Raw genomic sequence first — 144,179 nt, forward strand, 5'->3', positions numbered from 1 at the left:
ACTGGGTTCCACACAGTCACAAAAACAAAACAAAAGAGCTGCAAAAACAAAAATGCAAAATAAATAGCAAAACCAGACAGATCTCAGCATAACACTCAAAACAGAAGCGTGGCACTCAAACTGGAAGCGTAACACTCAAAACAGAGCATGTTCAGCTTCCAAAAAAAGTTCACAAACTGGAACACTTACTTCCAGGTTTGCAGTGGTTGGGTTCCAAGTTGTTTGAGTACCAAGGCATTTTAGAACCAAGGTACCACTGTATCTGGAAGACATCCTCTCCAATCATTTCATCTGTTAAGATCCACAGAGGGCACTCTCTTGGTAGGTTCACCAGCTGCAGAAGTACATATTAACAGTTGTATTTTGTATTGTTGTAACCCACTCTGGCACCTTATGGTGAAAGGTTGGTAAGAAAATTTGTAAATAAATAAATAAAAATGGCTAATAAGGTTCCTGTGTTGCCTTTACATCCTAGCACATGGAAAACATTGATTCAATATGAATAATCATTTATCCTTCTCAAATACAGTCCTCCTCAGAATCTCCCCGAGAGAGAGAGAAATATTGCTTTCACCCTCAACTTTCAAAATGTAACTAGAAATCCAGCAGCAGTAAACTCGACATAGAACATTATTTGCAAGGAAACGTTATTGGCAATCAGAATGAAGGTCTAATGAGAGTGGTGGCTTACATTTTAATCAAATTTTTAAATTCAATTTCTATAGTATGGCAGATGTTAGACATAATGAATGGATCTCCCCTGAAAGAATACCGGAAAGCAAGTCTTTTGCAAGGAATTTGTTTGTTTGTTTACTCCATGAGAATTCTTATTTCTTTTCATTGGATTTATTGACTTGAACAGAGGGACCTTTCTTGCATAAATTGTAGGTGTCATCATTTCTGTTTTATTCATATTCTGAACTGTGCCTTCATCTGCACTTCTTAGAACCCCTACACATTGTGGATCATTTATTTTATATGTCGGACAAGTGCACCTCAAGTAATGTGCAATGCTGATATATTGAAATTGATGGGACAATCTAAAGGGTACTGTAATGAGGAAGTGCTTAAATATCAGTAGGCAATTGCCTTGTCATGAGTAAGTCCATTTCTAAAGATGTGAAACTGTATAAACACCATGCATCATTTTATATGCTCACTTGGAAGTCAGATATGGGAGATCATTATTCATATAAAAAAGTGACCAGCTCCTTATTCTCCTTTTCTATATAGCAGTTAATATTTGAATCACAAATAAAGGGAAACAATCATTTTGACATATAATTACAATTCATCCCAACCTTGGTCTCAAGGGAAGCAATTGACAATGTATCTGTGAAACGAAAGTTGATCAGGAGAGAGAAAGAATGCTGAACTTGGAAACTGGTAAGTTCCTGGAAATTCTGTTCAAATGTTGATTGGATTATTCTACTTGGATGAAGTCTGAAGCTTTAGAAGTGGAGATATATTTTTAGATAGCTGTCTGATAACATGCAAACCACCAGGGAGCAGAAGTTTATGGAATGCAGACACATTCACTGCCCCCCCATTATTTTCTTAAGCGTTTGTGTGTTTCACTCCATAAATATAATTTTGCTTAAGACAAAGAAGTGTGTGTGAGTCTGGGAGGGTGGGCCATGCTTTCTGTACTCTCTCTTTGTGATGTAAGCTCATTTTAAAATATTATTTACTTCAATTCTATACCAATTTTCCTCCAAAGAGCTCAAAGTATGGTATGGCTCTCCCCCTCCCCTGTGAGCAAGGTTAGGTTGAGAGACAGTGATGGTCACCTAGTGAGCTCCATGGCCAGATGGGGATTCAAACCTTGATATCTCATGTCCAAGTTCAGTTCTCTAACCACTACACCACACTGGCTCTCTCATTGGCTATATCTGGCCAGTGTCAGGAACATAGGGTGTCAACAGTGGCATGTCGTCTGTGATCCCTTATACTAGGAAACTGAGAGGAGAGAGATAAGTCTTTACTAGATTAACATCAGACTATGTGTGTGTATCTTACAAATGTTCACATGATTAGTTTGTGGCAGACATTATCAATAATAACAACTGAATTATTCATCCCTTGAGTTTTAATTATCCACAGTACTGGTCGACAAATGGGTTTACATATATTATGACTGCTCAGGTACTCAAGGGGCAGCCTATGAGGAAATACTTTAATCACAGAATATGAAGCGGTGTTAAATTGCTTACACAATGTCACATATAATCTGATCAGATTTATGTAGATCTATGGTCAGTTTGCACATGGTCCAGGAACTACAGGTTACTGAATTCCTGTTGTGAATACTTGGGGATGTTGAAAAGAGGTTTTAACAACTGTAGCCCACCATATGCTTCCTTGCCCCTCTTGGATCATTACACCAAGTGGGAAGGAACTTATCAGTTGTGTCAAGGAAGTTGTTAAGGTTTCCATTCAAGAGGGACCAGTCCCAGCTGCCTTAAAGGAGGTGGTTGTATGACTGCTCCTGGAGAAACTTGCATTGGACCCAGAAAACCAAAATGATTACCAGCTTGTTGTTTAGTCGTTTAGTCATGTCCGACTCGTTGTGACCCCATGGACCAGAGCATGCCAGGCACTCCTGTCTTCCACTGCCTCCCGCAGTTTGGTCAAACTCATGTTGGTAGCTTCGAGAACACTGTCCAACCATCTCGTCCTCTGTCGTCCCCTTCTCCTTGTGCCCTTGTAGTACCAGCTACCAGGAGGCTATTTTTGGAGCTCTGCTGTCCCCAGGTGAAATACTTCTGTCAATACGAAGGAGGTGTTGCTAATTGAAGGCTGTGACTGAATGTTGCAGGTGCTGTAACACAACACATGGAGAGTCTTCAGCATGCCCAGTGATGCCGGTGACATTATTGGCCTCTGCACTTTGGAGAGCTTCCTTCATTCCACATTGTGGCATCTGGACTATGCAGCCCATGCATTTCCTCCTCTGTTTCTGAGTAAACATACCCCATGGTTGCTGCCCAGGGGAAAGGCCAGAAATGGTCAAAGGACATATTGTATGCAGATGTGCTTAGCCTATTTCACAGGATTCAGAATCATTGCTCTGGATAGCAAAGATGGGTGTAATACTGCAAGTCCACAACTTAAGGTTTCTAAGAAAAGGGGGGGGGGAGCAAGTAGCTTTCAGTTAGCATGGTATGAAATTGTCTTATTGAAACATACTGTCTTAAGCCATTGCATAGGATCAGCAGTAAGAAGAACCTTTGCTTCTGGGTTCTCCAACTCCCATTTCACACCCTTAACACACCACCAGATACGTCTTGTCACAATTAGTGCAATTACCTAGCAAGTGCATATTTCAGTATGAATACTCCCGAAGGTTCTTTTCGTATTTCATTTTTATTTGTTTGTCCTAAAGAGCAATGCATATCCAAGCAGGGGATTAAATCTCTTTCTTGAAGTGCAGCAATAAAATTGTAGTTGTAATGAAATTCAGCTGATATATAGGGTGGTATTTTATTTAGCCTTTTGAATAAAAAAGCAGTTTCCATTCCTGATCAGAATAATTCATGGCTGTGCAGCTGAATCCAAGTTTTAATTGTCCTTGTTTTTCATATATAAGTTAAATATGGTTTGGATTAATTGTCACCATATACAATCAGGTTTGTATATGCCTCTGTGAATCTCTATGGAAGATGCATTCCGGTTGTGAATCTCTATGGAAGATGCATTCAGGTTCAAGAGCAATTCATTTCTTTAGTAGTATTAACAAAACAAGAATCCTATTTCCAAATTTTTGCAATTATACACTGAGACTTATCTTCAGTAAAGAAAGAAGTAATTTGGGTTTTACAAAAAGGAACAGTTCAGTCCTGACTTTCTTTAAACCATTTTTCCAATATTCGTACAAACAGGCAGATACCTGTTTACTCTAAAGAAATATGCCAGTCATGGGGTACACAACTTGGTTATCTGTCCCATTGTATTCTGAACGTAAATGCACTTCTTCACTAAAAGGCACAACTTACTCATTTCATGGACCATTACCTTCCCAGGCCAGATTTTCAGGTGGAGGCTCTGTGTGCTACCAGCGGGCCATGATTTCCAGTTCATAATTGTAGTTCCCCACAATCACTGTAATTATGTGGATAAACTCATCAGCCTTAAGAAAATGTTCCACTGGCACAAGTACTCTCTGCCTTACAGCTGGCTTGTTGAGCACACACAACAGCATAAGTGGGCTCTGGAAAGTGTTTAAGGCTCAGAAAGACTGGAAGGGCATCTTGCCCAAGTAATGGCAGGAAGTAGAGGATGAGAGAGAAATTGAGTTCAGTAAAGTTTTAATGTGAACCTATCTAATTGGCAGTTCCCCAAGCAATACACAAACTGAAACACAGTTATCCTTCAGAATTCACACTTATCCAAATTGTGCAATGTTCACCAGCCTAAAATTGTGTACAAAATCTATCTGTTGGGGCATGTGTGGATAAGAATGCAAATATCAGTGAAAATAGCATACAAAATGCATTTAATTCACTTTTCAAAAACTGCACACCCGCCAACATTTTCCAATGAAAATAGGGTACGACCCATTCCATAATGATAATTTTACTATTTATACCACACACATCTTCCTGGGTTGCGCCAGCCACTCTGGGCAGCTTCTAACATATATAAAAACATAATAAAACATTAAACATTTTTTTAAAAAACCCCTTCCCTATACAGGATTGCCTTCAGACACCTCAGGAGCTGGATACCTCCATTCCCTCCAACATTTCTCCAATGAAATTACAGGTCTCCTAAGGAAAAGTGGGACTTTCCAGAATCAAATCAGAAACCAAGATGGTGTCTCTAAATCAGGGACACCCCTGGAGTATAGGGACACTTGGGGAATCTGAAACTGCTTATTTGAGAAAATTGCGTATGGAAATGTGTCTATTGAGAGAAATGCACACAAAAATACTGATGAATTTTCCTGAAGACTTTTAAAGAAGAAACTCACACATCTAAAGCAGAAATATAATAAAGGAAGTTAGTAAAGGAGCAGCTGATAGATACGAAAACTAACTGATTTGTCCTTTCCAAGCAACAAGGCGGGACCCTTGAAACCTGACAAGACAATCAGATCAATAGCTGGTAATCCAGGATTCCAACTAAGTTGCTGTTGCTTTGCTTTTATATGCCTATGATCTGGGATGCAGGGTACACTTATTGAACATGATAACATATGGAATCTAGAATATACTGCAGATTGCTATGAATTATATAGTTCTTAAATTTGGTGTCCTACTACCATTTCTCCAAGAGTGATGTTTCATTGTGTGAAGACATCTAAGTTGAGAGATGGTGAGTCACCCAGTGAGCTTTATAAGCATAGGGAAAAATTGAAACTTGGGATGAAATCGTAAGAAAAGCCTGCTGGATCAGGCCAATGGCCTATCTAGTCCAGCATCCTGTTCTCACTGTGGACAGCCATATTCCTGTGGGAAGCCTGCAAGCAGGACCTGAGCACATGCACACTCTCGCCTCCTCCAGTTTCTATTAACTAGCATTCAGAATGATACTGCCTTCAACCATGGAAGCAGAGCAGAGCCACTATGCCTTGTAGCTACTGATAGTCATATCGTCCACGAATTGGTCAAATCTTCTTTCAAAGCCATCCAAGTTGATGTCCATCCCTGCCTGTGGGATCAAGTCCCATAGTTTAACTATGCACTGTCCAAACCATGGAGAGACCTGGTCTGAACAAAGACATTGGATTCTTATCTCATTATACATGACTAAGCCATTTTTCACCTTCTCACCCCTTGCCTTTTCCTGTAAGACCTATTGCAGTCGTTAAGAGTCGTCAACAGGCTCATCTCAGCTATCTGCCAATCTCCCATTCCCACCACCCTTCTGAGTAATACCCCTCCCCACCTTCTCACTATATAGAAGGATCTGGCAACTTCTGTTTCAGTGTATCTGAAGAAGTGTGCATGCACACGAAAGCTCATACCAATAACTAACTTAGTTGGTCTTTAAGGTGCTACTGGAAGGAATTTTTTTATTTTGACTATGCACTGTCCTGAACTTCCTTTTATCTGTCACAAGTTATTGCATCCAAGTCTAGTTTTCTTTTCTTTTCTTTTTCTTATTTTCTTTTACTTTACTTTACTTTACTAATTTTACTTTATTTTCAAAAATCCCAACATAAAATATAAACAAAATAATACATTAATAAAAAAAATCAAAGAAAGAAAAAGAAAAAAAGGAAAGCAACCACAAAAACTTAAACAAACAAACCTACACTTTGACTCACTTCCATCCTTTTGAGACTTCAACTTTTCATTTTATCTTAATTGTTGTGTTATATATACATATATATATATGTTAAAGGTAAAGGTACCCCTGACCATTAGGTCCGGTCGCAGACGACTCTGGGGTTGTGGCGCTCATCTTGCTCTATAGGCCGAGGGACCCAGCGATTGTCCACAGACAGCTTCCGGGTCATGTGGCCAGCATGAACAAGCCGCTTCTGGCGAACCAGAGCAGCGCATGGAAATGCCGTTTACCTTCCTGCCGGAGTGGTACCTATTTATCTACTTGCACTTGATATGCTTTAGAACTGCTAGGTGAGCAGGAGCTGGGACCGAGCAACGGGAGCTCACCTGTTGCAGGGATTCGAACCACTGACCTAGCTTTATACCTTTTATAACCATTTCTTCATTACCTTGACCTTGCAAACTTCATTCATTACATACCGATATGTTTATTCCAGAGCAATGTTTTTTCATATACTCTTTAACACAGTCCCATTCTTTTATTAATCGTTGATCTGATTGTTTAGTTTTCTAGGCCGGAGTCATACTGGCTCATTCTAGATTTGCTATAAAAAGCAGGAAGCTTCCATTTTTCAAGCAATAATCCCTCTGAATGCCAGTTATCGGAGATCATAAGAGAAGGGGAGCTATTGGGCTCAGATCCTGCTTGTGGTCTTCTCATAGGCTTAAGGTTGGGCCAGTGTCTATGGCCAATAAAAAAGGACTTCATTCCTGATTACTTCTTATTTCACTCCATAGAAACCACATCCTGCTCTGCTGCCCCATTACTGTACCTTACATCCTCTGCTCTGCTTCTCAGAATCCTCTTTGGTAGGTGACAGATGCTAATGGAGAGGGTTGCTCTTCATTATCACAAAGATAAATGTTCAATTCCCCCACTGCAAATCTCAAGTCCATTAACATGTGCTCAGTAAACATCTGTTGCCCCCCCCTCCCATCCAAGGAAGTGTTGATTTCATTATAGAGCTGACAAAGATGTGGGCAATACAAACTGCAGAAGTAGAAAAAGTAAATCTGAGCACCGCAGAAAATTGCTGATGGCACGAATTTATCTGTATATCCGCTTGTCCTTTTAGACAGCTCATCTGCAGCTGGGATCTTAGCATAGGATGCAACTCATCATAAAAAAAACCCTAAGAAGAGCACAGCTTTCATGTTGTGATTAGAGTATATATACTTTTCATTACACCATGCCATTCAAATTGCTTCCTGCTGTTGGCTGATCATCTGATGGGCTATTGTTCGCAAAGCAATTGCTGTATCTGAGCAAGTCTATAGGAAAATAAAGCTTAGGAAGAGCTCACAATAGGATGAGGCATTTGTCCCTTCTCAGGAATCAAATCAGATGACACAACAGGGAAGCTAAAACAAATATCTGCATGACTGAGCTCAGGCTCTGATCATCTGGGAAAGAGAGGGGCAAAAAGGCATCTGTTTTTTTATGAATATGAAATGGGACTCGTCGTGCCTGAGCAAAGAACTGGTGCATCCCTGCAAAATGAAAAGGAAGGATGCAGATTAGAGTAGCGAAAGCAGGGTAGTAGCAGTTGCTAGAAAAAGGGAGAAATTGATCCTCCAATGTCTGAGGATAAGATTTTTTAAATGCAGAAGATTTTAATATACAGCGTTTGAGGCGGCTGTAATCTAGAGCAGTGTTTCCCAACCTTTTTTGGGCAAAGGCACACTTGTTTCATGAAAAAAATCTCGAGGCACACCACCATTACAGCCCCGTGACGTCAGCGCGCAGTGTCACGCCGGGAGGGACATGAATTGCTAGCAAATTACATAATCACCTCCTTGAGGGCTGGCTCATCTTCTCCGAAGGCAGAACCCCATTAATTAACAGCACAGACTCACACCATAGCCAAGACGAGGGGGGAAAACCTCAGTCATGCACAGTCATGCACATGTGGGGGCTAAATGAGGACGAAGACCGGGCAGAGAGCAGGGTTCAAATCACCCCACCTGGCCAGGATAATCCCTGGGTGCTCCCTTGGGCCACTCGCCTGACCCACCTCGCAGGGCTGTTGTTGCGAGGATAACACGGGGAGAACCACGCGCGCCCCCGGGAGCTCCTTGGAGGAGAAAGTGGGCGATGAATGCAATGCACGAAATATATGAGAGGCGACCAGGTTTTGCAGGTGAGGGGCCCCCGCCAGCCTCCGCTTCCAACACCTGGCGCAACGACGCCGAAGTTTCCCCCCGGGCTCGGCTCGGGGAGCAGCGCTGCTCCCCCCCGGATCCCCTTCGCCCTCCCGGCTCTCTCTGCCGCCTACTGGGGACCCCCCTCACCTGCCAAGTCCGGAGCGCCGGTGGAAGTTGCATGCATGCATGCAGGGCGCCGCGTTGCCATTGCATTGCACTGCACTCCATGCAACGCCTGCACGCATGCATTGCCTTGCACGCCCGCCAAGGGGTCTCCCCGCGGTCCGATGCGTCCCCTCCGGCGCAGATGCAGCATTGCAAAAATAGAAAACCCCCGACGCAGCCCTACCTGGGGGGCAGCCTCCGCCTCCGCCGCTCCGCCTCCGCCGCTCCGCCTCCGCCGCTCCGCCTCCGCGGGGATCCCCGGGCTCCATCCTGCCGCCCGATCTCCGCGGGGGCGCAGGCAGGCTGCGCGGGGTCTGCGCGGAAGAGCCCCTGCCCGCCCGGCCGCCGCCGCTGCGCTCATTCCATGGCCGGGAGAAGAGCGCTTCAAACAAAACGCCCGGCCCACCAGGCCACGCTGGGAAACGTAGTTCGTGCACCCCGCGCGGGCGCGGAGCCCAAGGGCAAGGGGACTACGGATCCCGGCAGCCCCCGCGCCGGGGACGGAGGGGGAGAGGCCGGGTGCAGGGATGGAGGGACGGGTGGGCGAGCGAGTGAGTGAGTGGCAGCCACCAAGCCTTGGCCGAGAGCCAGGAAGGGCCTCCCCGGAGGAGGAGGAGGAGGGAGGCGCAGAGCGGGAGGGAGGGAAGGAACCCCAGGGGTCATCTAGTGACGGCGCCCCAATCGAAAATTTGACTTAAAAAAAAAAATCTTTCAAATTTTTTAATTTTTCCCGCGGCACACCAGGCAACATCTCGCGGCACACTAGTGTGCCGCGGAACAGTGGTTGGGAAACACTGATCTAGAGATATATTTAAAGTTTCCAGCTCTCAGGAGAGGGTCAGTGCTTTTAACAACACCCCTCTAGGCATACATTCAGTAGGATGCGTTTTATTACATTTTGATCCCACTCGTACTGCTGTTCTATACTGTGGTTAATATTTTGATAAATGATGTATCTCTTTCCCAGGCTTTTGGCTTACCATGATGATGGTTATTGCTGTTTCTCCATGTTTTGGGAGGTGTTATATTATTTGAAGCTTGATGATTGATTTTAGTTGTGTTTGTAAGTCGTCTAGAGATATTTTGTATTAGGTGACAAATAATTACAGTGCCCATGTTGCTTTTATGCAGTTCGTATAATCCAGAATGCCCTTATTTTTCTCTCTCGTACACTGCATCATTACAGCATCATCAGTGCAGCAGACCCAGATCCTACCACTAGGAGTAGCGATGGGACCTTCAAACCTAAGATCTGAACATTGGTTACCCGATGTTGTGCCTTACCAACAAAATGCTTTGCAAATAGGTACATTATGGGTTTTATTTTTTGCAATAAACCGCAAACTCTGGAAGCATTTGCATTTATTATTTAGATGCAACTTTATTTTTTATTCTGATGCCCAGGTAACCACATTTGTTATAACAGCTAACACAATGTTATGTTATGGTTTATTTATATGCACCACTTCTGGGCCCAGAGTCCCCCAAAGCAGTGAACAGTTTATTAATAGAAAATAAACATACAATAAAAGTACAATAAATGCCATCCATCAATCAACACACTATGAGTTCTGTCAAACCCATTTCCTCCCTACTTTAAACTGTGTCTGTCAGAGGTGATTACCTAGAAACCCTCTAAGCAAAACAAATGGAACGGAGGAATGAGAAATTGAGGAAGGGTTTCCCTAAAACTTTGGTTTTTTGCTTGTTCAACTTAAATCCAGCTACCTGGCCAAACTGTTGTATTATTTCTAAAACCTTTTTCGTACTAGTGTTTGGCTCTTGCAAAGTCAATACTAAGTCATCTGCAAACGCTCTTAACTTATAATGTTTAGCTCCGACCTGCACACCTTTGACCTGCTGGTCATTTCTTATCATATTCAGCAACACCTCCAGAACTGAAATAAAAAGTAATGGGGAAATCGGGCACCCCTGTCGTGTTCCTTTTTCTATCTTAAGTTCCTCAGTCACAACATTATTTACAATCAGTTTAGCTTTTTGTTCAGAATATATTGCAGCCATACCATTCTCAAAACCCTGGCCTACCCCCATCCCATGGAGATTCTTCCTCATAAAACTCCAAGAAATATTGTCAAAGGCTTTCTCCGCGTCCACAAAAATCAATACTGCTTTAGTGTTTATATTCACCTCTAGCTTTTCCAAAATGTCTATTACATTCCTTACATTGTCTGCCAGGTGTCTTTTAGGGAGAAAGCCTGCTTGGTCCTTATGAATCTTCTCCATCAAAACTCTTTTAAATCTTTTTGCCAAAATGTCTGCAAAAATTTTGTAATCCACATTAAGGAGTGATATTGGGCGGTAGTTCTTGAGTTGGGTCTTTTCAGTCTCTGACTTTGGTATGAGTGAAATATATGCCTCTTTCCACGATTCAGGTGCCCTTTTTCCCTCAAGGATCTCATTACAAACTTCTCTTAGTGGTTGAGTCAGCCATTCCTTCAGCGATTTGTAGTATCTGGAAGTCAGTCCATCTGGTCCCGGAGATTTGCCCAGTTGCATATTCTGAATGGCAGCCTCTATCTCTTGTTCTGAGATTCTCTGGTTCAAGTCCATCTTACTTTGATGAGAGATGTTTTGTAATCCATATTTTCCAAGGAATTTGTCTATATCTTCTTCATTTTGCGGGCCTTGAGTGTAGAGTTTTTTAAAATAACTTAAAAAGCAATTTCTAATTTCATTAGGTTTGGATATGTTCTTTCCATCCACCTCTAAGCTTGTAACTGTATTTAGTTTCTGCCTTTTCTTCAGTTGCCATGCCAAAAGTTTACCACATTTATTTGCTGATTCAAAAGTCTTTTGCTTCATTTGCTTTATCTTCCATTCAATCTCTTGGTTCATCAATTCCATATATTGTGTTTGATATAACTTAATCTCTCTTAAAATGTCCTGAGATTTTGGTTTTGTTCTTAATTTTCTCTCTCCTTCCTTTATCCTTTCCAAAATCCTCTCTTTTTTCTCATTTTGTTTTTTCCTCTTTATTGAATTTTGTTGAATCAAGAATCCTCTCATAACCGCTTTACTTGCGTCCCAGATCACTCTTTTCTCCACGTCGGTCCTCAAATTTATTTCAAAATAGTCTTTAAGGGTCTTTTGGGCCTTCGTGAGAATCTCCTTATCTCGAAAGAGGGTGTCATTCATTTTCCATCTAAATTGGCCAGTTATTGTGAGTTTCATCTCCATCTTCACGGCGTTATGGTCGGAGCAAGTTTTTGGGCAGATTTCCACTTTCTTGATCTTTGGGGCCATTCCACTAGTAACCCAGATTTGATCGATTCTGGTCCAGGTCATCATTGCTTGGGAGAAGAAAGTTCCCTCTCTCTCCAGAGGGTTCCTTGTTCTCCATATGTCTATCAAGTCCATATTTTCTGTCATTTCAAAAAAAGTCTTAGGGAGTCTCCCTTCCTTGCTAACTGTTAATCTTTGTGCCTTGTCCATGTTAGTGGAGACCACGCCATTCATGTCTCCCATGATTATCATATTGTAGTCCAGATAGTCAGTGAGGGTTTCATGGAGTCTCTTAAAGAAGTCAGATTTGCCTTCATTTGGTGCATAAATCCCAACCACTAGAAGTTTTTCTCCTTGTATTTGTATCTCCACTGCCAGATATCTCCCTTGTTCGTCCTTAAATATCATTTTTGGAGCCCATTTCTCCTTCACATATATTACAACTCCTCTCTTCTTAACTTTGTCTGATGAAATAAATTCTTGTCCTAGCCTTAACAGATATGGAAAAGGAGAAATTTCAAGAGGAAACAGGTTTGACTGTGGTAAAGAAGGTGAAATATCTAGGGGTTTACTTAACATCTAAGAATGTGAATTTGTATAAGGACAACTATGAAAAATGTTGGTCAGAAATTAAAAAAGATCTAGAAATATGGTCAAATTTGAAATTGTCAATGTTAGGCCGAATTGCAGTAATCAAAATGAATGTATTGCCTAGAATGCTATTTTTGTTTCAGACCTTGCAGATTCTTGACAAGATAGAATGTTTTAAGAGGTGGCACAAAGACATTTCGAAATTTGTCTGGCAGGGCAAAAAGCCCCGAATTAAATTTAAGATATTGACAGATGCTAAAGAAAGAGGGGGTTTTGCCCTGCCGGACCTAAAATTGTACTACGAGGCAGCAGCTTTTTGCTGGCTGAAAGAATGGATGCTCCTCGAGAACACGGACATCTTGGATCTGGAAGGTTTTAATAATGCTTTTGGTTGGCATGCATATCTTTGGTATGATAAAGTTAACAGTGCCTTTAAAAATCACATTGTTAGAAAAGCATTGTTTAATGTCTGGATAAGATATAAAGATCTATTGGAAAACAAAACCCCTAGATGGGTCTCACCAGTGGAGGCTAAAGCAGTGAAGAAACTCAATATGGAGGTCGGATGGCCGAAGTATTGGGAAATTTTAGAACAGGATGGAGATAAGTTCAAACTACAAAGTCAGGAGAAATTGAAGCATAAAGTAGAAAATTGGTTCCAATATCGTCAAATAATGGAATTTTTTAAACAGGACAGGAAAATCGGTTTCCAGGTGGAAAAATCAAAATTAGAAACCGAACTGTTAGAACCCAATACTAAGAATTTATCTAGAATGTACAACTTGCTGTTGAAATGGAACACACAGGATGAAACAGTTAAATCGGCTATGATCAAGTGGGCTCAGGATGTTGGACATAACATTATGTCAGCTGACTGGGAATGGTTATGGAACACCGGTATTAAATTTACGGCATGTAATGCCTTAAAGGAAAACATTATGAAAATGGTATACAGGTGGTACATGACCCCAGTCAAGCTGGCAAAAATCTATCATTTGCCCGATAATAAATGTTGGAAGTGTAAAGAGACTGAAGGTACCTTTTATCACCTTTGGTGGACATGCCCGAAGATTAAGGCCTTCTGGGAAATGATCTACAATGAAATGAAAAAGGTACTTAAATGTACCTTTCCTAAAAAACCAGAGGCCTTTCTCTTGGGCATTGTCGGCCAATTGGTGACAAAGAAAGATAGAACTTTTTTTATGTATGCCACAACAGCAGCAAGAATACTCATCGCAAAGTATTGGAAGACACAAGATTTACCCACTGTGGAAGAATGGCAGATGAAAGTGATGGACTATATGACATTGGCCGAGATGACAGGCAGAATCCGTGACCAACGAAAAGAGACGGTGGAAGAGGAGTGGAAAAAATTTAAAAGCTACCTTAAGGACTACTATAAACTTAATGAATGCTAAAATGTTGTGGTTCCCAGAAGCAAAAGGGTACAGGGATATAAGGTTAGACTATAAAAGAGGACTAAGATGATAGAGATTGGAAAGTAACAATTGGGAGTTGCTAGTTCAATTATGGACATTGGGATGCAGAGAGGGGGGGTATGGGGAAGTCCAAGAAAAGAGGTTTATGAAAATATGTTTGAAATTATACGTGTATGTTTGTCTTTTTTAATGTTTGTTTGTTTTTCTTAAAAATGTTGTAAAACCAATAAAAATTTTATAAAAAAAAAAAAGAGAAATTGAGGAAGGGAGGGAAGGAGGACGAGAATGAAGAAATACAACCTCATTGCTCTGTGACTTCCATGATGGAGCAGGGCTCACAGAAAATGGACATCTATCTTGATAAACCCATTTTATATATCCTGATTTAAGTAGAAAACAGAGAGGTAATGAAATTGAAACAATAAAGTAGATATATTCCTGGTGGGGCAGTAGATATATTCCTGTTTACGTTAGGCAGCACTAAACAGTTGAAATGATTCTCAAGAAGTAATTTATCAAACTGCACAAAGTACTAATAAGATTGGACCAAGCAAGAAACCAAACACCTGTTGTATAGTATGATACAAGAATGGTTATTCCTGGAACACTGAGGAGTCTTGAGACTGTGCACAACCTCCACCTGCCTCGATTTCATCCCTCTGAACTTGGGTTTGCAGCAAGCCACAGTTTACTGTTGCAATGCAAACATGGCTTGCCATTACTACTTGTGTTCTGAGCACAGCAGAACCCAGATGACTGCATGTGGTAAACCAAGGATTTATGAATTACAAAACTCTCTGGAAGGAGTTAAATCAGAAGCATATACTGGCACAAGATGAATAACTTAAAATGTCTTTCAACTTATCCTTTGGGTCTAGCTCCAACTCTTGTGTCACTGACATGATGATGTAGCAGCTGATTACCAGCAAGGAGTAGGCATATAAATTGAATTCTGGTGCCACAAACCTGCATTCCAATCTGCTCCATCTTAACTGTGTCGGTATAAGCCATTTTGCCATAAAACATGACTGCCTAAGAAATGCCGTAAGGTGCAACAATAAATAAAACAATTGCATTGGAAAAGGGGACTGCTGTACTAAGAGACAATCTCCTAGTTGTTAAATTTGAGATATGAATTCTGCATGAGTGCTACCGTTAGCAGAGAGCTGTAGGACTGATTTGTTGTTTAGCGTTGTCCATTTGGATGTTTTTCTTGTTTTACAGAGTCCTTCATCTCCAAATAAAGTTAGTTGGAGACTTCAAGTATTATTTATTATGTGAATATTATGCCTGAGGAATTGGATCACATCAGTCAGCTTTACTGGTCTGTTGGTGCCAGCAAATTGAGTTTCCTTTCTGAGCACATATTCCTGTTCCCAAACTTCTGATCAGGTTAAGCATTTGTGGTGGTGCTGCCTCTGCAGTCCCAGTAACTGCTCTGTTCTGTGTAGTTCATCGTATTGGTCTGAATTAGTAGAAGATAGGGGAAGAGTTTGTTTACAGTTCTGTGAGAAGCTTATGGGTACGTTTCATCCTCTGGAAATTACAAACATAAGATCAGATAATATAAAAGAAAAACACCTGGTATTGTTTTGAGTCCAAAAAATGTTATTTTAGGAAATGAAACTGTGCATTTTTCTGGATTATACCACTTTTCCTTCTCAAATTTATTTAAGCCAAAAAAGATAGCTATCAGCTATAAATTTAAATCACTAGGGCTACTGTTCATATTATAAACTATATACCACCTACCGAGCTACTAGGGTAATCCATTTTCACCAAAGCATCATATAAGAGTGTCCTATAGGAATCCAGAAGTATAAGGAATTGAGCAAACTGTGAGTTAGTTGTGTATGTATGTGTTCTAGACAATGTGTGGGCATATCCATCCCTCCTTATTCCCATTGCAAGCTTTAGCTCATTATTGAGAGGATGAAGTCTAGCACCAGTGGAAAGATTGTGGAAGCATCAATGAAGAAACAACTTAAAGAGTATGAGATATAGAAGATCCATTAAAAGGATCTCCAAGGTTTTGGGCAGGTCAGTTTTTTATTTTTAAAACTGAGGTGGGTTAAGAATATAGATGCATTACTCTTTCAGTTTTTCTTGTTGTTTAGTCGTTTAGTCGTGTCCGACTCTTTGTGACCTCATGGACCAGAGCACGCCAGGCACTCCTGTCTTCCACTGCCTCCCGCAGTTTGGTCAAACTCATGCTGATAGCATGAGTTTCTCTTAGTTTCTCTTAGTTCTCCATATTAAATCCCCCACATTTCTGCAGCAATCTCATGAAACTCCACCAGCCTTTTACTGCAAAATTTCCCAGATGAACATTTTCGTATTCTGTTTTGGATACTATAACATTTTGCTTGCAAGAACTTTTTCCCTACCATAATGCATTTTGATCTCATTTTCACTAATAGGTGCATTTTTTGTAAATACTGCTTGGTTGAAGAACTGTGAATTTTGAATGATAATTGCTTTGATTCATCTATTGGTTTGAGAAATGTGAATTACTGTGTTTCCCCGTGTATAAGACTAGGGTTTTCCCCCTTTAAAATAATGTCAAATATTAAGGGGCGTCATACACGGATACATCTCCCCCCATTTGCTTAAATCTGAGTTCCCAAAAATTGGGGTGTCTTATACATGGGGGCATCTTATAAGCGAAAAAATATGGTAGCTTGTTTCTCATTAAAATGCAAACAAAATTGAATTTCTCCCCTATCCCTCATTGGGTATTAGATTAAAGCAGCTGCCCTGGTGGTTCCCTAATTGAAATTGCCTCCAAAACCTGGCGTTTCTTATTGTGACAGATCACATACAGGCACCATATGGTATGGGTCTGAATACCTGTATATCCTCCCACAGAACAAAACAACAACTGGGCAGGGGAGTGGATATAAACCCACGAAATGGCACAGACAAAGAAGTTAACCCTCCTCCTGCAGGAAGGAGATTCTCATCACAGATCTACCATACATCTTAGCCACATTCGGGCACTACTTCCACTTCTATAGTAAACATGTGGAAGGGAATGCCCCAGACTATTCCTGCCCTGTTCCAGGCCTCTGTGCTATAGCTGGAAGTGATGAAAGCAGTGTTAGCAATTTCATTCTCTCATTGCTGGATCACGTGATCCTTATTTACATTCCATATTGATAGGAGTGTTGGAACAGAAACTCAGACACTGAACTTCTGTTCTATGTGCTTTTGTTTTCTGTTTCTTTGTTCTGTCTCCTGGACAGACAGGATGTTTGTGTGAGCTGCTCTTCGCACTGTTGTTATTTTCTTTATTAGGATTTGCTTTGATTTGATGTGCAGCAATAAATAGCGATGCTACATACTTCCACAGCCCAGCTTTCGTTTACTCTGCTGTTTGCATGCTCATATGAGCAGATATGAGTCGCTGAGATACAAGACTGTTGTCAAATGCTTCATGAGTGTCCTGTTACCAGAGGGAGAGGCCTCCATTTGCAGCACCTATACAGATATTGTGTGCATGTTGCACCTGAGCTCTAAGCACATATGGGCTGGCCACACAATCTGGAAACCATGCCATACAGAGTGCAAATGTGCATAGACACGCCTTTCAGAAATTCTGGCTAATGCATGGAAATTGTATTTAGGGCCAGTGGGACACAACTGTGTTAAGGGTGATGTGATTTATTAGCAACATAGGAAACTGCTGTATACTGAGCCACAACAATGGTCCATACAGCTCAATATTACCTACACTGACTGGCAGTGGCTCTCCAGAGGTCTTTCCCAGCTGGGGATTGAACCTAGGAACTTCTGCATGCAAAGCAGATAGTCTACTGCTGAGTTGTGGCCCTCTGCTATGGCTTTTTTATATTCTGTGTGTGAAAGGAGTGGCTGAATGTGGTTCTTGTCAGATCCCCAGTCTTCTGCAGTCCAAAGTGTGCAAAGGAAGGCAGAGTGAAATTTGAGGCAAATTCAGAGAGCCCAGCCCAGCTAAAATCATTGGTAAGTGTTTCAAGGGAAGCCTAAAAGACCAAACCGTTTTCCTTCTTTACATTTCAAAATCCGCAAACTACGAAGGATATATTTAATACACCTAAGGCCCTATTAAATGTTTTCTACATCAAACGGGCCCTTGGCAACTACTGAGTGGGAAAACTACTGCCCCAGATATTTAATTGGAGAGACGAACACTTAAAGTACCAAGAGAGGGGGGAGGGAGCTACCAGGAGCATTATCATCAGCCACTGATACGAGAGCCTTTCTTTCTTTCTTTCTCTCTCTCTCTCTCTCTCTCTCTCTCTCTCTCTCTCTCTCTCTCTCTTTCTCTCTCCCTCTCTCTCTCTCTCTTTCTTTCTTTCACAATAGAACTGAATCTAATGCGTCAAGAAAGGCCATCTTGAAGAGCCGGGCAAACTCAGTCTCCTTGTTAAGATACGGGTGATTAGGAAAGATATTTCCCATGAGTGGTTCTTGAAGTGACGCTGTCAGCACTTTCCCATCCTTTTGGTCACAGCAAATACGCAAGAGTCAAAGGGATTTTTAGAAAAGTAATTCCAGATCTCCCTGTTAGGCTCTGCTTCTCAAGATTATGGATATAGGTTTCTTTTTTTCTGCAACAGCAGACACAATCTAGAGGATATTAGATAAAGAGACCTGGAGGACCCTAAAGGTAATGCTGATGTTTGCCACACTTGTTTTGCTCAGACTACTTACTTCTACAGATATTGTGGTTGTGGTGAAAACTAGCAAGAATCCAATGAATTCTGAGATCTTGAGGACAACTGGGGAGGATTCTTACCAGAATCTGCCACAAGTCGAGGAAGTGTTTAGTCACAAGACTGCGTACACACACAAACACACCTGTTGGTCCTCACATTCTGGCACATGGACCTGGGCTGCCTTGGCAAATCTCAAAGCTTGGCCTGCCTTATGTTAAAATAAAAAAATCAAAGAGAGCTAATATTATATTTCACTACAGAAGACTTTAAGAACACCTGCTTCATTAAATGCAGTAAGCTAAGTTGGCACAAATTAGGTATGACTACTGGTAAAGAAATTAAAAGGATGCAGCTGAAGTTGATTGGAAATGACAGCAGAAAGGATAGAGGAACAGCTTGGGAGAAGAGCAGGCTTCTAAAGCCAGCTCTTTAAGCTCCTTCCCAATTGGCCAGCAGGTCACACATGGTCCACCTTTCAACCACTGCCCTCTGGGAGCTGTTCTCCCAAGTCCTCTTTGAGGAAGGAGGATGCAGTTAAATACATCCCTGCTGAAGAGTAGCAACAACATTGACTCAAGTCATATTTTGGGCTAGATGGAATAAATGTTGCTGTTCCTTAGGACTGTGATGAAATTATGGACTCATGCTTTCTCCTTTCTCACACCCTTTCTGTCACATGACCAGAGATTTTCATAATGTTTCAATTGACACACTACAGTTGGCAGTTTCTAGCCAAAGCAGAATCAGAAATCTAGCTCAGATCATGGTTTTCTGTCTCTGGTTTGGATGGTAGGTGATAACAAGCAAGAAACAGAAATGGAAGATGTACACATGAGTTGGGAGGAAAGAAAGAAGGAAGAGCATGGGAGTGAGAAAAAGGATCCACAGCATGTTTTCTGTCCTTCAGACCATGAATTGGAGAATAATTTTTGGATCCCTGGAGTTGTAGTTCCTTTCCAGCTTGTTTTCCCCAGAACTTTGTCCTTAAAGGGTCCTGAAAAGAAGCAGAAGGAGGAAGAGAGGAAAGGTAGGAGAAGGGGAATGGAGACAAAACTTGTGATAAATCTATAGCCACTTCCACTTGCCCAAGCCTCAAAAACATGAGTCCAAGAAGTTTGACGATTGTCCCATGCTTTTTAAGGCATGGGTCCAAGCAGTTTTTTGTTTGTCCCACAGCTTTCCCAGGGAAAATGCACCGTTTACCACTGAACAGGAGCAAGCATCAATCAGCAGAAAAACAGTAAACTGGTAAACAGTGAGTTTTCCAGAGGGAAAGTGGTGGAACAAGTGGGAGGGTGGACAAGCTCTAAGCCAAGCCTTGAGTTGTAAACCATTGGGCAAGCCTCTGGTGAGAGCCAAACCAGAAGCATGGTTTCAGATGACAGGATAAGCCAAGCCATGGCTTAGCTCAGAGCAGCAGAACCAGACATGAGAACCAGGTCTATTGATTTTTTTAAAAAAACACTTCTATGTGCCCAAGCCTTGCCCTCTGTCTTTCTTAACATAAACAAAATACAAACATGTCTGAACTGAGCCATAATATCTAGAAAGTTGGTGAAGCCATTATTCTACAATAGATATTGTAAGGGAGCTGGGCATGTTTAGCCTGGAGAAGAGGAGGTTAAGGGGTGATATGATAGCCATGTTCAAATATATAAAAGGATATCATATAGAGGAGGGAGAAAGGTTGTTTTCTGCTGCTCCAGAGAAGCGGACACGGAGCAATGGATCCAAACTACAAGAAAGAAGATTCCACCTAAACATTAGGAAGAACTTCCTGACAGTAAGAGCTGTTCGACAGTGGAATTTGCTGCCAAGGAGTGTGGTGGAGTCTCCTACTTTGGAGGTCTTTAAGCAGAGGCTTGACAACCATATGTCAGGAGTGCTCTGATGGTGTTTCCTGCTTGGCAGGGGGTTGGACTCGATGGCCCTTGTGGTCTCTTCCAACTCTATGATTCTATGATTCTATGATTCTATGATATCATGCTGGGTGTTTGGAAGCTCAGATGGTCTCAAATTGATTTTGAGCCTGCTACAGCTGTTTACATTGGGAACTTTAAAAGAATGGTTAGTTGGCTTAAAATGGTGGATTTCATTAAATTTAGAAATCTGTTTTTCATATTTCAGAGGTTGCTACCACCAGCTTCCTTGGAAGGCCCAAGCTGAGTGCATAATAAACAATTTTTTTAAAAAAAATCAATGAACAGTCCTTACCCACCGCCTGCACACTCAATATTCAAAGAAGCTCAGAAGGAACTTTCCCTCCCTCTTAAATCCTATCTCTCTGCACAGTACACTGCCTAGCATTATATCATACAACACAACAAAAAATGAATGCTTCTCTAAAGTGCTTCTCACAATTGGGAATGAATCACATATGTAAAATAGATGCCTTGGTTTAAAGGCTAACTGATTATTTTCCCCTGGGCCTTCTCGGTTCTGTTTATTTCACACCTGCAAAACCACAAAGCTATTTCTTTTGCCCAGTGAAAGGACTGGGCTCTACTCCTTAGGGGAGATAGCAAAAAATTCCCAGACTTGTCTGCCATGCAATTTAGAAGAAACTCTCTCTTGCCAGCTGCTTCCTACTAAAGTCAGAATCTCTGGAAAGGGATTAGAAGGAGATTATTTCTTTTTTCTCACACTATTTTGTACATTATTTGCATCTCTGAGAGTGGGTGACACAGTCTGTCCACTTTCTTCATGCCAAGCAACTGCAATCTCTTTCCTTCCCTCTTCCTCTTTTTTTTTAAAAAAGTCAGACTAATTTCTTTTGCCACATCGTTTTCCCCTTTATGCCGATTTCTTTCAAGTGCCAATTTATTCCAGCTTTCATATTTATCTCACCTTTTTATTTGCTTTTGAAGCAATGTCTGCCTTTGATGGACAAGGTAGAGCAAATGATTTGCAGCGTTTATGGTTTCCCCATCCCAACATTTCAAGCTCTCCACTCACAGGACAGAATTAAATAAGCACAGATAGGATTTATATCATGTTCCAGCACATTAATGCACCCCTCCGCATATTATAGTCCTTCAAAGTTTGATCCTAAGTAAAGTTAAAACCAAATTTTGTCTAATGTAACATTTGAAGCGAATCTGGGAGTTAAGAAGAACACAAGAGCTCTGCTGGATCAGAAGAAGGCCCCATCTAGTCCAGGATCCTGTTCTTACAAGAGAGCCAGTGTGCTGCTGGGTGACCTTGGGCTAGTCACACTTCTTTGAAGTCTCTCAGCCCCACTCACCTCACAGAGTGTTTGTTGTGGGGGAGGAAGGGAAAGGAGAATGTTAGCTGCTTTGAGACTCCTTCGGGTAGTGATAAAGTGGGATATCAAATCCAAAACTCCAAAACTCCTCTCCTTGGAAGGTCATCAAAGAGGGCATGAACACAACAGCACTCCCCCAGTTGTGATCCATAGTAACTCATATTCAAAAGTATATTACTTCTGATATTGAAGGTACTATACGGCTTTATGGCTACTACTAATGTAAGAAGAGGCACCAGCAAGAAATAATTTTGTCCATTTTATGCAGTGAACTGACTCAACCCAAGGCTCCCAGACCTGCCTGCAGATTCAAATGCAAGTCTCAGTCAGATTGGCTTAGTCATGTCCACAGAATGGAAGACGGCAGGATCACCAAGGATGTGCTCTGTGGGGAGCTGGCTTCAGGCATCAGGCCCATTGGCAGACCAACTTTGTGCTACAAAGATGTCTGCAAACGTGACATTAAGGCTGGCAACATCTGCCCTGCCATGTGGAAATCCCTTGCAGATGACTGCAGTGCCTGGAGACAGGCAGTCAAGTCGTGTATCCGTAGCAAGGGCCAGAGGAGGAATGACTGCTGGGAGCAGCACAGAGAGAAGAAGCACCATGGTGCATCTGCAACAGCACAACCAGACACTTCATCTGCCCCAGCTGCAACAAAACATGTCTCTCCTGCCTTGGTCTCTGCAGCCACAGCAGGCACCGCAACTGTCCAACAGTTTGACCTGACCTCCAAGGGCGCACTCCTCCATTGTTTCCCAATACAAATGGATTCCAACCACAGTGAGATTATGCACTTCTCTAAATTTTGCAGAGCATTTTTGCTGCACTTTACCTTTCTCTCACTCCCATCTCCCCTGCACCTACTCCCCGCCCCAACATTCTTTCTATGTCATGGCCTTTTTAGTTTAATTCAGACTAACTCTGGCTTGTCAGCATGTGATCAAGGCATGACCTGCATATGCTGTTCATTTCTGTATTCCTGTTAGCTTTGAGCTCTAACAAATGCAATGCTTTAGATAAACATCTCATGTCTGACCAGCTTTACCAGGTCTTCAAAATCAGTGGTGGTTCTCATTCTACCTGTTCATGTTAACTCACCTGCCACAGAACATCTACTTCTGCCAATTAGCCCGACACACTTGCAGACAATCCTGGGGTGAACACTTTAAGCAGAACATTGTCCATGCCACTGGACCACACCATTATACCACGTGAATAAAAAACACCTCTCACAAATGAACTCCGCAGGGGAAATTTGGTCATGGTTGGTGTCAGGGGTTCAGAGACAGAGGCACAGGTGAGGGAGGAGACGGAGAGCGACGAGGAAGAATCCCAGGACAGTGAGGAAGAGGATGACAATGACTTGAGATCTTCCATGAGTCTCTCAAGTGAATCGGAGGATTCTCAGGAGGGGGCGCCGCTAGTCAGGACAAGGGGGGTCACAGGGGGGACCTGCCAGGAGCAGGGAAGCAGCAGAGAAACCCCGAGCGGGAGTGGGAGATCGGGGCCGGCTTCCCAGCAGGAACGAAGGGAAGAGAGGGGGGTTCCCAGTGTGACACACGGAGCGGAGCAGGAAAGAGACAGGGGAAGGAGTTCGGGGGAGAACGTCCTGCCGGAAGAGGCGGAGAGTAGTACAGGGAGTAGTGTAGGTGTCAAAAGGAAGGTCAGGGGTAGCGAGCGCGCGCCAAGTTCAAATGTGGAGGCGCGCGGAAATGGAGAGAGCCCGGAGGAGGAGCCTGGCCCCAAAGCACGAAGGAGGGGGGAACAGGCATCTGAGGAATCCGCTTCAGGAGAGAGCAGGAGGGCAGGAACCCAGGGGGGCAGAAAGACCCTGCGGAAAAGGAAAGACAGGAAGAGGTGGTCTAGCACAAGCCTCTTAAGTTGGTGTAGAGGCGGGAGCGAGTCAGAGGGGACTTCAAATGTCTGACGTTAGAGACTCGGGGCTGCGCGCCTCGGTTGTGGAACCAATAATGAACTGCAATAAACATCCTTGTATATAAGAAGAGCTTGGCGTTGGTCTTCTGCGAGCTGAGACCTGAGGCAGCCTCTGACAGTTGGTAAATGATCTTTTATGAAATATTGTCTGCCAGTATTGCTCTTCTCATTGAAGAGTCCCAGAATGCTCCACGGAATAGCATGAAAACTGTTCCAAATGAATCAGTGGTTTAACACAAGGCTTTTAAAAACACAAATTTAGCATATTCTACTGCAATAGATTTTAAGAATCTATGCAAAATCAACTCTTTCACCCTAATCACTGATGCAGTAAATTCCCAGCTATCCAAGAGCCTTAAGAAAGCCACTTCAATTAAATTCCATGTTAAGAACAAGAACCTAAGGTCATCCATAGTCAGCAGTTTTGTCCAGAAATGTGCTCTCATTTATACAGATCAGGAAATACTGAAACACACTGAGATGGCTAGAGAAAACATTACTAAATTTAACCTGATGACTTGGTCTCCAGCTGAAGGCAAACACGGGATGATTTTGTTGAACTAAATTTCACTGAAATACTTTAGTTGTGACAAATCTGTCCCATTCGCTCAATGCAGCCGAAGTGCCACAAAAGTATTCTGGATTGGAAATACAGGCTCCTTGAATGTTAAAAGGGAACTGTTAGGACAGACTGTTACAGCAGGATAGGGAACCTCTGCTTTGCCATCCATTGCTTGGCTACAACTTTCGTCATCATGCTGGCTGGGGCTGCTGGGAGCTAGAGTCCAGTGACATATGGAATGCCAAAGGTTGTCTACCTCTGAATTAAGGAAGACTGGCCCCACCAGAGGAAGATTTAGGGGAGCATGGCCACTAGATAAGGGCCTCGGGGGCACTCCAGGGACAGCCACAACTATGAGGTAGGATGGAAGGTGAGAGGTGGCAGGGGGCACCGAATTTTGGCATCACACAGGGCGCCACTGAAATTTGAGATCCTAAGGTCTGCTACTGGCCTTGCGCCCTTTGTCTTTGGTGTTGGCATTTGCCCATTTTACATGCCTACCTGCCTGCCTGCCAGAAAACACAAGGCTCAAGCTTGGCAGTGGGTGCAATCTAGGCTTCAGGGACTGACCAACACATACCTGGACATCCCTCTTACTCCTTTCTAGGGATGGGTGAATATGCCAGCTTTGATTTCTCCCACTCAGCTTCAGTTCTTTTATTTAAAAAACTCTTTGCATGAAACTTGCTCAGCATTTAGTGTGGGGTTTTCACCCTAATATGCACATTTTTGTATGAAATTTTGTCTACTAAACACATTTCCATAATGTAGTCCCCCCCCATATAATGAATTTTAAAGTTGATTTACTAATGTAATCTATATTACTAATTATACTAATGTATTCTATATTACTAATTATAATAGTTTTCCAATAGAGGAATTTTTAGGCACACTTTACCCTAGTATATGCAATTTTTTATGCATTAGTTGGGTGGAAAGCTGCATTGCAAAATTCAGAGAAGTATGCCCATTATTTTAGAAAGTGTGAATTGGGTAACTTCACCATAAAATGTGAACTGAATGCATTTGTCCACCATGGCTGCTCCTCTGCCAAATTGCTTTCTCAATAAAAAGTCGCAGCTTGCTTGCCTGAAACTGTTTTCCTGCAGAATGGCAGTTGATACTTTCAGAATTTCTTCTGAAGTGTAACCGCTAATAGTGTTGCAGTGTCGAAAGCTCACACAATGATGGCTGGGTGTTTTTGTTTTTGTTTACTAAATCCATTCTCTTTTCCTTGTGTAAAAAATATGTGATAGTCCCAATAACTATTTGAGGTGTGAAACATATGGCAGATCTACACCCAGGTTTACAAAGAAACAAGTGGGAACATGAGATTTCCATGTTACAGTCTGGATTTATATTCATCTAACTCTACCGGTAAACTGTGAATGAAAATAGCAGATACTGAGAATTGGACAACTATTCACCACTGTTTGGAGAATCTCACTGATAGTTCTTCAATATTCCATTCAATATTTTATGCCCATAATATAATGTGGGCCTTCTCATCTTACATTTTTTGTCAAGCATGTGAGTTCCTGTGCATTCTTGTCACAGGCTATTATGTAAAGTGAAAGTCTTCTCTGTAATGAGTTGCCCTTCTCCTCCATCAGAAATTAGTGTGGGACATTCACTTACCAATATAGATGTGTTGATGTTAGCACTCTATCACAGGAGTGGCTAACATTCTATCACCCCATGGCTGCATACTTCATACACACACAATCACACAGATGTATGTAGTGCACACAGAGTCAAACATATACATATGGACCACACATCGCACAGGCACACATGCAGGAACACATTCGGACAACCACATGCACAGACATTTCCTGCTCTTCTGCCAATCAGTGGGTGGGGGAGGGATCCCCTTCCCCAGAGCCAGCCCTACTATTAGGTGAGTGAGCAACTGCCTCAGGCGGTAGATACTGAAAAATCGTAACAGAGGTGAGATGTTGGGAGGACAGAGCTCTGTGTGCTTCATCAGCACGTGTTGCTCTCCATAATCTAGCCTGCTGCCCTCAGGTGAAGTGATTCTGTTTGGTCATCAGCAGTGAAGTAGGATTCAACTGCAGTTCCTGTACACAGAATGGATGTTTGTGTGTATGATCTTTGCTTCAGGCAGCAAATTCTTTTTTGTATGGGGAGAGGAAGCAGTACTGCAACAGGATTGAAAAACAGGATTTAGCAGCCCTTTTCTCTGTTTGGGACGCCACCATTAAAAGATCTTGGAACAGGCTAGCAGTATGCTTTTGGTCGATCAATATAAATTGTCTAATACATTTTATGGCACATTATGTTCCGCAATTATGTGCGAAATCCAAGCATATGACTAAAATTCTTTCATTTATTTATTTGTTCTTTTTGCATGTGGCATCTTCAACTTTATTTTGTACATAATAATAATGAGCGGATTTCTCCTTAGAATGTAGAATTTACAGTAATATCATTTCATAAGAAATAAATAATTTTTCTTAAAAGGTCATAACCCTTTATGAAGCTTCTGTGTACAGTAGTACCTCGGGTTACATACGCTTCAGGTTACAGACTCCTCTAACCCAGAAATAGTACCTCAGGTTAAGAACTTTGCTTCAGGATGAGAACAGAAATCTCATGGCAGTGGCGCGGCAGCAGCGGGAGGCCCCATGAGCTAAAGTGGTGCTTCAGGTTAAGAACAGTTTCAGGTTAAGAACGGACCTCCGGAACGAATTAAGTTCTTAACCTGAGGTACCACTGTACTAAGTTTCAATGTTTTAATGACTGATTCACTGATTTACAGGTATAACAAAACTAAGAAAACAACAATAACACTAAACTTCTTTTATTGTTCAGGAAATGTGCAGTTTTGCTGATGATCCACGAAGTTGCAAAGTCAAGTCACTTTGGTCCTCTCAAACTATCCCTTTATGAATCCAGATCCTGACAGAAAAGGCAACTCCTCCTTCCCCAACTTTTCTCAGCTTTGCTAGCTGCATAAACACTGTCAATCACATCCAGGGCTTTTTCCAGGGGGAACTCACTGGAACTCAGTTTCAGCACCTCTCAGGTGGGTGCCATTACCATTCTAAGAGAAAGAGGGAGGCATTCATGGTGAATTCTGGTACCCTCCCCACCCTAGAAAAATAGCATTGCTCACATCCAAGTAACGAGGTGCATTCTGCATCTAGAAATTTGTTCTTTCTCAGAGCAAGGACAGGAAATGGTATTTAATATATACAATTGATCAAATAAATGTTTGGTATTGAAAGTGGAACAAAACTGCTCCATTTCAGAGATGGGAGTGATACTGGATGACAGCGTAATAATCACATTTCTTTGTTGGATTTAAATATGGTGTTCTCATCAAATAATACTTGTCCCATTTGTGAGCTTTCATACAATGTGTGCCATTGGGATGAGAGGCGAGCTCAAGTTTTGTGTCATTTATCACAGAATCTGAATCCATCTACAGAATGTACTGCTATCCATCTCTCGTCCCAGATGCAGCAGTTCTACTCTGTTAATTACTTGCACCATTGATATGTCAGAAAGCCCATCCTTTAACCATAAGGTTATTCAAAAGCATTGAAGCAGATAAGCTGCAGACAAAAGGAAGAACTGACAAAAAATTCAGATATATTAAATGTAAAAAAATGCCCTTGAGATTTCAAGTACCCACCACCCCTTTGGTTATTGAGCTGATACATTTAGGTTGCCTGATACACCTAGTCACCTGAGTAAGTCTACTGAGCTTAATAGGGCCTACTTCTGAGTAGACATGTATAGGATTGCATGGATACATCTGGCTGGTGTAGTTTTATTTTTAACAGTGAATTTTAAAAACATACTGAACAACAGGAAAATGGCATTCCAGCCACACCTTCATAGAAAATTCTGCCTTTCAGACCTGCTTCTGTTATTAAAGCCAAGCTTATCCATGTCTCTCTAGATAGGCCAGGACTGCTTGACAATGCTGAGGGCAGGTGGCAACCCTCACCCAACACACTTCTCCCACTACTCAGCCGCCTCCTCATTCCCCCGGTTCAGAATGAATTGTCATTTGAATCGCCTAAGAAAGGGAAACTCACAAAGGTTGCATCCATACCATACACTTAAATCACTCTTGCACCACTTTAACAACCATGGCTTCCTTCAAAGAACCTGAGTGCCTGAACTCCCACTCCGAACACAACAACAGAGGCTCCTACCCGCACATAAAACAGAGGTCATAGAATTGTAGAGTTGGAAGAGATCCCAGGGATCATCTTGTCCAATCCCCTGCAATGCAGGAGATTTATTCAAGCAAGCAACGGTACAGATTCAGAAGCAGGCATAGCAGTAGAAGTCAAGAGTCAGAAGTTCAAGAACTCAGTAGAAGCAATAAAGATGTCCCAACAAGTTCCCATGCTGCTCCTGCCAAGCTTTTAAAGATGAGGTATGGGAAGTTTACATGACAGACTCTCTTGCCTTCCAAAATTGCTGAGTTTGTAAATCTGCACTCCTAGTGGGCATGTAAGTCTGTTTCTCCAATGGGTGGTCATTGCCCTCCTCAGTCTCCAATGAAGATTTCTGTAGCACTGGAAGGGTGGAAAGGGGAGATCCTAAAGGCTCCATCCCTGTCTCCCATGAGTCACCCACCTTCTGCTTCCACCTTATCAGTCTGAGCCTGCTAATTCATGTCTGGTCCTAATGGGGCAGTGTGGGTCTCTTTCTTTCTTTCTTTCTTTCTTTCTTTCTTTCTTTCTTTCTTTCCTTCCTTCCTTCCTTCCTTCCTTCCTTCCTTCCTTCCTTCCTTCTTTCTTTCTTTCTTTCTTTCTTTCTTTCTTTCTTTCTTTCTTTCTTTCTTTCTCTCTCTCTCTCTCTCTCTCTCTCTCTCTCTCTCTCTCTCTCTCTTTCTCTCTTTCTCTCTTTCTCTCTTTCTCTCTTTCTCTCTCCCCTCCTCTCTTTACAGAAGCCAACATTCCATTTGTTTGGAATGTCACTAAATGCTATGAAACACTTGAAAACATGGCATGTGCTATGTGATTAAAGCTATGGAATGCAAACTATATATATATATATATATATGATGTTTATAACCCAAATATATATAACCCAAGCAGCTTTGGGGCATGTTTGGCTGGTTGTTCATTCTGTTGTTAGTGATTTTATATCAGTTACAATGGAACAATTTTAGCTGTTTTGACTACATATTTCATTGCTTTATTCGTGTGTTACCCAGAGCAGGTAATAAATACGCCAAATAAATAAATTCTCAGAGTCAATTATCTGACAAGGGGAGGTGTGTGATTTGGTCTGATGAGAAATAGAGAGTGGTTCTTGATCATTTCCCCCAGCAACTGGAATTTAATAGCTTCTTGATCAGTTGGCATCACCCCAAGTTTTTTTTTTTTACTCCCCCATTTCTTTCCCTCTTTTCTAGAGTCCTACTCTCTGTCCTTCTCTCCCTTTCTGTCTCCTCCTTCTGTGCCTTCCCCATTACCACTATCGCCTTCTTACTGCCAAAGCACAAATCTTTTTCTGAGGTCTTGCCTTCCCAGTCATTTGTGATAGACAGACTCGTGTGCAGAATGGCTCTCTGGTGCTTTGGGGAGTGTAAAGGAATAGTGGTTCCTTAAAAAGGCATCAGCAAAGCTTAATCAGAGCGAATGAGCCTCAGAGGAGCTGTCTTAAGACTGAATTTTTATTTCTTTTGTTCTAGCTAGACTTTGACAGGATTAACTCATGTTACCCGTAATAGAACAAGAGAGAGTAATAATACAATAGAGCCTGCTTCAACTAAGTTCAAGAAAGAAATATATGCATAAGAGCACAGTTTTCTGTGTTGAATCAAGTGATGGATTATTAGTTTGAGAGAATCTTATCTCCTGGGGCCATACATGTTACACAACTACATTCCTTGATGTGCAGTCAATTTTATTGCTATCATAGTCCACAAGGCTATATTATGACCAGCAAAATGTGGTTATTAAATGTATATCCCAGATCTATCGTAAGCAGCAAGCAGATGCAAATTGCTAAACCACCAGAGCCTTCCCTTTTCAGCAAGTGAATTTCATCTGAGTCTGTAGTACCTGTATTACACGTGAAATCGTTATGTTATCTATAAATCATCTTCGGATGTTTTATGGAGCAGTTGATAAATGGTAGCAGACAACATGGTGCGGCAGTCATGTTGCAGTCATGTCAGTGCTGCTTACTGAGAGGTAGAGAGGGAGGAGCCAGGTGGCAGAGAGGTCAGGGCTGTGCAAACACATCAGCAGACTTCCTCCAGTGTGTTTGCTCCATGCCAGCTCACCCCTGGAGTGCTGCCCACGAGGGAGCGCAGCCCTCAGACTGAAAAAATAACTGCTAGCCCTCGTGGAAGAGGGTACGTAGAGTCACGGCGAAAGCTCATTCGAATGAGTTGACTGTCTAGAATTTATGGCAGCTTGCCTTCTGACATTTCTTTGTGAGTTGCATCTTCATCATCTGGGAGAAAGCATTCTTGATTATGCCATACCTGATTTCTATAAAAATAACTAACCAGCAGCTGTCTGTTCCATAGCTATGCAGAGAAAATGCAAGTTTGTCAAACAGATTGGCCTTCCTGTCTTTACGCTGACAAAAAATCACAGCCTTATGTTTTTAGCAGCTGTCTGACTAGGACAGCCAAAATGTTGCCAGGCCATGGCCAATTACTATTTCCCTCCCATAGCTTCACCTCTCTAATTATCTCAGAGAGCAATAGTTAAAGCAGACAGTAAAAATTAATTAATTTCCTTCATGCCAATTTAGCACTTGCTTCTATGGGACAGGAGGAAAGTGTTGGTTGTGTTGGTCTGTGTGTTCATTTTGCTTTTTTCCGATGTCCTCTCCTGTCTGTGAGACTGGTTATAGAATTTAGCCACATCAATGAAATGATTTAATGTGAAACTTGAGAGTAATAGTTGTGTTGAAATGATTTTAATCAGTGCGGCTGGATGCCCAAAGGAACACAATGGCACAACTCCCATTGAGGTTGATGGGACTAGCATCTGTGGACCATAATGAAGACTGGAACCAGAATTAGGTTTTATTGTACCGCTAATGGCTCTCTGAATAAGAAGATAATGAATCACACTCATAAAGTTTGCGCTGTGATCTAGAGCCATAGTTCCTCATCTTTTCTTCTCCCCATTGACCATGTGAAAATTGCTGAGCATCTTTGTGGAAGACTAAATGATTTTTTCTGTCGTAGAAATTTTCATGTGCTGTGCTAATTGCTGCGTGAGTTTTCAAATTGCATTTCATCACTTCTTTTATTTCTTAAATATTGTATTTTATTGCATTACAATTTGAATTCCGCATAATTAAATATTAAATTATATCCCTGTGCTTTTGGGATTAATGGCAGAACATAAAAAATGGATTTTGCAAAACCATTATGGTCACTAAGAGACTTAAATACCCACTGTCTATCATACAATGGTCTGAGGACCTCGCCCCCTGGCTATATTAGAACATATTTCATATAGACATCAATTTTGTGCAGATTCTGACTTGGACATCTGGGGAGCTTAAATTATTTTACATATTTAACTTAATATGAATGTAGTGGCGGTTATTGTATTCTTAATGATGGTGATGATTATACACACACACACACACACACACGAGTGTTTTTTTCTGGGGGGGGGGCACAGGGGTTCATTTTGTGAATCTTTGTACTTTTGTCCATGTATTTATTTCCCCTAATTTGAACTATAAAATGGTGATTTTCTTGAGTCAAAATGAGAGTACCCCTAAACATTTTAAAGAAAAAATGCACTGTTTATATATAATTCTTTTAAAAGTAAATTAATCTTTAATTTACTTTTTTTGGTTAAATTTGCAAATAAAAAATTAATAAAAAAGAATGGGAAGAGTTATAACTCATGGAGAGCAGGAAACCTCTCTCTTACACACACACACACACACAGAGAGAGAGAGAGAGAGACAGACAGACAGACACACACACACACACACACACACACACACAAACACACACACAAAGTGGTTTTCCTGAAATGTGTTGCTACATTTGGATAAGCCCTCAATATAAACACGTCAAACAAAGGGGGGAAACATGCTGCTGGGAAAATGCAAAAAACTCAGCTTCATTCAACTTTGAAAGGACCTGCCAAGAAACATAAAATATTGTTTGGAGCAAGGCAATGGCCCTATGGACATGTCTTAGGAAGAAGCACTTATTACCTGGGTTGTTTTTAAGTGAACAAAAAAACCCTGCTGATTTGGAACCTCATTGTTCCATTTTATAGCTTCTACAGAGGTCATAAGTAACACTTCCGCATAGACATAATCCCATACTTCCACTTCCTGGTGAGTTGGAGCCACAGCAATAGTTTCACAACAGCAGCACTTACTGCAAGGAGGGTGGGTGAGATGGCGGTGAGATTGGAGCTGCTCTTGTGGGTCTACCTGCTGGTGCCCTTGGCAGCCTCAGCTGTACGGGCGAGCTTCTCCTGACCGCTTTTGATGTAATGCAGTATGCTGTGGACTTTTAGAGGAAGCATTTCTCAAGAGGGTGATTTTTAGCACCACGTAGTACTGCCTCTTCTCGTACACTTCATTCAAATCTGTTTGATTTCATGGGTCATTGCTTGCTGCTTCTATCTCAGTTAGAATCCTAAGTGTTTCCTGGTGAGGCACTGTGAGGAGAGGGAAAGGATTTCTCATTGTTTCATGAAACAATTACCCACTGGAGTATGAATTAATGGTCGGGCTAAGCATGGGCTGTGGACACCCTAGGGACGAACAGTAGACCAATGATTCATATATCAGCTACTTAAAGCCGCAGAAAAGTGTGCCAAGGGCTCTGAATTATTTAGGCCAGCTAACACTATGCAACATTCTGGCCAAGGGGAGTATTTATCCAGCATTGTTGCACATTTCTGGGACCTGGAAGGATGGGAGAGATAGAGAGCGACTTGCCCAAGCCTGAGGTGGATTTGAACCCAGGTCTCTCTGCTCTTAATCATCACACTTTTCAAAACCAATGTAAATACCCAGGAATATTATCCTTCTTTCAGCTCAACACTATATTTATGTCCTGCTCTGACAACCATGTGGGGGTGTCTTCTATAAATAAAGAAAATACAATATTAATGGAAGCAAATTCTGAACAAAACTAAGCAGATGAAAGGAGCCTGCTACCCCTTTCATAAGGGTTTTTATGTTGTACAATTATGCCATAATATATACCCTTAATAACAACACCAAGGAAGAGCAGCAATGCCTCTTTTTTATATAGTATGCATATGCCACTGACATTTTAGGAGCTTCATGAGTAGACAACTAAGCAAGCACATTTGTAAAAGACCAATTTAATCTCGTAAGATTAAAACTGGAGAGACGATTAAAACTAATTCAGGACACAAATAAAATCAGTACTGTGCTACTAATAGGTTCTTGGAATTAAGATATAAAATCATCTTCAGACGCACCAAACAACACACAAAAAATGGGTGAATGGCACAAAGGGACCAGATCAACCTCTTTCTTATGCACTCACCATCCAATGGCTTGGAAATCCTTTTGTGTTGTTTGGAAGTTGTGACTTGTGACATTAAGATCTGAGGAGAACACAGTTTCAAAAGTGGAATGGTCTCCCTCGGGAAGTTGTGGACTCTCCTTCATTGGAGGTTTCTAAGCAGAGGTTGGATGGCTCTGTGCCATGGATGCTGTAGCTGAGATTCCAGCATTGCAGGGGGTTGGACTAGATGACCCTTGGGGTCCCTTCTAACTCTGTGATTCTATGGTTCCTGCTGAGTGCTGATGACCATGGCTCAGTGGAAGAGCACATGTTTTGCTTGCAAAAGGTTCATTTCAATTCCCAGCATCTCCAGCCAGTATAGACAATGAGTGAGGAATCTTCTTACACATATATATTGAGGACCACATTTCCTTCTGGGGTCTGCAGGCAGGGCCAGCCCACCCATGAGACAAGGTGAGGTGACCACCTCAGGCTGCAGGATCCATGGGGCAACAGATCCATCTTCCAAGGTAGCAGCAACAGCTACGATGTGCTCCTACGAGGTCAGACCTCCTATTTCCCCAGGAGCCCCACTACTGCCTCCACAGCACCCTCTTGATGAATAGGAGGCACTGCTGGTCTCCTCCCCCTAGGGAGGAAATGGGCTAGGCTGCCCTCTGGGGCCTCATGGGGTCTGTACCCACCTGGCGAGATTCAGAGCATGCCACTTTCCCCCTTGTGATGGCCTTTGATTCCTACTTCAACCATGGTGTCAGGAGTCCAGTCCCCGGCTTGATCACACAGTAAGCATAGTTAATTAAAAAGGATGATTTATTGTCAAAACAACAGATAGCTCCGGCAGCTCTAACACAGCCTCCCGGCATAATCAATCACAATGACCCTTATGAAGACCCCTACCAGTTACAGAAGATATTGAACTTTCTCACTTTGCACCTCTTGCTTTGTTTCTGGTCTAACAGCCCTCCCCTTAGCCTACTCTTAGGAGGGATTGGCTCAGCTCCAATCTCTTCCCGTTCTGACAAAGTACTCCCTTCTCTGTTTGTGCCAGTTTGCACTTCTCGATGGCGTTTTGGCTGGGTTCCGGCCCACTCTCAGCCATTCCCTTATCAACCAGCATTCCAAGGGGCGAGGGAGTTGGCACTAGCCGATGCTCATCCTGCCTGACAGTTAACCCACTCTGTTCCTGGCTGCTTTCTTCAGCTGGTTACAAACCTTCACTGGGAGCTGGCTCATTCATGACACATGGGCTATGGTTGATTTGATTCCCCTCTTATTTCCAATGTAGATATTCACTCACTGCTTCTTCCCTGGTGGTTTGCCTCAGGTGCTGAAATGCCTGGTGCCACTCCCGACTGCATGCCAGAAATGGGAAGGACCCAGAGGCAAAAGTGCCAAAGCAACCAATGTGGGTGTTATCTTTGCACCGTAGACTACATTACGGCAACACAAAGTCAGAGTTTCTTTTACCACCACCTTCCTGACACCTCACTATCAGGAAGCCAGGTGCCTCCACTTCACTGACCACTACTGGTAAGAAAACAGGAGGCCAAGGGACAGTTTTGTCTTGTCACATCTGAAGTTGGGGAAACACAGGCCCGACTGTGCTGTACACACACACACCTCAAAACCTAATGAGGGAATGAGTTCTGTTGGTGTGTTGGCACCGTGAACCCTTCCATCTTATGCTCAGCACAAAAATGTGTCTAAATAAAAGCACATATCAAAAAGACACCATGGCCTCCAGTTACTTTTATTCCAAGAAGACTGAAACCAAGGTAAATGCTGGCATAGCACTCTGAAGTCTCTCAGCCACTCAGAGATTGGGGTGCATGTAACAATCCTATTCATCAACATTAAAATAAAGTGCACTTTCCTAATGAGTTTAATGAGTTGTGGATTTGTGTGTGCGTGCACACACACCACTGAAAAAAGCAGTGATAGCTTTTGAAAAGAAAAGAATCGCCCAGAATTAAAAAGAAGGGGTTGGGGTTCTCATTGTCTCTTTGATTTTGAAAAAGATCTGACACTTTCTTGCTTATGGAAGAACAAAGGGAAAGAAATGATTTCTCTCTCACATTATCTTATTATAATCCTTCTCTTTATAATTATGTTTCCATGGATGAAATTAGTAGTTGTGCTGACTGCCTCTTAGATAATGGGGTCAGGAGGCTTAGATATATTTAAAAGTTGCTCCCAAAAGTTGCTGAAGGTGACAAAGAAACTTTAGTCTAAGTCTTCAAAGAAGAACCCTTACAAGATTTTTTTTAAAAATATATGCAGTTATTTAATTACTAAAAAGCCTGGTTTAACCATGCAATATTCTGTGGCAACTGGGACCCACAGCAATCTGGGAAAGCTATCATCCTTGTGGCTCTTAGAATCATAGAGTTGAAATAGACCACAAGGGCAATCGAGTCCAACCCCCTGCCAAGCAGGAAACACCATCAGAGCACTCCTGACATATGGCTGTCAAGCCTCTGCTTAAAGACCTCCAAAGTAGGAGACTCCACCACACTCCTTGGCAGCAAATTCCACTGTCAAACAGCTCTTACTGTCAGGATGTTCTTCCTAATGTTTAGGTGGAATCTTCTTTCTTGTAGTTTGGATCCATTGCTCCGTGTCCGCTTCTCTGGAGCAGCAGAAAACAACCTTTCTCCCTCCTCTATATGACATCCTTTTATATATTTGAACATGGCTATCATATCACCCCTTAACCTCCTCTTCTCCAGGCTAAACATGCCCAGCTCCCTTAGCCATTCCTCATAAGGCATCGTTTCCAGGCCTTTGACCATTTTGGTTGCCCTCCTCTGGACACGTTCCAGTTTGTCAGTGTCCTTCTTGAATTGTGGTGCCCAGAACTGGACACATTACTCCAGGTGAGGTCTGACCAGAGCAGAATACAGTGGCACTATTACTTCCCTTGATCTAGATGCTATACTCCTATTGATGCAGCCCAGAATTGCATTGGCTTTTTTAGCTGCCATGTCACACTGTTGGCTCATGTCAAGTTTGTGGTCAACCAAGACTCCTAGATCGTTTTCACATGTACTGCTCTCAAGCCAGGTGTCACCCATCTTGTATTTGTGCCTCTCATGTAAAGTGCAATACTTTACATTTCTCCCTGTTAAAGTTCATCTTGTTTGTTTTGGCCCAGTTCTCTAATCTGTCAAGGTCGTTTTGAAGTGTGATCCTGTCCTCTGGGGTGTTAGCCACCCCTCCCAGTTTGGTGTCATCTGCAAATTTGATCAGGATGCCCTTGAGTCCATCATCCAAGTCGTTGATAAAGATGTTGAATAAGACGAGGCCCAAGACAGAACCCTGTGGCACCCCTCTAGTCACTCTTCTTGAAGACCAAAAAACAACAACAACCATGCAATATATTGATTGCATAATTTGAAACCTAAGCTTTTAGTACCCTGATTTGACCCTTTTTCAGAGATACCATTTCCTGTTGCTCTACCTTCAAGTTCTGTTACCTTATTCCACCTTGAGCCACACACAAGTGGAAGCAGGATCCTATGCATATGATTGCTGTGTGTGTCTGTTCCCCTAGCTCCTTTGGCAAAAAGATATATAAATCAAAACAATAACAACAACGTTCTCCTTGTTGGATGAAGAACAGCAAGTGCATGTATGGATTCTCACCCAATTTGGAACATGCATAACTTCACTTATTAGCTGTTCAGCTGGTGGTGCAGAGGGCTCACACATACCCAACTGCTTCATGTTATTATCGTGAAATGTCCCTTGCTTTCTGAACAAATCTATGCCATTCCTAGACTGCAGAGAATTCTGCTTTCAGGTTTTGAACCTAGAGGGTGAATTTCATCCCCTGGGAAACCAAAGTGGGCTTGCAGTGGCATGGAAACATTTCTAGAATGCAACCAGTGACCACTGCTTTCTAACAAAATACTGATTGGAAATACCTTCACTGCTGGGAAGTATTTCTGCGGTCCCTCCTTGCCATGGAGGGTTGGAACATGGGAGGAATTTTTGTTGTTGTTAAAAACACAATAACAACACTTCTTCTAATGGCGTTACTTCTGAGAAGTAGAAAAAGGTTCCAGAAATTGACATTTAAGATACAGGATAGAGTGATTGTTCTGGAGTAAATTATGGGACATTCTAGATTACAAATCTACTTCAGAAGGTCTCCTGAGACAGACAGATGCCAACCTGGAACAAAATTTGGTGGAATGGGACATCCAATGATGTCCATCTAGGTATACAACAGAAATCCATTTCTTCAACAAGACTTCTGGTTACTCTACTCCTTACTATTGCTCCCGCAATATCTGCCCCACAGATTTTGGATGTGTTGGGGCTAGAGAAAAGAGAATCCCTGTTGTATGACTGTATGTCTGCTCGCCCTACATTAGATATTTCCAAGTGTCAGATTTATTTCCCCATTATCTAATTATTCTATCCTATCTGTCTATTTATCACACTTTCATCCCTCCAAGGAGCCCAGGATGTTAATCATGGGGTTGTCTCATTTTAACCCCCTTGAGAATGCTCTTTGAGCCCCATCTCTGCATTAGAAGTCCATTGTGAATATAAGGAGGTGGCTCTTTGAAGCCACCAAATATTTCCTTTCTTCTTTCCTTTCGTCATTTCATCCCCTGCTGCCTCCAGGCCCACAGCATATTCTTTGTCTTATCCAATTCAGTTAGCCTTAATAAGATGGGTACCACATATTTATTTGATGTCAATTGATTGTAGATGGAGCATTCAGTGGCGGTTTAATTAGCATGTAAGTGATAAGCCCAATTACCTTGTAATGATTCAGAAATTACATCAGCTACACACTAGTGATTGTGTTCTTATAGAAAACGCACACAACATGTAGGGGGAATGTTGCTATTTATTGAACAGCTTTTTCTTTTTCTTTTTTAAAAAATGCTTATGTGGGGGTTTAATCAGATTTCAGTTAGATGGTGAAATAAAAAACTTAGATTAGCATTTATTAACCATGCTAATTGGCACCAGCTTCTGCATCTTGCAGACTGCTGTCAGAAGCGCATTTTCACAGTGATGAGAAATATGATCGGAGGACATGAGCAAATCCAAGAGTCCTGGAAGTTCCTTCATCCTATATTTGATGTGCTTAATATAATCTTGACTATGCAGAGATGTCTTAAATGAGTTGTAACTGATACCTATCCAATTTTCACCACTTCTTACATGCATTTGAAGTCTAATGACTTTTGAAATCTACTCTTGTTGCTTAATTAACGGATAAGTTGCATTATTGATTCTGAGATGGATTCATTGTCTAGCAATTTAAAATAATATTTTAACCATTTGCCCAAGTTCTCAGGATATTAATGTCTGTAGGCTCTTACTGGTGAAATGACAAAGGTGGTGAGAAGTATTTTTTCCAGGAATGACAGTTGTCAGTTATACTGGGTTGGACCCAGCATTGTACATGAAAAAGGCTTGTGCTAGCCCTCCTTCCTATTTCAGCCCCCAAAAGCTGTTATTGAGGGCTGGGAGGCCATATGAAACCATGGTGGATGCCAGACCCCTGATTTTATCCACAGTTGCCATCTGAGACCCATTTCACACTGTTCTGGTGTGTGAGAAGTGATGAGGGTGGAGTCTCCTGACCCTTGGGAACTTGGGAACGGGAATCTCACTTTTCAAAATTAAGGAACAAAATGGAATTGTTTGAAAAAATACATGTGGATAAGCTCGATAGCAAGATTTGCAGAAAATTCCATCTCTATTAGTGGACAGTTTGCCTATGCTGGAACATGGCTATTGGTCTTCTTTGGGCTAGACTTGCAGTCTGGGGGTGTTGCTAGATCTGGCCCTGTCTTTGGAGGCTCAAGTGGCCATGAGCATCTCCTACAGTCTCTCTCCTGGACTGGCATGGGTTGTCCACAGTTACTTATATTCTGGTAAGATCTTGTTTGGATTACAATCATATGTTGCACATCAGGTTGCCCATGGCCTGTCAGTTATAAGTATACCATAAGATTAGAGAGTCATTTTTATTATTATTTAATAATAATATTAAATATTGGATTTGCCTCCCTGTCAGAACTGAATAAGGGACACGGGTGGCGCTGTGGGTTAAACCACAGAGCCTAGGGCTTGCCGATCAGAAGGTCGGCCGTTCGAATCCCTACGATGGGGTGAGCTCCCATTGCTCAGTCCCTGCTCCTGCCAACCTAGCAGTTCGAAAGCACGTCAAAGTGCAAGTAGATAAATAGGTACCACTCCAGCGGGAAGGTAAACGGTGTTTCCGTGCGCTGCTCTGGTTCACCAGAAGCAGCTTAGTCATGCTGGCTACATGACCCGGAAGCTGTATGCCAACTCCCTTGGCCAATAAAGCAAGATGAGCGCTGCAACCCCAGAGTCATCTGCGAGTGGACCTAATGGTCAGGGGTCCCTTTACTTTTACCTTTACAGAACTGAATGCCCAGTGGTTATGATGCATAATACTCTCTTAATATTCAGAGAATTGTTTAGGGAAAGACACCCCCCCTTTGTGGTGAAAAGTCTGCTTTGGAATAAGAATGCCTTGGAAAGCTCAGGAGTATATTATATTTCTCTTTATTTCTATCAGTGGAAACAAGAAGAAAATGTCAGGGGATTCTGGAGATTCTCTTTAATGAGCTGTAAACATAGCAGAAGGATTGAATATGGAACAGCAATTAACCAGAGTGTGGCAGGATGATGCTTTAACAGCAACAACAACAAAACACAAAGCGATCTTTTAGAATTACTGATCAATTTCTATTGATTGTGGCCTCTTTTCCTTGCTTTGGCCATCAAAATGCCAATTACACTTTCACAGCAACCATTAAAATAAAGGATTTGAAATGTACCCATCAAAAGGGCACTTCTCTTTTTCTTATCAGAAACAGTGTGAAATAATGGTTTTATATTTTGAACTACCTCTCTTTTTAAGAAGCCCCCTCTTTTTCTTTTTTAAAATCTATCCTCTGCATTGGTACTCACAAAGATGATGTGAATATAAAGAAACAGGACCATAATAAAATGCTCATATAAATGACTGTAAGTTAGTCCTACATATATTTACTAGATCACCAGATATCAGATGAAAGACATGACTAATGCTGGCTGTGATACATTGAATGCCTACGTGCACAATTATAATGTGAGGAACAATCAATAGAAAAAAGAAAGAAAACTGGATGTTCTCAAGATGATGCTATTGACATGGGATGAAAACTAAACAAACCCAGCTTCGCCCAAGGCATGATGGGTAACAGCAACAACCAGGAAAAGACAGACATAACATTTTACAAGGACAGGAAGAAACACCACGGACAGAATAATTGCCAAACACATAAAGAACAAGGATATAGTTTGAGTGCTTTGCTTGTAGTTTTATAAATAATTTAATGTGTCAACACAAATAGAAGTTGCAGTTGTTGTACAGTGGTACCTCGGGTTAAGTACTTAATTTGTTCCGGAGGTCCTTTCTTAACCTGAAACTGTTCTTAACCTGAGGTACCACTTTAGCCAATGGGACCTCTCGCTGCTGCTGCGCCACCACCATGCAGTTTCTGTTATCATCCTGAAGCAAAGTTCTTAACCTGAAGCACTATTTATGGGTTAGCGGAGTCTGTAACCTGAAGCGTATGTAACCCGAGGTACCACTGTATAAGGGGTTGTTATTATGACCAGAATGTAATTGAAATTAATAAGATTTTGGAAGGCAGAAATAAAGAAAATCATCATACAATCAATTGTAGCACGCGGGGGGGGGGGGGCACCTAAATCATATAATTCGGTATTTGAATGATTGGTATTAGCAACTGCATTATAAATTGGTATTGTTATAATGAAGTTATTATTGGATTGTAATTGAAAACTAATAAAAATTATTATAACCCCCCAAAAAACTAAACAAACCCATATCCTTTAGGAAGAAAATAAAAGTATTAAAAGCTGGTGGTTTGGGGGGGGGGCTTTCCCAGTTGTTAATTAATCTGGATGCTTTATTTACTGATTTGTGAACAATTTAACTGCTGAGGTGCATCATCACCAGTCTATGCAGAGGCATAAAGAAGACTAGACATTCACCTAGTCTCTGCTATGCCATGCCCTTTCTTCTGTGTACCAATATGAAGATCTAGCAGCAAAATATTGTGGCAGCCAGCAAGAAGACAGTCTGGTTTTTAACATGTCCAAACTCCATTTGAGTATTCCATGATAATCCACTCACTTGGGAGCTTGTTCACATTGTCGTATCTGATTTGAATAATTTCTTCTGAGTTTTCCAAATCTTTCTCAATATTTAGGTGAACGGTTTGTTCACATATTACTTGGGACATCTGTATCACTGTATTCCATCACCAGCTCCCTATATCTGAATAGAAATAGACACTGCATCTTCTGCTTAGTGGAAAAAGTTATATATATATTTTTCCAAAATTCATTGAACCTGGCTGACTAGACACATTTTCTGACGTAGACGGATCCTGAGCCACAGGGGACTCTCCCCTTCACCCTATTATTACGACAGAATATTACATTCAAGAGATACTCACAAATAAATCCAACTGCTCCATCCAAGAAAAATAAAATAAAAGTATGGTTTTAGTCAACTTTACACAAACTCACTAGGCTTATGTGGGTCTATGTCCCCACAATGACTGCCCAGATGCCATCTCAATGGGGAATCTCATCTACAGGGCTGGTTTTGTGAGATTGAAATATTATCTGATGCATTTCATTCACCAATCCATTTTTTTCAGACTGTTGGACTTAGGGGTTTTTTTTTGGGGGGGGGGGGTTACCTTATTCTGAAGAGAAGAGAATGACTTTAAAAAGACTTGGTTATCACTCACTTCCTTGAAAGTAAACACCCTCTCTAGAGCAGTGGTGGAAGAAGCCTTTCCGGCACCTGGTATGACATGCTGAGGGGCGGGGCAAACCGCCCATAGGAGCAGGGCCAACCTTCCTGGCGGTGCACAATACGGATACAAGGATGGTGCGTGTGGCACCCAATATGGACAGTACACATAGTGCCCAATACGGGCACATGCGGTGCCCATACGGACAGCGCATGCGGTGCCCAATACAGACGATGCATGCTGCTGGGTCTCAGCCACCCTGCAGCTGGGGGGGGGTTCGCAGTGTGCGGACAGTGTGGAGCCTGCAGGCACCTGAGGCGTGTGGTTCAGGTGCGCTGCAGGCCCTGCGGTGAGTGCAGCCAGCCATTTTGTCACCTTCCCTCAGGGTGATACCAAGGGCGGATGCAACCTCCGCACCCTCCCTCCTCCACCCCTGCTCTAGAGCAAATTAGAATATGCAATTCCTATTGTCAGCTGTGGCCATTTTGTCTGCCTCTTCCATGTGACTGTTTGGACCATCCAGTTCTCATCTACAATTCCCTGCTCAAAAAGTCAAATCTGTTAGACCCAGGTGTAGAAAATTATTTGCAGTTTGATGAAAGAGGCAAATAATGCATTGGCTTTATATTGCTTAGTATCTGATGACGGAGACCAGTTGGAATAGTTTCTCAAACACCCTTGCCAGCTTTCAAATGATACAAACCGTGAAAGGCAAATGCCTTGACTGATGAGTAATATCTTCTGTGACTTCCTAATCTGACCTTTTGTGCAATTATTTCAAATCACCATGTCTATATTTGACAAGCCGTAATTTCTGCTAACAGTCTAACAGTGTTCCAGGGAAATACCACCTCCGTTCTAAGAATCCTGCGCAGAAGTCATTTTCTTCCTGCACCCACTTCAAAGAAAAGATGCACCAACCTTGCCTACAAGGGCAGTTTGCTATTGGTTTGCTTCTGTTTCGAAGCTCAGAGACTATAGTGCATGAGCGTGGGCGCAGAGTGCCTAGAAGATTTTCAGGATTCACTTCCTGCCTGGTGTGCTCAATAATCAAACAGGATTTTGAACCTAGAGTTTCATATCTGAATTCCAAACTCTAGCTACTGTACCAGAACGATGACACTTATTTCCAATAAAAGTTTCTTTAGGCACCGGATATGAATGACCTTCACGCCCCTTCTCATCTGTTCAGTGAATCATCCTGAAATCTCTATTAAATTAGAGCTTGCTCAAACCTCTCACTCACTTCTTCATGTGTGCTAATGAATCATTTGTGATTATTTTCATTTTGGGTATGGAAGAGGATGTCTAATTGGAATGACTGCACATTAATTTTACAGTGCAGTCCTATGTGTATCTGCTCAGAAATAGGCCCTACAGTGGGGTTTACTTCCAGGTAGGACTGCAATCTTAGTTATTTACTGGTTTGACTTTCTGATATTTGCATTTAAGTACTTTATTTTCTTCTCTTCTGCATATTTATTTACTCTTAAATGAATTGCTTCATTCATTTTTTTTGTCTTCAAACTCCTTGAGTGTTGATTTTTTTTCTTTTTAATCTATGTATATCAATTTCATTTGCTGTTCTGATGGTATCATTAAAATTTGTATTCATCACACTTCAGGAAAAACTGAGTCTTAAGGAAAAAAATTGTTGAGTGACTTTGTTAAACTCATCCCCATAGTAGGTTACAATATAGAAAAGGGGGGTAGGGACCTCTTAATCCAAAACTCTTATTTAAGATAATAAATATAATTCTTTCTGCATTTTTATTTTTTTTACAAAAGCAGAACAGTATCAGAATGTATATCACAGTCAGTTCCAATTTTATATCGTGTGTTGGACATGGGACAATGTAGTTTACATACCATTGCACCTTAAGCACCAGTCTTATACGTATTCACTACTTTGTAATATGTTACTAGGAGAATGCTTTCAGAATGGGAGGGAGGAGTTATGGATTCTCGTCTGGTTGGTCACCATTGGCTTTCATGTTTGTTTTATTATTTATTTGTTGCATTCCTATCCTTTCCTCCAAAAAACGTAAGAAGGTATATATGGCTCCTCCTCTTTTTATCTTCACAACAACTCTGTGGACTAGACTAAGCCAGAATGACTTGCCCAATAGCGAGTGGGATCTTGAACCTGTGACTCCTCAGTCCTACTTCAATAATATAACCACTGCACTACACTATAATGATCATCTGTGTCTGCAGAAACATACTCTTGACACAGCATTCACAATCTTAATGACTACATCTGCACAGATCATTCTGTATTTATGGGGGTTGTTTTTTTTACTTAATTAGTCCTCACCATGTACTCCATATCCAAACTCCATAGAACAAACTTACATTTAAGTTTTTCCCCCATCTTGGAAAAAAGGCTATGACTGCTAAATCTACTTCAGTCTGTAAGGTGGATTTGCCCTATCTAAGGACACTGGGTTCAAACTGCAGGCCTAATTCTTGCTATCTCCATTTCTCAAAGCACATTTTCATCATTTACAATTCTGAAGGAGATACTGTTGAAAATGTCAACCAGTGCACACCAGCTAATATCAGAAGACCATTTGAAACCATTTGAGCAGCTGTCATCTGCCCTATCTGTTTCAGTTATGGACCTCTATGGATTATGGCCACTGAATCCAGCATTTTTGTTCAGAATGACACAAAAGGCTTTCTTGGTTTCTCAATTAGTACATTGCATCTATGGGAGAGGAGAGGTGTTAAGGAATGTGATTGCAAGCTGTCCACAGTTAGTCCCTAATAACAATAAACAAGTAAAGCCATAAGACTAGAGGAAACATGATTCAGTATGCACTGTCTGATCAATCCACTGTAAATTCAAAATACTATGCATCAGAAACATATATTTTTTTGTATTGACTACTATTAAATTTAATAGGTATGTGCAAGAAAAAAATGCTGGTTGTTTAATGAAAAGTTTCACTATTCATTTGTTTGCTTTCCATTCACCTTCACAACTGATTTGGAACAAATTTTCATTTTTATTATAGTCTCAACTATAATACTAAATTTTCATTTTTATTATAGTCTCAACAGGAGACCAAACCAATCTTTTGCTGCCTGTTACTTTGGGGTTTTCCATGCAGTTGGTATGATTCTGTCAGACAATCTACTAACCCTAAAAGGGACTGGACTTGCCAAATTTCAGATAGATTGGATAAAGTTTGTCCATTTTAAAGGCAATTTAAATAGAAACACTAACAGCCTCTCTTCCTCCCTTCCAGTAACCTTTATGTGACCTCTACAAGCTGTTCTAGTGGGACTCCAATTGAAGTGAATTAAACAAATGAGAAAGGAATGAGAGAGAATAGGTTTTCATTTGGAACTCATTTGTTTGAATGCCCATTCATTTATATGACTGAAATCAATAAAACAGATAGAGTGCATTTGTTTTATTTTAATTTTTAAAATTAATGCACATTTTTTAAAGTAATGACTTCTGAGTCGACGCTGCACTCTTACCCCATGTATACACACATGCAATGCGTGTGCATCCATTATGCCCACAATCTGATTTTAAAAAGACATGAATGCCTTACTTTGTCTCACCTGCTACATTCCAAAGGTTCTCAGCAAAATAACCTGTGGCTTAACGGATCAATCATGTCTGTTCATTTGGATGTATTGTTGCTCAGCTACACACTGTGCAGTATTTGCTATCAGTCTAGAATGCTGTAATAAATTAGCTCAAGGAACTTGTTTGCAATCCACATATAGATTTAAGGTATTGATTCCTGGGATCTAAGGAGTTGAAAGCTGCACTGCTTTGGGGGGGAAAGGTTGGGCTTAAGTTTACCCACGACATATCCCTTAATCCCAAAACCCCAATAATTAAAGACTTGGCTGTGGTGATGCTGAAACATTGTGGATTTCTCCCAAAACAGACAATAGAACTTGAGTACTTTCACTAGTTCAGTCAGTCAGTCAGTCTGACTGACTATTTATTTACTTATTTAAAACCTCTACTGAACATCCCTAGGGTTGCAATTGCATGGAGGAAGCAAATTCTGGTCCAGAATTTCCCTTGGTCTAGCCACTGCTGAGTAAAAATATATATGCTGCCACCACATTGATGCTAAAGGGCTACCAGGGAGTGGCTGCTAAAAGCAGGTGACTGCCACCATATGTCTGCATTCCTGAGTTGACTAGAGCCCAAAGCTCTGCGCATGGAGTGGCTCACCCAATGGGATAGGAATAACCTCATTGAGGCAGTATTGCTGCTGCTTACTGGGAGGGCGGAGGAGCAAGGCCAGGGCTCCATGGGTGCACCAGCAGAGCCAATCCGATGCCTCAACCCCTCATCACCTGGTCCCTCCTGTTCTCAGTAAGTGGCAGAGGAACCACTGTCAGAAGGCTATTGCTGTGGCTCCATCCCACTGGGCAAACCATTCCTGCTCTGTGCAGAGGAATAGGGAACCATCAAAATTAGCCCCATGGTTTCAAGGCATGACACAAGCTTCTCATAGACATTCCTAGTATGGTAGGACAGTGGTATGTACACCGGTTGAAATTTGGCACTGAGTAGGGTTACAAAGACTGTATAATAAGTGCCCATAAGAACTTTAAAAATGCATAAGGATTTTGTAAAGGATGCATTAATGCTGTTTGAGGAAATTAGTTGCTAGGGATATTTAACATCCATGTTAGGGGCTGGAGAATCTGCAAATATTCTCTGAACTCTTGCCACATCAAGATGTAAATCCATAAAGCAGATTCGTACGTCAGGTACTTTATGCTAATGCGGGTGATGTGCCGCTGCGAGAGCATTACGAGCAGGAGCTGCTGTGCGTCTTGACAAATCCAGCATCAAGTCTGCAATGCCATTTTTTCATACCGTCAGTTTCTCCTGGAAATTACTCTAGAGTTGATTGCACTTAATATGTCTGGCTGGCACTGCATGCATTCGCTGATCACTGTGTGTATATTAAAAGCAGCATTCTTAAGTGTTATTCACTGTGCTCCGGTGCAGTAAACACTTAGCTGTGTGAATACTCAAAAATCATGTATCATTGGAGATTTAGGGTTTCGCTTGAAAGATGGAAATAAATATTTTGGTTTAAGGATAATTTGTTTTTGCTTATCATATGGTGTAAATATTTTGGGTTATTTGAAGATTTTGTATGTATAACGTGGAGTAAATACCGTACTTTGGATGGTGGGAAGCAGAACAGAACTTAAGAAAACAAGAGCATATGAGAAGCAGAACCCAAATAAACCTTGTACTGTACACCTCTGAGATTTCATCTTCTCTGGGAAAGGGTGACAGTTGCCTCAGGCAACAGATGCTCTGAGGCAAGGATGGCAGCTCCTCAATCTTCTCTTCCTGGCCATTCCTCCAGAGCCACCCAAACAGACATAGGATCAGGCTGCACAACTAATTCCTCATAGGTAAATACAGTGTGCGAAAATGGGATGGAGGAGATTGAACAATCCCAAAGGCTATTCTGTGGCTTATAGCAGATTTATTCAGTTTTGAACTCACTTCATTTCTTTGGGTTTGTCCCCCTGCAAAAACAAACAAACAACAACAACAAATCTTTGGCCACAGAAGGAGAGTAGGCCAGCACAAAAATTGTGTAGATGATGTTTGGTATAGATACTGATCAGGGAAAAAAAAGCTCTTTTAATGCAAATTTGGTGAATATTTAGGTGTACTATGCACTTGTGGGTATCATTCGCTACTGTACCTCTGGCAACAAAATTACCACTCCCCCCCCCCAAAAAAAAGATGTTATATAAATGCAATGTATTTGTTATAGTCTCTTTTTAGCTTTGTTTTCATTTAGTGGTAGATTGGTTTGTAGGGGTCTTTTTAATGCAGACAACAAAATTCTTACATTATGCATATAACTCTTATTTCATTTCCCTTTCCTCCTCAGAAGCACAGTGTTATTTGTCTTCAGTAAAGACCACTCAAAGGCTGAAGCACACTTGGAGAAAAGAAAAGACAGATAAGAAATGCAAAAGTTGAGTTCTGAAAAGAAATGAGCGCCCTCCTTTTTCTGAGGGGGTGATAGGTCTGTTCTTTCCTACTCAAGTAATCTTTAAGCAAGTGCAGAAGAACGCCTTCCCACTCAGTCACCGCAGGCAGTTCTTTCCCTGCAGAAAAGTAACATGATTTAGGCCTCTCAGGGGATAAATGAAAGCAAAGCTGTATTTGTAAACTGCATGCCAGGACTGTGATCCAAAGAAGTCATTTATGCAGAAGCAATTCATACAAGCTGGAGCTTTCTTTGCATATTCCTTTGCAGCAGCTTCCATTTCTGAAGAGGCAAGCCACTTAAAAAATGATGAGCGACTTGCCTCTTTGGCACTGGAAGCTGATGTAGCAAAAGGAAAGCTCTAATTGTATAGGTCTTCCTCATGGCCAATAGGAGGCGAATATTGTTATCGTAACAGATCAAATCCCATTTTCAAGCAGTAGGCTAGTAGTACATGTAAGAAATATAGCGCTGAGGCCTTTATTCAGTCTTGGCTCCTCTCCTTTCTGTTGCCATATGACATGTAGCCATACCATTTTTTGTAATGTCAGATGATTGACAGATGGACAGCACCACTCACTTTTCAAATATGGCCCATGGAAGGTGCCCGTGGAGCTCTGATTTATTTATTTGTTTTTGTTAAAACACAGCAGTAGATGATTTTTAAAATAAAATAAAATAAAATAAAATAAATAAAAATAATTTATTTATACCCCACCCATTTGGCTGGGTTTCTCCAGCCACTCTGGGCGGCTTCCAACAAAAGATTAAAAATACATTAAAACATCAGCCATTAAAAACTTCCCTAAACAGGGCTGCCTTCAGATGTCTTCTAAATGTCAGACAGTTGTTGATTTCTTTGACATCTGATGGGAGGGCTTCAAGTTAGAAGCTTCAACTAAGTTTTAAAAATAATACTCCTGCTTTAAACAACACCACAAGCCATTTTGGACAACTTCACATTGTAAAACGTATCAAAGGCCTGTAAGGCCTATTGGAGGATGCAAGCTCCCAAATGAAGCTTGGGAGCTTGGTGAGTATGAAGCTACAGTTTTAAAAAAATGTACAGAGAAGAATACATGCCCTTCAGAAGAGATATGTGAATCCCTTTTATTTGTTGCACCAAAACAAAACAAAATCTTGCACCTACTTGTTTGCAATTTGAAAGAAAGTCCACTTGGGAGGGGCTCCTCAGCCTGTAAATGTCACCCAATTTGGCCAAAGGGGGAAATATTTTAGCTATTTTTATATCCCCCCCCCCATTACTGTGAATGGAGAACTTTGTCTTATACAGAGCAGCTTGCTACCCGAAAAAACAAAACAGGGAGACCAACTTGGAAACCAATCAGAAAAATATAATAACCTCACAGAAACACATTTAAGATAATATTTGGAGTCTATGCATTCCCCTGATAGATGTTATGAAAAGTGTACACAAAAATGACTGCAAAATTTAATGCAGATTTTTTAAAAATGCAATCTGGTGCAGAAATTGGGTGAACTGAATTTAAGCCCAGATACTGAGAGAACCTAAGACACTTGTCCATCCCTAAATTCCTACCACAAATACCTGTATCCCGAAATGGCTTATTATTTAATTATTTAATTATTTAATTAATTAATTTAGATTTACTATTTATATGACAAGAGTGTCTTTTCTTTATGTCTGCATTAAGTTTTCCTGGTTTTTAAACCTTAGTCCACATTTGCTCCTTGATTCAGTTTACATGCCTTCATATGTTTTATGTAGGCTTGGACGATTTTTGCTTAGCTTGTAAGATTAAAGCTGAATCTTACACTGGAAAGCAACAAATCTGGCTTGCATCCAGGCTGGGCAAATGCACAAGTGCGTCTTCTGCAAACCTACAGTAAGTAACTGTGTTCATTGCAGTTATTGATTAACGTAAACCTGGGTGTTGTTTGTCTAGCGTTGATGGCCACATGGTTCTCAGTTCATTTAAAAATTTACTCAGTCCCAAAAGAAGCTAAAAGCTAAAGCAGAGCTTTGAAAATTTTTTGCCACCTCAGCAAATCTGGACAGAGTTTAATGGCTTCTTGTTAAAGTTCCATTTTTTCCATTTACATGGCTTATTGACATTCTAGGTCACTTGGAAAGCAAGATTGCCTGGGTCAACAATTTGCATGGAAAAGAGCTGCCTTCTGTGTTGGTAACAGAAAGAACAAGAATAACTCAGATCCCCATTAAGGTGTTGGAATGAAGAATTAACTCTCTAGGCATTCTTTATTATTTGTAGCAATTTCCACAAAAATAAATTAGGAAGCAACACGTACAATATCTCATCATGAAGAGGAGGTTAAGGGGTGATATGATAGCCATGTTCAAATATATAAAAGGATGTCACATAGAGGAGGGAGAAAGGTTGTTTTCTGCTGCTCCAGAGAAGTGGACACGGAGCAATGGATCCAAACTACAAGAAAGAAGATTCCACCTAAACATTAGGAAGAACTTCCTGACAGTAAGAGCTGTTTGACAGTGGAATTTGCTGCCAAGGAGTGTGGTGGAGTCTCCTTCTTTGGAGGTCTTTAAGCAGAGGCTTGACAACCATATGTCAGGAGTGCTCTGATGGTGTTTCCTGCTTGGCAGGGGGTTGGACTCGATGGCCCTTGTGGTCTCTTCCAACTCTATGATTCTATGATTCTATGATTCTATGATTAAAACCCCTTTCTCATGACGGATAGTTAGTCATCCTCTGCTCAAAAACCTCCAAGGTAGGAGAGTCTGAGAGAGTCCATTTCACTGTCAAGAACTCTTACCACCAGAAAATTCTTCCTGATTTTTAGTTGGAATCTCCTTTCTTGCTACTTGAAGCCATTGGTTTGGGTCCTACCCACTGGAGAAAACAAGTACTGGTATGTCCCACTATAACACTTGGCAACTTCTCAGTCACACTGTGAATCTTTGCACCTGGAAAACAAGCACAACTCCCAGGACATGACAGCACAAAGCTCCCATGATTTTCTGGGTTAGTGGTGCTGCAAACAGATTTTCTCTAGAAGCAAATAATACAAAAATCAGCACTAATTCACCATCTTTCCAGCAGTTAATTTATCGTGTGAAAGATCACATAAAATGTGGAAATTATTGGGTAAGGAAACATCAAGAAAACAGAATAAAATGCTGTCTAAATGCAGTCAAAGTCTGACAATTCAACAGTAAATGTTCTGTGTGTAAGCTGTCTACATTGACAAAATTGCATTTGTTTCATTTTTTTACCGTGTACTTAATAAACATGTGAGTTGTCAACTTGGTGGAAGAGAGGTGATTATGTCTGTTCCATAAATGCCTGGAATATTATTACTATTTTTCATTATTTATACAGCACATTGTGCCGTTGACATTTTACAGGGTAACATAACCAGACAAGAAAGGGAGGTGCCCTGCCCTAGGAATCTTACAACACAAATGAAAATGTAAAGGAAGCCTTGAATATGTTTTAAGAATTGTAAAGTTATGGTATTTAGAGAGAAAGGTGAAGAAAGAGAAAGGCAGTGCCATTTACTAAGGGTCTCAGCTAGGGTAGGAACTGCTGTGCAGGACTGACAGGAGAAGGTAACCCAACCTAGCTTACACCTTAGAGTAAGGTTACCAGCTTTTTAAAAAAAGAATCTGGGGACACTTTTTTAAAAAAAAAGAGAGAGAAAAGGTTATTTTAAAAAAATCATTTTTTTTAAAAAAATTAAGAAGTAATATCTTCTCTTCTGGGTCTCCTCTGTCACACGGCCTTCCTCTGATCTCTTGGAGGGCTAGCTGCCGTGGAGTAGGCTCAGGTCGGGCCTGGGCTCAGCCACGTGTCCTTGCCCTGCCGGTGCTCTCCTACCTCTCTTCCTTAGTGGCGGCGGTGGCAGCAGCGTAGCAAGGTCGGGGCTCCACTCTTTTTTCTCCTTCCTCTTTCTTTCTCTTCCTTCTCCTTCTCCTTCCCTCCTTCTCCCTGTCGGCTCCGGGGATTTTACTAGCCCTGGAGCACCGCTGGACAGTCATCCAGGTGGCCCGACGCTGCGGTTCCCCCAGTTGACATGCCGGGCATCCCCGGTTCCCCCTCAGCAGTGGAAGTCTCAGCAGCCCGGAGCCAGCCTGGTAGTGCAGTTGGCTCTGGCTGGCTTCAGGAGCTGCTCGCTGTTGTGACACCCGCCATTTTGCCTTGCCGGAAGTCCCTATATGTTGTGTCTTGTGCTGTTGAACCAATCATGCAACATTCATTCCCTACTAATAAATCTACAACACTTAAATATAAATCCGGGGACATTAAATGAAATCCGGGGACATTCCATGGATGGACTTTGTCCGGGGACAGATTTGTAAATCCGGGGACTGTCCCCGGGAAACAAGGACGTCTGGTAACCATACCTTAGAGATGGAGACACCCTCATTGTAAGAGGAGATTGAGAAGTTACTTCCTTGCAGATCTAGCAAGTTAATTAATAATGCTATAGCTCTTATTCAATGTGTATTTCGTGTCATATGCATTTATTCCAGTGTCGGGGCAATGAAAGTAGTCATTTTGACAAGGAGGCATAAGGTTGGTGACTTTCAACTCTTGGCTAACTATTTAAGATGATTATCAGGAAGTATGGTCAAATGAGAGCCAACATAAAGTTTCAAGTAAAGTGAGGACAAGCAATGGATACTGCTCAGTACAGCTGTACTAGAAACTTCAATTGTGTGATATCATCAGTCAGCGATATCACATGGCAGATGATATCACATGATCTAAGCTTCTAGTACAGCTGCACTGAGCAATATCCATTGCTTGTCCTTACTTCACCTGAAACTTTACGTCGTCTCTCACCTGACCATACTTCCTGATGATCATATCAAAGTTCTAGATGCTGCACAAGAAAGGACTGTTTTGCACTAAAATGCACTAGCTCACACTCAAAATAGAACTACTGGCTGAAGGACCCAAATGAAGATAGCTTCTTTTAGAAGTTCATCCATCATTTTGCTTTTGGCAATCCACAAATTTGTCATTGAAATGTCTGACACAGAAGCCACAAAGCAAGATTACCTTGATAATGTCTTTCACGTTTGGCGATAATGTTATGAAAGAACAGGACATTGCAACTCCAGTTAGCTCCCTTTTTCTTTCAAGGACACTTACTTTTTGTAGCTTACACATTCCTTCATTTTACAGTAAAGGCAATGCCTACTGTTGTGGGTGGGGGAAAAAATTCTTTCCCCAGAGAAAATGGTCTAAATATTAATTTGTTCTGAGGTTAATACCCATCATCTTTCCAGGCACAGTTTCTTAAACTTCAAAATAGCTATTGTCTTTCAGGTGACATAAAAGTGTTGTCTCTCTGCAAAACAAATATTTTGAATTGGCAGTAAAAAGACGCTTTTGTGCCAGTATAATTTGTTTCCTGGCTAAAGAGTGCAGCTGATGACATTAAGACATACCTACGCACAAAATAGACAGCAAGAAAGGAAATTATGACAGTACAGCTATTTACATCAAATAATTTTCTTACGCATGGCCAATATCTGCTGATATTACCAAATACCAATGAGAATTATGCTTCCAGTATATCTGAAGGAGCGTCTCCACCCCCATCGTTCTACCCGGACACTGAGGTCCAGCACCGAGGGCCTTCTGGCGGTTCCCTCACTGCGAGAAGCCAAGTTACGGGGAACCAGGCAGAGGGCCTTCTCGGTAGTGGCGCCTTCCCGGTGGAACACTCTCCCACCAGATGTCAAAGAGAACAACAACTACCAGGCTTTCAGAAGACATCTGAAGGCAGCCCTGTTTCGGGAAGCTTTTAATGTTTGATGTATTATAGTATTTTAATATTCTTTTGGAAGCTGCCCAGAGTGGCTGGGGAAGCCCAGCCAGATGGGCGGGGTATAAATAATACATTATTATTATTATTATTATTATTATTATTATTATTATTATTATTCCTGGTGGATAAACTTCTTATGGATGTACAGAATCAAATCAACACTCCAGGAATCTGACCTCTTAACTTCTTTGGTCTCTTTTCAGTGAGAATGATGGCCATCAACTATGACTCATCATATCAAAAGTTACTGGAGGTCTAAGAAAACCAACCCTGGCTGCCAGCACATGCTTTTGAGACATTGTTCTCTTGTCCCCAGGTAAAATAATTCGATATTTTATAAAGTATGTCGTCCTGTGTCTCATAAGCATATGCTGATGACTAGAGTTCCTACGCATTTAGCCTGCAAGTGTGGGGCATGGGATTTCTAGGAGAGTGAGCAAGGGAACCTAAAACCTTGAAACTTTTTTCCCCTCAATGTTCAAAGCTGATAATTAACATTTTCTGATGAGGTGTATGATTCCAATTTGGCCCTTCCAGGTGTCAGAAAGTTCTAGACCAAGAGAATAGAATAATTGCTATACAACTCCATGAAGAGAAAGTTACCAGTGACACCTATTATTATTATTATTATTATTATTATTATTATTATTAATTGCCCTTTTTGCTTTAACCCATGTAAATATTTCATTTTCTCCGTTTTATGGAACATCTGTCCTTATTCTGAGAAAAAACTGAGTATTGACCCATGATTTGTAAGAAAAGCCATTTGAGTGGTGACATTATGGATTATTTGCTTTTTTGTGATAATATTATTCAATACTTTTGGTAAACATTCTGTAAATAACAGGAATGGAAAGGCATCTGTCTTCTTTGTCTCAACCTTTATGGTGGGGGGGGGATGGAGAAGGAGAAAAAAGCACATTAGTTTGTACACCCTCTTTCAAAACAGTTCTGCTTCCATCCTTGCTCATTTTAATGCCAGAAATAAATATTGATGTACTTACTGTATTCTCCAGTGTAAGACACAGAGAAAAACATGGGAGAATATTCCTCCAGGGCTCAAAACAAGGGCACAAGCAAAGTTCACACACTGGAAAAGAATTATTTGTAGGGGTAGCCACAGAAATTACATAACAAAGTGGCATTGTGTGTGTGTGTGTGTGTGTGTGTGTGTGTGTTTTAATGTAAATTGAGAAGTTAATGTGCATAATGACTGGCAATTATGCACATTCACCTGGCTGCATGGGGAATGTGCCCATAATCTGTCTATGAAGAGGATATTTTCCCGTCGATATACATAATCTCCAACAGGCCTTGTGGAACAAGCATATCTCAACATGCATAATGACTGGGAAGTGTGGTGAACAGCCAGTTGTTATGTTTATTAACCACTCAGCTAACATTACCCCATGCCTCTTCATTTTAAAGTTGATGCGCATCAACTTCCAAATGTGGATTTTTAGTACATACAGTGGTCATGCTGTCTTATTCCCGACTAATTATGTGCAGGAATTGTTCGGGAAATATTGATGGACACATTTGTCACATCTCGCTGATGCATAGAGTTCTCCCTGCTATCATTGGAAAATAGATTCCCAGTATGGCTCCACATTATACTGACAGTGGAGTGTCAAGATCATCTGCCAAAAAAATTGAATGCTAGAAGAGACAAAGAACTGAGAGCCTGCAAACTCTGCTCCTGACACCCTCCTGCTGAGTAATTTAAGGCCGTTTGGCATCGCCTTTGTATTGCTGTTTTTCTTTCCCTCTAGTACCGCAGTTAGTCTTTTTCCAGAAGTGCGGCGAGATTTTGAAAACATAGCAGGAAGGTTGTGCTGTCTCAGTTAGCTATATTCTGGATGAACAAATGTGGGAAGGGTAGGTTGGTTCATAGAAATGTAAGCTGATATGGAATTCCAAAGAGGAAGAAGTGGGCTGCATAAACAAGAGAGAGAACTGAAAACTGTAGGCTTCCCCTAGACCTCCTGCAGAAAGGGAAGAAGCAAAGACTCGCAGGAGACCAAGTGCAACTATTATGTGCGTTTCTATTGCCAAAGCAAATAGAGCCCTTAATAGCTATTAAAAAGTGCCTTTGATTCGGTCGACCGTAACAAACTATGGACTAAACTAGAACATCTTGGTATCGACCCATATCTACTTACACTGATTCAAAGTTTACATTCTAATAACCAAATATATGTTAAAGTATCAAAAGATGGCAGACTTGCAGGTCCTATTCTGAATAATCGAGGAGTTAGGCAAGGCGGTATCCTGGCCCCTACCCTATTTAATCTATTTTTATCTGACCTACCATTATTTCTTCAAAACGCAACCACTCATACTCCTTATTTAAACAACAGCCCGCTTTTTTATTACTTTACACAGATGATGCTGTAATTATCTCACTCTCTGTTTTGGGTTTAAAAAAATTATTTAAGAGTTTCTCAAACTACTGCTCTCTCAATAATCTCAAAATTAATTATGATAAGACAAAGATTATGCAATTTAGAAAGAGAGGGAACCCAAAAGGCTGTATAATTAATGGACATTTAATACAGGAAGTTAAACACTTCAGTTATCTGGGAATCACATTTGAAAATAATATGAATTGGAATACACATATATGTGCTGCAATAGCTAAGGCCAAAGTGACAGCCCACCATATTAAATCCTACTTTTTTTCTCCAGTAGGAAACAGATTTATTCCAGCTGTATTGCAAGTGATTGACATGAAACTTTGTGCCCAACTTCTATACGGCACACCAGTGTGGATTTCAGGTGACCTCAAGAGGTTGGATAAATTTCACGCATCCCTTCTGAGGTCATTATTAGGACTTGCAAACTCTGTAAAATATGAAACAATATGTTGTGAGCTGGGAATATTGCCTTTATCAGTAAGAGCATGGTTGAGGACCTTGAAATATTGGATCTTCCTCCATTATAGAGCCCTATCCCCTAATTCTCTACTTTACTATCTTTTAAGTGATCGTGCAATCTACAATCTATCATTGACTTGTAGGAGAAAACTGGATTCGATAGGGCTCACTCTAACTGACTTTGAAATCTCTGATCCCAAAGATACATGGGAAATTATCAGGAAGACTCTCACAGAAAAAAGTGTTCTCGCCATGCTTGAGGTTGCAAAGCACAGCACTTGCTGTCCTATCCACTTAAATCTCCCTTTGTGTAGAGATTTCCAAAAGAGATACATGACAAATCTGAAGAAACATGAATCGTGTAGGCTGTTTATGTTGGCCAGATTCAACATGTTTCCCTCGGTGGTAGTGAGAGGAAGATACTTAGCTATCCCAGAATTAGAGCATCTCTGCAAATGCAGAAAACAGGAACCCGATACTCTAGAGCATATATTCTTTTCCTGTGATTTTGGCAGTTATGCCAGAAAACAATTATTTGAGGCCCTAAAATTTAGACAGATTTTTACACAACCAACTGTTCAGGACCTGCTGGCGGACAGCGATTATCAAATTACTTTAATAGCGGCTGAATTTTTAAGTGCTGTCCATGAAGAAAGAATGGGCCATGATAAAGAGACTTAGTGGTTTTTAATGGTAGGTGATGTTGCTCTGTTGTATTATATTATCTATGTACATTGATTTATTTCTTGGAGTTAAGAATAGGACTAGGATAAATTGTGTTCGCTGAGTCCGTTTTTTTATACAGTCTGTATATGATGTTTGTCTGTTAATGTGTGGTGTGTTATGCCTAATAAAGGATTTTTGATTGATTGACAAACTGGAACGTGTCCAGAGGAGGGCAACCAAAATGGTCAAAGGCCTGGAAACGATGCCTTATGAGGAACGGCTAAGGGAACTGGGCATATTTAGCCTGGAGAAGAGGAGGTTAAGGGGTGATATGATAGCCATGTTCAAATATATAAAAGGATGTCATATAGAGGAGGGAGAAAGGTTGTTTTCTGCTGCTCCAGAGAAGCGGACACGGAGCAATGGATCCAAACTACAAGAAAGAAGATTCCACCTAAACATTAGGAAGAACTTCCTGACAGTAAGAGCTGTTCGACAGTGGAATTTGCTGCCAAGGAGTGTGGTGGAGTCTCCTACTTTGGAGGTCTTTAAGCAGAGGCTTGACAACCATATGTCAGGAGTGCTCTGATGGTGTTTCCTGCTTGGCAGGGGGTTGGACTCGGTGGCCCTTGTGGTCTATTCCAACTCTATGATTCTATGATTCTATTTAAATGATGTCCCTACATGCTATTTAAGGAAGATCCCAAGACTTTGGATATCACAAGAACACAGAATGTTCCATAAAAATGGAATTTACGACTGAATCAGAAGACGAAATGATTTCAATAGGACTTTCTAACTGCTATGCAAGCTGGATTGCCTTATGAAAACAGGCAGATTCCAGAGCTTCAGAGCTGCACAATGGAGAAAAGGGTCTTTCCAAAAAAAAAAAAAAAAAAAAAAATCAACACAAGTTGCCATAAGATAAGGGAAGGGACATAGATCACACACATAGTAAATCCTCAAGTTATGCTGCCAAACCAAGGTAAAATTAGAGTTTCAAGAAGAAAGCATGAATCAGGAGCAAAACATGTTTTGAAAAGTCATTCTGTTTTTGAACATTTCTGAGGAAGAAAAAGTACTTTAAAGTAGACATGGTTTATGTGTAATCACTCTGGGAAGGCTTCGTTTTTCATTGGTAAATGTCAGCAAATATCAGTTTCTTTGTATATATACAGCAACAGAAGAAAAACGAACTTCCAGTAATATACCGATATTATAGACCAGTAAAATATGCTGACAGGAAAGTAATGAAAGCTCCATTAACCATGTGTATATCAACTGGGAAATACAGAATTATTTTGAAAGCTATTACTTCTTGACTGATCCTGAGACCAGCCTCATGAACATTTAAATTAGCAGTTTTCAACTTTCAGCCTATAGGGAACACTTTCCATAGTGACTTATAGAATTGCAACCATTTGTATTATGGGCCATATTTTAGTATTAGGACAAACAATGCAGGGCACTGGCCAGACCTCCTCAAGCTCATCAACTAACTGAGAATCTGACCTATGCTGCAATCCTATATTCACTTATCTACAAGCAAAGACTTACATTTGAGTCAACCCTATACACGTCTATGTTGAAGTAAGCTCCACCTCCATGGGACTTGCTCACAGGTAAGCAGATACAGAATAACAGCTTTGGAAGAACAAATCTATTGCTGTCCTGATACTGGATAGAGCACTGGGGAGATCAGCAGAGTAATGGGGGCTATGATGCTTTTGAAGAAGATTTTTCTGCTAGTGCTGATTTTCTGAGGAACTGCTGATGAGCTATGAAGTGTCACTGTAAGTCAAAGAAGGATAGGCTAGGACCAATGAAAGTGTCACAAAATAGTGAGCAATCTATTGTATTCTCAAAAATACTTATTTGAGCTAGATGTAAAAAGGGGGGGTTAAGGAAAAAGACGGACATGATGTTGAACCCCCAAAGTCTGCAATTTGTTTTAGAGGTTTCGTCCCCCCCTCCCCTCACCCAGTTGGCTGAACTTCCAGCCTGAAGTTCAGGAGAACTCAAAACCTTATTTACCTTTCTGTTGCATTTTCATTGCTTCTGTAAATGAGCTGTAGTTTTCAGAAATTTCAAGGGATACCAAGGACCACAGTCTGGGGGGTGGGGAACCCTATCAATCTGCTCAGGAGGGAATGCAATAACTATAATGCTCACACAGTACCATGATTTTGGGGGGCCACACTCGTATACTGTATATCTACGTTACATCCACAAGGCCAGCATCATCAGAATTAACAAGAAAGGGTAGGGCTGAGCATAGTATATATGCATTACTGTTCCATTAAAAAATGCATCTGAGTTTCACAATAAAAACATCAAGCATGCCCATATTCAGAAATTCCTTCCAGACTAATCAATTTGCTTAAATAGAAAATATGTTCTGACCTGTTGTGATCTACTCTCTTCAGTCAAACTATTTGAGAGGGCTTCCTCTCTTCTCTCTCCACAGCAAGATAGTTGTTGAGCAGTCTGTGGTGAAAGGTAGATGGAGGAGGCACCAGTTATTCTGAAACCATCTTAATTGTGGACAACTCACTAGCCCAGGACTCACCAACATGGCACCTGTGGGCACCAGTGTGCCTGCCAGTTCTTCAAATAACCTCCATGTTAGGTCTCAGTAAATGTCCCCTCAAAAATCCACAATGCATGAGAGACTATGTGCTCTTCCTGCTTGGTTCCTGTTCTCACTAGTTCAGCCTCTGTTATGTTGAGCAAATTCCCTTAAATATGCACACATTTCGTTAGATGCTTCTAGGATTAGACATCCAACTTTGCTTCCTTTCTGAACAGCAAGCACAGTGGTAGCTTATGTAGGTGCATCCACCCCCCCCCCACTGATTTGGGAAAGGGGAGGGGAAGAATGCTAACACCATTTTCTGATCCTGTCCCTTGATGTAGCATCCATTTTCTGTTATGTCACAGACAGCCATTTTGTGTTATGCCACACATTCACAGCAGCCATCTTGTGACTGATCCCAATGACACTTCTTCAGAATTCCAGATGTTTGCCCTGGCCCCCAAAGTTGGCAACCCCTGCACAAGGCTGTTGTTTATCAACTATCGAACACGAAACACAAAATATCAGACATCAAATGTCAACAATGTAGAATATTCAGAGAAGATGGGTATTCAGAACGGCTTTGGAGAATACATCCAGTATCAACATTTGCAAAAGAGAACTTCTGGGAGCAAATTCCTTTCAGTTTTATATCAGGGAAAGCTACATATTCAGAGGATGTTAGGCTGCAAATAAAACAATTTACGTGAACAAATTATGCATTCTTCCCTCAAACATGATTGCTTGTTGCTACAAATCCTAATAACCTTTAGCTGCACAGTGGGTAAGAGAGGATAGAGAGTAAGTCTGGTCTTGCAAATTGTGGCTCTTGTTTTCCTCCGCTCTTTGCTTTGGTTATTTATATCTCTGTCATGATCAATGTGGTAAGCCTCTCATAAAAGGTCTTTTTTATTAAAAGGTCCCTAAGTATTTAATCAAAGCTGCATTGATCATAGCTCAGCTAGTGTTTATAGTGTTTATGTACCTTGAAGACACTTGACGGTGGGAGCAGAGTGACAGAATGCAAAATTAATTACAGCTGTAGCCTGCTCTGGCATGCAGTTTATCCTTCAACAAAAGAAGTGTCAAGCTATAGGAATATTTTAGATTGTTGTGCTGCCTCCTTGGACTTCTAATCCGTCTTTCCTCACTGCCTTTTTGCAAAGTAACAAAATCAATGGGATGCATTTACCAACCATAGCAGAAGAAAATTCACTCTTGGCCCGCTTGCAATTTTCAGCTCAGAATGAGTCTGGACTGAAAGTTTGCTCATGTTGAAAACACCACAGGGACAAGACATCAGTCTCAAACAGCAATACAACATGTGCATCACACTAGGGTTTGGCTTGGTTTTGCTGATGGTGGAGCACTGTATACAGTTTTGTGGTTGTGACAGGGCATTCATATTATTGCTTGGCCACCCTAACCTCTTTCTGCTACCCCTTTCTGAGTCCAATTGACTGGCTGTGATCCACAAACTTCACTCCGTAAGGCACTTTGGTTCTCTCTATCTGCTGAAGCTTCATGTGCATGCTCACAGCAGCATAGATTTGGGTCACTTTTGCATGCTCTTTTCTAAATTTATTTATTTCTGCTATTGTGGAAACCCTGCTGGTCTAATTTATTTTTTACTCAAGCATTCATAAAATGAGGAAAAACATAAGCTAGGATCCTGAGATGCCTGCCATTCACGAAAGTGCTTGTGATCCAATGGATGTTCCCAGGGCAGAGTGATTTTTGTTACTTTCTCCTCCAGCTGCAGCCCCTGCATGCGCCATCCCGAAGAGCACAATTTTTGGGACCAGAGGAATAAGTTGCCTCCTTGCTCCCATCCATGGTATAATCCCTTAGATGGAGTCTCTCCCACTGGCACAAGGGAAATCAAATCTGAGCTATAATTACCCAGATCACACTCTAATGTAGTAGAGTAAATACCACCACTAATCAAGCACATTATAATAATTTGATTTAGCCACTGTACAGGAATGCCTGGAACCTGGAGGTGGTAATTAGTGTGAGAGCCATTGGCCTCAAGAGCAGAACTTTCTTTCTGTGTGTGTTAAAGATAACTGAATTTTTCTGACCTTGAACTTCCTTGCTTGCCAGCTGCCTGCTTAAAGGATAAAATTGTTGTCATGGCAGCAATCTCAGAGACCTTTCCTCACCCCCACGGAACATTTGTACACTGTTTTTCGATGATTGGCCAGAAACAATTGGCAAGATCACTTTTTCATTCTGTGCCCCTGTTTGTAAGCAGACTTATACGCTGATAAACTGTGTTCGTAAAACTTTTGATTGGGTTAAAAATACTAGACGAAGGGATGCGGTTATAAATGACCCTCGTGGAACTTACAATCAGGCCCAGCCAAATAACATGAGGCAGCTTGAATATAGCTGGATTTCTTGCCAGACCCAGACTTAGAAACTGAAAGAACATGGGAAAGAGCTGGGCTTGGAAAGTCCAGGCCAGTCAATTATACGGTCAATGGAAGTAAAAAATAGTCACCAGCTTATTAATAAGGAGAACTGGAAAAGGAGCAGAATTTGGAGAATCAGAGCATAGACCTTCTAGGGACAATTACAAGAGAAACTGCATTGAAATTGACTCTGTATGAAAAATCTCAAACATTACAATCTCACATCGGAAATCTATGCACAGGTTGAAGCTATGGTAAATCCATTATTGTAACCCAATGCAGCAATTCACATGGTGTATCCTAGCTAATTAATTGTTGCACACGTGCCAGTAATAAAAATGGTACTGTATGATACCCAAAACCTTATTGAAAGTTTGTTCTGTTGGTGAGAATAAGATCCCTTTGAACTTTGCAGAGTCTTTCTCCCAACCAATAAGAGAAGTTGGGGTAAGCCTGAGCTAAATAGCAGGTGATTAAGCTGGAGAATGTAGAGCAAAGACAGATGAATAGGTTTGTTCATCACTGAATAGAATACGGAGGTGTGGGTGGGCAATTAGTACATAATTGCAGATACTAGACAAGGAGCTGTTGTACAGGCAAGGATATATTCTCACAATATAAGTAATTTAATGATTTCTTTAAACCCTATGCAAACATTGAAAATGCAATATGATTTAAGACAACAGCCAAAATGGCTATTTATCCAAGATTCTTTTTTTAAACTGCTGCATTCATTTTATAATGTCATCACTTATAAATTTCTTGTGATTTCTGGGGCGGGAGGGGGATGCTTCAAAAAAAGAGAGGCCCTTTTGGTGAAGTGAGAAGCATACTGGAAATTCCAAAATTATATTCCAACATGGTTAACGTATTAAATCAGGAAAAGCTCAAAACAAAGGCCTGAGTCTAATTCAGCCAAATGTAGGCACTTTAAAATCTGATTCATTTCAATGAGAGACTTAAGCAAGATGTCTTTTTCCATTAAGCTAAATCTACTTAAATCACTGGACCATGCTTTAATCTAAATATTTATGAAAATGTTAACATTGCAGCAACATCCTAAACAGTTTCCCACAAGTCTATGCTATCTATCACAGCAGAAATGTGGAAAATACTGTCTTTTCCTCAAATGTATGCATTAGCAGTTCAGTTATGAGCCCCTAATTTACAACAGCTGCACAGCTGACCATTTCAGGCAAAATTACATCCTATTTGAGATGTTGCTCCAGACTTTCCCAACAAAACCTTAGAATGTAAGAAGAGCCCTGCTTGATCAGACCTAAGGCCCATCAAGTCCACCATTCTGTTTTCACAGTGACCAACCAGGTGTCCATGGGAAGCCTGAGTGCAACAGTCCTCTCCTTACTTGTACTCTCAGCAAGATACTATTGACAGTGTCAAACTGTGATTCCGTTGTCAGTCTAGTAAGCATTCTCTACATATAATGGGATAGGATGTCGGCTTGTTCTTCGTTTTAGGCAGCAAATATCTTGGGCAAGTCCTCCTATAACCACCCTCTTCCTTCATTCTTTATCCAGAAGTGAAAAGGCAGTGCTATGCAGTTCTTAAATGTTGATAACCTCTCAAGAGAGCATTGTCTAAGCCTTTCAAAATGCAAATGACGCTATCCAATTATGGTGATTCTTTGGTACTCTAAGAAAATGTTAAAACAGTAAAAAATGAAAAAAATCTTAACATATATGAAAATGTCCTTTTAAAATAAAAACACACACAAATGAAAACAGCCATTTCCCCCATCTTCACTCCATTTGTCAGCACCAACTTTCTAATGAATGGCCAACTGACATGGGCCTTTCAGCCCCTCCTAATGTAAAAAGCTTTTGGGTTAGAATGGAGCCTTGATTGGCATGCTCCTGCAAAATGCTTCTTGCCAGCAACTCTAAGATTGTTCCAAGCAAATCGCTTCCCCTGGAACTGCCTGATTTATTCCCTCCACTTATATTGTAGCATTCCTGCCTCCCCTAAAAAGTAAAGAGAGATTTGCATGTCATGCATAATAAATCACGCTGCAATAAACTACCAAGCTCATACATAATATGGTTCCATCTTATGAAATAATAACAACCTGTCATTCTAAATCATTAGCAACAATGGCCAAACTAGCTGACTTTGATTCCTTTGTCCACTAGTCAATGCATTTTTCAGCAGTGTGAATGCACATGGGCACATAGTTGTTTGGAAGGAGAACATTTCCAGTCTTGCATCAGTTTGCCTTGGGGGAAGAAAAGCCATGCTACTTCCAAAATAACTGGGACGAAGTTCAGTTTATTTCCAAACCAGTCTGAACCTCCCTCTTTGCCCTGCCCTAACACCCACTCAGCCCTCTTTTATCCCACCTGTGACTGGTACCCAAACCTTTCCCCCCTAAACATCACTTCTCTGGTTGGTGCAACCAACAGCAGCCCCCTGACAAGCATAAAACACCTCTGGGGAAGTCTCTTCCAATCTCCCCTCTGGTTTGCTGCACAGATGTGCATCAGGGTTCAAGTAATCTTTGGGAATCTACATTTGCCAAGGGATAATGGGGCCTTGTATCCTGGTGTCTTGTTGTGCAGTATTCTCGGTGACAGAGAGCACAACAGTGAAATAGGCCCTTCTCTCTTCCCATGGCTGCTTACTGACTGGAAAGAGGGATTTGATGTGAAGGGGAAGGGAGTTTGGGATAATTGGTTGAGTCTGTCCAAAGAAAGAGGGTTGGTTGAAAAATTCTTCTCCGGTTCAGATTATAACCTGAACTAGCAAGAATTTGGGGCTTTTAATACTAGCACGCCAAAATTTGTATTTCCAGGGAAGTTGAATGACTGTCTCTACTGAAATTATTGCACATGTACACACACACATGCATGCAGCATCAACATATGATTTGCTTTCAAACAATGCTTTCAAACTCAGCCAGTCACAAAATATTCAGTGACATACTTCGTATTTATTTGAATCTGCCCTTTGAATTCACATTTATGAGACATGAAAGTCTTTTTTTCTGTCAATCTATCTAAGAAAAAACATGGATACATGTGGAGGCTGTTAGTTCATCCTCTGAATCATAGCCATTTATTTCTCATCATTCTTTCTGTGACCTGAGTGTGAACAAGCTGGCTGTCCCAAAGGAATTAAGAGGATACCAGGCAAATGAGTATCTAGTGATGGAGGGAAGGTGAAGGAACCATTTGGAAAACGAGAAAAATCATAGAATCATAGAATTGAAAAAACAGGTGTGTGTGTTAGATTTGCAAATATAAGAGAAAGAGAAGAGAAGAGAAAGAGAAAGAGAAAGAGAAGGGAGAGAGGGAGAGGGAGAGAGGGAATTCTGGCAACAACCTCGGGTAAAGAACTTAATTTGTTCTGGAGGTCCATTCTTAACCTGAAACTGTTCTTAACCTGAGGTACCACTTTAGCTAATGGGGCCTCTCACGGCTGCCGCGCGCCACCATTGTGTGATTTCTGTTCTCATCCTGAAGCAAAGTTCTTAACCAGAGGTACTATTTCTGGGTTAGTGGAGTCTGTAACCTGAAGCATCTGTAACCCAAGGTACCACTGTATACTGAAAGATTGTACATTGTGAGGTGGAGGGAAGAACCATTGAGAAACTGTTGTAAGAGGGCCACCTTCTAAACCACAGACCAATTTCAGATACTGAGTGGATGGTACAGCAGAGTAAAACAAACAATAGTTGATAGGGGAGTATATAACATCATGGAAACCAAGAAAGAAGAGAGCAAAATATTCAAAGGAATTAAAATGGAAATGCCATGAAAAGCAGGGAGGAGGCACTAACTGCTGTTGTTTATGCTCAGAATGCAGCAATTGTTCAAGGCTAGTAAATATACTGTCAAATTTAAGTACAACGAAGTGGAAGATATGAATGGGAAAACAAAAAGAAATAGGCAATTCTGTCAGTTTCTCCGCTCACAGAATTTCCATGTTGAAGAAATTCAGTGTAACAGACAATGTAGAATAACAAACAATTTAGAGAGTTATCAAAAAAAGCATAAAACTGTCCCCACATGCACACCAATACATCAGTGGCTCAGTGGTTTAGACCACAGCACCACCTGCATATAGTAACTGGTAATCATAGAGTTAAATTGGAATTGGAAGGAAATCTGGGCAGGCTAGAGGAGCAAAAGTGAAGGCAGGTTCCGCAGTAGCAACCAGCCCACAAGCAATTTCCTTTGTCTCAGTATTGTCCTTGTAGGGAGGAGAAAGGATGGTGGCTTTGTAATTGGGTGTGTATAGTATTTGCAATGGTGGGACACAGGTGGTGCTGTGGGTTAAACCACAAAGCCTAGGACTTGCCAATCAGAAGGTCACGGTTCGAATCCCCGCGACGGGGTGAGCTCCCATTGCTCAGTCCCAGCTCCTGCCAACCTAGCAGTTTGAAAGCACATCAAAGTGCAAGTAGATAAATAGATACCGCTGCGGCGGGAACGTAAACAGCGTTTCCGTGCGCTGCTCTGGTTTGCCAGAAGCGCCTTAGTCATGCTGGCCACATGACCCGGAAGCTGTATGCTGGCTCCCTCGGCCAATAAAGCGAGATGAGCGCTGCAACCCCAGAGTTGGTCACGACTGGACCTAATGGTCAGGGGTACTGTCAGAGCTGCTTGAAGATCCTAGCTCACAGAGGATCACGCTAGCCAGCGATCATTAAGTAAAAGTCTTTATTGAATTACAGTTTCCATTCTCACGCTGCTGCGCGCAACTCTACGTCTAGTAGCTAGGTCGGCGAAGCTCCGTCTGAGTCTCCGCCCCGTGTGCACCAACTTAATATCCTAGCCTTGCTCCACCTTTTCCGCCTGACTGTCCTCCTCTGGGTCCCTCTACCCCCCGGGGCTTCTTCCTTCCGGGATTCTTCTGACGCTGACCCGGACCCTCCTGCCTCCTTGCGCCGGGCTTTAGGACCTGGTTCCCTTTCGGGGCTGCTTACTGCGCCGCCTTCCTCTGCATTTGAACTTGGCGCGCGCGCCCAACCTTCCACTTTCCTCTTAACCGTTTCTTCGCTCCCCGATGGAGGTGTGGCCACTCCTGACTCATGCCCTCCCTCCTGTGGTGAGCTGCCAGCGCTTCCCCCCTGGCTCCCTTCCTCTTCCCTGCTTCCTGGCGGTGACGCTGGTCCCGATTTCCAGCTGCTCCCCCCTGAGTCCCCTCTGGCTCTATCTTCCTGGGGTGCCCCCCTAGACTCCCCCCTTGCCCTGGCCACTGGTGCTCCTTTCTGTGAATCCTCTGATTCACTGGAAAGACTAGGAGATCTCGGGTCGTCGTCATCACTCATCTTTTCTTCTGCCTCCTCCCCTTCGCTCTCTGTTTCCTCCCTTGCCCGTGCCTCTGCTCCTAAACCCCTGACATCCATCCCCCCCTCGAAGCCCCCCATTCCCCCCTCCCCTCCTTCCGGTGCTGGAGCTGGGGGCTGCTGTTGCAAAGGGACGAACGTCGGATATCGGTCGCTTCCCGTGGCGGGCCTCCATCTGAACTCTCCCGGGTCTTCCTCCCTGCTCTCGTCGACGACGGTCACCTCCGCTTCCATCTCTGTGCCGCCGTGCTCGAAACCAGGGTCGTCCCCGAAAATGTCCATGTCCGTCTCTCCCTCACTTCCTCCTGGCGGCGTTGCTCGTCCTGAGCATTCCAGCCACTTTCTGCGGAACTGCTCCTCTGGCCTATCGTCCCACCAATACGAGGGTTCTGAGGCAGATCCCGAGGGTGACCCCTCCGGGGAACGGACGTCTCGTGTCGGTTCCTCGTCCGAGTCGAACCCCCGGAACGTGCTGGCCGAAAGCGTGGGCGTGAAAAGCCAGTCGTCGAAAAAGTCTGCTGGCATAGGTCTATGTGGGAAGAGGGCATGAAACTCGTCTTTGAGCAGAGGTTCGTCTAAGGCGTAGCCCGGCACCCAGCTGTTCGCACTGGCCGGGGTGCCCTCCTTGGCGAGAAAGTATTCTACCCCCTCTTCCCCCCATCTGGAGTCCAAAATCTCCGTGACTTCGTTGATGCGCTCCTTCTGTGCCACTCCCGCGTGCCCTGTTCTGTCTCTGGCCGGACTCGGCGCCGTTCCGGGTTCCTGGAACCTGTGCGGTGCCTTGTAGGGAGTGAGCACCGATCTGTGGAATACCGGATGCATTCTGGAACCCTCCGGAAGTGCCAGTCTGAAAGCTACCGGGTTGACCTGCTCTTCGACTTGGTAGGGCCCCAGTTGTTTATGCCCTAGTTTCTTCTTGGCCAACGACCTGGCCGGCACTGCGTGGGCTGCTAACCAAACCCAGTCTCCCACGTGGAGCTCTTCTCCAACCCTTCTGTGCTTGTCTGCTTGTACCTTGTATGCGTGCTTGGCCAGCTCCAGGTGGCGCCTCAGCTGATCGTGGACTTCCTGCAGCTCCGACGCGAACGCATCTGCTGTCTGCGGCTCCCCCTCCCCCATTCTTTCCAGTCCCGGGAAGGTTCTGGGGTGCCTCCCGTTGTTGGCGAAGAACGGCGTGACCCCCGTGGACACGTGCTTCGTGTTGTTGTAGGCGAACTCGGCAAGCGGCAGGTAATCCACCCACGTCGCAGGCTGTTGATTTGCATAACATCTCAGGTACTGCTGCATGATGGCATTGACCCGTTCCGCTTGCCCGTTGGTCTGCGGGTGTCTCGCCGACGCCAGGTTGATCTTGACGTTCAGGAAGCCCATCAGCTTCTGCCAGAAATTCGAGATGAACTGCCGCCCCCGGTCGGACAGAATAGACCGTGGCAGACCGTGAACCTTGAACACGTGGTCTATGAACAGTTTGGCGGTTTGCTCCGCCGTGGCCACCTTAGCACACGGAATGAAATGCGCCATCTTGGAAAACAGGTCCACCACCACCAGCACTGCCGTCTTGCCCCTTGAGCTGGGCAGATCCGTGACAAAGTCCAGGGCCACCCTTTCCCAAGGTTCGACCGGAGTTTGCAGCGGTTCCAACAGTCCGGCCGGCGGTTTGTGCACTGGTTTGGCCCTCTGGCAGGTGTCACACCTCGCCACGTAGTCTGCGACCTCCCCTCTCATTCCAGGCCACCAGAAATCCCTGGCTACTAATTCCACCGTCTTCTCCTTGCCAAAGTGCCCGGCCGTGGGCGCGTCGTGCAGCTGCTGCAGCACCTTGGCTCGAAGTTCGTCTCCCGGCACGTAGATGGCCCCTTTACGGATGAGCAATCCATCTCTTAGCTGGAAACCGTCGGCCGCTGCCTTGCCCCTTTGCACCTCTGCCATCTTTGCTTGTGCGAAGGAGTCCCCCTGCAACGCTCGTCGCACCGCCTCTAGGTCCACGGTCGCCGCGGCGCACGCCCACACTGTTGGTGCGAAGATGTGCATGGCGGCCGCTGGTGTTGCGTCCTCCAGATACTGTGGCTTACGGGAGAGAGCGTCTGCCATGATGTTGGTGTCCCCCGGGACATACTCTATTCGGAAGTCGAAGTTCGCAAAGAACTCAGCCCAACGTATCTGCCTCTGGTTCAGGAACTGTGCCGTGCGCCAGTGCTCTAGATTCTTGTGGTCCGTGCAAACCTGCACCGTGTGCTTGGCGCCGATCAGAAAGTGCCTCCACGCCTTGAACGCTGCGTGAATGGCCAGCAACTCCCTGTCCCATATGGTGTAGTTCTGCTCGGACTTGCTGAGCTTCCTGGAGTAAAACGCTCCCGGTCGCCACACCCCCTGCGGGTCTTTCTGCAGCAGGACCGCCCCCACGGCTCTGTCCGAGGCGTCTGTCTCCACCCTCATCGGCTTGCTGGGGTTGACATGAAGCAGCTGCTCTTCCGACGCGAAGAGACGCTTGAGTGCCTGAAAGGACTGCTCCGCCTGCTCTGTCCAAATGAACTTCTTTTTTTTGGAGCTAAGCGTGTCAGTGATGGCCGCCGTCTGCATCGCGAAGCCCTTGATAAACTTGCGATAGAAGTTCGCAAAGCCGACAAACCGTTGGACCTCCTTCCGGTTGTGCGGGCTCTTCCAATCCAACACCGCTCGAACCTTGGCGCTGTCCATGGCGAGCCCCTTGTCAGACAGCTTGTAGCCCAGAAAATCCACCTCCGGCACGTCAAATTGGCACTTCTCCAGCTTGGCGTAGAGCCTATGTTGCTTTAGCCTGCTCAGCACTTCCTTGACGTGTTTGTCATGCTCCTGCTGCGACTCCGAAAAGATCAGGATGTCATCTAAGAAACAGACGCACGTCTTGTAGAGAAGTCCCGCCAACACGTGATGCATAAACGCTTGAAAAACGTGGGAGCCATTTTGCAATCCAAAAGGCATAACTCTATATTCGTAGGTCCCCAGTGGCGTGAACATGGCTGTCTTCCACTCATCACCCTCCCGCATGCGAATGAGGTTGTACGCCCCCCGCAGGTCCAACTTGGTGAACACTCTGCCCTTCCGTACCTTTGCGAGGAGGTCGTCAATTCGGGGCATGGGGAAGTCCGATGGCCTAGTCACACTGTTCAAAATCCTGTAATCCACTACGAGTCTCTTTTGGGGCGTGTCCCGCTTCTTAACAAAGAATACGGGACTGCCCCCCACTGCCCTGGACTCCCGGATGAAGCCGCGCTGCAAATTATGATCAATGAACTCCTTGAGTTCTTGCAGTTCGTCCTCTGACATGGAATACAGTTTCCCTTTAGGCAGCGCCGCCCCCGGCAGCAGGTCAATTTTGCAGTCATATGGTCTGTGAGGGGGTAGCCTGTCTGCCTCCTTCTCGCAGAAAACTTCCAAAAATTCAGCGTACTTGTGGGGAATCGCTTGCAGCGTGCCTAGCAGCAGCTGTGACTCCTCTTCCTCTCCTTCCTGCCTGGGCACGATGCAGTGTTCAGCACAAAAGGAAGAGCCGAAGGTCAGCTGCCTCTGGTACCAAGCCATCGTTGGGCTGTGCTTGTCCAGCCAACTCATGCCCAATACAATGGGCGTGTCAGATAGTTGAGTGACGTTGAAGCTGATGATTTCTCTGTGATTCCCAAGTCGCATCACCATTGGTGGCGTCTGCTTCACCACTTGCCCCCCGAGCAGCTCCCTGCCATCCACCGTGACAACCTGCAGGGGCAGTGTGGCCGGCAGCAACTGCACAGCGTGCCTGTCGACAAAGTCCTGCCCTATAAAGTCCGCATTGCTGCCTGAGTCAATGGTGATTGGCACGTCCATGGTGATTCCATTGGGCAGCTGGAGAGATGCTGTGAGCCTCACTACTGGTTTGGGCGGGAGGGGGTTCACGGGCTGTAAAATCTCTGGGGACTGCGTCACTAACACGTCTGGCTGGGCCCCAGTGCCTCTTCCTCCAGCCAGACAGCGTCGTTTCCCTGCTGTGGTCCTCCTTGCTGCGTTGCTGCAGTCACCATTGCTGAGGCTGCAGTGAGCTTGTGGGGCCTCTGGGGACACTCTTTTGCCATATGCCCTGGCTCCTCACAGACGTAACACTTCCTGTTCCCTCTAGGAGGCTTCGCTTTCACTGCTGCCGGTGCTAGGGCTCTGGTTGCTGACTGAGCCCTTGCACCTCCAACCTCCATAGGTTCGGCTCCTCCTCCTGGCGGAGGCGTGGATTGCGCCCGCGCTGCTTCTCTGGGAAGGAAGGAGGGGCCCCCGGCTGGTTCGCGCCCTCCACGCCCTTCGTCCCTGCTCCACGGACGTCCTTCCAGCCTCACCCCCACTGCCAGTGCCCTCTGAACGACCTCCTGGGTGGTTCGGGGTCTCTCCCCCCTCGCGATCTCATCTTTAATCGAGTTGTGCAGCCCCTCCCAAAAGAGGTCTCTTACAGGAGCCGAATCTCTGTCCCATTCCAGGGCACTGACCAAGGCGAAAAAGCGGGCATGATACTGCCTGACGCTGGCCCTCCCTTGTCTCAGCCCATGCACCTCCTTCCGTGCAAGATCCACGTCAATACTTGATAAAAAACACCCATCCATCGCTTTAATAAAGGCATCTGCATTCTGGAGCGCCGGATCCTTATCTCTCCATAAATTGCGTAGCCATGCTTTCGCATCCCCATGCAAATGGGACATGATGAACCCCACTCTCTCTTGTTCATCTCTAAAGTCTTTATGCAGCAGTTGCAGTGCGCACAGTACGTCGGCTCTAAAGTTGGGATACTGTTGCAGGTTCCCATCGAAGTGAGAGACCAGCCCGCCTGTCCGTCTCGCCAACCCAATTCCCTCCTGCCGGGGTGTCTGCTTTGTCAGCACGTCTAACCTGACCTGGAGATCCCTGCAGGCGGCAGCTGCCTCCTCCTCTCTCTTCCTGGATGCGAGAGCCTCGGCGTTCAGTTGTGCCACTGCGTTTCTGAGTTCCTCTATCTGCTGCTCAGCCGTCATGTCGTCTGCCGTTCGTGAGCTCGCTAGTAGGCACCTGTTTCTCTCCCCTCCTCGAGGCTGTAGATGCCCACAAGAGGGAGACGGAGCTTACTGTCAGAGCTGCTTGAAGATCCTAGCTCACAGAGGATCACGCTAGCCAGCGATCATTAAGTAAAAGTCTTTATTGAATTACAGTTTCCATTCTCACGCTGCTGCGCGCAACTCTACGTCTAGTAGCTAGGTCGGCGAAGCTCCGTCTGAGTCTCCGCCCCGTGTGCACCAACTTAATATCCTAGCCTTGCTCCACCTTTTCCGCCTGACTGTCCTCCTCTGGGTCCCTCTACCCCCCGGGGCTTCTTCCTTCCGGGATTCTTCTGACGCTGACCCGGACCCTCCTGCCTCCTTGCGCCGGGCTTTAGGACCTGGTTCCCTTTCGGGGCTGCTTACTGCGCCGCCTTCCTCTGCATTTGAACTTGGCGCGCGCGCCCAACCTTCCACTTTCCTCTTAACCGTTTCTTCGCTCCCCGATGGAGGTGTGGCCACTCCTGACTCATGCCCTCCCTCCTGTGGTGAGCTGCCAGCGCTTCCCCCCTGGCTCCCTTCCTCTTCCCTGCTTCCTGGCGGTGACGCTGGTCCCGATTTCCAGCTGCTCCCCCCTGAGTCCCCTCTGGCTCTATCTTCCTGGGGTGCCCCCCTAGACTCCCCCCTTGCCCTGGCCACTGGTGCTCCTTTCTGTGAATCCTCTGATTCACTGGAAAGACTAGGAGATCTCGGGTCGTCGTCATCACTCATCTTTTCTTCTGCCTCCTCCCCTTCGCTCTCTGTTTCCACCCTTGCCCGTGCCTCTGCTCCTAAACCCCTGACAGGTACCTTTACCATTACCTAATATTTGCAATGCATGGGAGGAAGAAAATGTAGGTTACCATGGGGGTGCTTTGTGTGCATGGGGTTGGGTGGGGGATATGTCAGTGAAGGTGTATAGCAGGTCTGCAGAAGAGACAAGAAATCAGAAATGGGGATGGGAAGGTGAGTAGGGAGTTTAGTCGTTGCATGGGGTGATAAGGGGAAGCTCTAGAGTCTAGAGGCTTAATGTTAGGAGATGCCAGAGTGGTTGGCAAGTTGAGTGAGCAGGGACACATCCCCTAGTATTTACATGAGAATAAAAATATTAAAAAGTTGTCAGAGAGATATATAAGCAGTTCAACAAACCCTAAAAACATGTTCTCATAATAAGAGGAAGGCAGAAACATATCACAAAGGGGTGGGGAATAACCCCTTTAACTTCACTTTATGAACTTCCCTTGCACTTCCTCACTGTTTTTCTTCTTTCAGGAAACAGCAATCTAACAGAATTGGACTACATAATATGATTCATATGTTAAAATACCCCAAAACCCTTTGGGTAGCTAGAAGATTTACCGGTGTTGACATAGGTCAGGTGATACATATCAATATTGTCTGTCAAGCATTGCAGATGTGAGATTAGTATATAACATGCCATCATAATGGAAAGGTCAATGTCCATTTTAGTAGAGAGCTTAAAATCTATACAACGCATCAGTACTGGTGAGCATCCTCTTTCATAATATTTCTTTTGTATTTGCTAGAGTCAATTTAAAAGTCCACCTGGACACGAGTATATATAAAAATATATTTACACAAGGAGCAGGGTATCATCACAAACCAATATCCTGAAGAACAGTTTGTGCCGGTGTAATCTTTGTTTAAAATCTGGAGGGAAATGTTCTGTTTCATTTATAGGAAAAGGGGAAGCTGGATTGTTGGGATAAAATAACAAGGGGGGGAAGTAGGTATACAAAATATATGCAGGATATTTTTTTGGGGGGGGATTCCCACTTGTACTTGAATTATTTTTATTCATACCCTGGAAGCAGTCAATAAGCAGTCAAAGGTGATCACACCAATATGAAATTGTCAAATGAAATCTTTCATTTATTTTTTACACTGAGACCCCAACTTTCTTTGAATTTTCCTCCAAATGTTGTGCATAGCTCTCTCTTTAAACACACATTTTATACTCACAAAAACCCTGTGAGGTAGGTTAAGTGAAAGATGTGAAAGCAGGCTTCATGGTTGACCAGAGATTTTAACCTTGGCCTCTCTTTAATGGGTGGACCCATTAAAGTTCATTCCATCCCTCTTCTGCGTGAGAACAAGACCATGTGCATACAGTACCGTATACAGTTTTTCCACACAGAATGCTATCAAGTCTTGTCACTCCCAGGGGGTTTTGCTGCCTTGCATTCAAAGCATGTAGTGGCAGAGCCGCTCCAGCCTGTGCGCGACTGGATTACTCACAGATTAATGGTTAATCATGGTTAATTAATATTGGACAAATCCAGTATTTACATTGGGGTAGCAATGTTTTTCCTCCAACCCCCTACAACTCCCCCTGAGCATGATGTAACGCCGTCAATTCCCATTGTGCCTAGAGGGATTTGTTCCATTGCCATCAAAACAAATGGCAGCAAGCAGTCCTGCAATGCTAGGAGCTCCCAACTGCGGGTTGCTGGGGTACCTATGGTATACATCTAAAGAACACAAATATTTTTCAAAAGAACAGAGGCCACACTGCAGCCCTTGAACTGCCTTGCAAACGAATCTGCAGGAGTGTGGTTTTCTGAAGTGGACCCGTGATATGTTCTGGGTCATGATTTGCCTGAATCAAATCAAGTGGGTCTGCTTTGGAAATCAATTTGGCCAAATCCCCATCACCACCACTGCCACTCCTAACGTCCACTGTACTGGCTCTTTAAAGGCTTTTTCACAATAGCCTCTCAAAGGTGCCAACTCCCTGGGACCCTGGGTGCCTGAGCACCCACAAAATTCTCCATAAAGGGGCAGGGCACCCACATATTTTGGTGCCAGGGCCATGCATGCTGCCTGGCACCCATGGTCTCGGGGCCAAGCTGGCACTCCTGTAGCCTCCATTGAACAACTGTATGTTTTTGAGCTCATTTTTATTAACATGACTGGAACATCTATATCTGAAAGACATGGACTACCAAGATCGTAAGTGATTTTTTATTTTTATTTTTTTGCAAATAAGACTTTTTAAAAGTGAATGCCTTGATGCATTAGCATTGTTTAGGCAGAAATGCAAATATCCAGACAAAAATTGTTTGTGCATAGATTGCTTGTAACTGAGAGGTAGGCATGGTGCATCATATTGTGTGAGAAAGGCTTCAAAATCCACATTTCATTCATCCTATAATATTTTTGGGCAAATATTGTTAGTGGAATTTACAGTGATGAACACCCTACTTTCCAACCTCAGTTTTCACTTATTCAAATTAGGCATATGAGGACCTGAAATGACTTGTGCCCCACAGCATATCTGGTGACCATATGTCTAGTCATGGCTAATCAGATATTTGAAACCCAGGTTTCTGAGTTCAGACCCAAAACCCTTCAACTACACTAAACATTTAAGAAACATCGGAAGCTTCCTTATAGTGGTCCCTCTATGTCAGAGGTTGGAAAACTAAGGCCTGGGAGCAGGATGCGGCCTACCGGGTTCATTAATCTGGCCCGCGAACCTTGTGGACCGTGCTGCCTGCTTGGTCAGTCCCCGCGCTAAACCAGGGTGGCACGGAGGCCTCATCACATGGGGACTGATTTCTGCAACGCTGGAGTGGCTTCGGATTGGCCGTAGGAAGCTCCTGCAGCCAATCTGAAGCTGCAGATGCCTCTGGGCGATGCTCCTTCCTTCCCACTGAGGTGGCCGCGTATGGCCAAGAGCTGAGTGGGAGGAAGCAGCAATGGCGGGGAGGCTGCCTCCAGCACCCAGGCCAGCAGCTTGGGCTCTGTGCCCCATGGACCCCTGGCCGAGGCAGAGGACGATGACACTGTCAAAGATGAGATGGCGGCGGGGGCTGCAGCGTGAGTGTCAGCAGTGGCGGGGGTGTCCTTTCGGGAGGGGAGATGATTTCAGGAAGGGGGTGCTTTCGGGAGAGGGTGGGTCCATCCCCCCACAAGTTCTGAGGGACAGTGGACTGGCCCCCTCCTGAAAAAGTTTGCTGACCCCTGCTCTATGTCAATATTTTCATAAGATCCTGCTTGATCAGGCCAGTGGTCCATCTAGTCCAACATCCTGTTCACACAGTGGCCAAATAGATGCCTGTGGAAACCACCAACACAGGCTCACTCTCCCCTCTTTCCAGAAACTGGGATTCACAAGCATTGCTGCCTTCAGCCCTGAAGGCAGAGCACAGCTATCATGGCCAGTGGCCTTTGAGAGCTGTCTCCTTCATGAATTTCTCTAATCCTATTTTAAAGACATCTAGGTTGGTGTCCATCACTGCCTCCTGTGGAATTGAGTTTCTTAGCTTAACTATGAGCTGTATGAAGAAGTATTTTCTTTTATCTGTCCTGAATCTTCCAGACTTGAGGTTTGTTGGATGTCCCCAAATTCTAGTGACTGTGATGACTTGCAGTATCTATACAGCATTTCAGACAGGGCTTTCTCCCAGCCCTGTCTCGAAATGCTAGATACCTAGGAACTGCTGCTCAGCCACTACGATCCTTCCCCTCCTTAAGTTGTTTTGAATGGTTAAGGCTGAAAAAATGTGCTCATTAGTTATCCAGGTACCATGAAGCTTTTTCAGCAGGTTTGTGGCTAGTGCTTGCTCTAGAAGGAAAGCTAAGGGGTTAGTTTTATTACCAGTCTGTCTGCGCCATGAAATTAAAATAAATGCACACTATTCCGTTGCTGCAAGAGGTCAGCACCGACCAGCAAATTATTGCAAAAGATGTATCAAATAAATGAATCGCACAGGAGAGAAATAAGTAGGACATCAGCAACATGAAAATTGCAGTTGCAAATAACAGAATGCAGTTTTAATGTAAAGGTTGGCAGTGTCTGTTCCAAGAGGTAATTCTTGGAATCTGTGTGAAATACAAGGAAAGCTTATCTCTTTGAGAGCAGGAGACTATAAAAATACAATTGTCAGAATGGAAGAAAATTGGAGTTGATTGCCATAGCAACAAAAGAATTACATTGATTAAATATGGCACATAAAATCCTTCTATGCTACATTAATGACAAAGCAATCAAAAGTAAACAAGAGGGGACTAGAATTCACTCTGCCACGTTTGGAAATGAGGAAAAGGCACATTTATCTATCCCGGTGAGTGAGGTTCAAACAATGCATTACACAGACTTGCTTTGTTTATCTCCCTACCCCCTTCTAAAAAACCTCAATCATTCTGAGCCAGCTTTTGATTCAAAGCAGAGCAAAAACAGAGGATGGAAAGTGACTGCTTAATCCTTTCCCTTTTTTTCATTTCCCCCTCCAGCTCAAAATCACCTTTCCTGAGCTCCAGGAGGAGAGATGTCAAAGATATCTGCACTGGCTACTTACATGCGAAGGTCAAGGCTGTTGTGATGATATACAATGCCCTGGACAATTTGGGTTCAGGATATCTTAAAGACCACCTGAACCCTTATATCTCTGCTCATTCACTGAGATAATCCAGAGAAACACTGCCAATTGTCCGCCATGTTACAGAGGCCTGACTGACCTCCACTAGTCAGTTGGGTATTAAGTATTGCTGGTCCCATTCTGTGAAACACTCTTCCAGCAAAGACATCTTTTGAGGACTTTTTAAAACACTGACAGGCCTATGCAGCAATTTGAAGCCCCCCCCCCCAGGCCAGCCATTTTAATTGTTTTGTTCTGTTTTAATGACATGTTTTATTGTTGTACACCACTCTGGCATTGCAGTATATGAATAGTGGTATATAAATACTTTTATAAATAAATAAATAAATAAATACATGGGAAACTCTGTGCCGTCCCCACCCCCCAATGGGTGAATGAGCAGCTAAAGCTCATTCAGATGTTGTTAGATTTCATCTGGACGGCTACATGTCTCCTACCCCAAAGTGAGGGAAGGTGATTTTGAGCTGGACAATGGACAAAGGGAAAGGGCTTTCAGCCTTTGACCTGCCATCACTCTTCCATCCAGACTCAGTGTAGCAAGGCTGATACTGCTTTTAAAAAGTAAACCCATGGAGGGAGGAAACACGGAATTCAGTGTAACATGTAGGATGAGCTTGAGAACAGTTGAAACCACACAGGGGGAAACTGACATTCTGTGATCCCACTGAGATTCTGAGTACAGATTTGTTGACAGCTCCACTTCACAGGTTTCCTTGTAACATGAAATTGTATCTGGCTGCAAGATATAATGTACAATATGGGTATATATTCATAATTTGGTATGGGTACATGTTCCAGAGAAACCCCAATTGGTCAAGGCAACCAAAATAACATATCCATATGAGGAAGCAGGGATTTTATCCTTGTCCTAATATGTGAAGTGTTCCCAGCATTCTAATAATAAATTTTAATTTGTTGTTATACTGAATTCCTCCCCCAGTATTTTTTTAAAATTGAGTGGGGGGGGGGGAGAGATAACATATTTTTACTCTTCTCTCTTAATCCAACCAAACAACTCCCTATGGGCTTCTCCAGTTACATTTATAACCACATGCTGTTGGTCTTACTTTTCCCATCAGTAAACCCATGATACACAGGTTTGCTAAATTTTGTCTGCTGGTGAAATGGTTATATGAAATCATGGCCTCGGGCCACACTGTTCTACACCCACATAAACCTTCACAGATGTATTGAGCAACCACATAATAATAAATTATTTTTATTTTTATTATTTAATTTATATCGCACCCATCTGGCTGGGTTTCCCCAGCCACTCTGGGTGGCTTACATATAAAACAACAACAAAATATCAAACATTAAAAAAAATATCCCATACAAGCAACAAACAAACCAATAAAACAATAGAAACCAATAATAAACAGCCTACAGTTATACCCAAATTAAAGTAACTGCCAACCCCAAGTAAACATTTAACGAACACCAATCAGACAAAAACAAAACAGGAACCAAAATTAGAATTATTGAACAAATGGGAACCATTCACACTCGTGAGTGACATATCCTAGGAAATCTAGAAAATTAAACCAATTCAGGCTTGCATACTTCATTAATGACTAAACTCACATAAAGTGTCATTTTAAAAAACCTGAGATTAAAATAAAGATGACAGGTCCTTTAATTACATTCACCTTTCTTTCAGAAGACAAGACCAAAAAAAGTAAAGAAATAAATTAAGTCTTAAATGCTCCAGGATGACTTGAGGCATATTTAAATTAGACTTGAAAACATCTTCCATTGGGGCAAAGAAAAGGACTATGAACCTGAAAATTCCAATACATGTCTATGGTGGTTGTCTGGGTAACCATGTGCTCTATTTTACATGTCCCAGTCCACTATTTGACAGAATGCTGGAAGACCATCCTCTCTTCGAAAGGCTTCCTGGTCCATCTCCGATTTAAAGATAAAAAGATCCGATGAGTAGAGAGCAGCAGGGGCCTTGAAACTGCTCATCAGCACTTAGCATCTTGTCAGCAGACTATGTAGGCACACAGGTCACAGTCTTCCCTGCTATGATTAGATGTATCTCTTTTCCAATTGTTGTAATCGGTGCTTTTTTCTGGGGGGACACGGGGGTACGCATACCCCTAAACATTTTGTGAATCAAAAGGAGAAGAAACTAATTATTTTTTACTTTCTTCTCTTTTTCCCCCCAAATACATTTTTATTAAATTTCTTTGTTATAACAAATTGCAATTACACATATCCAAATTTTTTATATTTTACAATCCCCCCTCCCTTTGACTTCCCTCATCTTCCCTTTCTGTTTTATTCATTACATGTTATCCTCTGCATGTTGAATAAATATGCATGTTGTTACACTGTCTTTCTCCATGTTCTGGAGAAACCTGCCAATGAGTCCACCTCTTTTTGTTGTTTCTGTAGATACGTTGTAAAAGGTTCCCATTCTATTTTAAAGTCAAAGTTTCTTCTCTAACATGGAGAATCATCAGTTCCGTTGCTACCCCCAATGGCGGCCTCATTTTCTGTCACGGTGTTTCCTGAGTCCCAGGCGGAAGCGAGCATTTAATGTGTGAAGTAGGAGTTGGAATCTAGCATGGTGATTGGTCATTTTCGTTGTTACCACCTCCGATGGCGACTTCATTTCCTTTCCTGGTGATTTTCTTGAGTCAAAATGAAAGTACCCCTAAACATTCTTTCTTTAAGAAAAAAAGCACTGGTTGTAATTATTACTAAGTTTTCATCCACACGAATAAACTATTATATGCACTGTAGTTAAGTAATATATAGAAAAGATATATTATGTGGCTGCCAGCTGATAGATTCTTGCAGAGGAGTGAGAGGTTGTTTTAATATTTAATATTTGAAAAGAGGGTGAAGAATTTCAAAAGGCCATTTGCACACAGCTCTAGCCGCCACAACCCCATTTCCTTCTTTCCATCTCTCTTCTCCCTATCAAAAACAACTAGCTCCTCTGTTTAAACATACTCCTCTGTTCCTCAGAGCTCCATATTAACCATTCAGCCTCAACAGTTAACATGTATATTTCAGGCTCCTTGCATCACTTAAAAAAATAATAATAATGCACCAGAAATGAAAAACCTAATGGAAAAGGGGAAAGACCATACAAGCAGGATGATATCAAGAGCCTTTTCACAGTGTTGCAGCTTGACCCAATTCATATTTTTTCCCTTAAGCATGCAAACAAATAAAGCACCAGTGCTATAGAGAGAACCAAAGCAAAACTAGGCAGCAGGCAAATTTGTAAACTCCTGTCTCTCTCTCTCCACCCCACTTCTCGGTGGGTGGTTAAACGGCTGTTTAAGGCCATTAGCAATATACAGTTTCCAAGGGGTGGGGTGGGGTGGGGGGATAGGATCGCAGGGGGAAGAAAGTTCTTATCTTCCCCTTCATTAAGAGCCCTTTTTGTATCTGTGTTTATTAGATTATATTTTAATGGGTGAATATGCTCACGAAGGGGAAAAGCAGTTCATCTGAGCTTGTCATTTTGTTAATATGCACTCATGAATATGCACAGGGATGTGCATTAAGCAGCAAAGCAGCAGGCTCACTGAATTTCCATCCTGGGTAGCCGGGTCCAGATGAGCGGCAAGCCATTCACAAAGATCCTATTTTCACAGGCAAATTCCTTCTGCCATTTTCAAGCATGCATATCAGAAAAGAGATTAGAAATTTAGTTTATGGAAATGAAGGCCTCTCCCCTTCTGCCCCCCCCCCCCGCTTCTGCCCACAACATGGGATAAAGGTGTCTCTTGGCTTTGTCCTCATATTGCTTTGAGTAGGAGGACTCAAGCTGCAATTCAATGCAGAAGCTCCACTGAGATCAGTGAGCGTAAGCATAGGAGTCATTCTGTTCTTGGGACAGGAATGGCTAATGGTTTTTTTGCCCAATCCTCCTGGGATTGTGAACTGTGCCTTCCCCTGATGCTCTGGGGGTCCCTATCTGACCCTCCTCTCTCTCTTGCCACAAACACACAGCTGATGGTATGACTTATTGCGTTGTCCACAGCCCACCACAATTTATTTGCTTCAAACAAGCATGAGTAGGAAGCCAGAAATAAACCAAAGAACAAACTTTCTTGAAACAAACATACCACAGGCTGGGTCTGGATGACTCAACAAGCCTTCCTATGGTTTTCTTTGAAAAAGCACAGGCAGGGCCCATCAGAGGCACAGGAGAGGGGCCAGTAAGGCCATGTGGCCTAGGACCTCAAACTCAAAGTGGGGGCTCAAATTGAGGCACTTGTTCTTTTTTTGGACATTGGATAAATTTCGCAACTTGCTTTTCAGCTTAGAGATGCAGATTTAGGAAAACAAGATGTGATTTGGAAAAATAATGTTTTTGTTAACTGATAGATTATGCCGTATTACACAGTTGAAAATGTTCATAAATATTAATTAAAAGATATTATGCTGGCACAAGATTAGGCCATGATGAACATGTGAAGTCAAATCAGATGATTAGCTAAACAGACTGCTCGCTCTTCTCCCCCCCCCCCGCGCCTTATTTTGCTTTTGTGTATTGCAATTTTTATTTTTTATTATGGCTAGTGGCATCAATAGCTGGAAGTGGCCTGGATCTCTCTGGACTTCTGAGAGGGCCTGCACACAGGTGCCATATTGCAACCTATTCCTGAAAAGCAAACTAATGTGGGCTGTAATATGCTCCTCTTTTTGTGAGATACCTAGAAAAACCACAGTAGCAAACGGTCTTGATGCGAGCATTTTAGTCTCCTTGATTTTTCTTCTGCCCGCTTCATGTGTTTCAACATCCAGTTTGCCTTGCCATTTATCAGCTATGTGAGCATTCTAAGAGGCAGGGCTACATTCAGATCTATTATGTAAATGAAAGTTAAACATGTCTCCTCTCCATTACTAGTTTAATTAAATGTTCTGTTACAGTGCAGCAGTGAGATAACCATTTCCAAGATGCCATAAGCTAGTATGATGTGTGTAATCTTTCAATTACAATTATTCCCAAATGACCCACTTTGTATTTCATTTTGATCCAAAGATATGAGCTTGTGAATGGATCTCTTACCACGAGTGATGGGCAAGTTCCCTTCGCTTGCCTTGTAATTTGCTCGGTTTTCTGGAGCCTTTTCAGAGAACATGTGATGAAAGCTTGGGGTCTCTTTGAGAAACACCAAATCTTGGGGAGATCACTTCTACCTTCTTGGAGGTTGAACTGCCAACAGAAAGGAAGAACCCACTTCCTTATATATAGCCTGTAGACTCCTGCCCTTCTCAACATCTCATGTCTCAGTGGAGACCATAGGAGGCCACAGCATTGCATCCTAAATTACTGGCAATTATGTGCCTCTAATAATTGTTGACTAGGACAAGTCATTCCGGAAAGGACAAACTAAACACTAAAAATAAAATTAAAAACCAATGTGATGCTTTTCTGCCAATGTTTACATGGTCTAATTTCACACTCAGATTATTCCATCGAATAAAGCCAACAAATAGCAAAATTAATCCTCATCAAAGTTTTGACTCTACAAAAAAAGAAAGAAAAAAATGTGTGCATGTAAAGCCTGATTCATGTGAATGTTTAAATGTGACTAAAGCAAACCATAAATTGCTCATAGAAATAAATCTGGCAATATGATCTGTGAACTGGAAAAATCCAATTCATTTTATCCTCATCCTGAATGTCTAAATAAATAGCATCATTTAGTTCCACAATAAATGCTGTAGCTTTTGCTTTCATGATCACTCTCAAACATCCCAATTCCATGAAGAAGAAAGCGGCGAGAGCACACGCAACGTTTCTCAATTGTGTCCTGGACAAAGAGAAACATGTTACATAGTATGTTTACCTGGTTCTTTTCTCTGCAGGTTTTAGGTGTGGAAAAAGAAAGAAAGCAGCTTTAGATAGATCTTTCAAGATGGACAGTAATGCCTTCAGAGGCAGTATGCTTTTAAATGCCAACTGCTGGGAATCACAAGGGGAGAGAGGAGTGCTGTTGCGCTCTGGTCCTGCTTTCAGGTTTCTCACAGGCATCTGTAAGGATGGACTACATCTGTAAGGATGTAAGAAGGATGGCCTAGATCAGCGGTTCTCAACCTGTGGGTCCCCAGATGTTGTTGGACTACAATTCCCATCATCCCTAGCTTGAAAGGCCAGAGCTCAGGGATGATGGGAGTTGTAGTCCAACAACATCTGGGGACCCACAGGTTGCGAACCGCTGGACTAGATGGACCATCAGCCTGATCCAGCAGGAGTCTTCCTATGTTCTTATGTGAATGCATTTGCTGGTGCTTGATTTACCTTGTGCAATTTAGAATATGACTATAGTTTGCCATTCCACTGCAACGAGACATCTATACAGCAGCCAATACTGCAAACAGGTAGTCCTTTAAAACAGAAGTGGGGTTGGGAACCCGAGGCTCTCCAGCTGTTTCTGGGATGCAGCTCATGACATCCCTGACCATTGGACTTCTGCCTAGGGCTGATGAGAGCTTCAGTCCAACAACAACTGCAGACCCAGAGGTTTCCAATCATGTTCTACAAGAATCTGCCATCTTCCAGATTTGCTGTTTGGTATGAAAGCTTTTGGACGTGCTCATTTTAATTGCTGTTATTTTAATGGATTCTCCCTCCCAGGTTTCACCTTGAAGTTTAAATTCTGAATTTAACAACTGTACACCATTGCCAGTGGTCAAAGGTGACAACTTTCAGAGAGGTAGCCATATTGGCATGTTGCAGCAAAACCAGCAGACAACATTGTACTATCTTAAAGTCTTAACAAATTTATTCTGGTTCAAGACTCTGTAGGAGTATCTGACAAAGTGGACTCTGATCCAAATAAACTTTTAGTACTGCAAAATATTGTTGGTCTTTAAGAGACCCCAAGCCTCATTGCAGTATTGTGTTATTTAAAGTGACACTTGAGAAAACCTACTTATGAATCAGTGTTATACGAAGTCGAGAGAGTTCTTGCCAGCTTTGATTATTCCTTTTCCAAATGTCTTAACACAATTTCAATAAACTCACGATCCTCCCCAAATTTGACATGTAAATAATAGGTGTTAAGCACCTTCTAATCTAAAAGCTGTTCAGTTGACCCCAAATCCTGTAATTACATCTGAATGGATTGTTACAATTTTGTTATTTGTCTCAAACTTGGCTTAAACAGAAATAGATGGCTCCAACTCATTTACCCTTTTTAGACATTATTCAGGTCCACCTTGTGTACCTAGAGAAGGCAGAGGAGGACTGTGTCATTGACCCTGTTCTGACACTGTGTACTCCACCGACCCCACCCACTCGATGTTCACCTATTCAGTGTGACATCTGCAAAGAGGAGCCTATGAGCATTTACCTGAACATGCCTAAGTTCTCCATATGATCAGGTGACCGACTCCTGATCACCTAGTGCCCTGATTGTACAGAGACTAGATAGATGGATAGATGGAGACACTCCTTTGTGGATGACTGCTCAAATACCAAAGAGGTGGGGACAATGGCAAGTGTAAAATCATGAGTGGAGTTAACAATGCAAGGGCACTTTGTATAAGTGGGTAACAGCTGAACAGGTCTCTTGTTCCCCCATTATCCAATTGAAAAATAGATAAGTTTGAGACTATTAAAATAATCATTTCTTACATTATACAGTTTTTGTCCACTTTCAGGTAAGATTGTAGTTGCTGCCAAATGCCATTTACATGTATTTGCAGCATAGCTCAATAGTCCATTCCTCTGGGACACATAATATTGAATTGTCCCACATAGGAAGCAAAAAATATGATTCTGAGGGTAATGTAGCAAATCAGCAAAGTGCTGAGTAAATTATTAAAGTTGACAGTTATCCACATTGTCATGGAATAAATTGCAATTTTACAGTCTGCTTCTGAAGATGCTTCTCCAACCCCCAACTGAGATCTGTGTGAAGAGTTGTGCAAAGGAAGAAGAAAAGAAAGAAGAAAAGAAATAAAACACAGCAAGAGAAAAGAGGCTAATTCTAAATGACTTTCCACAGATCACATCAAGAGCCGGAGAATTGGAAAGAGGTCTCAAATCTTACTGAATCCCATGGGAATGATTGCTCAAATGTAGGAAGAAGAAAGGATGATTGCGCTATTATATTTTATGTGTATTTTTTTATTAAAATTAGCAAAACCATGCAGGCAAGAAAATGGCTCATGAAATCCATTTATTGTCAAAATCAGTTGTGAATCTTGAATGCTATCTGCAAATTCCATTTTGAAGAACTGCACACGAACTAAAATCATTAACTGGGCTTCCAGAGGGCTGGCTACACCTAACAAGTGTATGGGGCTATGGGGCCTTCAACTCCTCCTCCTGTGCCCCCCCAACCCCAGAAAATTGGCTTGGTGGGGGGTTATGAGAAGCCACAGAACTTTATGGCAGGGAGAGGAGGAGGATTATTCTTTATGCCAAGGCTTGCACTGCCAGGATATTCACCACAGTGTGCTGTTGAATTCCACCCAGAATGTCAACTGCTCTCTTCTGAGTCATAAACCAGATCATGCAAAAAGTTTTCAAATGTTCCATGATAAGAATGGGAAATTGGCCCTGCTAGCTAGGGTTGGTAGGAGGGCTGATGGAAGTTGGAACCCAAGAACATCTGGTGTGCCGTTAGTTCCCCATCCCTCATTTGCTATTTCTAAATGAGCAAATTACCATACTACACAGCTTAATCTGCCTGATTCAAATATAGTGAAAAGAAACATCACAATCAGTAAAACCATTTTCCCTTAGGGAGAAAACTCTCATAAGAATTACTAAATGAAATAGCTATCAGTTTCATATCAACGATTTCATGTCAGCCTGACCTTAGGGTCCAGGAACAACCATGATGCTGAGTCATGCATGATTCAGTTTCTGATTCTTAGCCTGATGCTGGTGACTAGGAAGATCACCCAAAGCAGATCCTACAGCACCATGGTCCATAGGACCCAAGCCAAGAAGCTGGTGATGTCACTTAGGTCTGAGGAATTGGCCAACTCCCAGCCTACCTCACTGGTCCAAAAGTGGAGGTTGTATACCAGACAAAAACTAGATATTGTTCAATAAGTGCTTGTCTGAATGTGATTGTGTTGGCCCTTTAAGGACTATAGTTCTCTAGGGGTTGGAACTAAGGAGAGGTGGGATGGAGGCAGAGGTTCTAAGGGGTCAAGTCCACCTCAAGCCTTTATCAGAGCAATTTACTCGTTCTGTAGTGTTGCAACACACACTTGTCTGGCCCCCTTTGCAGGCAACCCATAAGGCTGCCTCATGATAGTCACTGATATGATATGAACTTCGTTGGTGGTGCCCCACAGTGGTCAACTAATAATGGTTGATTCAAAGGTCACTACATTTTTTCTGCTGGTTTTTTTAAAAATTTAATAAATGTGTAGGTTAAAAAAAAAATCATTTTAAAAAACAAATAGGCCACAGAGGTTGGACTTTCCTGGGCCTGATCTCACATGATTTCAGACACACACAAAAAAAGGTTCGCCCTGCATGACAAGTGAAGGCAGTACCAATTTCAATAGTTACAAAATGTTGGCCACCAGGAAAAAATCAACACCTTCAACTTGAATTCCTTTCCATTTGTGGCTTGAATTCCACAATCACAGTTTGCTGTAGTCAGTTGACCTCCAACAAGTGGAAGGTGATGGGGAAGGAGAGTGTGCTGGTGCCCAATTTTCCCTTCTACATGTTTACTCAAACCACTTATGGATGCCTGGATGCTGCCACTTTGTGCATGCCGCTTTAGAAACTGAACTTAAATTCGGAGAGTGGCAATAAAGGTAGATGCTCTTCCCTCTCTTAAGGTGTCCCTATTACCCTTCCCTACCCTGCGCCATTTTTAACTCCAAGGGATTTTTCTCCTTTCTAGCAAGCTACCAGGGAACCTGCAGAGAAATTTTGATAAACTCACTGATATTAGGAAGAACCTCCAAGGAAGCTGTAATTTAATGCATCTCTATAAGGACTTATCACAGTGATGCATCTAACTCAGCCGCTGCTAAGAGCATTGATGAAAACAAATGAGCAGCTGAAGCCAAAAACTACCTCCACTGGGAGATGGGATAATTTTTTCATAAAGCCATTATATTCTTTCTTTCTCTTTTTTTTACAGATGGTTCTGCCATTTAAGGCATTCAACCCTCATTATGAAGGAGAAAATGTTCGTATTAAATGCTTTGCAATTTCCTGACTAGGCTAGTCTTCAAAATACAGTGCAGGGATTTCAAGCAGTGGGGGTGGAGGGGGAGGCAAGACTTAAATGCTTATAATTTTTTTAATTAAGAATTTGCATTCCTTCCCCCACCCCCTTGCTGCTGAAGTTACTGTAATTCAGGAGAGAAGCAAGTGGCTGGGGAGGAAATAGGGAGACTATAATGGCTACAATCCTAAATATGCTTGCAAGGGGGGGGGGAAGCTTTCCATGGGACATAGTGAGGCTTACCTCTGAGTAAACATGCATAGGGCATCAGATAATATCTGGCATCAGATAATATCATAGGCAGATAATAGATGCACAATACATGATCACAAGTGGGTCCTATAACAGAACATTGTATAGAGTGTTACAATTACCAACAGTAGCCCTCTTTGTGCATTCAGAAATATGCATGTAAACAGCAAGTGTACAGGGAAACCATCACCATTCCCGTGTGCAGTAGTCACAGATACCCCTCCTGCCCCAGCCTCCCCATGTTTAGTACCAAGAAGCTTCCTTGGAATGGAGAACCCTGGTAATGCAGAATTTCAGGTTGCAGGGAATCATCCAAGTGTACTCAGTATCTGAAGAAGTGTGCACGCACACAAAAGCTTATACTCAGAACAAACTTTGTTGTTGTTGTTTGGTCATTTAGTTGTGTCCGACTCTTCGTGACCCCATGGACCAGAGCACGTCAGGCACTCCTGTCTTCCACTGCCTCCCGCAGTTTGGTCAAACTCATCCTGGTAGCTTCGAGACCACTGCAGAACAAACTTAGTTGGTCTCTAAGGTGCTACTGGACAATTTTTTTATCTATTTTGACTGTGTCAGACCAACACGGCTACCTACCTGTATCTAAGTGTACCTAGCTTATACAGTCTCGTTGCTGAGCTCAGTGGAGTGGGAGAGCAGCCAACTAGAAGAGTCTCTGAGGTGTACTTGCCTGGAGGCAGAGTCAGTATCCGAAGTCAGATCTAGTCCAAGAGTCAGGGAAACAGCAGTCCACATGGTCAGGGAATCCAATGATACTGGGATTAAGGGTCCAGATGAGCAGCAAACAGCAAGGTAGAGCAAGGAACTATGAGTTCTTACCAGCATCAGACGGCTGCTGGAAGCTCTTAGCTCTTAAGAAGGCTGAAATGAGCTGGTCCTCATCAGTGCTTTCTCCTCTGTGCCCTTGAAAGCTGATCAGCTGCAGGTGGAGTCACTCTGCCGTCTCCCCCTTCAGGCTGCTGTTCAGCAGGTGAAGCTGACTCCTGGCCCATGACAGGTGAACACACTTAGAAGTCCTCTTCAGAGCTTCCCATTCAATGCAGGAAAGTTGAGGATGAAGCAGGGAGGAATGCGATGGTGCAAGCATGCACAAAACTGCTGCCCCATCACACTTAATGCCCTTATGCATTCTTCTTTGAACATACAAATAGGACCACTGAGCAGGAGACAGAGGCGGAGAGGAGAGGCATCAACAAACATAATGTGGTGTGGTGCAAACACAGTGTGGAGCTGATCCAGGGCTCCTGCCAGTCATTTCACCATACCAACCTCCCTGCCATGCCATCACTCCCCTTCTATCTCCCAGTAATCATGGAGAAGTGACCAACTGGGGGTCAGGTGAACAGCAATGCCCCACCATGCTGTCCACTACTGCCACTGAGCATGCTTAGTCCTCACTGAGCTGTTTTTACATTCCTTCCACAAGAGGTTCATTCCCCCCCCTAAAGAGTTTGTTGTAATCTTGCAAACTTTGGGGGTTCCCCAAGCCTACTGATATCTTTCTTTTGTGTGTGGTGTATTTATTTGGGGTGTGGAATTTTGGGTGCATAAGCAACAACTCAACCTGAACATGAGAAATAGAAGGAATGATAGCTCTGGAATCCAAAGCCCTTGTTCTTGTGTCACCCATTTTGGCCAACCCTTTTAAAAACTTGTTAAGATTCAACTAAAGAGTGTCACATTCTCAGTTTAGACTAGAACGAAGTCCTCCAGCGCAGCAACACCTGCCCTGTGGAACATACTGCTCATTGAAGTTAGACATGTTCCAATATAGTACACATTTTATCAGATGCTAGAAGACTTTTTTTAAAAAATTACAGGTTGTCCCAGAACGATAAATTGACTCTTGGGCAGGCCACATACATACATACATACATACATACATACATACATACATATACTTGTTTTATTTTTATTGTTTTATTGTTGTGCATTACTATGGTATTTTGCTATGTTTTAATTGATTATAAGTATTCCAAATAAATAACTAAGATAGGGAAATGTTTCCAGTTAGATAATGTTAATGCTGCAGGTGGCCAAGCATTAGTTTCTAAATTTTACCACCCAACCCCAAAAACACAGTGCTACACACACAAATTTGACCTTTTCTTTTGGTGATGCAGAAAAAAAGAAATGGTACTCTGGGAAATAAATGGAAACTATTTTGGATATGGATTTCTGAAGATTAGCGCATTTTGAAAGCCTTGCGAAGGTCATCTGAGTCAACATTTGCAAAATTAATCCCCTTTGAGATTAATTCCAATAATTAATGACTTATTTCCCTACGCAGAGTTAATCTCCGTATAGCAAAAAAAGTATACAATCACTTTTGAAAAGTGAATGTTTATTTTGCAAAAAGTACACAGGTAAGGCGATTACTTCCCTGCAAGAAAAATGTCTCTTTGCCCACACACCCAAGAAGACTTGAGACAAGAAAGATGGATAACAGGTCATAGTTATTAAAATGTAACAACTACAGAATCTGCAATCAGAAAGGAGGATTTCAACTCGCCCATCTCCTGAAAAAGCAAGAAAAATGTCATATTTCCAAAGTACCTGAGATGTTACGTTGCAGCCTGTAGATGGGGTTGCTGCTGAGCTCCCCACACTTAGCTGAAGTGGCACTGCTGTTCCCTGGCACTGAGATGGGCAGGGAAGCATGGTAGTGAGGGCAGTACTGGGTCCTTCCACCAGCCATGTTGTCATGCTGTTCCACCTCAACCCAGTCCTAGTGAGATTCTGTGCTGCCATAGCCAAGATGGTGCTACAGCAATGGTGTCCCATTTCATGCACTGTGCTGAAGTTCTAGGCTCAATCGTTTTCCTACCTTGGGGATGTTTTTCTGGATGCCATCCTTTTATTTCACACACCCACACAGCCCCGCACACACCTTTTCCCTTGACAGGATATTAAAAAGGTAAAGGTAAAGGACCCCTGACATTTAAGTCCAGTTGCAGATGACTCTGGGGTTGCGGCGCTCATCTTGCTTTACAGGCCGAGGGAGCCAGAATTTTGTTCGCAGACAGTTTTTCTGGGTCATGTGGCCAGCATGACTAAGCTGCTTCTGGCGAAACCAGAGCACTGCACAGAAACGCCGTTTACCTTCCCGCCAGAGTGGTACCTATTTATCTACTTGCACTTTTTGGCGTGCTTTCGAACTGCTAGGTTGGCAGGAGCTGGGACTGAGCAACAGGAGCTCACCCTGTAGCGGGGATTCGAAACTCCGACTTTCTGATCGGCAAGCCCAAGAGGCTCAGTGCTTTAGACCACAGCGCCACCTGCGTCCCTGACAGGCTATTAAAAAGGTAAAGGGACCCCTGACCATTAGGTCCAGTCATGACTGACTCTGGGGTTGGGGCACTCATCTTGCTTTATTGGCTGAGGGAGCCGGCGTACAGCTTCCGGGTCATGTGGCTAGCATGACTAAGCCACTTCTGGCGAACCAGAGCAGCGTTTACCTTCCTGCCGGAGTGGTACCTATTTATCTACTTGCATTTTGACGTGTTTTCAAACTGCTATGTTGGCAGGAGCAGGGACCGAACAATGGGAGCTCACCCCGTATATTAGCCATGTCTAAATGCAATCATAGGGTGGGATTAACCTAATGTGCCCCATCAGTGGAAGCCCTACTGAAGGGCTTCTGCTTATGTAATCGGGGCTCCCCCCTTGCACACACACCCATGCAAAATTGGTTTGAGGAGGGTTGGGAGAAGCCCCAAAACAGTGTGCAGGGGAAGGAGAGAGGGATCATTCCATCTAGCAAGCTGCAATGCTTGCACAGACAAAACATTCATAATAGTGTGACACTGAATTCCAACCTAAGTTTCTGTGCACAAATTCAGTGACTAAGGGCATATCCCCTCTCCTGTGAAGCCACTGGAAACCCTTCCATATATTGCTCTATACCAGGCATGGGGAACCTCCACATGTTGCTGAACTACAACTCCCATCAGCCCCAGCAAACATGGCCAATGGCTAGGGATGACGCAGCTGTACTTTAGCAACATCTGGGGTGCCGAAGGTTCCCCATACCTGCTCCATACAGCATACTATACTTACAAAGTGGACATTTCCAAATTTGTGTGCTCAGTGTTTTAGATTATTGACTGCAGGCCAGTTCACACTGCTAAAGCCCTCCGTGAGGTTATGTGCACTGATATCACTCCTAGCAGCAGCTCAGCTAGTGAGTGGCAACAGGATTGCAGTCAAAACGGAACCAATCGGAGGGAGGTATCAGCATGAATCCCAAGGGCTGGCAGAAGTGCAAAAATTATTAGGAAATGAAGTCTACCACTTATCAAGAAATTCAGATGAAACAATGCTGTATCTCTGAGGAATGAAGATGAGGAAAGCATCGCCAGTGAATTTCTGACTGCCACGTGACTCTTAAAGTGAGAACAGAATTTTTTAAAAATGGCCCCTCCCTAAATGCCTCATTGCATTTTCAGGTGGCAAATCTGAGGAGGGGTCTTTCTGAAAAGTTGGGGAAGGACAGGGAAGATATGGCCAAGGTGCAGGATGCTACTTTTCTTATTCTTCTTAAAACTTATATGCCAGTATCACAGCTGGTGGCAGCAGAGCACCTCTTTGTGTCCACCTGCTGGCAACTATCATTTTCTCTCTCTCAGATGATCCTGGAATTAAGCTGTGTTGTCATTTAATATCATTCTGTGGAGGTTTCTCTTGTGGGGTGGGGACAGTAGCATTAAATGATGGTGGGATGGAGTGGCGCCACTCACTTGATTGTCTCTGCCATTGCGTTTGCGCCATGCCAGTCTTGCTGCCACCTCTCCATTCCCCCACTACTTCCTGGTAAGCAGCCGTGGAACTCATAAACTTCTGCCAATCTTCTGCAAATCACCCAGAGATCTAGTAGTAGATCAAGATCCACACCCCTGGTCTAAGTAACTCTTTGGATTCCAGCCATAGTTTTGATTAGCCACCCTTCGTTGGAAAAGGTGCATGCCGCGTTCCTCAGTTTTCTTTCCATTTATTAGGACTTCCTCTAAATATTACACTGCGTTGGTGGTGCCGAAATAGAACACAAATGTGGTAAAGAAATAACCTTATATGCATTTCTTCTTATAATTCTTCTCATTTCCACTCCTATGGGGATTGCAGCAATCAATGTACTCATGGAGAATTAAATAGATATTTAGATCTAAAAGTGTCCTTGAAGCTGATACTTAGCGTCTCAGTAAACAGCACCCATAGATCTTTATATTTTAGTCAATTTTCAGATGCAATCTCTCTTGTTAATAATTGTTTCCAATTTAATTCATTTAATCTTGTCTTCATTTCTCTCTCCCTACCCTCCCCAGTTTAGACCATTCTGAAGTTTTAAAATTACTTTTTTGTAAGAAGAGCTGAGGGAATAATTTACAGCTAACAATTTTATAAGTGCATTAAGTTTCCCTTATTGCTTTATAGGATAACTGACAACAAGTACATACTTACTCAAATACCTAGTGTTTCAAAGCACTCAATAGATCGCCCCCCCACTCCACCCCCCGTCGAAGCTTTTAAAGCTCTGCATTACTCACACAGAATTCCCTAAAAGAAACTCAATAGCATCTACTTAAGGGCCTCCATATAGAGTAAGTCCGTGCTTAACTTCAGCTCTGTATTGGATTCCATGCCTCAGTGGCCAAACAAAAAGACATCTCATTTACTCAAGAGCCAGATCACTGGTCCATGTCACTCAGTATTGTCTACATTGACAGGGAATGGCTCTCTAGGGTTTCAAACAGGGGGCATTCCCAATTCTAGCTGGAGACCCCAGAGGTTGTATCTCCAATGTAGAGTAGTCTGATTGAAATCAATGAATGTGACTAACTTAGGTTCAATGTGTTAGCTCTTAGTAGAACTAACATTGCATGTAATTCCAGGATTGGATCTGAGCCCTTCTACATGGGCTTTAAAATTAGACATGGGTTCCAAATTGTTCAAATATTACCAGCAGTTTATAGATGGCTTTTGGCTTCTTGTTAGCAGCCCTGATTAAAGCTCAGTAATAAGGAACTAAAACTGCCAGGATCTTCCAAAAGTCTTGGATCAACAGACTAGCATATTTTTTTTTATTTTTTTTGGTTTAGAGAAAGTGTGAGAAAGAGAACAGACAACATGGACCCCATCTTCACTACAGTGCCACTTTAAGCAGCCCTGTCTTCCCCCCACAGAATTCTGGGAGCTGTAGTTTGTTAAGGGTGCTGAGAGTTGCTAGGAGACCCCTATTTCGCTCACAGAGCTACAATTTCCAGAGTGCTTTGACAAAATCAATCCTTTTCCCCAGGGAACTCTGAGAATTGTAGCTCTGTGAGGGAACTAGGGAGTCTCCTAACAACTCTCAGCACGCTTAACAAACTACACCTCCCATGATTCTTTGGAGGAAGCAATGACTATTTATAATATAATGGTGCTGATGGGGATGTCACACAGTGCAAGATGTGTATTGTCTGTGCCCTCTCTTGTCTGAAGCCAGCTAAGAGGTTTATCTCTCTGCCTAACAAGTACAGCAGATCCATGTTCTGATGAAGCATGAATTCAACCAGTACCCTTTATCTATGTCTATGGTCATCTACTTCCTGCAGATGGAAGAATGAAATCTCAGCTTGACCCAGTAGCTATAGGAAGCCATCCTTGAAGCTTATACTGTCACCACAGCCTTCCTCAACCTCATGTCCTCCAAGTGGTTTGGACTCCCATCACCCCTGATCATTGTCTATGCTGGCAAGGTTGGTGCACATTCCCAAACATTTGGGAGGTACCAGGTTGGGGAAGGCTTTCCAAGGTAGTGTGAGATGCTTGCATGTGCTGAAGCACATTGACTAGCTCAGAGCAGTCTGTTAGTTATAGGTGGCTGGACAAGTCACATTGCAGCTGCCTATTTGGATGAGTCTGCAGGCATGTCTATGACTAATGCGAACATATGCAAATCTCAAATGAGGTTTCTGCAAATATGCATGACACTTTGAAATCGGCTTCTGCAAACATCCAGCCCTTTAAAACTCAGAGGCTGGAGTGTTTGCTGAAAACCAGCACATGAGAAAAGTCCAAGCATGGGCTTGATTGTGCATACAAACAAAGAGCTGGCAGGAATTCTGCAATATTCAACCAGCTCGGTTCATAATCAGATTCCCCCGAATAGCTTATATTTGGGGATTTAATAAAGCATGAGGGATTGCAATAGAGAGGAAGGACATTTGAGGGAAGTTTATTTGAATTGTCAGTTTCATTGCATTTTGTGTGTTTTTCTGATGCCCTTTAAAAGTCAAAGGTATCACAGTGGCAGCAAAACCATCTTGCCCTATATGATTGTGAATGCCTGAGTGTCCCTTCAGCTTCTCCAGTCTGGATGGTTTAAAACCCAAAGTGATTTCCAGTTTTGTGTGTTTGTAGGTGTGTTCATGAGCACTTCCTGTTCATGAAGAAAGGGAGCATTGCTTGATCAAAGCTAGGAATGTATAACTTGGATGTCATTGGAATCAGTGTGCTAATTTTGTATTCATATGTAGTTCTTCATTTAAAGGAGGACAACTGTCCTTTCACACCAGAACATAGAGCGCTAATATGTCAGAAAAAAGACCTGTCTCTTCAGCAGTGATGCCTATGGGTAGTTAAGAGAGGGCATGGTGGTTTTCCACCACTCACCTGACCTCTCAACAGCTGAGTCACTGCTGCTTACAGGAAAAGAGAGTGGGGAGGTTGGCATGGTGCAAATGCACTGGCAGGAGTGTCAGGTAAGCTCCACCATGGCATTTGCACTGTGCTGATCCTTTTAAAAGACAGCTGCATTTTAGTTCACATAATGTTTCAGGAAGTGCAAATCGGGTAGGGCCTAATGGAAATGCACACCAGACTCAATTTCCTTCCCTAACCCTTCGGGTTTCAGCTGCTTGTTAGCTTTCTTATTTCCAAATAAATAAGCACACCAGATCTCTAGCATATGGTACTATTTTTGCGTTACTAACCTTGTGACTGCTACAATAAACATCAAGCGCAGTGGGGTGGGGGAGAAATCCCACAAAGGAAACTCTTGCACATGTAAAACCTCACAGTTACACTGATGCTGCAGGACTTCCACTTAGAATCATAGAATGATAGAGTCCAGGCTTCCTCAACCTCGGCCCTCCAGATGTTTTTGGCCTACAACTCCCATGATCCCTAGCTAGCAGGACCAGAAGACAGGGATGATGGGAATTGTAGTCTCAAAACACCTGGAGGGCTGAGGTTGAGGAAGCCTGGTAGTCCAACCTCTGCTTAACAGCCTCCAAGGAAGGTTGGTCCACCACCTTCTGAGGGAGTACATTCTACCGGGGCATACCTAGGGATTGGTCAGGTTGGCCCCTGCCAATGATGTAGGCCCAGGCAGGTGAAAATGGTGCCTCTCCACTCTGGCTAGGAGCCCACCTGTCTGCATTCTCCAGGCTGCTCCTCTGCTGTTTGGGGCAGCCGGGTGAGGCACACATGCTCCTCTGGTCACCCAGGAGAGGATTCCAGTCATTGGTGTGGGGCATCACAGAAGCCCTGTGGAGGCCCCTCCCCAGTTGTCCAGCTGCACTATTAGAAGTGTTAGCTCCTTGCCAAGAGTGCAAGGGACAGTGCAGGGGCTGCAAGGGACATCTGCTTGCCAAGGGCACAAGGGAACCTAGGTATGCCTTTACATTCCAATGCTGAAGGTTCTTTCTGGAGAGGTTGCTTTGAGGGAATTCATGCATCATTCATTGCTAATATATGAAAAGGCAATGAGGATACTCCTGATTTCTGCCACATTTTTTTAAGGACCCCTAAAGGTAAAGGTAAAAGTAAAGGGACCCCTGACCATTAGGTCCAGTCATGACCAACTCTGGGGTTGCGGCGGCGCTCATCTCGCTTTATTGACCAAGGGAGCCGGCGTACAGTTTCCGGGTTATGTGGCCAGCATGACAAAGCCGCTTCTGGCAAACCAGAGCAGCACACGGAAATGCCGTTTACCTTCCCGCCAGAGCAGTACGTATTTATCTACTTGCTTTTGAACTGCTAGGTTGGCAGGAGCAGGGTCCGAGCAACAGGAGCTCACCCCGTCGCAGGAATTCAAACCGCTGACCTTCTGATCGGCAAGTCCTAGGCTCTGTGGTTTAACCCACAGCGCCACCTCATTTATTAACAGTTGACTTCAGAGTAGGGAAGCTCATCAGAGGATAGTTTATTCTTTGAACTGGGTAGCTTCCCTGAATATACATGGGGCTTTATAGTTCTGTATGGATGCAGTGTGCATGCCCCAGTGATTACAGTGAAGAAGCAGGGATAGATGCCAAAGATTTATGCAAAGACCTTAGTCAGTCTAAGTTTCTGGTCACGGAAAGGGTGAAGAGCAGTCCCATTGACACAACAGAAGACCCACAATGTTCTGAATTTTCAACTCGCTAGGATTCTCTAGTCATTTTATCACTGCAGCATAAGGCGAGCCTTTTGAATCTCTGCCAGTGTCAGCACTAATAATGATATTGTTCCAGAAGAACAGCGGTGTTAGCTGGCAGTGGCAAAAAAAGAGGCTGGGAGGATTTCTGTAGCTCTTTGGAAACTCAGCTAAGTGGGTGATTGTGGCAGGAGCTTTTGCAGACAACAGCCTCCTACATTGGATACAGCAGAATGGACACAGAAGGCAGAAAGTGATTGTATTTTAGTTTTCTTATTTCATTTTTAGGACCCCTTTTTATAGCGAAGAACGGCCATACAATGCAAGCTTTTGAGGTCCACCATGTTCAACTGGAAAGCAATAGCAGCAAAATAAATCAGGTTGCTATACTGAACCTACTTACCTGGGAGTAAGCCTTGCTGCGTCAATAGACTTTGCTTCTCAGTATTGTGCTGAAAGTGTTAACCTTTTTAAATTATATTGAAGAGAAAAAATAATACAATTTATATTATGCTGCAATTTATGTTACAGTTCAGCACAATTGTCTAGCTCTGTGGGTTGCCTCCCCTGCCCAACTGTTGTAAGTTATAATTGTTGCAATGTTTTGAATTCTTGATTCATCTTTTGAAGTGCTTTACTTTGATTTCATTGCTGTCTTATTTCAGGAGTGGGGAAACCTGGGGTCTCTAGAAGTTGCTGGACTATAGTGTGTGTGTGTGCGTACACACACACATTTCAGATATATACATTTCATTGATTTTACAGTCATTTTGACATTCTGAAACTTGACTTCCTTCCCCTTCTTTCTGCGGTTCCTTAAATTTATTTTTAATATCTTCTGCATATCCAAACTAACTTAACTTATTCATTTTGTATCTTTTTCAAAAACATTATCTTATGTAACTGCAGGTTATTACAATAATACTGCCAGAGTTTTTATCTGTTTACAGTTTGTCTGTAAATATTCACTAAACCATTTCCATTCTTTTATAAAAAGTTTGTTATCTTGATTTCTTATTCTTCCGGTAAGTTTCACCATTTCTGCATATTCCATAAGTTTTTGTATCCATTCATCCTTTGCTGGGACTTCTTCTTTCCATTTTTGGGTGAGTAACATTCTTGCTAGTCGCATACATGGATAAATTTCTATACCATTTAGTTCATTCTATCCCTATAGTTCCCAAAAGTAAAGCTTCTGGGGTTGTTGTTTTTTACAAAGGTTATTTTGAATATCCTTTTCCTGGCCATTGTCCATGGTGGATGATTCAAATGGGAGCAGGAGTCCAGCAACAGCTAGAGGGCTACAAGCTCCCCATCCCTGTCACAGAATCACAGAACTGTAGAGTTGGGACCTCAAGGGTCATCTGGAGAAACCCCCTGAAATGCAGGAATCTCAACTAAAGAACCAATGCAGATGGTCATCCAACCGCTGCTTAAAAACCTCAAAGGAAGGAGAGTCCAAAAAGCCCTGAGGGAGTCCATTCCACTGTGGAACAGCTCTTCCTGTCAGCACGTTCTTCCTGATGTTCAGCCCCAATCTCCTTTATTGTAATTCATTTGCCACTTCTTGAATTGCCTTTTTTTAATTGTGATTTTCCATTTGGTTTTTTTAAATCAGAATGTCACCTAGAGTTCTCTTCTGATTGGGCTGATAAACCGAATGAATAATTTTTTAAAAAAGACAGGAGTCATACGTCACACGTAGTTGAACTTTGTTCTCAGTGTTCCCATGCAGGACAACATATACCTCTGACCTCTTTGATATTATACTAAACTTGTACAATACTGCTACAATGCGCCTAGCAATTGAAATGCATGACTTTCGTGAGTATCAAAGACTACAGATGAGTCAGATGTCTTGGGTCCTCCTCTTTAAGCAAATAAACCTGGGCAAGGCCTGTGTTTGCATCTGCAAAGATCACCTGTCAAATGCAAATTAAAATAATAATTATGCTTACAGAGGAGTCAAGTTTTCATTATTAGATGCAGAAATATCTCTGTGTTTGAAATGCTAAAGGTTTTGTTAGTCCATTCTTTTCATTTATATTAATTCATCCTTTTCTAATCAGTGTTGTGCTCTCTCTCTGTGAAATCTAACTCGATTTTCATTCAGCAAGTGTAACAGCAAGGCTTGCATACAACCATTCCAATAGAAGCTGATCCAACGCTCACAATTTGTAATTTTTCATTTTCTGGGTCAGCCACAGTCAAATGCAATGGTACCTGTTGTTCTTGACATTTGATCTGCGACAGCCCCAGCTGAGAGGTGAGGAAAATCTTCAGCACAGAAGCGCGGCAAGGCCTTCAGGTAGCATTAAGGAAAGGTGCCGATGAGCACTGACAGCGACATTGCAAATCAGAATGGACACGCACAAACCAGACAGAATGGCAGCTGGGCAGAATGGAAATCCTCAATGATCTTACAGGTCAGGAGAACTGCAATGTATTACCAGAGCTATGAGAGTAATTTTCCACAGCACCTGTTTTCAATTATAGCTAGTGCTGGAATTATCACTCCCTCGTGTTCAATACAAGAACCACGGAATGCCGAAAATAAGGCTGCAACCTTCTTTCTTAAAGCCACGCTTACTAGGGAGTAAGCCTCACTGAATACTGTGGGTATAAAATAAGGTAAAGGACCCCTGGACGGTTAAGTCCAGTAAAAGCCAACTATGGGGTTGCGGTGCTCATATTGCTTTTAGGCCAAGGCAGCTGGTGTTTGTCCGCAGACAGCTTTCTGGATCATGTAGCCAGCATGACTAAACTGCTTCTGGCACAACAGAACACCATGACAGAAACCAGAGTGCACTGAAATGATGTTTACCTTCCTGCTGCAGCAGTACCTATTTATCTACTTGCACTGGTGTGCCTTTGAACTGCTAGGTTGGCAGAAGCTAGGACACAGCAACGGGAGCTCACTCCGTCACAGGGATCTGAACCACCAACCTTCTGATTGGCAAGACCAAGAGGCTCAGTGATTTAGACCACAGCGCCACCCGCTTCCCATACTGTGGTACATACTTCTGAGTAAACACCTGCTGAGTTGAACTGTTAAGTATACTGAGTCAACATTTCTGAATAGGGTACCTGACTGAGCCTCTTCGTCATGAGCTTGAGATGTCTAAATGATAGAAGAAACAACTAGTATAGCAAACACATACTCTGTTCCAAATGCAAACTCACAAAAGCATGAAATGCAAGCACTGGAGGCTATCTATTGCTTTAGCTGCTAAGAATTCAATCAGAGTAATTGGCCTTTATAACATCCTTCCAGCTAATATGCAAAACCACCCTGGGTGTGAATTCTTTTTCTGTCTCTTTCCCCCCTGTTTTCCACTGAAAAGTAAACCTCTACATTCTATGATATGAAAGACACATTCCAGAGCTCACAGGGTTGACTACTTTACATTGAGAAAACAGCTCCAATATCTCATGGTTTCATATTTCAGCAAAAGAGCTTTGAGACCTCGTCTCTACGGAATTGGACTCATGGGCTGGTTCTCTTCAGCCAATTTTGAAAAACATGGCCTTGAATAAGGCTTCTGCGATTTCAGAACACAGCCCCTTGGTTTATTGAAGGTTTGATAGCTTTAAAATAAACCTGCTTGGGAAGTGGGAAAGTCTTCAGATCTCAGTACAAGCTTGTTATGTTCAGCATAGCAAGCGAACAAGTCAATGGATATAGACATATGCAGGTCTGTACCCACCAGCCAACATGCCTGGTCCACCATGCATCTGCCTCTGCCTCCTTCTTGCTGTTTCCAGAAATGCCCATCCTACCATATTTGTCTGAAATCTGGGGGGCTTCATCTGCTCATAAGGAGTTCATCCAATTCTGCCTGCAATTCATCCAATTCTGGGAATGGGACGGGGAATGCATTTGTTGACATTCCCATTACAATCAAAATATAAAAAGAAAGCAGGGGGGTTGTCTACTTTGCATCCAGGTCTCAAACCAATGAGATAGTTCTAAGACATTCTTTTCCCCTGCCTGCAGCTTTGCTGGCTTAACTACCAAAGAGAAAATAAACATTTTAACATGATCTGAGCTGGATTGATGATTCAGACTTTCTCTCTGTAAGAGAGAAAGATGCTCGGTACAAATAATACAAAGCAGCGCTTTTCAAAACACACCAACACACACACTTAGCTTGGATGGGTGGAAAGTGGAGTTAGATTTGCAAAGTGCAGGAGTCTGCAAATGAATTGGGAGCAAGGCCTCTTAATATGTCACCCAGACTTTCTGTAGGAGGCAAAGGCGGAGGCAGAAGCAGCGTTTTCAGAACTGGCTTTCAGAGCCGATTTTCTAGAACTGTGTGGGAAGCTGGGAGCCTAGTGCTGCTGCTTGATTTGCACAGTTTTCAAAGCTGTGGAGGTTCTCAGAGGCTGCCTTTGCGCCAGCTACCCCCCGAAAGGGTCATGCACAGAGATTTAACCCAGTAATTTTGGATTTGAAAGTGCTTTACTAAATGTGTTATTTCCTCTGTAGGTAACATTGGCATAGTGAACCTTGTTCAATCTTTCTCTCTGCATGTGGCACACGGTAATCTCTGTCAAATGGACTAATTTTCAGAAGGTGGGTTTTCTTTTTTAGTAAAAGCCTGCTTTTATTTATATGTTTATTTAATATTTATTTGTTGCCTTACCCAAACAATCTCAAGGTGATGTACCCATAAAAAACCCCACACACAGTATTATCATTATCATTATCATTATTATTGCAAACGCACTACTCAATAACAATAATGATATCTACCCAGCAGCAGTAATCAATGTAAGTAATGTGTATCAACTGCAACCTTCAGGCGAAAACAATACCAAATATGTTTATAAAAATGTTCTAACCACAGCTGCTTCCTTATTTCTGTTGAAAAGAAACCTGATGAATATTTCTTGCTAAAATTTAGCCATTAATGTAATATTGTGGCCCTCTAGATATTATTGGACTCTAATTCCCATTAACTTCTAGGCAGCATGACAACTGGCCAAGATCTCCTTTATTCTATTTATGATCACTTCCTATAAAATATCTCAAAGAGATGTCACAATAAAAAAAGGTCAATAAAAATATGTCCAGGCACACATACACACAAAATCAAAAGCAATTTCATTCATCAAAACAATTCCAAATTCAGTTACAGATATCAACAGAGATAAAAATCTGAACTGAGATAGGTGCTGAAGAGACAATAGAGATGCTGCCTAACTGATGTGTAATGGGAAGTACTTCCCAAGGATAGGGGCCACCACACTCAAGACCCAATTCCTGTATTATCAGAACAGGTCACCTGATAAGACAGAACCTTCAGGAGGCCTTCTTCTGCAGAGCACAGTGATCGATTGGGTGTATAAACTGCAATCCAGCAATATTTGGAGGGCCACAGGTTACCAATCCCCAATGCAGAATGAGAGAACCACAAGTATCTCTTTATCCCTTTTCCTTTATGCTTATGGTATTCAACCATCTGCTGCCCAGGAACAGAGAAACAGATTTACTGTCAGGACTGTGTCCTACTTCCTTGGAAAGTTATAAAGTGAAAAAAACTAATAGTATTTTTTAAAGAGAGCGAGAGCGCAAAAACTCTTTTAAGAATTTATACTCTTAATTTTCACTGAAATAAATGCAGTTTAAGAGTGATTTGTGTTTCTCCTCGATAGCAACTTCTATATGTCACAAGATTCTTTGTTGTTGTTTTTCTGCTGTGGACTTACACGGCAACCCTCCTGGAAATCATATTTTCTAAGGATGCACCTGGGCTAAAGGAAGAATCCTGTTATTCTGGCTAGGATTGGATTTCCTTTGGTACAAAATTGGCTTAAATGGTTGAGAAAAGGTGCGTGAACTCAATCAGACCATTTTGAACCCAAGAAATCACAAATAATAATTTGAGAGGTGTTCAAACACTTCCAGTTCCCAGTGAGCTTGCTTGTTCCTAATCCTCCCTTGGCCTCTTCGATAGTTGTGTTTGCTTTTAAAATGCATCAAAGGTATGTCTGAGGTAAAGCACATCAAACAGTGGTAGCCTCTGAAGCCACAGTAAGTGGAAGTGAGAAACAACACAGGCAGCAGTGAGATAATCAATCTGAATAGAGAGAGCCCAAATCTCTAAGGAGGGAAGCCCTGGAGAAGATTCTGTTTACAATTCTGCTCATATTTCTCTCAAGAAAAATGACTGCCATAATTTATAGAAGGAAACTGAAGCCTTGCGTGAACTGCTGTGCCCCATACTTCTTCAGCTGGTGTCCAGAAAGCTGCTTTTTCCAGAGGGGATCAAATAAGTAAGGAAAGCATGGGGTGATCACATTGATCTGGTGGTAGGCTTTCTTCTCAAGAGCTCTCCTGAGCTTGAAATGTTAAGATGTGCTCCACTGAGTCACAGCTTCTGATGTGATGAACTTTGTATTCCCTCCTCGCAGTCAGACCCAAGGCATGTTTACCTGGAAGTTAGCCTCGCTGCTTGAATTCAGTGGTGGCTTGCTTCCTAGTAAGTGTTGTAAGGAAGTTTTGAAACTCAATCCTGTGCATACCAGAGTATGAAATATACGGTTAATGTGAGGGAAGTGAAAGCATGAATTCAGCTCATCCTGGTGCCCTCCAGCATTTTGGATTACAGTTCCCATCATCCCCAGCCATTGTAGCCAGTGGTGAAGGGTGATGGGAGTTCAAAACATCTGAAAGGCGGCACAATGTGGAGAGAGGATATTTAGAAAGTGGGACATTTGGGGAGCAGTGCCTTGGACGGAGAGGTTCATAAAGAAATACTTCATATCTTGTAAACTGCCTTGAGACCTGCGGATATAGGGTGGTATATAAATTCAACAGAAGAAGCAGAAGCAGAAGAACCAGAAGCAGAAGAAGAAGAGGAGGAGGAAGAAAAAGAAGAGATATTTTTCTGGAAAAAGAGGTGCCAGAACTCAGCATGAATGCCTCCCTCTTTCTCTTAGAATGGCAATGGCACCCACCTGAGATGTGCCGAAACTGAGTTCCAGTGAGTTCCCCTTGAAGAAAAGCTAATAATAATAATAATAATAATAATAATAATAATAATAATAATGACATATCCTAGTCCCAAGCTCTGTAGAGCTTCCTAGGTTAACAACCAGCACTTCAGATTGATTCTGTCATGAAGTAGAAACTAGGCTATATTCTACTGCTGAAGTAGGTTTTGTGAATCAAACCTCGGCAAAGACCCTTGCTATCATGCCTTGAACAAGTTGCAATTTCTGGACAGTCTTAAAAGCCAGTCCATGGGCAACACATTGAAATAATCTACCCTCAATGTTACTATAGCATGGGCAACTCCAGCTTTTTTCGGTCTAGGTAGGACTGTTGGAGCATCCTGAGTTTGTAAAAGGTGTGTCATCCTACAGAGGCTACTTGAGTATCCTAAGTAAGAGTAGGTGGCTGCATTCAGCTGAGAAGCTCACATGTTGTGCATGCCTGCCTAAATCCAAGACATGAGCCATGATTGTACAAACATAATATCATATGGCTGAATAGACGATTCTGACTAATGCTGAACTTTATTATTTACAAACAGAGAACAATCTACTCTGAAAGAATCGGCCAACAGAGCACTTTGCAGAGTTTGCCTCATGTGGACTGCAAAGAACAATAGCAGCTAAGTCATGGTCCTAATTAATATTCTCTTACCAAATAAGCCTCCAGCTCACAGAGTCCGGCTGTCCTTTAGGCTATAGTGGCCTTGTATGCCCAGAAATTTTCCATGGAAATGGTAGTTAGATTGGGTTCATTACTGGAAGTCTAGACTTGGTTAATCATAATGATAATTTAAGCTGAAATGTGAGCTTCCTAAGAAATATGATTTTCTTTAGCATAATGGCTGAAGTATGTATTCAGTTAAAAGAATACTAACCGTGGGCTAAATGAACATAAGTTCTGAATTGCATTACAGCTGCATGAAATCACTCATCTCATTCCTATGGATATTTACGGTGCTTGAAATGGGGTGGGTGGGATCCCATTAGAGACGGAACGATCTTGTCAATCTCTGTTCTCTATGTTTCTCCGTTTTCCAGTCTTGAAGACTCTGTAAGAATTTGCATTTTTTTAAAAAATCTCATGAAACTTCATCAGCGTTGTAGTGCCACTTTACCCTAATAAACACTTTTTGTTCTCATATTGTTTTGGAAAGAGAGGGTTTGATAGCTACACTTTGAAATGCAAACTGGATTGAATTTCTCCCCCATCCCTAGGTTCCATCCCACTTCTTTTTAGGCAGACATAATTAGGACCTTTTTTCTCCCATCATTTCCTTCAAAACCATCTTCTTCTTTTCCATTCACCCCTTTAGGAATTGGACATTTCCAAGGACCAGTAGAATGGTGTTGGGAATCTGCAGGCATCCATGAAATGATCTGAAATTCAGTGCAGATCTAAAGCACCATTGTGCTGAGAACTATAATCAATCAATCAATCAATCAATTAAACCATTACTTTTGTACAAGATCGAATGATTTATTCAATCACACGACTTAATAATAGAATATAAAGAGTTGAATCCTATACTGGCATTTTACTCATGCTACAGACTTTCTCTTGAATTACTTCCTCCTCCTCCTCCCCACAGCCCCCCTTAGAGTATCAAAATCTTGGAGACACCCTCTGGACCACATTAAGGAGAGGCAAGGAAAAGAGGTCCAACTGCACATGTGAAAAACGATTTGTGCACCATTGGATACAACCCAATGCATCTTAATATCAAGGAGCTAATATGAAATATTTTGATATTAAACCTGCTATACTGTATACGCATAACATATTTTAGTTGCTTTGAATCTGGTAGGGAAGAGCAAGCTAAAACAAAAACAATGCAGATTAGAATGAATTGATGTTATTAGGATTTGGAGTTTAACTGTAAACATGAGTTGACAGTTTTCTTTAGGACTAACTATACCGCAAAGAGTTTTGTTGAAGTACAGGTGCATATAGTTACTTTATATGCATTGCATTTTTGTTTCTTTTTTTAAAATGGGTTTCCTCCATGTATTCCATAAAGCATAGCTTCTAGATAACATTTCTACTCAGAATTGTATCTTGGCTCTGTTCCTGACAAGTGACTTCACAAAGATACTCTGCCAAACCCGTCACATATATGCAAAGGAATGTTACCGAGTATATCTGTAATTGTATGGATAGGAAGGTGACTCCCTGGGGTGCTGTTAGAAGGCTCAGTGCAGAGTATCTTTACCATTTGAGAAAATGTGACATACGTCTGCAAATTTCCAATATGAAACCAACCAAAAATAAGAAAGAAGGGTTTATAGAAAACCAATTAGAAAGTTTCTATTATTTAATGCAGCTCTAACACAATCTCATAATGACACATCACGTCATTGATGAAAATATATGAACTCCTAGCATCGACCTTTTCCCTCCTGCTCTCACCTGCTTCTAAAACTGCAATTAACTGGTGCTCCTGACATTTATTATTTTGTTAGACAAGACCTTTCAAACTAGCTACTGTGACAAGACTGTTGTCAGTTCAACAGGAAGCAGAAGCTAAATATAGTTCTATATAATAAGGCATTGATTTCAAGAAAATCCTCATATTCCAAATAATCCATTTCTCTGATCTCAGACGATGTTTGTATCCTCCATTTCTCATGCAGCTAAAAGCTTTTGTGTTTTGGCTCTTGGGAGAACTCTGTGGAATATTCTTGAATTTCAGTAATCAATGTTATAGTGAAATGTTTAATGTGGCAGAACGACAGATTCCTAGAACAAACAAAACATGATGCGCATCTTTCCAAGCGCTCCTATTGTTTTGCTGCTCTTTGATGCCTACTTTTGTTTCAAATATCAGTGCCATTTTCTTTCTTTCTTTGCCTTTCCCCACAGAATCCTCAGTCACAGTTGCTTAGCTTGCTGGTATGATGATGCTGGTGGTTGTGAATAAAAACACTTGTTTACATGGATGCATATGATCATATATAAAATTATAATTGTCATATTACAGTATCATAATAAATTGTATGTTCTCTTGAAACTTATTATCCTAGAATATAATCAACAATACCCAGAGTTCCAAAATTCTCTTTGATTGTCCATTATTTTCTCTTCTGTAATGTTTTGCTAATGTTACAATATCCCAGATTCTTTCAAACTATTCTGAGATTGGAGGAACTGTACTGTGTGCTTTCACAATGCTTATTTTTGCAGCAGATAATAAGTTTAATAGTTTCCAATTCCTCCTCTAGTGATACCCTAAAAAAGCACCCTAATAATAATATGTTGATCTTATTTGGTAATTGATAGCCAGTTAATTCTGAAAATTGTGGATTGTAGTCCAGTGGCCCAGGTAGCTGTTTTATTTGACTGGCTCTGGCCACTCATTTCATTTTGTCTGCAAGCATCCGTACTTTACCATTGTGACAGCCTCATGTAGTCACTGACAAAGCCATGCACACTGCCACAGTCAGGGCAAATGTGTTTGGAACAAAAAAAATGCCATAGTTTTCAAAATGCATGAAACAAAAGGTGATAAGAATGCTAAGCATGAGTAGGGTTTGCTCAGTCCTAGAAACAAAGTATTACAACTCATGCATTCCCAAGGACCATAATTCAAACAGTAAGCAATAAGAGTCATATATTTTGTATGGTATATGGAATTGTTTTGCAAGGAAAGGTATTTCATTTGGGTCTGCTATTATTTTTATTTTATGGACCTTTTCCTGCCAATGGATGTTAGTACAGTGTACAAGGGGGGAAAGTGGGGAAAATCAATGAATATATCCTTAAGGATTATTTTTGCAATTTTGGTGGGTTTCCATCACAGTCATGGCAAATCCTTCCCTTTATTTCCATTCTTATAACGACTTTGAAGGGAGGGCTCTAGTAGAAGGCTGGGAGAACAATAAAAGTATTCTGAGATTTACAATCTAATAGTAGGAGATACTCTGGCGATCAATAAACATAAAGAAACGTAGGTGGAAGAGCTCAGATCTCAATATTGTTTAATCTCCTATTAAAAGGATGTGTTGCACTTTGCTTATCATTCTCTTGCAGTTAACTATCCATTGCCAACCAAAGTCTGCAGAACAATTATGTTTAAAGCAGATGCTAATATGACCCCAAGTGAGCAACCCAACTTCATTCAATAGAGGATTTATTATGATGATTATGACACACACAGGTCCACTGCCTTGTTTAGCTGTTACTTCCCTTATAGGCTAATATAACACAGGAGGTATTCACTTGCTTTCTGCAGTCCATTCAGAAAATGCGCTCTTCTCTACCTGTTTAAATTAAGCCCAGTCTTTCTTAGCTTATTGAGGTTGAGTTTAATGACTCCAGCTCATTCTGAAGCAAAATATATCGTATCAGCAGTAAGGCCAATTGCACTTTTGGATGAGCGAGATTGTGAAACTAGCTGAAGAGTGATCTGATTCAACCTATTGGACCTGTGCCATTCACTCATTTCATGATGACATCCAACTTCATCAGTATCAAGCCACTGCTTCATCATAGGCTGACAATGCAGGGTGTTAGCATGGTTTAACACAGTAAGCTATGTGCATATTCCTTCTGGAAGGTTAGTGTTGGGACATCTCAACGAAAGCTGAAGAGCCTGGCCAATTTCATGCTCAGCTATGGAGGTTAATGAGTTGTCTGGACAAATCACTATTTCTCAACCTAAGCTTCCTCACACAGTGAGGGTAGAATGATACAATATTTTCTTTTATCCTACTTTACCCCTTCACAAAAGAGCTGCTCAAAACAGCTCACAAATAAGAAACAAACAAAGAAAACGCAAACACAAAAAAAATACAAGTAGAAACAGCAGCAAGGCAAAAACACAAATAATAGCCCCATCAATCAAAATTTTAAGCAGCAACAGATTCAGAAGCATGTTTAAAAAGGAAAGCTGCTGATTGCTGGGAGACCACAAATAAAGACCAAGCCCTGAATGCCTTCAGTAAAGAGCAGAATACATGATGAGATAAATTAATAGACGTGTCAAGGAGGCTAGACTGGGGGTTAGCATTCTGCAATCTCATTTCATATGCAGTCTTGAACATCAGCAAAAGTAGACACATGTTCTGTATGTGCATTTACCTGTACAAAACTGGCATATCTATGTGTTTTGCTACCTTTCCTTTCTGAAGTCACCCAAGCCACTGGGAACATTTAAACCCACTGCTATTGTTGTTCTTAAATAATGGGCTACTCTAAGAATAGATCTGTAAAGGAAAACAAAACAATTATCACATCTGCAAGCAGTTCTCTTAAGATTGGCACAATGACACATCCATCTGCTTGGCAATTAAGGAATTTCACTGTTGGACTATAACTTCTGAGGGGGAGATATGCAGGCTGCTTTTCAACCCCGGATCTGTGAAAAGGAAAAGTAGTCATATAATTCCAGTGAAAAACGAAAAACATAAACAGAAGTCCCAGCCTTGTTCTCCTGTTTTGTGCTCGGTGTCCTGTGGCAGTTCCTTGTAAAGGCAGCAATTAGTGTTCCTGCTAATTACTGTGCTTGCATATTGCAGAGAAACTAGCACCCACTTATCAGTTTGCAAGGGGCTACTGTAGATTTACAGTTGAGTTTGCATTTGTAACATTTGTTGCAGGAAAGACATACTACTGATTTACAGAGTTGGTTTGTTTCTTTCTGTCATCTCCTGTCAACAGTGTTCTTACTACCTTGCTTCTTGGCTTGGCTTGGCTTGGCTTGGCGTGTGTGTGTGTGTGTGTGTGTGTGTGTGTGTATGTAGGGAAGAGAGGGGAAGACAGTACTCACTGACAAAGAATACCACCAGTTCTTTTTTTGCTGTTGAGAACTATACAAGCGAAGGCTCTCCCCACAGTACTCAGCAGGGAGACTCCATGGTAATTGTCATAGGCATGGCAGTCACCTTCATTCTTGTAAAGGGAGTCACGCATGTCTTATAGCACAGATTCTGTTTCCCAACGCTGCAAGAGAAGGCCATGGAAATGTGTCATGAGGAAGGAGCACTTCTGTTCTGGATTCCGTCTTCCTGCAGCTTTCCCACATGCCTGAGAGTTGATGGTGTTCTTCAGCGAGGGAGGGACATCCAGGTCTTCCAAGACAAGCAGAGTCTGGATGCTGTCAATTGCTGTGTCAAAGACCATGTTTTCCCATGACTACAATTCTCAATAGTGCTCTGTCCATCTGCTTGCTGCAATCTGTGATGATCTCTCCAGACACGGTTTTCAGCAGCGCAGGTTTTTTGGCCGTTGGTCCATTTTGCCAATGTTATAAGCAGCAATTTGCATGCTCTGACACAGCTTTAGCCAGTAGTCACTGGCACATTGTCTGGCAATCTGCTGGGCATTGTTCCTCGCCTTTCTCGGTGCAGCAAGTATCTTACTGCAGGGTGCATGCTTGTGGTTCACAAGAGCCTTGTGCTTTGCGACAATGACAGGCTTGATGTCCTTAATGTCAGCCTCAAACCTGTTGGCCCACTTTTGTCTTGTATGCTTCCTTCCGGCAACTCCTACAGCCAAGCTGGTGCCAAATGTACTGTTTTGCTTTCCTTTGGAACACATCAGTGAGGGGGGGGGCTGGTTTCATCTGGGCAGGCCAGGACTTCCATATACACTGCCCAGGTTTGTGCCCCAGAGAGGTCACCTCAGTGCTTCTAATGCAGCGAAAACAACACAGGAGGCAGCAGTTATGAGTTAGAAATTCAACTTGATTGGCAGAAGGTTGCCTTAATCAGTAGGAGAGATCATCATGTCTCACTGGTCAGCTACTGCCCTCCTTAAGCCAGTCAGCCCCTGGTCAATAGGGTGCTGACCCTCCACTGTCTGTATGCTTCAGAATATGAAGCACCTCATTTATTTATTTTACCAGAAATCACTACACACACGCCATCTTTACAATATGATTGCAAATGGTTTTTGGCACTTTTTTCACCCTCAGCGAGGAGAGCCCAGGCAACTCTTGCCATTGCATTGTGATATACACAGCAGTAAACGGCTGAGCCAATTGATTTAATGCCAAAGTGAAATTGTTTATAGAGCTTGCAACTCAATGAAGCAGAGGTGCTTCCTATTACTAAACATGATTTTCAAAGTGCTTGCTATTTAAACTTCCTTTTGAACACAAGAGCCAGACAAAGGAATTAAAGGAGCATTTTGAGTGTGTGCAAAAATGCTCTCCAGGTATACAAGCATTTTCACTGGAACTGATGGGAGATAAGCCTGCAAAGTTGCAATATGACAATCTAATTTCTGTTAGCCTCTTGTTCACATCCAAAGGATTTTAGCTCAACATATCCACCCTTCTATCCCCTGGCACCTTTTTAAATCTTCCAGTTGGTAGGAAAAATATCACCCAGATTCCTTGGGTAGTATTTAATTAAGGTTTAGTCAATGTATATCCATTGAAGTTAATGAAGATGACTAAGTTAGGCCCACTAATTTCAACTGGCCTACTCTGTGCAAAACTTAATTGAATGCCATCTCTTCAGGATCTGCACAGGTTGCAGGAATGTTTCTGAGCACAAAGCAAATGCATTCATTGCTTGGGGCTGAGATACCTGAAGGAATGTATATCTCTACACCAGGTACCACATCAACCCTCATCACCAAAGTAAAGTATAAATATTTGATCATCTGACCCACTACTAGAGTGGTTTGCTTTCACCTCCTTGTTGTTCTTCATTCGTGATTTATATCACAACCACACCAGACATGTAAAGCATTCTTACATCACTTTAACCGCCACAGAGACTCCTGGGAACTGTAGTTTACAGAGGGTGCTGACTCCACAAGTCTACATGCCAAGTGCCCTTAACAAACTACAGTTCCCAGGATTATTTGAGGGAAGCCATGAGAGTGAGGTTTGGATGTGACCTTTGTCTACAGAGAACAAGTGCTTATGATTCAGGCTATTGGTAGAAAGGGGGTGGGGAGTTCTGCTTTGAAAGGAAGACAATTTTCAGCAGTGACTATTCCCTCATATTTCTATAGAAGGCAGTAGTGCAGGGAGCTGAATGATTCAGTTTTCACCTGTATTATCTGGTCCCAAGATCCCAACAGAGACTCTTGTCATACTCAGTGGAGCATCTAATGTTTGCTATCCAGTCATGACAATGCCAGAGATAGAAATTCTGAGAAGCTTTGACCTCTCGGGAGCCCTAGTCAGTGAGCTGCTGTCCAACAAGCGGCAGTAATGTGGAATAAATCACACAGACCTGGCTTTACCAACAGTGGCTTATTTGGATAGACAGAGACATTGAAGAAATGAGGCATGATGTTGTTAAATGGATGAGTCAACATGGCTTTGAGTAAGTACAGCATGAGTTTCCACCCCACCCCTCCACCCCGCTGAACGAAGACATGGCTTTAGTTTTACTCAGAAACTTCTTTGGAGTCATGAATGGCAAAAACAGCCAGAGCAAGACAGAGGCTGACTTTCTTTTGCTTCACTTTCCATTTGAGGTTTGACGCCACAGAAAGGCCTTGTATGGTCTGTCTCCATAGTGTCCTACCATAGAATAAACTCATCTAAGTTGAAGAAAGCAAGTGTCAGTCATGCTGTGGATGAAATCTCAAAATGGACAAATGCAGATCATTCAGGCCAGACCGACTATATAGGAAGACAAAGGCATTGAGCTTGCAGGTGCTTATCAGAAGAGAGACACTTTTGATGCTGAGGGCTAGTTTCAGGGTCAAGACGCTGTATGTAGCACATGATCCTGAACCAATGGGATACAATGAGTGCCTGTGATTTTTCTTCTCAACGCCAATACCCATGTCCTTAAAGAAAGAATATCATTCTCCAGGCAAGTCATATATTAACCAGGAGAATAAGGGTGAGCCCATGTAGGTGATGCCTATAATGTGGACTTGAATGGCAGTGTAAGCACATTTGAAAAGAAAGCAAAATGCTGTCTGAACATATAGAGATGGAGAACCTATGGTCCTCCAAATGTTACTGAGTTCCAACCTCCATCACCCCCAGACAACTTGGCCAGTGTTCAGGGATGGTGGGAATTGTCGGGCCACAGCTGCCCATTCCATGCATTTTAAAAAAGCAGTCATTCCTTCTCTTTCCATCTCATCATTAATGACAGGTAGGAATGACCCTTACCTGATAATAAAGTCCTCTTAGCTGGTTAGTAGTATGGGTGTACACTACAATCTTATGCCAATCTACTCAGAGGTAAGGTCCACTGAGTTCATTGGCATGTATTTCTGGTAAGTGTAGCCTTAGCCAATAAAGTAAATCATTATATTTGCACATGTTCAAAAAGAGAGGGATGGTGATTAGATTTGGTTTCAGATTATGTACATCACAGCACACATAATTTCAAATGAAACCTCTCTTCTCTCTCATGAAGATGGTTCTTTCCACTTGAAGTTCTTAATAAACACTTTAAAGAAATCAGGTAGCCAATCAATTAGGTTGCCTTTTTAGCTGATCAAATGTTTTTAATCTGGTTCTTCTAACTGATGGGCCAATTACATGTTGCAGCCTTATTGGTAGAACAAAATTACATCATGTCAGAGCATCACATTGCCAGTTTCCTACCTTCATTAATAACTCTGTTCAGGTGACCATGTGAGTCAGAAAGATAATGCCTGGGTGCACTAGCTCTATCCCCTGTTGCTCTCTCTGTGTTCAATGTTGGTTGTCTGCAGGGTGTATACCTCCTGTACTTGTGGAGGTTTCAAACCTTTTGAAACTGTCGAAAATCAGGCTTCCAAACTGAGTGTGGAACCTTTCACAAGTACAGAAAACTTTCCTGTTGTAGTCACCCTTGAACATCAGGAGAACAATGGGGATGGGTTGGTGGAGTTTGCATGCTTATTCATGCTCTACCCCCCCCCCCCATTCCCTTAAGCCCAATTATGAATACCTGACTAGGCTATTGGCTTTGATGTGCAGGGGCAGAGGCAGAACACAGTGCCATCACATTACATATACAGTGGAACCTTGATTCTTGAACTTAATCCATTCAGTAAGTCTGTTCGACTCCCAAAACCATTCAAACCCAAGGTGCAGCTTCTGATTGGCTGCAGAAGCTTCCTGCACTCAAGCAGAAGCCGTGTTGGATATTCGGGTTCTAAAAAACGTTCAAAAACCAGAACACTTACTTCCGGGTTTTTGGCTTTCGGGAGCCGATTTGTTCATCAACTAAGCCGTTTGAGAACCAAGGTTCCACTGTATTATTTTACTGAACTTTGCAGAGGAGAAAACAAAGGTGCCGATACAGATCTGGTAAGAACTTGGGAGCAGCTATACATCCTCTGCAACATCTAGTCATATCTACAGAGCTCATGATTCATTGTATGTAAGATTCACTCAGGATACAGGGAGGGTTTGATCAATAGGATTGACCTCAATTTTCTTATGACTTTCAGAGTTTGGTATTCTTCACTTTCAACATGCACTGGGCTGATGCAACACAAAGCTACAGCTAGGATTACAAAGCATCACAAGGTAACACTGATTTTTCTTTCCTCTTTGCACCTTGCTGACCAGTGTTGTACTAATATTTGTCAGCCTGTTTGCTCCCAATCAGCAACGCTTGATGTGCCATTTCCTGTGAAAAGGTCTCGGCCATTTCAGTTTTATTGCTCAGCTACAGTCATTCTAAAACAAAGGGGCATTAAGAGAGAGTCCCTTTTATTACACTTTCTCCTGCTGGTGCTTTTTGACTCTTTGCCAAGAAAATGAGGACAATTTCTCTCTGGCCATAAAAGACAATTCACAAAATTAGTTAGTTATGCTGTAATGAGAGAGTGAGTCCTTTTAGCCGAGATCAAAGGAAATTTGGAATGGAAACAAACATAGAAAGTACCAAATGGTAAAATTAAGCTGCTTAATTTCAACATGCAGTATAAGGTTTCATTATTTCTACTGTGGAACATTCCTCGTTATTATTGCTTATTAGTTATGCAAAACCCCTAGGCTTCCATCCCAGATACACTTCCCTGGGAGAAAGCCCTACTGAATGCAATAAGACTTGCTTCTCAGGAAACATGCATGGGGATTGTGTTGTCAATATGTACAGTCTGTTGCTGTGATAGAGCCATTCCAAGAAAATGCTAGGGTGGAAGAGAAGAATGGTCAAGAAAGAGACAATATAAGAAGGAAAAATGTTAAGTTTGTTGAGCTAGGATTGGCTGGTATAAGAGACTTTGATCAGGCCTGATTTTCTTGACTGCCATAAGGACCTAGCTCACTGTATGATTATAATAAAATAATTCCCAACCCCACTGCTCAGTATGCCTAAGGACAAAAAATTGTGCTGATCATTCATCTAGTTAGCTAGTCCAAAACCTGCACTTCACCCGTCTCCTCTGCCTAGTGGTCCAAGCACTTTTGAACTTTCCCTGCTTTTTTGTAAACAGGTGCAAACCATCTGGAACTTCCTTTTCTTTCTCTGCAGGTACTAGCCATCTGGAGCTACTGTGAAGGGGGATGCAGCCCCATAGTGTGCATGTGGGGGTCTATAGATACTCCTGTGAGCATCAGGACATGATGATGCCCTGTTCAAGCAGTATTGATTTATTGCCACATAACCTCTCGTAGGCTGGGGTGGGGAATCAAGTGGGTCAGTTTTAAGAACAGAAGGCTAAAGGAAAGTACCGTATTCTTCTTCAGGGTTATGTTACCATCCAGTGTGTCTTCACATAGAGATATGCAGCAGTTGATTTTACAAGGCATCGTTGTCTCATCAAAGCTGTGCTCCTTTGTTGTTGTTGTTGTTGGATTCCTGAGCGTTAATTGAACATTTAATTTATTGGTAGTAATTACATACACTCTGAATTTCTCCTTCCTTGTATTTGCTTCCTAAAGCCTCTGGAATGCAAATAAAGACTTTATTTACTTAGCATTCAGCCTCTCCTTGGAAAATGGCTATGCTCTGAAAAATGAGAACAACATTTTCTGGTGTTTAAAATGGGCCTTCAGAAGGATCAAAATTCCCTTCATCACCCCTAGATAGCAGCCACTATATTATTGTAAAGATGGAAGCTAGAAGACAGTCTGGCAATGCTGTATCTCCTTGCTTCACCTTGAAGCTACTAGATGTGGTTAGCAGGTCAACCCTATAAATAGCCGTGTGCTCCACTGAACACAATGGGATTTGCTCCTAGGTAAATGTGTGTAGCACATATGTTATGTGGTTGACCAGTGAATATTCAATAGCCTTCTCTATGTTCAAATAAGTTGTGACTAAATGGGCAGGACTTGTAGGTCTGTTTTTTGTTTTGTTTTGTGGTGGTGAATAGCCCCTTGTGTTATCTATGATGACAAGCCCCTTACAACCATTTGCTTTAAAAGGACAAAAGCATATTGCTTGGCACTCTACCTTTAAAAATGAATAGTACAGGAAAGTTTTGAAGTGTTCAAGAAAAAGTGCACCTATAAAATGTGAAATGCATTATTAACCTATTATTCATTATTCATTTCAAACAGTGTTGAGAAGTTATCTGGTGGGGGAGACAAATTGAAGCTGCAGAGTTTTGAGAAACTAAAAGACAAAGTGCGAGACTGGCTTCATTATTACCAAATAAGAGAGACCTTTAATCTAGATAAAAAAATTGGCTTCCAGGTGGAAAAATCAAAGTTGGAAACAGAATTGTTAGAACCCAAAACTAAGACTTTGTCAAAGATGTATAACTTGCTGTTGAAATGGAATACTCAGGACGAAATGGTAAAATCTGCTATGATTAAATGGGCACAAGATGTTGGACATAACATTATGTTTGCTGACTGGGAACAGTTGTGGACCACCGGTATAAAATTTACGACATGTAATGCCTTAAGAGAGAATATTATGAAAATGATTTACAGGTGGTACATGACCCCAGTCAAGCTTGCAAAAATCTATCATTTGCCCGATAACAAATGTTGGAAATGTAAAGAGACTGAAGGTACATTCTTTCACCTTTGATGGACGTGCCCAAAGATTAAGGCTTTCTGGGAAATGATATATAATGAACTGAAAAAGGTATATAAATATACCTTCCCGAAGAAACCAGAGGCCTTTCTCCTGGGCATTGCCGGCCATTTGGTGCCAAAGAAGGATAGAACTTTTTTTATGTACGCAAGAACAGCAGCAAGAATACTCATCGCAAAGTATTGGAAGACGCAAGAGTTACCCACTCTGGAAGAATGGCAGACGAAGGTGATTGATTACATGGAATTGACAGAAATGACTGGCAGAATCCGAGACTAGGGAGAAGAGTTGGTGGAAGAAGATTGAAAAAAATTTAAAGACTATTTACAGAAATACTGTAAAATTAATGAATGTTAAAGGGATGTTGGACTGAAAATAAGTGGTGTTAGTAATAAGATCAATAAGAATATGTAAACTTGGATTGATAACGATGGAAATTATATTTTGACTATAGTTTAAGATGTTGAGTAAGGGTAAATGACAGAGGGTAAGGATTTGCTGAACTAAATATTTGAATTGGAATACAAAAAGGGAGGTGTGAGGAGGTCAAGAAACTAGTGAACAAAATATAATATATGGAGATACAGTTTTTCTTTTTTCTTTCATTTTCTGGGTGTGCTTATTGGTGTTTGCTATGACTTTTTTCTTTTTTGCCTTTTTACTGAATATGTTTTGATCTGCTTTTTTTTCTTCCTCTTTACTGCTGTATGTATTTTATGTTTAAAACTTGTTTAAAATTTGTTGATTAAACCTTAATAAATATTATTAGGAAAAAAAGAGAAGTTATCTGGTGGGAGAGGGTTTCCTTTCTGCCCCAACATAATTGCCCCAAACTAATCATTGTCCCTGTACTAAGAACCAAAGTCAATCTGGACAGTCTGATTCAGTATAAGGCAGCTCCCTAGGTTCCTGTTATCTACATATCACAAACCTCCTTAAAAAGTCTGTATCAGGAAAGAAGTTCAGCTTTCTTTTTTAAACTATCCAATATCCATTGTCAAATCCAGCAGTGTGTCAGTCCAGGTGCTCAGCCTTGCAATTTGCTTAACTGGATATTTCATGCTTGATGACAACGCTTAATATTCAGTGAGCTGCAGTGGACGCCTGTAAAACGCTACATTACATTTAGTCAAATTGAAAGCTGCTCAAATGGCTTTGGAGAATCCCCCACCCCCTTTCCCCTCTCCCCATGGCAGGTTTGGCAGTTTGTTATCCAGAAAGTCTACAGTTTATCTGTGCTATGAACCTCAGAAAGAAAATAGCCATACACGTTCAATTTTCCAATGCTCAGATAAAAAATGTCTGACTGGAGGGAGAAAGGGGGGAGAGACATGACAGTTATTTGGGAGCAATGCAAGGAGAAAATGCTTTATTTTCAATTTTCTAGGGGAAGGGGAAAAGACAAAAAGCTTCTGGTTCACATCTTCTTTTCCACAGTATATATTCATTTAATGAAACTCTCTGCACCTGGGGAATCTAAACTTGGAGAGTTGCCATCTCAGTGTCCAAAAACTGTTCACTGCTGGCTGACCTATTGGCACAAGATCTCAGTGGCATGGCATTGTATCCTATAAGCATCAGAGGTAGATAAAACTCAGCGACCTACATCAGAGGTTCCCAGACTGTGGTCCACAGACCACCAGCAGTCTTCAAGCTTCATCCATTCATTCAGGCAGTCCAGCAGTGTGTTAGTGGACTTATGGTTGACGGTAGGAGATGGCATCCCTATCATGTTAAATATGCATATTGACTTTTAATTGTATTATTATGGTGTCTTTTATTCATTGCATTTCCTTGCATTGCCAATTTCAGTGCTGTAATTCAGATTGTAATACAAGAAAATACAATATATAATAAATAAAATAAGCCATTGAGTAGACAATTATAAATCACACCGCAATCTAGCACAGCAGAAAATTCATTAAGTGGCTCGCCAAGACACTCAACCAATTTCAAGTGGTCTGTGGAGGAGGGGAGAGAGAAAGAGTTTGAGACCTTTGATCTACACGACCTATAATAAATTATGATTTTATGATTCTGTGAATATGAGGTTAGGCTGCAGACCTGAGGTGGACCCCTAATTAACATTCTGATGGTTTTCTGAAGCAGTGGCAGAGGATGTTTTGCAGAGCTCGTATCTGAGGCCTTCAGGCAATGCATGGGCTATATTCACAGGGCAGTATAAACTGCCTTTGACAGATTACCCCTGAGCATATACAACCCTTGTCAGATAAAAGGGTTCCCAACCCTGGCCAAGAAGTTCTACTCAACAGAAAGTTCACTGAAATCAATCTATATTTTGCAGTGGCTTTGCTCTGATAACCACAGTATGAGGCTGAAACATTGGAACCTTTCAAGTTATGTTTCTGCATCACACCCTTGTCAATGGGATCAAAATCACACTTGGACTTTGATCAGATTGCTTTAAGTAGACCAATCAAACTAATCAAAGCTGAAGCTTCATTTCGACAAAAATGCAAACGGCAATTAAAATGCAGCATAGATTATTTGAAGTTGTAGTTGCTCAGAAGCTTTGAGGCTGTAAATTCAAATTTGAAAATTTCAATAGAAACAAATATGCTGCAGCCTTATCGGTTGCCATTCCTTCCTCCTACCCTGCACAGGAACCAGAGCCATGCAAGGAATCACAGGTGATCACATTTGCCACCTTGATCACAGAAACTGCCGCCAAAGAAACATATTCTGCTTCCTTTACCTATTTCATTACAACGAATCTTGCTAGTAGCATGAACTCAGGTGTTTGTAGAGAAATAAGACAGCACCCTTGAAGCTAAGTTTGTCAGCTAGCTATTAAATTTCCAAAACTCATAAGGCTCCTGCAGAGCTGGGCAATCGTTTTATTTCCCCTCGTATAACTGCATGTATTGGTACCAGGGAATAGAATTCAACTTTGGATAACACTTTCCCCTTAAACACATAACAGAATCTGTGGATATTATTATATTTCCTCCATTCAGGAAAGGAAGGGGCCCGTTTCCCTGGGTCAAAGCAATTCTGACCTTGTAAAGCTGAGAATTATCCACCACCAGAAATTATATCTATGTGTCCTGTGCAAGTAGTGGTGAACTCAAATATAGGTTTCCCAACACTTTTGTGATTTAAATTTGTCTTTCATCCATATTATTTCTCTCAAGGTATAACCCATACTATATAATCTTTCAAAGTCCAGAGGTTTATTTTGGCTTGTTGACTCAGCCATTGCAAATATGAAGCACAGTTGTGTTAGTTGAGATCAGGTGCACCTAACCTTCCATTATTAATTGACCTTTGTTGTGTAACAGATGCCACTGTTGTTGTTTTTGAATTGTCCCCTATACAGTTGCACAATAAATTTAAGATGAAAGCCCCAGTGCTACAATTTCTGAGCAGCAGTTAGAAATTCTGTAATAGGATCTATCAAGTTCCCATGAAGGTGGACCAACTCTGTGTGCCCAATCACTAGAGTAATCCCAGCATCAAAGTGTAGCAGCCCACCAGCAATGAATGAATCTGGATGACGCCCTCACATTTTTAATAGTCTCTGAATCTCACATTATAATGTTTCAGTCTGATTTCCAGATCCACAGTTTTAAGGTTTAAATCAATGTCGTTTTGAAGGCATCTCATCTTCTCTTAGAGCATTGTTCCTGTCTATCTTGGCGACTCAGCAATGTTTCTGGCATCATTCAGTTTACAGCCAACAGTTTTATGCTGATGCTGAATTAGAATAAGAAGATTAGACATTTCCATAATTAGCTCAAGGAGTGTCTCCACTCCCCATCATTCAGCCTGGAAACTGAGGTCCAGCTCCGAAGGCCTTCTTGTGGTTCCCTCACTGCGAGAAGTGAGGTTACAGGGAACCAGGTAGAGGGCCTTCTCAGTAGTGGCACCCACCCTGTGGAACACCCTCCCATCAGATGTCAAGAAAATAAACAACTATCTGACAGCAGCCCTGTTTAGGGAAGTTTTTAATGTTTGATGTTTTATCATGTTTTTAATATTCTATTGTTTTTGTCCATGGAGTCTTCTTGCCTGGGATACTGGAGTGGCTTGCTGGTTCCTGCTCCAGGTGGATCACATTTAGTTAAAACTCTCCACTACGACCTGTACGTCTTGGGTGGCCCTGCATGGCATAGCTCATAGCTTTGAATTATGGTGCTGGAGGAGACTCTTGGGAGTCCCATGGAGTGCAAGAAGATCAAACCCATCCATTCTGAGGGAAATGAGCCCTGAGTGCTCACTGGAAGGACAGATCCTGAAGCTGAGGCTCCAATACTTTGGCCACCTCATGAGAAGAGAAGACTCCCTGGAAAAGACCTTGATATTGGGAAAGATTGAGGGCACAAGGAGAAGGGGACGACAGAGGACAAGATGGTTGGACAGTGTTTTTGAAGTTACCAGCATGAGTTTGACCAAACTGCAGGAGGCAGTGGAAGACAGGAGTGCCTGGCATGCTCTGGTCTATGGAGTCACGAAAGAGTCGGACACGACTAAATGACTAAACAACAAAAAATATTCTTGAAGAGTCGGACATGGCAAAATGACTAAACAACAAAAAATATTCTATTGGGAGCTGCCCAGAGTGGCTGGGGAAACCCAGCTAGATGGGCAGGGTATAAATAATAAATAATAAAATAATAAATTGTTATTATTATTATTATTATTATTATTATTATTATTATTATTATTTATTGCTGCTGCTCCTGGCTTAGCTTGCTTTCTACCAAAAAATAGGGTTGCCATATTTCAGAAAGTACACCCCAAAATTGTTTAGCTTTTTTTAATGAAACCCCCCCAAATTGTTAAGCTTTCTTTTACAAAAACACCAAAAATACACACCTTTCGGAAATACCCCCCAGACCACTTTTGAAATCACAGACGTATGACAGTCCTACCAAGAAACAGCATAGGTCTAGTATAGTTGAAGCTCCCAAAGCATCATCCCCTGGCCATCCTGTGGATTTCCACTGTTGTCTCTCTTTTTCCTACCTCAAAGGCCTGAGAAGAGAACTTTATTCTTATTCTTATTCTTATTCTTATTCTTATTCTTATTCTTATTCTTATTCTTATTCTTATTCTTATTCTTATTTATATCCTGCCTTTTTCCCAGACCAGGACTCAAGGCAGCTCACATGCTACAGATAACATACAACAAGGTAAAACTATGAAAGATAATAAATATCAGTTAAACTCTAGGAGCATTAAAACAATATACAGTGGTACCTTGGGTTACATACGCTTCAGGTTACAGACGCTTCAGGTTACAGACTCCGCTAACCCATAAATATTACCTCAGGTTAAGAACTTCGCTTCAGGATGAGAACAGAACACTGTAACAAAAAACAAATCTATTTATTCAGGGAAGTTTTTAGTGTTTGATGTTGTATTGCGTTTATAGATATAGATGATATAGCTATAGCTATAGCTATAGCTATAGAAATATAGATATAGATATAGATATAGATATAGATATAGATATAGATATAGATATAGATATAGATATAGATAGAAATAGAAATAGAAATAGAAATAGAAATAGAAATATAGATATAGATATAGATATAGATATAGATATAGATATAGATATAGATATAGATATAGATATAGATATAGATATAGATATAGATATAGATATAGATATAGATATAGCTATAGATAGAGTGGTACCTTGGGTTAAGTACTTAATTCATTCCGGAGGTCTGTTCTTAACCTGAAAGTGTTCTTAACCTGAGGTACTACTTTAGCTAATGGGGCCTCCTGCTGCCGCCATGCCGCCGAAGCATGATTTTTGTTCTCATCCTGAGGCAAAGTTCTTAACCCGAGGTACTATTTCTGGGTTAGCGGAGTCTGTAACCTAAAGCATATGTAACCTGAAGCGTATGTAACCCGAGGCACCACTGTATATGAGATAACAAAAAACAGCACAGCAAAGCAGCACATTTGACATTTTCTTTAAGCTCTTTTACAACACTGCTTTGACATTGTTGCTGCTTCCTACATCTTCATGTCATTGTTGTCCTCTCACACCATTATCATTTTGTCTAATGATAAATTGAGAATGCTGCTATATAAGACTGGCCAGGAAACCTCACGTTATATTGCTTCTATTTGATGCTTCCCGGTTGCAAGTCTCTGTCTATCTCTACATTTCCCTTTTGGTCAGTGCAGCAAGCTCACATCCAAATCAATCCAAATTAATTTTTCAGGATGACACAGCAATCTCTGACCTTTACCTCTTGTCATCACTATATAAAATGTGTAAAATAGCTGCCCTGCCTGTAGGTCACTGAATACAGGTATCCAGAGATTGATCAAAATGTCTCAAACTTCCACCATCTCTCCTCTAACTACATGAGAATTTTAAGTTCCTGGAATTAATGAATCTGATATCCTCATTCTTTTTTCCCCAGTCCCAGTGACTGTCTGTGGTTTCTCCATAATCACTGCAATTACATTGGAGGTAGAAGTAATGCTATGCATGTATAGGTTAAAGAAAATGTTGGATTATGCATAGAATAGGGTTTGTTTTTTTTAACCTTTATGTGACATTTTTGTACATAGCCATGCAATGGCTGCTGTTTCTCCCATGCTTAGGTTTAAAAATGAGCAAAACACCATCCCACACTCAGATCAATCCCATACAATTCTGCCTGCTAGCAGAACATTAGCAATATGCAAATGAGTCTCAGTATTTGAAAGCTATAAACAAACAAGAAAAGGAGACAGTATATTTGTCCTAGCAACTTAAAACCACAGTAATTTTGGATTCTGTATATTAACCATGGCACATACAATAATTTCAAACGGAGATGTGATTTTCAAGTAAACAATCACCTTTTAGCACCAAGTCACAAGAAAGTAGCTACACTCTTCAGTCTGATAAAGGATAAAATTTCACAAAAGACAAGGGCACTTTGCTCTGAATTCATTACGGCCTCAGAACTGTCATCTCACTTCCCACAATCACATTTTCACTTACTTACTTGAGTGCTTCTTCAAGAGCTCTAGACGCCTTTGTTGTGCTTTCGATCATGCTATCACTTGTCTCTCCACAAACTGCTTTTCAACGCTTTGCGAAGGTGTTCCCATGCAAGGTCAAGAGATCAAATAATCTGTTTTAGCAAATGAAGATTTCCAGATGAAAGAGGCAGGCACTGAAACACAACTGTGCCACTCAATGTTAGCTGATGGGCAGCGTGTAAGGATTCAAAAGTGCCCACGATCCATTGTTGTTTTTTAAAGAAGTATCGTTCATATTTCTGTATAATTTTTAAAGATTGTTTGAATGACGGTAATTATTTTTTGGTTAATCTGCATTTAATAAATATAGTACCAATGGTGCTCAGACATTAGACTCCCATCCCATCAGCCTTAGCCATCAAGACTAATGGTCAGGGCTAATGGGAGATGTAGTCCAACAACCTTTGGAGAGAACTAAATTGACTATTCCTGGTCTAGATGGAGTACATGTTTTGAAATCTGGATTTAAAGGAGAGGAGACTAAATAATGGGGGCGGGGGATAAGGATTATCTCCTCTGGAGATATATTTGGTTAACGAGCTGCCTTTTTGCAGATCTCTCCTGTCACATCTCCTTTAATTGTGTTAATGTCCTAATTTATATTGACAAAGAAAAAGGAAGATGGAGGCATGGATTCGCATGGGGAGCTTCCATCACGCAGGTTCTGAACTGTAAAGACTGAGCAATTAGGTGCCCTGTCAAAAATGATAAAGTCTGGGAACTGTCAAGAGGCTATGGGCTATTTTGGGGGATGATAATAAATCATTAGATAGTTCAGTCCATCACTGCCAAAGACAGTGTAAGGAAAGAAACATCTAATTGAGAGGACTCCACTAAAAGGAAGACACTGGAAATTCCACTTTAAAAGCCATGCTTGAATGTTTCCTTTGATCATCTTGAAACATCACATACGGAGGACATAATTTCCTATGGACTTTTGAAGGCCAGGACCCTATCGTAAACAAGTATTTTTGCAGCATTTTGTGTAAAAGGCTAGTTTCATTTATGAATTCTATTGACATTTCAAGGACCTTTCCTTTCCTTTGCATTTAACATTATAGCTTCATGAGTGGCTGGGTCAGCTGGGTTTTCTTGAATAAGAGCCGGACTAGTTGTGACGTTAAATTTCCACATTTAATTTAATTCAAAAAAAGAGCATGCAGTGTGTGTGTGTGTGTGTGTGTGTGTGTGTGAGAGAGAGAGAGAGAGAGAGAGAGAGAGAGAGAGAGAGATTATCAGGACCTCAGCAGATGCTAAAACTTTCCACCCCTGGCTTGATTCTGAGGAAAAACTCCCACCGGATGCTGATATTTGCATTGGGAGGAAATCGCTGCATGGTACCAACCAGGGATTTCTATCCACTGCAAATAGCAGCATCAGATGGGAGCTTTTCTTCAGGATCAAGACAGTACTCAGCACCCACCTCCAGTTGCTGCTTATCGAATGCTAGATGCATTTAACATCACAGCCAATTTGGCCCTAACATAAAGAAATCTAATGTTTCTTATCTTTTGAGTCGTCACAAATATATCTCTGGAGTAACTTAATACTCAATTATAAGTCCTTGTTTTATTTATAGTCCTTAATAAAGTGTTAGACACTTTGGTAACTATTTAGGCACATTCTCAGCCCATGTTCCTGCCACATCACACCTATTAAGAGTTTCCTAAACATTTCATATTTATATCTGTTCTTTTCTCATTCACTGTGGTACCTTGTGAAGAATATTGTAAAAGATGGAACTGATATTTGCGTGTTCAGACCCAGAAACCTCCCCCCTAAATAAATTCACACTTGACTCAAATTTTTGTTTGTTTTTTGGCAGAATTTAGACCACAACTTTTTGATTGGAGAAAGTGAATGGTTGCTTAGGCTCTGGTTTGACTAGCTCCCTGCCATACAGGTAGCACTGACCCCGGGTTCCAGCATAGGTCAGCTGAGGGTGACCACCTGGATAAGCAGAAAGCCGGGAACAGGCTATCTCTGCCACGCAAATGTCCCCCTGGACTCAGGCACGGGCACAACCCCCTCTCAGGGGTTGACCAAACCATTGAGTCCCTCAATTCCTTTAATGGAATACCCTTCACATAGGGATGGCGGGAGCGTTCCCCCATCCCTATCACCTGAACCAGAGCCTATCCGCAACCTCACAAGTTGTGACGATTTGCTACACGGCAGGCGATATCCAAATGGCAACAGCCAATCAGCCAAGTTAGGAAAATTCCTGCTGTGCCCCTGTCCCAACAACAGACGACACACAACGGCATAGCAAGGTCAAGCACAAAGCCCTAAAAGTAGGGAGAGGTGGGCAGGTGTTCCGACGCATGCACCGAAAGAGGAAGCTCTGGGTCACGTGCATGGGCATAAATAGGTCCCTCAAACTGTTTGGACTGCGTCCCATTGGCCAGATTGCACCCAGCTACGAGGGACCAACCAATAAGGTATTGTGGCTGACCAATTGTACCCACCCACAACACAGGGTGTCAGTTTTCCAGGTCTCATCACAATACGTGCCCTCTTTAAGGGAGGACCCAATTTGTTACATGGCTCATTTATGTTCCTTATATTACTCTCCTCAGGAAAACAAACAGAACAAGAGTCATGCTTATTGTTATCTACCTACCTACCTACCTACCTACCTACCTTCCTGTCTACTAGGGTGGGTAAAGTAATCAGCCACAAGATTCACCATATAGCTGTGATTTTTTAAAAAATTCTACTCTGAGTCATACTGTTCTCTCTCTGCTTTAACCTGTGTTTTGGGTTCTGAGCTGTTCGGGATAAAACAAAACTCTGTGTTCATCATACACTCCTATGGGGAATCAAAAGATGGTTGTAACTTTTCCTTTTTGGTGGAAGCAAATTGAATTTAGAAGCACAGAAGCCCCACCAGAGTGGATTAAACCTGGCAAATTGCAGGTCCAGGGACTTCCCCCCTTTCCTCCATAATCCATATAAAGTCGTACCTTGTTCTTGAATTTAATCCATTCCGGGAGTCCGTTCAACTCCTGAAATGGTTCAAAAACCAAGGCGCGGCTTCCGATTGGCTGCAGGAGCTTCCTGCAGCCAATCAGATTCCACGTTGGATGTTTGGCTTCCAAAAAAATGTTCACAAACCAGAACACTCACTTCCGGGTTTGCGATGTTTGGGAACCGATTTGTTCGACAACTAAGGCATTTGACTACCAAAGTACCACTGTAAGGGCAATACCTTTTTTTACACTAGCAAAATCCAGATTAGTTATATGTTTCCAGAGGGGAGCTGGAGTTTCTTTCTCTTTCTTAACATACCAAAATTAAGAAGTGACAGAGCAGTGTGCATTATTACTTATACATTTGTTTAAAACATTAGCAGCTTCATGCTGGCTGGCTTAGTTTTCCTCGGATGCTTTTGTGTCGGGACAGGATAACCTTCAACAGGCATTATAAGGCTGAGGCTATCCTTAGTCCTGTCTGTGCAGTGCTGAAGATGTTGTTGTTGTAATGCAGTTAAATGCAATTTTAACTGACACACTCTCTCTCTCTCTCTCACACACACACACACACACACACACACACACACTGCTGTTCTGTTTTAACAACAACAGCAACCCTCTGGCTCAGCCCATATCCAAACCTGCAACCCCATTTGCCAATGGGTTTGGATCTGTCTCCTGATTGGTGGTGCATCCTTATGCCCCCACCACCCATCCAGACTGGACATCAATCCTCAGCCACCCTCGTCAAGGCCTTTGGAGGAGCCTTCTCCATCTTTCAACACTACAGCACTGAGAGGGTGAGCAGACCTCTTGTAACACTCATTGAGCTAAAATAGAGACACAGAAATAGTGGACAGAAAAGCAAATAGTACAAAAAACAGCAGCAGAGTGACATGTTGCTATAATCTCAGTGTAGGAGAAAATATATAGAAAATGACCCAGTTCTGAGAATGATAGTCATGCCTAAGTGCCATTGAAATTAATCCCTATTAACGTATCCAATTTATTTCTAAATGAGTGCAGGTAATTTCCCCTAAACTCTATGGGGGGAAAGTATACGTTTGATGTGAAAATCATATCAGTATTTACTGATGCTCTTATTGATATAGTTTGCTGATTTAATTCTGATACGCTGTAAACCACCTTGATATATATTTTATGACAGTGAGAATCTCCTGAGGTTTTCAATATAATCTACAACTGCTGCTTAAAAGTGGGGGAAATTACTGAAAGTTGATTTTCTTAGTAAGAACTTGCAGAAGGATATAGACTGATATATCCACAATGAGACCAATGTTACTTTCAGTAAAAGCAATGTTAGTATCAGTCTGTGCAGTGAATTAACATATTTATAGGCAGAGGTGGTTCTCCAGGATGGCCTGACTAACTATGCCAGCTTCTGGATAGAAAGGGATGGGAAGGTGGCAAGGAGGTCGACACCATGGCAGTACACCATCAGGAGTGCAGGATCAGCTCTGCTTGTGATATTTGCCTTACGCCACCCCCTCTGCCACCTCAACCCTCCCTCTCTCCTTCCCAGTAAGCAGCAGCAACCCACTTGCCAGGAAGATCTCATTGAGACTCTGGCCCACACCGCGAGCTGCTTCTGGAGCAGCCTTACAGGTTAAACATCAATGTATGCAAGGAAACTTCAGCAGCTGCTCATAATATGCAAGTATGCTTATTTCCACTAGAAGTTTGGGGAGTGTCTTAACCCTTCCTGCACCCACCACTATTCTGCTGCAACTCTCCACCAGCCCCATTGCTTCCAGATATGCCCTTGCAAGATGAACATGGCACCTGGCTGGAAGTCCAGGGAAGGGAATGGCTTATAGGAGAAGCACTGCAGGGGTAAAGAGGCAGATGGAAAAGTTAAGCACTCCCCGGACTACAGTGCAAATCACCCTTCTCCTAAAAGGGCATTTGCCTATTAGGTGCAGCCGTCAGTGCCATATTGAGGGTTTATGTAATTAACTGTGTTCACAAGCCTGAAGCCAGTGCTAATTCTCCAAAATAAATAGTTTGAGAGTTATAGTTTATGTGCTGCACCGAAGGTCACAGACTTATTTGAGACGGGTTTCTTCCCTGGCCGGCCTTTCCTGCCTGATAACATCAGCCTCCTATTTCTATTCTGTGTGCACTTGCTCGTGATGAATAGTAAAGATCTTCAGGATTGTAAACTGCTTCTAAATGACTGTTTGAACTGTGAAACCCTATATTATTGAGAAATTTTAATGCAATTTCAAACCATCAGAACATTTTCTAAATTGCAGTGCAGTCAGGAGACTGTCTGCTCTGCTCTCACAGAAAGTGCCCTGAAAGAAATGAGGTGCTGTTTACAAAATGACGCTCTCCTGCAAAGTTCCACATGCTGGGACTGATGGACAAGTCCCCCAGAATGAGTGAAAGACTTCACCGTCAACCCCAAATATTTCTGAGAAGGTGTCTTTAATTGGAAAATGGAAAACATTAAATCCACAGCATCTAAGTGAAGAAACACACACACCTCTTAAGATTTTGGAAAGAAAACTAAAATGACTAAAATCACACTAGGGGGTGAAAACAAAAAGACTGCAGTTAGTGACTCATTTGCCAAGAAATAAATGCAAATAAATAACACTGTTGCCTTGTCAGTTTAAGCAGCATACAGTTAGTATGTCGGTCCCAGGAAACACTGTTTTCAACCTTTTTGAGTCCACGGCTCTCTTGACCAACTACATTCTTTCTGCAGCACCCCTGTGGGGCTCAGGAGCCCAGTTATGTTACCCTTTGCCTGCAGAACTGGCAGCCTCTCACCCTCCTCACACTGCCCCACAGGGGCCTGGGAAGCAACCCCAGCCAGCTCCAGAGGCCCCATTCACCTGGGGAGCTTGTAGCCAGGGCTGCTGCAACAAACAGCAGTGCAAGACTTTGGGAGGCAGAGACGCAAGAGGGCATCAGAGGAGCAAGGGAAGGAAAGAGGGATGGAGACCAGAGTTGTTTGCAGCTCCCCTGACTATCATTCAGGGCACCCCAGAGTGCCAAGGCACACTGGTCAAAAACCACTGCTTTAAGGAATGGATTTGGAGCCTTCAGCCCTCCAAATGCCACTGGGTTGCAGCACTGACCTGAGGCATGCAGCATTGCTTAATGGTCTGGGATTATTGTAGTCCACCAGCATCTGGGGGGATCACAGGTTAACCACCCCTGCTTGAAGAGATTGCCTATTTGCACCAGCAGAACTGAGCTGACAGCTATCCCCAAGGAAGCTGGCAATTGAGGCAGCTGCCAAAGAACAGAACCACAGGAGCTGTGCGTTCTTAAGCACTGCAGTTCTCTTCATTGCTTTCATAGCCAGTCTCAAGAAAACCCACTGATTTCAGGCATCTCTGGGGAGGAAACATGGAAACAATGAGGGGGATGTTGACCACCCGACATCATCACCCAGGCATCTCCACCAGCTTTTGCCTGGAAATGTCATCCTATCAACTTTCACGAGTATCATCTCTTCATGAATATCCCCTGGTTTCCATCACACATCACATCCATGCACATACATACACCATTTGTAACCGCCCCCCCTTTTTTACCTTATTTGTGTCAAGCACATTGAAAACCTCCCTTTCACATACACAAGCATATGGCAACTGACATCCATGAAGAATGACAACAGACACATTCATTCATCATTCACACTCCATTCACATGAATCTAGCTGTAATATCCATTCTATTTTAATGAAAGATAGATAATGGAATATCGAAAAACCAACTAAGCTTTATGGTGTGCTCATCCCTGGTGTGGAGGATGGTCTGGGTGAGAAATGAATGATAAACAAATCTGTGCAGAATTCTCAGGCCTGGGAAGGCTGTGCTGATGGTTGCACAATTGTTGATGTTGTCTGTGGAATGCCTGAGATGCAAAAGCAAAACAAAGAGATACAGAAAGGACCTAGAGGAAAAATAAGAGTGTAGAAAAACAAAGCCTATCTTCTTCTTGTACGCTCTCCTTGGTGCACAGCAATATCTTTTTAAAAAAAATTATTTGGTGTTTCCAAATAAAGTTAAGCACTTGTAAGCTCCATGGACTCTGCTGGGAAAGGTTTTTAAGAACATTCTCAGATCCCCAATCGAAATCAGCAGGACTTAAAATGCTTAACTTCGACTACATTGTGGTCAAGTTCTGCCATCCAGCCTGCTCCCACTTTATTATGTGAAAGGTTCCAGGCCTGGCAAGAAACCCAGAGGTGCACAGCCCTAGCTCTTTTTCAAAGAAGTCACAGTGCCAAACAAAGGCAATGGAACTCAATTTACAGCAAATGTGCTCAACATACAGACTGAGAGATCTACACTTTTCAGGGGTGTCTGCCATCTTGTCAGGATTCTCAGACAGAAGGCAATATGACATGTCACAGAGACAGAATGTAGGCGAGGTGTGACTTTTTTCACAGACCAACTGCTGTTAGCAGACTGGAATGCAAAACCTTAAGAGTTTTGCCACAGTCCAGCTTCCGTTTAGAGTAGCCCCAGCAATGTTGTCCAGTCTGACGTAAATGGTGTGTGCGTGTGGCTCAGGCCAAATGTCAGAGATATGCCATATGAGTTTCAAATAAAAGTTTCTTTGTCCCTGTACATATTTTTTATAGTTTAACTGCTCATGTCTAGTTCATTTAGAAATGAGACGAATTATGTGGGTATAACAAAGATTGAATAATTGGAAAGAACATTTTAAACACAGATAAAAAGTGAATACTAGGATACATGTACACTTCTGATAGATACCCACTGTCTATCCTGGCATCAATAAATACATTAGTGCTTCCCAGGAGTAGTATACCTCCAGTACCCTCAGATATTTCACAAGGATTTCTGAAGTACCAGTCCACAGTCAGAGAGGATTGTTCCATCTAGCAGAGTACGGTCTACACTGTCTGGCTATGGCTACCCAGGGACTTCACAGTCAAGGGTTATAACAAATATATTTTACAAGAAAAGCATGTAATTTTATGAACAAATGGAATGACGTTTGAATAGTATTGATAGGTATCCACATGGTATGGCTGACAGTTTCTGCAGCCCCTCATGTATTCTATAACCAGATGGTAAAAGGTTACCTACCTATGACCAGATTATTCTTGTTAAAAACCCAAGGAAAAAACCCTATATTGCTATGGGTTTGTGGGGTGCAAGACACCCTAAATTTCTGGTTCCAATAAAAGTTAGAATTTATACAGTGGTAGCTTGGTTCCTGAACGGCTTAGTTGTCGAACAAATTAGCTCCACAAACCCGGAAGCAAGTGTTCTGGTTTGCAAACGTTTTTCAGAAGCCAAACATCCTTCTGTGGCTTCTGTGGCTTCCGATTGAGTGCAAGAAGCTCCTGCAGCCAATCGGAAGCTGCGTCTTGGTTTTCGAACAGTTTCAGGAGTCGAGCGAACTCCTGGAATGGATTAAGTTTGAGAACCAAGGTACCACAGTATCAAGGTTTGGGAAGTTAATTTGCCAAACATCGAACCCCTGCATTATGCTTAAGTTAACAAGCCTGGTGATTGCTAGCTGAGTGTAGGTCCTGAGGGAGACAAAGACTGGTACTGACCCATGCTGTGCCTATGGGAGAAGCAAGAGATCCTCTTGGATTGTGAATGTTCCAGATTCTCTCCATTCTAGACTCAGGTTGTATAGATGCATAAATAAACCGTATATCATAAAGATGCCACAGTCTCTGCTGTGCCTTATTTCCAAATGAAATACAAAGCCTGATTAAGCACCTGGAACCCCTGGGATTTCACACACAGCTAAGTAGAGATTGGGGTGGCATGTGACAAAATGCACCATAGAATGGGGCAATGGCATTTTGACCAATGGAAATATACACTAAGCATAATTGTTGTGTGAGCAGTTCCAGATGTTCAAGAACCAGGGGCGAGGTGGGGGAGAACTCACGTGACTCTAGACACTCAAGCTACATGATAGTCCTTTGCGTGATGTCTTCGTTTCCTTAACTTTCAGCTATTTACTTATGCACATGTCTCGCCTGTGGAATTCCCATGACATTTAAGTTAAATGTAGCAAAACTTCATTAGCCCCAGCAAATTCTAGTTCAATACCGCTTTTCACAGGAGTGTGCAAACTGCATCTTGCCAGTAATGGACTGAAATGCAGGGAAAGGGGTGTGTGAGTGGCTGTCGTTTTTACAAGCAGCAACACAGAAAAAAAATAATTATGCACAGTTTTAGAAAACAAGAGAGCTCTGTAGTTTGATTGCTGACTTCAAACATTTGCAGAGATGATGCTGGGTGAAAATGGGCACAAGCCTGATTTTGCCTTTGTTTCTTCAGCTGTTTTATTGTGTATGTGATTATAGGAAATGACATAAAAGAAGCTGCAAAGCAATGCAGGGAAGGGGGATAGAAGATCTACCCTAAAACCTAATAAGCATAATTGAGAAACAGATATTGCAATATGTGAACAAATCTAGTGTTATGTCTCCTGGCCCATTTAGGAGTAGAAACAAGACTTCCTTGGAATCTAAATTGATCTGATACGGGTTTAGCCCATGCCATGCCCTCAAGAGCATGGCTTCATACACTTCCCAAATTTACATTTGTCACATGTTAGCATGTCTTAGAGAGTTCCATATCCCTGATATTTAGTCACCTCCATCAGTTAACTAAGCAACATTATATCTCCCATGAAGGAAATGTACTTGTCTACCCTTCACTGTGGGTGCTGACTAGATTGAAGAATATTGTTTATTTGATTATTAACTGAATTTATACCCCACCCTTCCTCCCTAAGGAGCCCAGGGCAGCAAATGGAAGCACAATTTTAAAATAAGATAAAGAAAGACTTGAGAAATGGTTTACTTCAAAATATCAAATAGTATTAACACATCAAAAAGATACAGTAAGAGAGCATTGAACAGACCAAAACCACAATATAGTGGCAGATGTAATTGACAAGAACACATTTCAAAACGTTTCTTAAAAATCTTAAAGAGTTTGCTTTTCTCTCATTTGTTTACTCAAAACAATGTTTCTGAGTGGTCCCAATGGTGAAGAGAAGGGACGCGGGTGGCGCTGTGGTCTAAACCACTTGCCGATCGGAAGGTCACGGTTCAAATCCCCGCAACGGGGTGAGCTCCCGTTGCTCGGTCCCTGCTCCTGCCAACCTAGCAGTTTGAAAGCACGTCAAAGTGCAAGTAGATAAATAGGTGCCACTCCGGTGGGAAGGTAAATGGCATTTCCGTGCGCTGCTCTGGTTGCACCAGAAGCGGCTTAGTCATGGTGGCCACATGACCTGGAAAAACTGTCTGTGAACAAACGTCGGCTCCCTCGGCCAGTAAAGCAAGATGAGCACCGCAACTCCAGAGTTGTTCACGACTGGACTTAACTGTCAGGGGTCCTTTACCTTTTTAATGGTGAAGAGAAGAACCCAGAATGCAGTAGTTAGGAACTTTCCTGGACCCAAGTGTCCGGGAGGTTCCAGTTGAACATTCTACTTTACTGTATGAATTTCCTTGATGTTGTTGAGCATCCATGCAAAGAATACATCAAAAGGACCCAATTCCATTCCCATAGTCCTCTTCCTTTTTACAAGTGGACAGTGTCACAGGGAATGCAAAATTCATGGCTTTTATTGGGTCTTAGCTGTTTACAGTGCATGCCAATCACCTCAGTGATGCCTCTCCCAGGGTGTTAGCCTTCTTTGATTAGGGCTTTGTCCAATCCATCACCACCACCCCAGTGATCCAGCTCCCAGGTGCTTCTTCAACTGGAATATACTTTGAAGCCATGTAGCTCCTTCACAGACAGCTGTAACTCTTCCTTTTCTGGTGCAGCAATGAAGAAGGGAAAAACACCTGCTTCCAGGACCTTCCCACATGGCTAGGTAGGTAAATTCCTGGGGTTGAGGCAAGGGGATCTACTGAACATGATCTTCTTCTCTGACTGCACCTAACTCCTCCAGGAATTTAGAATAGATACCTTCTTCATGCCTGGAGAGCAACTCAACGGATACCCTGGTCCCTCCTTCAGCCTCTCTGGAGACAGCTTCCCAGAGTGCTCATCTATTAGGCATGACCAGCAAATGTACACTTTGTCCCAACAGCAGCTAGATGTTTCAGGACTTTTCCTTTGTTTATCTTTACTCATACCAACTCCAAAGTGCCTCTTCTTTGCTACTTCATTTCCTTCCTCAAGAGGTTCTTCTCTGGGAAGTTCTGAGACCTCATGAGTATCATCACCTGCAACTGTACCTGGCTCCAGAACTTTTCATTCTGACTTATCAGGCCACCAGGAGAGGGAGCTGAAGCTGCACATCTTTCCATCCTGCAAACCCTTCTCCCAGCCAGCCTCTACTAGCAAACCCTGTTGACTGGGGCCCTGCATCTAAGAAAGTAGGAAGTACCGAGTGTAGCACCTGGTGGTCCTTCACACATATTTTATATCCACTTCTATGTAACAGTTAACCAAGAAAGGAGCTACATTCAACGTTCTTCAGCAATGAACTCTTAATTCTGCCAAGGTTTCCAGCTGTGATCTGGAAATCATGTTTATTTCCCAGTATCTCCCAAAAAGCGCATTTCCATTTAGTTCCGAAAAAAGATACATTTAAGTCATGGTGGTGTTTGCCTCCTTTGATGACCCCCTCCCATTCCAATACAGTGGTACCTCGGGTTAAGTACTTAATTCGTTCCAGAGGTCTGTTCTTAACCTGGAACTGTTCTTAACCTGAAGCACCACTTTAGCTAATGGGGCCTCCTGCTGCTGCCGTGCCGCCGGAGCACGATTTCTGTTCTCATCCTGAAGCAAAGTTCTTAACCCGAGGTACTATATCTGGGTTAGCGAAGTGTGTAACCTGAAGCGTATGTAACCTGAAGCGTATGTAACCCGAGGTACCACTGTATTTGGTCTAGCCTAACCATGAACTGCTTTAAATTCTATTAGTTCCTATTTATATCCCACCCCGTCCTCATTTATTTCATAAGCAGAAAATGTCACCAATGCAATCTTTACTACTTTATCACCGAGGCACCCACTGAATTCCTTATCTGAACCATATGTTATCTTTTCCTGAATTTAGGAATATGCTACAGGTGGATGCAGGCAAAGGTTACAACATGGACTTGGCAGAAAGATCACTCAGCTAAAAGCAAAGTGAAAAGGGCACCCACACAAAAATCATGAGATTGCACCAAGCTTGAGAAGGAATACATTTATCCCATCTTTGTATACATTAATATGTTTACTTAAAAAAAAAACAAGCAATGATAGTACTGAAGGCTATGTTACCCGGCAAGAGTCTCACAAGGTTCAGGAAAATACAAGTTGCCACCATAAAAATGCTTAAGCAAGAGTGGAAAGGCTTCTAGAACAAAAATGAACCTTTCCTCCACCCCCAGTATATTTGACAGTTTGGGAAGGTACAATAGTGAGGATTGCACCAGCATCCCAACAGGAGGTTCTCTACATGTATTTATTTTTTATCATGCCCTTTATCAAGCAAGTGATCCTAGGATGTGTTACCTAAATTAAAGGAACCCTGCAACAAATCGACAACAAATCATTAAAACATGAGTATCACATCTGTGGCTGTGTACACCTTGCCAGCTTAAAAAGTAGTGAGATGGTTTCCTCCCTGCTGTGTTTCAAATTCCATCTGCTTCTCATTATACACATCAGTACAAAAGGATGTTTCCAAGTTGCTTGCTATCTGTCCACCCCAGTGGGCAGAGAGGAGGGCATGAATGCCTTCATGTAACTTAGAAATTGAATCAAAGCTGGTTTGCGGGGAAATGTGTCAAACACAGTATTTATCAAGGAACTATAGCGTAGATGTGGATTGCAGCTAACATCATGTGTACATGACTTCACAAACCAGTGGTGGGACAGTTCTGGATGCAGAGTCGATGGGAGCAGGTACCCAACCTTAATGCAAGTGATGTAAGCACATCAATTTCCTCCAACCATTAAAAGTCTAAAGAAAGAGAGACATTTTTAGCTGGTGCTCAGACCCAAAGAATGTTGCATCCAGTGGCATCTCAAGGGGGAAAGCATTTCACAAATGGTGAGGGGCAACCACCAAGAAGGCCCTCTCTCGAGCTGTAGAACTAGGAACCACACTTAGTGTTGTGTAGAAAAGATCTGTAAGCCCATGCAGAGATACCCTCTTTCAGGTAAATTTAGGCCTTAAACGCTGCCAGGAACTGTATGGGATATTATTCACATGGTTACTAGTATCACAAGCATTCTTATTTACAATATTTGCAGTGTAATGAAGGATACCTGCCAGGAGTTCTTTCCGCATGTATGTAAAGGGAATGTGTCGTTGTGTTAGGGATTTGATTCGCACCAGACTTAGGACTCATCTATACTTCCGTTTATCCAATGATTTCGAGGCATGGGTCCAAGAGGTTCTCTTTTTTATCCCATTGCTTTCCTTGGGATGCCCCACTCTTTACTGCTGAATCAGAACACCTATCCACAGAAAACCTGACTGATGGCTGTTGCAATTCAACAGTAAATAGGAGGTTTTCCCAGGGAAAGTGGCGAGACACAAAAAGAGGCCTTTGGACCCGGGACCAGAAATTACAGGGAAAACAAAAGTGTGGATGGGCCCTTAGTTGGAAGCTTGAATCATTTTGCTAAATGCCTAAGGTAAAGGGACCCCTGACCATTAGGTCCAGTCGTGACCGACTCTGGGGTTGTGGCGCTCATCTCACTTTACTGGCTGAGGGAGCCGGTGTACAGCTTCCGGGTCATGTGGCCAGCATGACTAAGCCGCTTCTGGCGAACCAGAGCAGCACACAGGGACGCCGTTTACCTTCCCGCCAGAGCGGTACCTATTTATCTACTTGCACTTTGATGTGCTTTTGAACTGCTAGGTTGGCAGGAGCAGGGACCGAGCAATGGGAGCTCACCCCGTCGCGGGGATTCGAACCGCCGACTTTCTGATCGGCAAGTCCTAGGCTCTGTGGTTTAACCCACAGCGCCACCCACGTCCCTTGCTAAATGCCCAGAGATTCCCTAAATTATTTCAGGGTCCTCTAACTTATAGCATCCAAAATGTGCACACTACATTGGATTGTTCAACAGGGTTGTTGCTTTAGCAAGCACTAGGGAAATTAAGAAAACAAATTCAAGGGGATGCAGTGTTTGCTTCCACTGACAATAGTCCCAGACATTTCCAAACACCTTGAGACACTTGGATGAAAAGGACTATCCAAATGCAAGTTGTTGTTGTCATTAAGTAACTGTTCAGATGAAGGGGGTTTCATTTAAATTCCTGCTTTTAGAAAGAAAGCTCCATAACTCTGAGCCAACTGCTGTGCAAAAAGGTAATAGCAGTAATGACACTGGTTGATGTGTGTAATGATTAATTAGCATAATTTTAAACACGCTTGCAGGATGTGACTGAGGGAGGCATTCCCAGGAACACAAAAACCAAAATGCAAATTTCAGTCCTCCAAAACCTAGGGGGGGGGGATGCAACCCTTTCAAATATCTCAGATCTATCCTAGAAAACTAGCTGTAGATGGATATGGATAGACATCCATAGATGTAGTATAATGGTTAGAGTGTCTGTCAGACAAGGACTTGGAAGACCCTGGTTCAAATCACCCACTAGGCTGTGAAGCTCACTGGGTCAATTACAATCTCTCATCCTATCTTACTTTGCAGGGATGTCGTAATGACAAAATGGGGAGGAAGGGGATTATGTATGCTACCTTGAGCTCCTTGGAGGAAAGGTGAGATAAAAATACAATAAATAATAACTGCAGGCAGAACTATGTTGCCTTGGCAAACACAACTTCTCAAGCCTATGTTTGCAAAGGGAAAGTTAATGCAGGGTGCTGCAAAATATTGCTGATAAAACCAAACCAGTGGAGACTAAATCAGATTAGTTTTAAAGAGGACCCAAAATACTGCTCTGCACCACAGCAAAGTTACAATACCAGTCTTGAAAATGGAACTGCACATAACCCAAACAGTAGTGCTGATGAGCTTTCTCCCTACCTCTGCAATGAGAAGACTTTTCACTTTGAATGAAGAATTCATAAGGAGTTTCTCCCAACTTTCACGGATGCTCTTTTCAGCCTTTGCTCTGGGAACCAGATTATGACATCTTGCTTAAGCTTGAGACCGGCTACAAAGGGCAGAGGTGACACTGACGAGCTCTCCCACTGTACAAAAAGCCCCTTTAAGTAGAGCTTAAACTGGCAAAAGTGTTGAAGTCCCAAGTTTATTTCACTTCTACGGTGACAGGATTTCCTTAAACTTGCAGCCCCAATGGTGGGATGTGGGAACCTGGGAGCCTGTCAGTTTCACCAGTGCTCTTTACAGCCTTTCTATGAAATCCACCTAATTTCCACAACCCCCTCAACAGAACCAAGCAAAAATTTCCTGCATCCATTCCCTATGGAGATTAAATGAAATAAAATCAGACACAAAGAAATCTCAGAATACGGATGTGTGCCACCAGCAGAACTACAGTATCTGCCTCAGAAATGAAACTTGGTGGCACCCTTTAGTGCTGTTCTTCTCTATATCAGTGTGCCTGTTTTGTCATCCGTATTTATTTTGTACAACCTACAGTGCAAGCACAAACAGGTGCCAGCTAGGAAAGATCAAAGAGGCACTCATTACGATCCCCTCCATCCATGTTTAAAGCACATGTGTACATTCCTCAAGATAATGTGGTTTTTTTATTGTCAGTCATATAAATCAATCATGATCCTCAAATGCTATGGAATCTAAAATGTAAGACTTACATTGTAGACCAGGGGCCTCCAACATAATGCCCTCCAGATGTTGCTGAACTACAAATCCCTTCATCCCTGACCATCTCCCATGCAGACTGGGACCGATGGGAGTAGTGGTCCAGCAACATCTGGAGGACACCACATTGTCCATCCCTGTCTCAGATCTTGTCGTGAATCTTCTCCCTTCACACACAGACTGAAACCTCTCTATGCCAGCTCTACCAAAACCTACTCTAAAGGGGTTAGCTGTTGCAGGCCCAACACATCCCAGCCATCCTTCATACAACAGACCTCATTCTGTCTTATGCTCCAAACTTCTTTCCAGACCAGGCTCAGTCTGCTATTTCTACTGTTTCCAGTTATTCTCCTTTTCTCTATGGACCGCTTTCCATGCAACTCATCTTGTAGAATGGTCTCTCTAGGGAGATTCGCCTGGTGCCTTCATTACATATATTTAAGAGCCATGCAAAACCATTCTTCTTCTCCCAGGTCTTTGGCTAATCGAACAGTCTATGGCCTTTTAAAGTACTGTATTGGCCTGAATATAAGCCGCACCCAAATATAAGCCACACATTTAAAAGCCAGGGGGGGGGGGAGAAAAAAAGACAATACCAGAATATAAGATGCTCCCTTCCTTTGCTGCGCTCCTGGCACTGTTTGCCCCGCAGTCCTGGCTTCATGCTGGATACTTTTTGTAAGGTCACAAATATAAGCCACACTTTAACTTTTCACGGTTGGAATTTGGGGAAAAAGTGTGGCTTATATTAGGGCCAGGACAGTATGTGTGTAGTGGTCGGGGGGGGGGGTACTTCTTTTGTTTGTTAGTATGTTGTGTATTTTTATGCTTTTATGTTGTAAACCACTCTGTAATCCTCAGATTTTATATATATATATATATATACACACACACACACACACACACACACACACACACACACACACATGGTAAAGGTACCCCTGCCCATACGGGCCAGTCGTGTCCGACTCTAGGGTTGCGCGCCCATCTCGCTTAAGAGGCTGGGGGCCAGCGCTGTCCGGAGACACTTCTGGGTCACGTGGCCAGCGTGACGAAGCTGCTCTGGCGAGCCTGCACCAGTGCAGCACATGGAAACGCCATTTACCTTCCCGCTATAAAGCGGTACCTATTTATCTACTTGCACTTAGGGGTGCTTTCAAACTGCTAGGTGGGCAGGAGCTGGGACCGAACGATGGGAGCTCACCCCGCCGCAGGGATTCGAACCGCCGACCATACGATCGGCAAGTCCTAGGGCTGAGGTTTAACCCATGTCCCTAGCAGTTCACTCAGAATATTAAAAACAGAATAAAACATCAAACATTAAAAACTTCCCTAAACAGGATGAAGGCTGGTATAGAAATGTAAATAAAAAAATAAATGACAACCAGTACTTGAATACTGCCTGCTGACTGCTAGGCTGGATCCTGCCTCAAGCAAGCCACGGTCTACACTTTGGCCAATAGGCTCCTCCCAAATGGCATGTATTCCTGTTCTAATGCCTCTTTGGCTTAAGGAGAACAGGGACACCTTTTTCTTTTGATTGCTTACTGGATTGCTTTTGATGGATTGGTTTGTTGGTAAGATACGGCAACAAATGTACTGAGAGATATTCGCTAGTAGCGGGTTAGAGGGACTGTTTGTCCTTAACAAATGAAAGGAGCAGATGGTACTGTGAAGAGATTGCATGTGCACCGCGGTGTCGGGCTAGCATTTCTCAGCGCCCTGCTGCACAGCTTAGAGCAACAAAAAGGCAGGTCTATGAAGTTGCAGAATTTGTTTATACAGCTTTAAAACGGCATCCAGCTTTGTTTTTCTGATTTATTAGTAGCCTGTGCCTCCTCTGGCATAATCCTCTTAAGCAGCAACATCGATGCTATGCCACATACTTTAGGCTGCGGACCAAGAAAGAATGTTGTGGGACTTACCCCTGCTGCCCTGCGCAAGTGCCTGGAGCTTGTGTTATCTTTTCCAACAGCTGCTCTGAGCCATTCGGAGATGAAAGTCAAGATGGTAGCAACAGTAGCTCAGTTCTGGTGCTACCTCCACAGACATTTCTGGTGGGGAAGCAGCATCAAAGGTGCACCAGCCTAGAAGCACAGAGAAAGAACAGTTCTGAATTAAAACTGGGTGCATGTGCCATAAAATGCTTCTATTTCTGTCAGCTACTTCATTGAAAGGGAGAAGAGAAAGCAGCATGCCTTGAATCTGAGGATGGGGATTCTTTCCGCAGAAAGGATGGGGTGAAATGAACGCAAACAGATTTGAGGCAATAGCGCATGGGTGAATCACCTTCTTCCATACATGGGACTGCTAAGTGATTAAGCGGGACAAATTTCCTCTAAAAACCACAACCTTCGGCTCAGTTGATTAGTCACACAGCTAAGGGTCAAGATCAACATTGTGCCTAAATGTGTCCCACGTAGCTACATCTCTGTTAACTGGAGGTGCAGAGGTAATTGTTATTGTGGAGGGAGATTTGTTCCTTGCAAACCCCTGAAAATCCTCGTTTGTTAAAAAGCTGGTGTTAATGGGAACCTTTTAATTAACCCCTGTGGCCCCATGAGAAGGGTGATTTTCAGGAGATCAATAAAAAAAATTACCCTTGCCTGTAACTAAGTGGGGGGGGGGGTGGAGGCATGGCTGCCTGCGACACATGAAGTGGAAGAGGTAGTTTTATCAAGAGTTGTGGAATATGCACTCCCACATAACAATGGGTCAGTTTTGATAAGAGCAGACTGGAGGCTTCAGGTATCATCACCTCAGAATAAAACTGTGGAGAATGCGGGGACAAAAGGCTCTTCACAAGGCAGTGAGTCTGCTACACCACTTTAGGTTCCCAGGGGGAGAGATCCTGGACCCCCAAGGCATATTCAGACATCTCATAGCCATTT

The sequence above is a fragment of the Podarcis liolepis genome (genome assembly GCF_965112155.1).
Source record: "Podarcis liolepis genome assembly, chromosome: 2".
In the NCBI taxonomy this organism is placed as follows: domain Eukaryota; kingdom Metazoa; phylum Chordata; class Lepidosauria; order Squamata; family Lacertidae; genus Podarcis; species Podarcis liolepis.